General features: G+C 37.2%; 1 protein-coding gene and 1 non-coding gene across 3 annotated transcripts; both read left to right on the top strand.

The window, feature by feature from the left end:
- Positions 1-36,666: 36,666 nt before the first annotated feature.
- ITGB8 (integrin subunit beta 8) lies at positions 36,667-115,856 on the top strand. 2 transcript variants are annotated; one of them, XM_032287030.1, is made up of 15 exons: positions 36,667-37,159; positions 38,285-38,720; positions 70,267-70,352; positions 73,693-73,867; positions 85,862-86,108; positions 87,460-87,625; positions 88,215-88,373; positions 96,815-96,910; positions 100,270-100,359; positions 101,842-101,976; positions 104,661-105,066; positions 107,568-107,793; positions 108,698-108,810; positions 112,591-112,754; positions 112,870-115,856. In XM_032287030.1, exons 2-15 carry the CDS (start codon positions 38,594-38,596, stop codon positions 112,990-112,992), a joined length of 2,313 nt encoding a protein of 770 aa, XP_032142921.1. In that variant the 5' UTR covers positions 36,667-37,159; positions 38,285-38,593; the 3' UTR covers positions 112,993-115,856. The 2 variants fall into 2 exon arrangements, with proteins under 2 accessions (XP_032142921.1, XP_032142922.1); XM_032287031.1 differs by lacking the exon at positions 36,667-37,159 and having other exon boundaries at positions 38,570-38,720; positions 70,270-70,352; positions 112,870-115,608.
- On the top strand, positions 84,152-84,219 carry LOC116557633. The gene has a single exon (XR_004271615.1). It is a non-coding gene; the product is annotated as a small nucleolar RNA SNORD56 (small nucleolar RNA).
- Positions 115,857-144,179: the final 28,323 nt, after the last annotated feature.

The raw sequence follows: 144,179 nt of genomic DNA, 5'->3' as shown, positions 1-144,179 counted from the left end.
AATATTATTAAAATGGACATTTCTTTTAAAAATAGTCAAATATCTTTAATGACATATCAAATCAATTACCATCAAAAGTCAACCATTTCATTGTTTTTTTTCCCAAACGTCACCTTCTCATTCCACCCCCATATTTATTTTTTGCATTTAACAGGTTTGTTAGTCATTTGAATATCTTTGTTTTTTCAGGTACATATGTAAGTCTTGAAAAAATTTTTGTGAGCCAAGCTATTTCAGTATACAGAACTGTCTTTTTATGATTACACCAAAGAATAAATATTGTTAAAATGTGGCTGACAATGTACCAGGGTAGAATCTCCGTTTGTTGTCACGATAGGTAAATACAATTTGACCTATAACATAACTCAGAGTTAGAACTTTATTAAATGATTTTGCTTTATTTATTTAATATATGAGAAAGTTATTTACTATGAAATATTTAAATACTAAACATTTCTATTGCAAAATTATTCTAATGAGGATGTTACATTGATAACTGTCATACATGGAAGAACATAAACCCTACATAATGATGCCTTGTGGCCATGTATCTAAAGCAAATGGCACCAGAGACCTTCACCCTCAGAGATATTATATGAGTGTCACTCAAACCATCAGTTTGAGTTTGATGCTCCAAATCCTCCCTATGAGGTCTGTAAATGTCTGAGGGTTTGCTTGTGGGATCCCCATTGTTTCCTTTCTTAGATCTGTGCCATCTAGTAACCTGGTATGCATCTAGACATGAAACCATAACTTTGCTGGTATCCACAAAAACTTACAACAAATATTCTGTCAGTCTAGTAACTTCACTGATCATGGGAAATTAACATTATCCATGGAATGGCTGTGTGAGTCCATTTGCTTTGCTATAAAGGAATGCCTGAGGTAGGGTAATTTACAAAGAAAAGAGGTATATTTGGCTCACAGTACTTCAGGCTGTTCAGAAAGAATAGAGCCTGGGCCCGTCACCAGAATCACATCCTGGTGAGGGGACCAGGAAACTTTCAATCATGGCAGAAGGCGAAGGGGAGCCAGTGTACCATGTGGGAGGAGATGGAGCAAGAGAGAAAGTAAGGAAGTGCCATGCTTTTTTAAACAACTAAATCTCACGTAAACTCAGCGAGAACTCACTCATTATTGTGAGAAGGGCATGAAGCTATTTATGAGGGATCCACCCCTATGACCCACACACCTCCTCCCAAGCCCCACCTCCAACATTGGAGATTACATTTTAACATAAGATTTGGAGAGGACAAACTGTCCAAACCGTATCAATAGCTTTCTTCTGAGTTCTGTTGCCTCTTCTTTGTACCCATTCTCAGCCCTCTCATCTCTAAATTTTGTCCTCTGCTCCCATGTGTATGAACAATCTCATCTGAATGACATACACACAATTACTGAACCCCTGGTGAGGCCAACACTATGCCTGCAAGCCCTTACTTCATTAAGAAGTTTATCAAGAGCCTTTTAATAAATTCTGTTCTCCATCTACTATGCAAATAAACCTGTTGTATCTCATTATGTGTGTAATAAATGTGAACGCAGAAAGCAATCTTGCTTAATGAGATCTGATATTTTGCCCAGATCACAATCTCTTTGGTATTTGCCATTATCCATCACTATCCATTATTATCTATCGCTCATCTTCATAGAGGAAATACATCATCTTTCATCAAGAAATGGATTACATTGAGGAGAAGGAAATGCTTTTTGTCTTCCAAGGCAGAAAAGATGGATGAATGAGTTGAGGGACTTGGGAACAAACAATAGCTATATGCTAGATGACCTCCTAGGCATTATATAAATATTACCACATTTAACATGCTTTTTAATTTAGTTTTCACAACAAGTACATAAGGGAAATTTTATCATCTATCATTTACACAAGTGAATCTTAATGCTGAAAGAAACTGAGTAACAGCTATTAAGTAAGGTAGTGGAGCCCAATTTTACCCTGCTAAAATTCTGAGTTTTAAGATTGGCATAAATGCCCAAGTTGTTGGGTTTTTTTGTTTGTTTGTTTGTTTTGTTTTTTTGTTTTTTTGTTTTTTTTGTTTTTTTGGCGAGGGCAGGGGGTTGTTTGTTTGTTTCTGTTTTTGAGACAGAATCTCACTCTGCTGCCCAAGCTGGAGTGCAGTGGCATGATCTTGGCTCACTGAAACTTCCACATCCCAGGTTCAAGTGATTCTCCTGCCTCAGCCTCCAGGGTAGCTGGGATTACCGGTGCACACCACCGCACCCGGCTAAGTTTTGTATCTTTAGTAGAGATGGGGTTTTACCATGTTGGCCAGGTTGGTCTTGTACTCTTGACCTCAGGTGATCTGCCTGCCTCAGCCTCCCAAAGTGCTGGGATTTCAGGCATGAGCCGCCACCGTGTCAGGCCATGCCTAAGCTTTTTTAAACATCCCTCTTCAACATAAATTCATGTTCTTGCATATGCAAGTTAATCGAAAATTAAGCAAGGAGTGTTTGTCTTAGTAAGAATTTAGGTTTATTATAGACCTAAGAATGAAAATTTCAAAGTCCAAGGCATAGATATCACCTATTTCTACAGGAGACAGTAACAGGAGATACAGTTAAAGGTCTACCTTAGTCAAATCATTCCTTCATTTCTTTATCTAACACCATTGCTTTATTTCAAAGTCAAGTCGAAATTCGAAACTAAACGTGGATCCTGTACTATCACAAAGCTCTGTGACCTCAACATATGTACCCAGAATTTTACCACTCACAGTCACCTCCCAGACAGAGGAAATGACTCATCTTTTTTAAAAAAATGGAAGTCTTAAAGCTAACATAAAATACCCCATGACAAAAATATCTTTTTATAAGTAATATAGGAAGTATGAATTTGTGTATTATTATAAATGTAATTCATTTTCAGATCTTTAATTCTTGAGTATCTATGTCAAAATTTCATTAAAAGTAAACCCTTAACGAAAAATACACTATTAACAGAAAGGAGTGTCTATTCTTGTGTTTAGTTACACATATAAAAATTTTAAACTTATTTAAAAATGTGTATCTATTACAACACTATAACTCCAAATTTAGCAAATTTTTTTAAATTGTTGAAAATAAATAATGATGTACTTTATTTGGTTACAAATAAGGTATGAGTAATAGAATACAGCTATCCTAATTTTGTACTTAAAAACTTAAACATTCTAAGACTCAATTTGAAGACGTCAATTGAAATTATTAAAAGTCAGACTGACCTGACCATGGACATTCAGCAGGAAAAGCCATTTTTCAAACAGCCAATGACCAATATGTAGTGTATATATATGTATATATGTAAATATATACATATATATGTGTGTATATATATATGTAAATATATATAAATATAAGCTGGAGTTTTGCTTTTTTGCCCAGGCTGGAGTCAAGTGGTGCAGTCTCAGCTCAGCTCACTGCAACCTCCACTCCCCATCCCCAGCCCCAGTTCAATTTTCCTGCCTCAGCTTCCCAAGTAGCTGGAATTACAGGCACCCACCATCACACCCGGCTAATTTGTATTTTCAGTAGAGATGGAGTTTTGCCATGTTGGCCAGAGTGGTCTTGAACTCCTGACCTCAGGTAATCCACCTGCCTTGGCCTCCCAAAGTGCTAGGATTACAGGCATGAGCCACCACGCCTGGCCCACAGTACATATTTTTATATGATAAGGAACAATATCTCAGAAGACAGAGTAGCTTCAGATATGAAGCTCAAAAAGAAGCTCAAAAGGCAAAGAAACCTGCTTATAAAAGAAAAAAACAAAAGTTGAAGATCTTGTTCCAAAAGAGGGATTTGCTTCAAATTACTTCAGAAAGAATGGCTGGCTGATAACCAGAGAAGAAAAACCCTTTGCATTCCTGACATCTGCTATCTTAATGCATGATACATAAAAAGCCATATATGTCAAGGACACACTAGTAATCCCCATGCAAAGGGAAGATTATCCTCTGAGAGAAGTCGGGGTGGCGGGGGAGAGAAAGAGATAGAGAGAGAGAGTACATACACAAGCCTGCCTGTTACTGGAGGTGTATGGGTGCCAGGATCTTTGACCCAAGGTCCAAAAAGCTTGGCTGAATATAGCATTTCAGTTGTGCTCCAAAGTTAAAGCAGTAATATAAAGACAAAAGAAAGCTCTGAAGTTTAAGGTCAAGACCAAATTGTATAAGAACCAAGGCTGTAACCTAGGGATAATACCTGGCAGAACAAAAAATCAACCAGCATTTTGAGAGAGATTTCAGGCTGTGAGAAGGCTGGTTGTAGAAAGGATAAGGTTGTTTTATGGCATGCTTTTATTGGCTGCATCAGAGAGAAGGTGAGGGTGTGTTGGGTATATTCTTGAAGTTATGGGACCTTGGTTTAAATAAACTTTGTTGCATATCCAGTAATAATAGGCAAGGCATTTCTTATTCTTGGCTTTTATTTTCTTTTCCTTTGTTCTGTCTTTTTTCCTGTAACTCCTGCCTTAGGTAATGACACCACCACTCCCCTCTTGGAACAATCCAGAAAGAAGGGAGCCATCCCAATTCTTCCTCCTGCCACCACATGTCATCTTTGTCTTTACACAGAATAGATGTGTTTCACTTAAGTAAATACATGTGGAAAGAAAACATCATATTACTTATTAAAAGGGAAAATGACTATTCTATAAAAGACATCTTTTTTAATTAATGAAAATAAAACTGAATCATTAAATGTTGGCAGAAATTCACTTTTTCTTTGTTAAAAAGGCTAATCAGAAAATACCATTTAAGGTCAGGTGCAGTGTCTCACACCTGTAATCCCAGCACTTTGGGAGGCCAAGGCAGGCCAATCAAAACCCCATCTCTACTAAACATACAAAATATCAGCCAGGCATAGTGGAGTGTGCCTGTAATCCCAGCTACTTGGGAGGCTGAGGCAGGAGAATGGCTTGAACCCAGGAGGCAGAGGTTGCAGTGAGCTGAGATCAAGCCACCACCGCACTCCAGCCTGGGCGACAGAGCGAGACTCCATCTCAAAAAGGAAAAGAAAAAGAAAATACCATTTAAGACAGATTAGTTTCAACCTAAGTCTTTCTCCTGAAGTTAATTCGAGGGACATAAGAGATAATTGAAAAATTTTTTAAATTATATGACAATATGATTTCATGCTTCATCCTCATATCACCAAATGTTATTTGTAAATGAGTCTCACACTTTGTGAAGCACTAGACTAAGGTACAATTCAAACTCAGTAACCTGATACAATCTTATTTTTTAAATATATGTATATTTGATTGCATTGTAGGTTCTGGGGTACATGTAAAGAACATGTAGGATTGTTGCATAGGTACATGCATGGCAATGTGGTTTGCTGCCTCCATCCCCATCACCTATATCTGGCATTTCTCCCCATGTTATCCCTCCCCAACTCCCTACCCCTCACTGTCCCTCCCCTAGTCCCCCCACCACAGACCTCAATGTGTGATGCTGCCCTCCCTGTGTCCATGTGTTTTCATTGTTCAATACCCGCCTATGAGTGAGAACATGTGGTGTTTGATTTTCTGTTCTTGTGTCAGTTTGCTGAGAATGATGGTTTCCAGGTTCATCCATGTCCCTACAAAGGACACAAACTCATCATTTTTTTTTTGGCTGCATAGTATTCCATGATGTATATGTGCCACATTTTTTTTGTCCAGTCTATCATCGATGGGCATTTGGGTTGGTTCCAAGTCTTTGCTATTGTACGGTGCTGCAATGAACATATGTGTCCATCTGTCCTTATAATAGAATGATTTATAATCCTTTGGATATATACCCAGTAATGGGATTGCTGGGCCAAATGTAATTTCTATTTCTAGGTCTTTGAGGAATTGCCACACTGTCTTCCACAATGGTTGAACTAATGTACACTCCCACCTACAGTGTAAAAATGTTCCTATTTCTCCACATCCTCTCCAGCATCTGTTGTCTCCAGATTTTTTAATGATCACCTTTCTAACTAGCGTGAGATGGTATCTCAATGTAGTTTTCATTTGCATTTCTCTAATGAGCAGTGATGATGAGAATGTTTTCATATGTTTGTTGGTGTCATATATGTCTTCTTTTGAAAAGTGTCTGTTCATATCCTTTGCCCACTTTTCAATGGGTTTGTTTTTTTCTTATAAATCTGTATTAGTTCTTTGTAGATTTTGGATACAAGTCCTTTGTCAGATGGGTAGATTGCAAAAAACTTTTCCCATTCTGTTGGTTGCTGACTCACTCTAATGATTGTTTCTTTTGCTGTGCAGAAGCTCTGGAGTTTAATTAGATCCCATTTGTCTATTTTGGCTTTTGTTGCCAATGCTTTTGGTGTTTTAGTAATGAAGTCCTTGCCTATGCCTATGTCCTGAATGATTTTGCCTAGGTTTTCTTCTAAGGTTTGTATAGTGTTAGGTCTTATGTTTAAGTCTTTAATCCATCGGGAGTTAATTTTAGTGTAAGGTGTCAGGAACGGGTCCAGTTTCTGCTTTCTGCACATGGCTAGCCAGTTTTCCCAACACCATTAATTAAACAGGGAATTCTTTCTCCATAGCTTGATTTTGTCAGGTTTGTCAAAGATAAGATGGTTGTAGATGTGTGGCATTGCCTCCAAGGCCTCTGTTCTGTTCCATTGGTCTATATCTCTGTTTTGGTACCAGTACCATACTGTTTTGATTACTGTAGCCTTGTAGTATAGTTTGAAGTTAGGTAGCGTGATGCCTCCAGCTTTGTTCTTTTTGCTTAGAATTGACTTGGCTATGCGGGCTCTCTTTTGGTTCCATATGAAGTTTAAGGTGGTTTTTTCCAGTTGTGTGAAGAAGGTCATTGGTAGCTTGATGGGGATAGTGCTGAATCTATAAATTACTTTGGTCAGTATGGCTATTCTCACAATATTGATTCTTCCTAACCATGAGCATGGAATGTTTGTCCATCTGTTTGTGTCCTCTTATTTCTTTGAGCAGCAGTTTATAGTTCTCCTTGAAGAGGTCCTTTACATCGCTTGTTAATTGTATTCCTAGGTATTTTATTTTCTTTGTAGCAATTGTGAATGGCAGTTAGTTCTTGATTTGGCTCTCTTTAAGTCTGTTATTGGTGTATAAGAATGCTTGTGATTTTTGCACACTGATTTTGTAACCTGAAACTTTGCTCAAGTTACTTATCAGTTTAAGGAGATTTTGGGCTGAGACGAAAGGGTCTTCTAACTATACAATCATGTTGTCTACAAATAGAGACAATTTGACTTCCTACTTTCCTAGTTGAATACACTTTATTTCTTTTTCTTGCCTGATTGCTCTGGTGAGAACTTTCAATGCTATATTGAATAGGAGTGGTGAGAGAGGGCATCCTTGTCTAGTGCCAGATTTAAAAGGGAATGCTTCCAGTTTATGCCCATTCAGTATGATATTGGCTGTGGGTTTGTCGTAAATAGCTTTTATTCTTTTGAGATATGTGCTGTCCATACATAGTTTATTGAGAGTTTTTAGCATAAAGGGCTGTTGAATTTTGTCAAAGGCCCTCTCTGCATCTATTGAGATAATCCTGTAGGTTTTGTCTTCGGTTGTGTTTATGTGGTGAATTACATTTATAGACTTGTGTATGTTGAACCAGCCTTGCATCCCAGGGCCGGGGATGAAGCCAACTTGATCATGATGGATAAGCTTTTTGATGTGCTGTTGGATTCGATTTGCCAGTATTTTATTGAAGATTTTTAGATCAATGTTCATCATGGATACTGTCCTGAAGTTTTCTTTCCTTATTGAGTCTCTGCTGGGTTTTGGTATCAGGATGATGTTGGTCTCATAAAATGATTTGCAGAGGATTCCCTCTTTTTGGATTGTTTGGAATAGTTTCAGAAGGAATCATACCAGCTCCTCTTTGTATGTCTGGTAGAATTCTGCTGTGAACCCATCTGGACCTGGGCTTGTTTGGTTGGTAAGCTGTTAATTGCTGATTCAACTTCAGCCCTTGTTATTGGTCTATTCAGGGTTTCAACTTCTTCCTGGTTAAGGCTTGGGAGGGTGTAAGTGTCCAGGAATTTATCCATTTCTTCCAGGTTTACTGGTTTATGTACAAAGAGTTGTTTGTAGTAATCTCTGATGGTGGTTTGTATTTCTGTGGAATCTGTGGTGATATCCCCTTTATTGTATTTTATTACATGTATTTGATTATTCTCTCTTTTCTTTTTTATTAATTTGGCTAGTGGTCTATTTTGTTGATCTTTTCAAAAAACCAGCTCCAGGATTTACTGATTTTTTGAAAGGTTTTTTGTGTCTCTATCTCTTTCAGTTCTGCTCTGATCTTAGTTATTTCTTGTCATCTGCTAGCTTTTCAGTTTTTTTGATGTCACTCCTCTAGCTCTTTCAATTTTGACGATAGGGTGTCAATTTTAGATCTTTCCTTGCTTCTCATGTGGGCATTTATTGCTATAAACTTTCCTCTAGACACTGCTTTAAATGTGTCCAAGAGATTCTGGTATGTTGTGTCTTCGTTCTCATTGGTTTAGAAGAACATCTTCATTTCTGCCTTCATTTCATTGTTTATCCAGTCAACATTCAGGAGCCAGTTGTTCAGTTTCCATGAAGCTGTGCGGTTCTAAGTTAGTTTCGGAATTCTGAGTTCTACTTTGATTGCCCTGTGGTCTCAGAGACTGTTTGTTATGATTTCCGCTCTTTTGCATTTGCTGAGGAGTGATTTACTTCCAATTATGTGGTCAATTTTAGAGTAGGTGTGATGTGGTGCTGAGAAGAATGTATATTCTGTGGATTTGGGGTGGAGAGTTGTGTAAATGTCTGTTAGGTTTGCTTGGTCCAGGTCTGAGTTCAGGTCCTGGATATCCTTGTTAATTTTCTGTCTTGTTCATCTGTCTAATATTGACAGTGGAGTGTTGAAGTCTCCCACTATTATTGTGTGGGAGTCTAAGTCTCTTTGTAGGTCATTAAGAACTTGTTTCATGTATCTGGGTGCTCCTGTATTGGGTGCGTATATATTTAGGATAGTTAGTTCTTCTTGTTGTATTTATCCTTTTACTATTATGTAATGCCCTTGTCTCTTTTGAATATTGCTGGTTTAAAGTCTATTTTATCAGAGACTAGGATTGCAACTCCTTTTTCTTTTTTTCTCTCCATTTGGTTGGTAGATCTTCCTCCATCCCTTTATTTTGAGCCTGTGTGTACCTTGCATGTGAGATGGGTTTCCTGGATCCAGCACACTGATGGGTTTTGACTTTTTATCCAATTTGTCGGTCTGTGTCTATTGATTGGGGCATTTAGCCCATTTACATTTAAGGTTAATATCATTATGTGTGAATTTGATCCTGCCATTTTGATGCTAGCTGGTTGTTTTGCCTGTTAGTTGATGTAGTTTCTTCATTGTGTCAATGCTCTTTACCATTTGGTACATTTTCGGAGTGGCCGGTACTGGTTGTTCCTTTCTATGTTTAATGCTTCTTTCAGGAGCTCTTATAAAGCAGGCCTGGTGGTGATGAAATCTCCGAGTAATTGCTTGCTCGTAAAGAATTTTATCTCTCCTTTGCTTATGAAGCTTAGTTTGGCTCAATATGACATTCTAAGTTGAAAGTTCTTTTCTTTAAGGATGTTGAATATTGGCCCCCACTCTCTTCTGGCTTGTAGGGTTTCTGCTGAGAGATCCACTGTGAGTCTGATGGGATTCCTATTGTGGGTAACCTGACCTTTCTCTCTGGTTGCCCTTAGCATTTTTTCCTTCATTTCAACCCTGGTAAATCTGACAACTATGTGTCTTTGGGTTGCTCTTCTTGAGGACTATCTTTGTGTTGTTTGCTGTATTTCCTGGACTTGAATGTTGGCCTGCCTTGCTAGGTTGGGGGAGTTCTCCTGGATAATATCCTGAAGAATGTTTTCCAGCTTGTATTCATTGTCTCCGTCACATTCAGGTACATCTATCAAACGTAGATTAGGTCTTTTCACATAATCCCATATTTCTTGGAGGCTTTGTTCATTTCTTTTTACTCTTTTTTCTCTAATCTTGCCTTCTCGTTTTATTTCACTGAGTTTATCTTCGATCTCTGATATCCTTTCTTCTGCTTGGTCGATTCAGCTATTGAAACTTGTGTACGCTTCACGAAGTTCTCGTGTTGTGTTTTTCAGCTCCATCAATTCATTTGTATTCCTGTCTAAGCTGTTTATTCTCGTTAGCATTTCGTCAAACCTTTTTTCAATGTTCTTAGTTTCTTTGCATTGGGTTGGCACATGATCTTTTAGCTCAGAGAAGTTTGTTACTACCTACCTTCTGAAGCCTGTTTCTGTCAATTCATGAGACTCATTCCCCATCCAGCCTTGTTCCCTTGCTGGTGAGGAGTTGTGGTCCCTTGGAGGACGACAGGCATTCTGGTTGTGGGTATTTTCATCATTTTTGTGCTGGTGGATTTATCTACCTGCGGTCTTTGTGGTTGGTGACTTTCAGATGGGGTCTCTGAGTAGACACCCTTTTTATTGCTGATGAAGTTATTTCTTCCTGTTTCTTAGTTTTCCTTCTAACAGTCAGGCCCCTCTGCTGTAGGGCTGCTGAGATCCACTCCAGGCCCTGCTTGCCTGGGGATCACCTGCAGTGGCTGCAGAATAGTAAGGGTTGTTGCCAGTTTCTTCTTCTGCTATCTTTGTCCCAGATGGATACCCAGCAGATGTCAGCCTGAGCTCTCCATTATGAGGTGTCTCTGGTTATACAGGGGTCAAGGAGCTGTTTGAGGAGACAGTCTGTCCCTTATAGGAGCTCAAGTGCTGAGATGTAAGCTCCGTTGTTCTGTTCAGAGCCGCTGGGCAGGTGTGTTTAAGTCTGCTGCAGCGGAACTCATAACCACCGTTTTTTCCCGGGTGCTCTGTCCCGGAAAGGTGGGGCTTTATTTAGAAGTTCCTGTCATTCTGCTGCCTTTTTTCAGAGATGCCCTGCCCAGCAAGGAGGTAGCCTAGTCACAGTTTGCCAGCAAAGGCATTGCTGAGCTGCCGTGGGCTCTGCCCAGCTTTTGTGTGAACTTCCTTCCAGTTTTGTTTATAGAGGTATAGTTAGAACTGCCTTGGTAATGGCGGTCTGCCTCAGTAATGGTGGACAGTCTCTGTAATGGCAGATTGCCTTGGTAATGGCAGACTGCCTCAGTAGTGGTAGACTGCCTCAGTAATGGTGGACACCCTTCCCCCCACAGAGCTGGACCATCCTGGGTCCAGCTGTGCTTGCTGTGAAACTCAATGCAGAGTGTTTCAGATTGCTGGTCTTTGTGGGGGTGGGACCAGCAGCACCAGATCACTTGGCTCCCTGTTTCAGCCCACATTTTTTCAGTTGAACAGGCGACTCTGTCTCCCAGACATTCCAGTCGCCAGTTGAAAGGGCACCCGGATTTGTGTGAGTTTTGTGTGGAGACCTGCTGTGCCAGCTGAAACAGCCATGCTGGAGACTCATGGCGCTTTTCCGCCCAGGAATCTCCTAGTCTGTGGGCAGTAAAAATTTGTTTGAAAATGCAATGATCACTCGCCCTCTGCATTTTCCCTAGGAACTGCAATCCAGAGCTGTTCCTATTTGGCCATCTTCACCTGATACAATCTTACTCCCTTTGATCTTATTTCTTGCCACTCTACAAGCCATATTTACAATTCTATTCCTGCTATAGGACGTATCATTTGGCCCCAAGCATTTCTCTGTGTCTATTGAGAAACCTATTAGGCCTCTGAAGAGGTTTCTGATGTGAAGTTTCCAGATGCCTCAGACACCTTTCTCCTTAGTATGAGCAAAGGTTATCACCTTGACTAAGGGCTAGTCAGGCTACTCTGAGTTCTCTTGTTGACTAGGCCTCAAGCTTAGCCTTTCTAGGTTGAGTAAACAATAAGACAGTTTCTAACAGCTCAGCGTTGTTTCCTTAGAATGAGCCTACTCCCATCCCTGCTTTAAATGCCAGCCTCATAACACTCAAGGCTTCCAAAAGAATTTCCCATTGTTCCAGCCAACACCTGAAGACCAGGCCCCCACTTTCCAGTTTCTGTGGGAGGAGAGGGGCCGAACTTCGATAAACACCAGCGAACAAAGCTAGATGGGTTTCACATAGACTAACCTCTTTTCCTGATTTTTGTGATTTTTCACTTTCCTGAAAAACTCTATAGAGTCCCACTCACTCTTCTCCCTCCTCCTTCATTCTATCCAGTCACCTCTGTACAGGTCAAAGTTGAACTTAGTTCACATTGCACTCTTTTCCCTATTGTAATCATATATATTAATTCTCGCCATTTTATTTAGTGTCCAGCTTTATTTATCTTTCACAGCATTTCATACCTACTCCTAATGCACTATATTGTCATTATTCATTTAACTATAGCTCTCACCTACCATGCTGTGTTCTGCTTTGTACCCCGAGTGCTGAGGTCAGCCCCAGTACTGTGCCTCCCATATTAGAACTGGCAAACATTCTCTTTACTCACACGTTAATAAGGTGAAATAATAAACAATGTATTTTGTCAGATAGGTACCCATCTACCACTGAGGTGGTATTTTGTTAAGAGCAATCTTTGTGCTTAAATAACTCTTAAGAGCAATCTTTATGTTTAAATAACTTACATTTAAATGTGCTCAGAAAGAGGGAACTAAGTTACCTGACTGCTCTGAACAGGGTCATAAGGAGAGAATCTAACACATTGCTTTAGTTTTGTTTCAACTTCCAAATCATAAGAGGGACAATACACATTGTATTCAATTCTATACTGTAAAAATAAAATTAAAATATCAGCTTATTTTCCTTCTTTCTTAGTTTGCCTGTATGATTTTTAATTCCAATATTTTCTTAAACCTCACACCTTCCTCTTTTGAATTTCTACTTCCTTTTAAAGTGGCAATTGCCAATTTTTTGTGTGTCTTTTGTCTTATATTAGTAAGCGCATTTCTCTAATTATAACATGGGGAATTTACGGGCGGGTTACAGGGAAGACCAGATTTTTACATCAAAATTAATTTTGTTTTATTTGCTTCTAATTTATAGGTGAAAATGCGATTTTACATGGAAACCTATTTTATTCCATAAAACTAAATGAACTGTAACCCAGAAATGCAATGAGACACACACAGCATGACCACATTATTTCTGAAAGCTGAAGAGTTGCCAGTCTGCTGATCTCAGACATCATGAGCCACACAGTTCAGTTCAAATTGTTTCCCTACAATAGCTTTGAGCCTCTGCCAAACAGCCACCACAGGACTCTAAAAAATACAAGGTAAGGAGATGGCACCTAAGAACATTTTTTAAAAAGTGTTAGCTCTTTTATTGAAATTTATTTCACTGCTTTTATCAAAGAGACTGATGTCACATCAGACATTTTCTCACCTCAAGGTAATATGCAGTAATTGCTATGATGGCATACTATTGAGAATATGGAACCAAATGTGTGGCCTGCATGAGCATTCTTCCTTTGCCAATGAATTGCAAATGCTTCTTCTTATGTACAGAAAGTAGGTAGTGTAGTCAGTACACTATCTACAAGTGTACCAACGTTAAATGTAGGGGTCTTATTGTGGGTTAAACTTCAGCAAATCAGGTCTCCTTTTTATTTTCAGTTGCTGCCAGCATCACCTATGCTCCGAGTCAAGGTTAATGATGTTAATGCAACCAGGAAATATATTAAAAGCTCTAGCCACAATCATTAACTAGAGTCTGGAGTAAACCGTGCATTCCAGAGCCCAAGATGCAGAGCGCCTGTGGGGTGTCAGCAAGCTGCAGCCACTTCCTTATCCAACAATGCTGTTACCTAAACTTCCCTGTTGGATGCTTGTTCTTGTAGGCATCCACACTCCACACCCTAAGCTAAACCACCACCTGTTGTTCAGCAGCCCTGCCTCATGACTAGTATTTGGCCTTGAACTTCACAGTCTGTTCCCTAGACACTGGCTGGAGCTGTGCTTCCAACTAAATGGGCTCTTTTCTTCTCATGCCTAGCACTAAAGCCCTAGCAGTGCCTGCAATTCCTATTGTCAAATCCTCCCCACCAGATTCCAACCCTTGATAAATAATTCCTGACCCAGAAATGCAGTTCCTCTACCCTGGGATATAATGATTTGGAATGCTGGTGACTCACTCGACTTTTAGACACTTAGTCCTTACCCCTTTGTTCTTGCTTACTTCTTTTTCCCTGACTTAAGACCCAGCACATCTCAAAGCTGATATGGTATGTAAGATCATGTCAGCAAGCAAAAAGTGCTCATCATATGAGGAAACTTAAATGTACTTTTTTAGTCAATGGAAATAATTACCACAATTAATATGTTTTGTGGTTTTTAACATTTTTAATGAAAACAAAACTTTGCATTTTCTCTAATGAGAAAACAGTATAGTTTCCTTTTGTTTCATTTTTCCAACATTTGATAAGGCATAGGATCATGTTATTCTTTTTGAGATGCCATAAAAGCCTAGGTATTGGAACGCCCAGCTAGTACTTGCATTACATAGTCAACGTGCTATAAGCGTGGTTCTTCCTAAAAGCTTTCAGTATTGTCTATATTCTGTGCTACACAGTTCCTTCCCATGGTAATGTGTTTGTTCTCATGGAGAAACAAGCGAACACCTAACCAGAGTTGAACTTGAAGATATAAAACTTTGCTCAGTAGATAGTTCACTCAGAGGCTATTAAGGAGGAGGAGGAGAGAATAGAAGAACATATATCTAGTTTCTAGTTCCAGTTCAAAGCTGAGAAACTACTGATTCACTTTGACCTGCTAAGTAGCAAATCATTCGTGGTGTCATTAGTTGCAGCTTTAAGCAGATCTTTTTTCCTTCTCAAAATCAATTTTATAAGTGACTACTTAGTCAAAGGGCCCTTTTAAACGGTGATTTGATAGTTTATTTTAGCAATTTGGTCCTTGTAGTTGCAATCTGCATTTCCATACTTCAAGGATTTTTGGAATTTTCATAAAACCATCTAAATTTAATTAAACTTGATTTTAAAAAAAAGATAAACTAAGGCAACAAGAATGTAAATAAATGAGCAGAAGATTATCTTTAATGAAAACAGATTATTTTTCTTTTTTTAATGCCCAGAATTTTTTCAAGCCTAGCTATTGCCAGTTTATGTCATTTGAAAAAAGCTTGCAAGCTGCAAAAGGATGTAAATTCAGCTGCTTTGGTTTAACGTGAAGGAAAGTTGATGGCTTGTGTTAAGGCTGACACTACCATGCCAAATTCCTGACAACCTTACAGCGGGACTTTGAACGCCAGTAAAATAATTCACATCCATTTGCAAGCTCCAGTCAAGTGGCATAAACTCCACTTGCACAAGACAAAGCAAAATGACTGGGCTCCTCCCGCTGCTCTGGCTCCTCTCTCTGCTGCCGCCTCCCTCCCCAGTGCTGTGGTTTTCTCCCCCACTTTACAATCCAGACACTTGCTCCCTTTCCATTTGATACTACTTCTTTGTTTGCTGTTCTTCAGCCTTCTTTGTGCTTTTCTGACCTCCTTTTTTCCATTCTGTGCCGCTTTCCTATTCTACATTCATTATTTTTTCTCGAGCTTCGCTTTTGTGCATTACACTCTTTCCCACTTCAATCTGCAGCCATTTTTGTATTGTCCTGACTTTCACTCCTCTTACTTACTTTAGTTTATTTTCATTCTGACCACCTTTTCTACTTCTCTTTGCCACCCCTCTGTTAGAAGTTTGGCATTTTGTTTCAGCTTTTTAAAAAAATGTATTGTTCCTGGATGACATGCTTTCCTCACTCCTTCTATGTATTATTTTTCCCTAGTTGTTTAAATCCCAGTCCCACTGACTTCATGCAAAGGATTATAATTAAAGCAATTTCAAGTATTTCTTTAATATAGTAAAGGGGAAAAGAAAAAGTTGCCTTAGAAAACCGCATTCTAAATAGCAGACTGCCTTTTTAAAAAAACAAAAATAAATATCTGTCCCATTTATAGGTTCACGGGAAGTAAAATCAGTGAGATCTGCCATCTCCTACACCTGTCTACCTCAGGCATCATCCATTCACCCACATCAAGTAGTGAAGAGTGAGACTCAAATCAGCAAGGCCATCCTGCTGAATTGCTGTCACTCATAACTTTCTCACATTGTATGGTCTGCCAGCAAGTGGCAGAACTATGGTATATCCCAAGATTAATTGTGGTTTCTGAAGCAATTGTAGCAGGAAGATGGAACACAAAGGTTTTTTCTCTTAGTTTTGTGTGGTATGGGAGACAGAAGGCATTTCCATCATTTTATACAGCTTATTTCATATGAAAAACAGAATAGTGAAAGTTTTCACAATATGGAGGTTTTCTTCAATTTCTTATCATCAAATAGGCATATGCTTTGAATTGATTTTTTTTAAGTTTTGGGAATTGGATGTTCATCTTTCTTTTATTGACACTCATCTAATTTTCAAAAGTGTGCATAGTAGATTGCATGTGAAGGTAAACAGTCCACTCAGATTTAAATGAATTGCTTTGAACTAAAGAGATATAAATTCTAATATATTAATTCTTCATGGCTATATACATATACACTAAGTCTTTTTGCATAGTGGCAGATTCTTTATGCTTTTGGCATATGTGGAGTTACATTTTAATTCAGATTACATTTATTAAGTGCTAAAAAGACACATCCATTATTTTAGAATTTTTGACAAATTTTCAGTCTTGTAAGTTTATTAAAAAAATATTGACACACTGAAATATATACTGGTTTCACAGCACTAACAGCCTTGGTAAATTGTGCCTACAAGAAAATCGGTTCTTTGTGTTTTTCTTAGTTGACTGTTTTTGCATTTAACAGTTTTTACCTTGATTAAAGACCAGATTTTCTGAGGACAGTGTAGTTGACTCAAAAACTAACTGCAATTACACAAAATTTTATTTGACAGAAACTATCTATATCTTCTTTACTTTTATTGCTATGATTGTAGAGCTAACACACACAATCATGTAGGTTGAGCATTGCTTGGGAACCATTCTCGACTTATGTGTGGGGCTTCATAGATAGTGGGAATCATTCTGCAATTTTCACTAAAACTATGCCATGAGTTTACTTATCAGATGGAAAACAATTTATGCTTTGACAATGTTAAACAAAGTCTTACTTTACTCTGTCAATGCATAAAATGTAACATTTAAGGTTTGAGGGGATACTTGGAGATCTTCCGGTTCTCTTTGGTTTCACAGAGAAGGAAAATGCCTCCAGAGAAATGACTCCTTACCACAATTTTATCATCATATATATTATAAGAGTCAGGATTAGAGATGGCTCTCCTGATCTCTGGGCCTTGGGAATATTCTTTTCAAAACATTCATGGCAACAGAAAAATATTACATTTCTGTCACATAATTCCATAGATGCAAACTTCTAAGTTTTTAGCCTAACCTTCTTCCTAGACAATTTTGTATTGTAAATTACTAGAGGGCAGAAATAATTTCTGGATAATTCTGTGAGCAGCTTGCCATGTAATTCAGCAATATTCTAAATAGTTGTTTTTTTTTTGAGAGAGAGGGTGTCACCATCTTCACTGATTAATGTTGTGAAAAATATTTAGAAAAGAAACTGTTCCATGCTACTCGCATCTATATTGTGAAAGTATAATTTTGGAATATTTACATTAAATAACAGAACTAGAGTTTCTTAAGAATTAAAATCTTTACTTCCCATTAATGTATTGAGAAACTTCACTAGTTTATTCATATTCCCTATGGAGGCTTTCTTTATTACTATCAACCCACACTTTCTCATCTCTTTTATTACTCAACACTGACATGTGGTGTGTAATATAGTATTTTGTTTCTCTTCTCTTGCTGCATCTAGAGAGCTTGTCAACTCTTTGTGTACAGAGTTTGGCGTTTACTCTGTTTTCTCTCCTCTGAGATGCTGGGTATGTATATAGCCAATGCTAAATGTGTACTACTTAAGGTTATAAGAATTGAACTAGAAACACTTCATCAAAAAAGCCCTCACTAATTAGAAGCAACTACCAAATTTAGTCTATGGTGTCACAAACCCTTATCAAAAAGAGTATCATTAATCTAAATGCTAACAGAATTAATGAAATTTTTACATAAATATTACTATAAAACAATATGTAATAGTGATGCCTAATTGTTTAGTAGATTAATGCATACTGATGAAAAAATAAACAGAGTTGAAACTAGTGCATGTCATCACAAAATCATAATGCCCTTTAAAAAACATTTTAATCTTTTTTTTTTTTTTTTAAGAAATGAAAGGGGCACGTGGCAGAGTGGCAGATATAATCAAAAACATTCTTTTCAAGAGCAATAAATAAGGAAAAGAACACATTGGTACTCCAACAAGCCATAGCTTCTGCCAGATGTTGCAAAAATGAGTCAGATAGCTGACCTTTCTTCTAGGGCCTGTATCAACTTTGAATGGAGCTTTCAACTGCACAATAAGCATCTGGACAGTTTTGACATCTTTATTACACTCTTTGAGTTCTTAAAAGCTACCATTTTGTTTAAAGATGACATATGAAAATTAAAACAATTACTTAAGTGCTGACAGTTATTAATCCTGTAACTTAATATCAATACCATTATCTTCTTAGAACTGGGTCTCTAACTACTATTTATAATCAAGACACCAACTGTCAAATCAAATTAAAATTGAGATTTGATTGATTATTTGATGACATTAACATTAACATCTATTTCCTTCACATGCCTAATTTTGTTCTTGTGTTTGCTTTACACTGAATTATTGTGGTTTAAATAGCCTGTTTTACATGACCACTTTCAAACAAGATCATAAATTTTCATAAAAACAAACTAAGGAATTCATAATCACAGCTCTTGGCCGCCACCTAAAGGTTTCTTTCTTGTTTTATTTTACATAAGACCTACTATGCATTCCTTTTATAATAAAACTGTCTTGTCATCACATGTTTCTATATAAATACAGGGTAAAAAGACTTTTTCAAGTATGTTTTTTCACCTTTACCTATTTAAATTAACAGCATATATAATTACATCCACTTTTCAATTCATTCAGCACACCCAAAAAATTTAAACAAGGTCCTTTTAAATGGTCTGAAAATTCTTCATGCGTTTAAGTGATAGTATATTTTTATTATGTATCACCCCACCATGCCTAGGCCCATCATGAAGAAATGTAATTAAAATCATGTTTGCTGAACATGGTTGAATGCAATGTAGTACAAAACTCCTCAAATGCCACCAAGTACATTAACAGGTATAACTTCTTCATTACCCTTGAGAGTAAATGAGATACCATAATTAATAATTCTCACTCCATATCCTATTCTCATGCCCTTTACTCTCCTAAATAGCACTTGATTGAATCAAGCCACGTATCTTCATCGCCTTACTCGGACTCTGACAAAGTCAACTTTGGAGGATAGAATCACTGCCATTTACAATATCATAGTGGAAATTAGTTATGAACTCTACAAACTTCTCAGCTGAAAGCTCATATGAATAGAGCATCTATGAATCACCCAAATTCTTGTTAAACATATAGACAAGTTGTATTAGCACATACACTTTCCAATATATATCCCATGTACTTACCCTTGATCTATTTATAGAACACTATTCATAATTTTATTTTTTTCTTTTCTTTTTTTTTTTTAAAGACAGGGTTTCATCAGGTTGGCCAGGATGGTCTCGATCTCCTGACCTCTCGTGATCCACCCGCTTTGGCCTTCCAAAGCGCTGGGATTTAGGGCATGAGCCACCGCACCCAGCCCCATGACTCTATTAATTCAAAAAATATTTATTAGGTACCTACTATGTGCCAGGCACCCATCATTATCAGTGTTCAATAAAGCAGACTGGTCTTTCCCTTCATAGAGCTTGTGAAGAAAACAGAAAAGGAATAAATAAATAGGTAAAACACATTAAGATATTGGCCGCAAGGAACTGAGTGCTGTACCATAATAAAGAATAATTCTGGGGAGACATAGACCAACATTAGGTAGGTAAGTCAAGAAAGGCCTCTCCTAGGAGACAGTTTTTAAACTGGGACCTGAAGAATAAACAGCTAGCTCTGCCAAGAATAGAGAGAAAGAGGTGGAGGAAATTACGTATGCAAAGGCCCAAGTATTAACAGAATGCCAAGGGAACTAAAGAGGAGTGAGCCAAGGGGAGTGTCATGGAATGGGATTAGAGAAGTGAGCAGGAATCCAGTCATGCGAGGCCTTGAACATGGTAAGGACTTGGGGTTTTATTTGAAAGAGAATGGAAAGCCATGATAGCAGGCTAAAAAAGGAAGTAACTTGATGCGTTGGCTGCATGAAGAAGGAATTAGAGGCAGCCAAGAGAAAAGGGAGACAGAAGTCTATCACAGAAATACAGCTGGGAGAGATGACGGTGATGGTAACATGGACAAGGTGGTGGCAGTGGAGGAAAAACAAGTGAACACATTTGAGATGCATTTTGGAGTAAGGCCTTGGGGGTAGATCAGATGACCCTGTGGTTCTGCCGCTCCTTCCCACCTTGTTAGCATTTGCTGATATTAACATAGCTTTGAAAAGCTGATATCATTTGCCACATAAGATTTTATATCACACCCAAACTTTTAATTTAGTTTTTTAAATTTTAAAGACAATATCTTAATAGAATCACCAATTTGTACATCAAGAAATAAACACTTATTATCTAGTATCTTCTGCAAATGCAGTAATCCACAAAAATTAATTTTATAAATAATGGAAGTTTATCCATTAAAAGCATCAAAGCTTATTTTACTTTAACCACTCTGAAATAATTATTTTCTGAAATTGTTTAATATTTCCTTAATCTTTTAAAATAAGTTAGGCTTTTCAAAAACTGAGACTTATTGTGAAGAAATATATATGAAACATACCTCTGTAGTATGTAGCATGGCTAAAAATAGTGAGATGTAAAATGAGTTTCCTCTACTCTGAAAACGACCTCGCTTTGAAATTATTACATTTTATTTTGTGGCCTCAGTTTCCTAAAGTTCTCATTGTGCCTGACTGTAGCTATCAACTTCTGACTCATTCTAACACACTACTTTACTTGGCTGTGAGCTGGGAACCCTGCTATCAGAAATTCATGCAAGTTAACAGAAAAAGACTCCAAGTAAAGGTATGAATTTTTGACTTCTATTGCGATTGCACGGAGGCCTTTTTACACTCTGCTTTCCCAAGTACAGTTTAGGCCACAGAAGCTGCTTGATCAGCAACATGTAAGTCAGGGAAATGTCCCTATACTAATTTCCCACAGTTTCATAATGCTCCTTGAAAACTAGAATCCACATTAATATACACATCATCATTTTTAAGTTTCTACAAAGAATCCTTCCTTGTGATACATCTTCAACTACATCATTATAAATGTTGGCTTTTCATTTGATGCCTAAAGTACAGTTTTCAAATGTAACATAAAAGCATTTAAAATTTGACCCAAAAAGCAAACTAAAAACTAGTTTCAAATTTCCTGACTCAGACTATAATGTTATCTCTTTTCATTTTTCATTTTGACATGGCATGGAAACAAGAACAGATCAAATGTCCACAGAAACCCAATCAGCAACACTACTTTCAAAGTGTCTTTTGACAAGTAATATGTGCATTTTACAAATCCAAAGGCAATATTTGAAGTAGCTCTTCAAAACAGCTGCATCACTCAAAGCTATCTCTGTATGACCACCTTGTCTCATGGAAGAAAATGTGTACTAAAAATGTGTAAATGATTAAAGCATCAGCATAAAGAAAAAACATTCTGAACCTGAATAAAAATTATATTGAGGGCTTATAGAAAAATCAAACACCAGATGTCCACGGCTGACTTGACAAATGAAAATCCTTGAAAGAAAGGTCCAGAAATTGGCATTTCAAACGAATATATCCCAGCTGATTGACAGGGGCATTCCTTTGAGCAATCCTAGATAGCACTATGGTAGACCCCAGGTAAGCAATCCTATGTGATCTGCGTTTTCTACTTTGTGGTAGATTGTATTTTCCAAAGATGACAGCACTAGTACATACCATCCCATATGCTCTTCCTATAAAGTGACATTGACATCTCTCCACCAAATGATAGGATTTACATTACCTCCTCTTGGACCTGGGTGAACTTTTGACTGCAGTAGAAGTGACACTAATGTGACTTCTAAGACCAATTCATAAAATGCAATACAGCTTCCTCCTGGCTCACTTGGGATGCTCGCCCTAGGAATCCAGCCACTATGCTGTGAGAAAGCCAAGCAGCCCCATGAAAAGGCCACTTGTAGGTCTTCCAGCCATAGCTCCAGTTGAAACCTCAATTGACAGGCAGCCTTTAACCACCATGTGAGTGAGACTTTAGATAATTCTAGCCCCCAGCTTTTGGGCCACCCCAGCAGACAAAAGACAAGCTCTTTCACCCAACCCTGGTCAAATTTCAGATTAGTGAATAAAATTAATGTTGTCACTGTTCTAAGCCACTAAATGTTAGAGTGGTTTGTTACATGACAATAAATAACAGAACAAATTCCAAATACTTCCACATCTTATTCAGATAAAATGTGAAGCTCCAAGTAAACCTTCATACATTCCAGTTTGCATTTAAGGATTTCATATTCTATCCAGCCAGATCCACCCCTAGCCCGGACTGACTTATTGGGTCCTGCTTTAGTGAATTGGCTAAGTCTGTGGTTCTCAATCAGGAGAGATTTTGCTTCGCACAGAACGTTTGGCAATGTCTGGAGGCATTTAATGGTTGTCACAACTGCAGGGAAGGATACAATGGTATCTAAGTGGGTAGAAGCTAGAGGTATTGCTAAACATTCCATAATCTACAGCATGACCCCTACCCCTGCAACAAAGAACTATCAAGCCTAAACGGTGCCAAGGTTGAGAGGCTCTGACCTAGCTCTGGACCCCAGCAGTGAGGTACTCAGTTTTCATGACTGTCTTCATCATCATGTAGGTTGAAGGATCTCAACCTGCAATTAAAGAAATAGTGTGTGGGGGAAGGTTGGGGAGGGATAACACGGGAAGAAATGCCAGATATAGGTGATGGGGGGATGAAGGCAGCAAACCACCTTGCCATGTATGTACCTATGCAATAATCCTGCATGACCTCCAGTTGTACCCAAAACCTAAAGCACAATTGAAAAAGAAAGAAAGAAAGAAAGAAAGAAAGAAAGAAAGAAAGAAAGAAAGAGAGAGAGAGAGAGAGAGAGAAAGAAAGAAAGAAAGAAAGAAAGAGAGAGAGAAAGAAAGAAAGAAAAAAAGAGAAAAGAAAGAAAGAAAGAAAGTGTGTGCTGGGTTTAGGGGAAGTTAGCATATCATGATTTTCAATCTATGCTATTGCTACAGTCTGGATGTTTGTGTCCCTCCAGAATTCCTATGTTGAAATCTAATCCACAATGTGATGGTATTAAGAGGTGAGGCCTTTTGGAGGAGATTAGGTCATAAGGGCTCCCATGAATGGGATTAGTGCTCTTTTAAAAGAGGCTTGAAGGATCATTTTTTCCCCTTCCACCATGCAAAGACAGAGTGAGAGGGCACCATCTATGAGAAGCCAGCTGTCACCAGTCTGAATCAGCTGGTATGGTCATCTTGCATTTCTCAGGCTCCAGAACTATGGCAAATAAATTCCCATTGTTTATAAATTATCCAGGCTAAGGACTTTGGTTATAGCAGCCTGAATGGACTAAAACAAGTGAGTTCATGGTGCTGAAACATGGCTACAAATTAGAATAAGTTGGCAAGGTTTTTGTTGTTGTTATTGTTAGTTTGCTTGTGTTTTGTTTTTATTTTTTTTCCAAATATCACTGCTTAATCCCCAACCTGGAGTTTCTGATTTTAAAAATATGGGATGCTAGTATTTTTTCTAAAGCTTCTTAGGTTATTTTAATGAGTAGCTAAGCAGGAGAACTGAGGCATTGACCACTTTTCACCGGGAGATTGTGACTCTTAACATGTTGCAGGTTAGGTCCAAAAGGGGACATTGGGGAAATCTAGATAATCAAATTGAAAAATTCTAATGGGTGATTCTGTTGGTTCCCCAGCCGCTTCCCCTACTAAAAACCTCTGCCTTACATAGACCTCTGCTATTAGTTTGCCATAATCTGGCAATAAAAAGACCTGAGTCGGACTCTTCCTTCATTCTAGTGTACTTATTTGGGATGGAAGCAAATCTTAAGAGTTAATTGTTTTTTGTCAAGCCAGTAAGTAGTACCATTTTTTAGTAAATGCTGAACAACCAATTCTGTCGTAATAGGCTCAGACAGCTGTGCACTTCTTCACCAATAAAATAAGCTCTGTTTACTAGATTTTTCATTAATTGCCTAAGATGAATATAAAAACATTACTCAATATTCTTAGACTTTTACTATTGGAGTGTCAAGCTAAATCAAATAATTTATATGTTTGCATAGTTCAAGATGATGACAAAAGTTTACTGATAGTAGGTTATTCTGCTGAGATTTATCTCTCTCTGTATAGGACTTAACTTTGCCCCCAAAACAAAAAACAAAAAAAAAAAAACACTGGCAGTTAGGCAACTGTACTGCCATCTGCCTCAGATGCTAAGCAGATAAAAGTCGGCTCATTAAAAACAAAAATGACTTGGGTGGAGAAGGAAAAATGTGAAATAGCCTGTTATTATAATAATTACCTCAGTAAAATGTGTTATTTTATCATGACAGTGAAACTTTCTGAGCATGTTATTATTACATTTGCGGTAAAAAGAAAAAAATCAAAACTATGTTTTTCTTTTCAAAATGTAGTCATCAAAGGAAAACACCAATTTAATAAATTTCTCAATAATTATCAAATTGTAACTTTTTAACTCTTTCCTATTAAAGGAAAAACCAGAAAGAATCCTTAATGTGCTATTTAAGCTCATTATCTACAACACAGAAAGCTGAATATCTGTAACAGTTTTGAGTGCTCAGTGTACAGAGTAACTGCCCATGTGTGGAAGTCACTCATAACTGTGAGCACAGGTTCTTGAATCATATTGCCTGGGTTTAAATTCTAAGTCCATCATTTACAGCCTGATCTTGTGCATATTATTTTCCCTCTTGTAACTTAGTTTCCTCCTCTAAAAAACAGTAATAATAATAGTACTGGGATCATAATTACCCTTTAAGGACTAAAAGATACAATGAATAGAAAATGCTTTGCCTAGTCCATGGCACACAAGATATACTTAAAGAATGAGCATGTTTTCACTCTTAAATCTATAATGACAGTTTATACTTCCCTTTTTAAGATTTGGAACCTAGATTTCCGACTGCCTTCTGGATGTCTCCATCGGAATTTCCTTAGGCCACTTGTAAATTATCTTTTCCAGTATGTGTTAGTTTTTCTTCAACACTCCTCAACTTATCACTAATACGGTTTTACCAAGACAGAGTAAGGCGTCTCAATGGCGTTTTGAGCTCTGGTATCCTTCTAAAGGAAGGCTAAATGGCAATCATGCTTCCAGTTGTTCTTTATCTCCCTTTTCTAGAGACATACTGTTTGTTGTCAATTGAATAATTTTCACTGACACCTTAAGGTCTTCAAAATATTGTTATCTTATAACCTTTCCAATATACTAAAGAACATTTTTAATAGTTCCTTAAAATTACTAGGCCTCATGTCTTACTGAACATTTCATATAAACAGAATTTTATTTTTCCCAGTTGTATGTACATCATTTCTTGAGCAACTCTCTGATACTGCCCTCAGCGTCCATGATTAAAAGCCATATTTTCACTTAGTTTTGAGAACAAAAACCAACTGGGCAACATCTAGGACTGTAGGACCTTTCTGATAACAGTTGAGGCAATCGATAATGAGCATCAGGAAGATATTGCTAGGCTCGGCCCAAATGGATAAGTTAAAAACAGATGTCCTAACAGGATTCCATGAAATTTACTAACTAGAAGAAATGCACGTTTTTCTCTCAGGTGAACCAACAATTCAATAAATAACACCTGAAAATCAGAAAATGTCAGTCTTATAGAGCTACAATAAGGAGAGTATATTTGGAGGATTCAAAATCAATTGAACATCAAGAAAAAGAGAGTTCTCAAAAGACAGGAAACTTTCAGGTTTACAAAAGCCAACTAAAGTAACAGGAGAGAAGCTATCATAACTTGAAGCTTCTTTCTGTAGGATGAATAAAATATAGAGTTAAGAGGTACAATGGAAAGTTGTTGGACACAGATCAAGTAACAGGCAATCACTATTTGGCCCAAGAAATTACAGAGAGGTCGTTAAAAATTTCTGTTATGCCACATTTCATTGACAATAGTAATTCCTGCTGAATCGATACTAAATGCTGAGTTGACCTGAGGAAATAAAGAATCAGAGACTGGGCACTGCTCCCTTTGTCCATGAGCCACTAGTGCAGGGATCACAGGCTTAAATTCCTATGGCACTCAGGCACATAACATACATCAGTGAACTTAGGCTGGGTACATGAAAAGCAGTAACATGAGCATACACACACACAAAAATGGTACCTGACTCTTGAGGAGACAACAGCGAGTGGTAAGGGTTGTAGCAAACTGAAGAGCTTGGGCCCCTTCTTAAGTGGGTGGAAGATAAACAGCTCTGGCTCATTGCCTTAAAGTAATGCAGTTGTGCCCAATATCCTGATTAAGGGATGCTGAAACTAGGATTTCATGAAACATCCTGATTTTTAAGTTTTACACAAAATTGATTAATTTTTAAACCACTCTGTGGATTGATGCTAGGAGGGCCAAATTAAAATCTACTGGTCACATTTGTTCCGTGGGCTGCCAATTTGCTAGTCTCCACAACGGGCTTTTAGAACTAAGCAATGGTCTTTGTTTATCTTCCTTCACTTTCATTCTTTGTATTTGATTCCGGGACTTGCGTTTTCCAGTCATTAAAGAAGATCCAAAAAGTTCAAGTGAAAAATTAGGAGTGTATTTGGGAGCAAAGAGACCTTAGTTAGCAAAAAATGCAAACACTTAATAATTAATCAAATATGTAAAATTTAGACTATGGAGCAATTTTTTTATATTTCTTTTGCTAACCTTGCCAAGATAGATTACGGCCATCTTAATAAAACCAACCTCTTTTCCCTTGGCCATCTGATATCCTTTAAAGCTAAATCTGTTGGATATTTTCCATTTGCTCATCCAGTTTCCTTCTCTATCCACTCTGTGCCCCCGGGAAGCTGGCTGGTTAGATTGCCTTAAAGGACTACTTTACCTCTAGCTTCCATTGAGTTTGGCCCATCTGGGAGCACTGGCAGAAGTTTGGAGGGTGGAGAGAAATGAAAGTCAGGGCATTTATTTGCCCCATTTTCCCCTGCTGGTCCATTGATTTAATCCCTTCTTCCTATTTGGAGGTTCTCCTTGAGTGTGTGTATGTGTCCCTTGAAATACTGTCTTTTAATGTCCCTCCAAGCCAGGGATGCTAAGGTTCCCCACTATTATAAGTCCCAGAGGAATACACCACCTCTTGCTCCTTTTCTTAAAACCTTCCCTACAGGCCTCAATTACTCAGTTTGTCTGCTTTCTGTTTCCTGCTGGAAGCCTGACTTAAAAAAACACCTCAAAGTACACAATCCTTCCCCAGCATTGGGATCTTAACTAAACACAGTGTCTCATCAAGTCCTTTCATTCTTATTTCTTTGGGTCTTTTGGTTTGCCCTGTCTTCTTCTACCTCCAGAGTAGCAACTCTCCTCCCAACCAAACCAATCACACCCACCCTTTCCTTCTTACTTGTTGCCAGAAAGTTTTTCCTGAAGCTTACAATCCTCAGGGTTTAAAATATAATGAAAAAGTGCTTTCATGGTTTTCTGGTTGCAGGATGAATTTGTACAATCTTTTGGAAAAGCAAAGCTATTTGGCAGTAAGTATTAGGAGCTTTGAGAACATATCTAAACTTTGACCCAGTAACTTTACCTTACAAACTTTTCCTAAGAACCCTAAATATTAAAAAATTTGGATAAAGATGAATGCAAGTATGTTTATTAATAAAACGGCCAAAAACTATAAACAGAACACACTCCATCAGTGACATATGCCAGGTGTTTTGTTTGCCCTACCTGCTTCTCTCTCCAATTGCCCTCTGACATGAGACACTAGCCTTCCTAAGACTCTGACTATGGCTCCACTACTTTCTAGCTTTGGAATGAACTTTACTAATGGTAGTTTTGCTAGAAAAATGAAAATGAAAAGAATGAAGTAGGAGTAGTTATTTTCCCTGTCCCTTTTCTGCAATAGCCTCAGGCTGGCCACGATTCTTTAACAAAGGTTAAAGAGCCTTTCAGGTGGCCTTCTTGCACAACTCAATCTCCTTAAGGTTCAGTAATAAATGCTTCTCTTGTCCTTTGAAGCCTAAGGATATTGATGCATTCTGTTCTGTGCCCTGCCCCCATGCACACAGTTTCTAACTCAGGGATATTGTGCTATCACTAATACCCTATCCCATGTTTATTAGCAAATTCTCCTTGAATTACTCAATATGAGTACACCAAATATATTTCACTGCCAAGAATCTGGTGCAATCACACAGCATGTTTAAGTATACTAAGCAACATAGTCACTATGGAATAATATGTAACATAGAAAGATAATCACAAAAAGTACAACAAAAAAGGTAAATCTAGTATGAACACAGGTACATAAAAATAAGCAAATAACATTCATCATGAAAATGTAATAAGTTTTAAAACATACTAATTTTTAAATGAGAAAATGATTAGTGACTTAAAAGGAAAGACACTGTACATCATACCTAGAGGAATTTGCAAATACTTTGCAGAAGTGGCATTAGAAATGATTCTTCACAATCAAGTAAGACAAATGAGAAAAAAAAAAATGTGGCAGGGAGGTGGCGAAACATGTTTGGCTGAGAATGAAGCCCGTGAAAAGGTAAGTGAAAGTGCTTGCAGAAAACCAGGATTCTCTTCTGAAAAGCCTGGGGTAAACAGAATTGGGAAGGAGCAGGGGATTTCATAGAAAAGGGTACTGGGAATGTGATTTGGGGCCAGAATGTCCAAAGTTTCATAGCTGATGCTAAAGGTCTCTTCACGGCCTGGGAGAAAGTTTGGGGAGTGGAATTAAATGAACCATAGAAGGGTTTAAGGAGAGGATAACAAGTTTGGATTTCTGCCTCCAAAGGAAAACTCTCCTCCACTGTGGAGAAAGGAGGGCTAAGAGTTCCTGGGGAAACAAAAAAAGACAAAGCCTGAAGTAAGAAGTTTTACTAAGGAGTAAAAAGGGTAAAGAGAATGGAAAAGATGTCAGATGCTTCACTAAGATGGGATTAATATAATTAGTGAACTAATGAAAGACAGGGGTTGTCCAGCATACATCTGTAAAAGGGAATAATGATACCTACGGTACGCTTAAAATCTTGATAAACTTCCCTGCCACTTTAGCTTGAAAAGGGTTCTAATGGCCAAAAATACTGTTTTCATTTTTTGTTGCAATTGGATATCATGCTGAAACGCAGGTCTTTATAAATAAATTTCTTATATTTCTGAACCTTTAGAGGACTAAATTCCCAGATATGGAATTAGTATTTCAAATATCTTAATGATTTTATTACACAATTCCAACTGATTGCCAAAAAAGTTACAGCCAATTTACAATTCCACCATGAGTTCCTATTTTAACCTAGCTAGCATTAAATACCATCATTTTTAAAAGTCTTTGAGCATTTGATGGCTAATAATAGTATCTTATTTCTTAAATTAGTATTTCTTTGATAACTTGTAAAGCTGGACGTTTTCCATGTCTTTAAGCATCTGTATTCCCTATCCTCTTTTCACATTTATCTGTTGTAGACTAAATGTTTTCTTATACATTTGTATGTGCATATTCTATGGTATGTTTTTACACATTTCTGCAATATTTATAAATACCTAAGGTTTCAAAAAAGTATCACCAAATGTGTTCATTTGTTTTCTTTAAGTTGGATAAATTATTTTTACATATAAAAAGAACTTTTATTGCCAACACCAGAAAATACTGACATATATTGTCTCCTAGTTTTACATGAAGTCCTTTAGTTTATCATGAATATATTTTGATATAAAGTAAGTTTCTAGATTTTTTTGTCCAAGTAGCTAATAATTGTCCCAATGCCATTTATTATTTATCTCTTCTTCATCGATTTTTGAAGGATGATTTACATTATATTAAATTGCTGTTAATGTTGGGTTCTATTTCTGAGCTATCTTACTTTTAACAATTTACCAAATGAGTCATCTTTTTTATTATTATTACATATTATTTCCAAGTCAGATTATAGTATCTTTCAAAAAAGGGATTGAGTTCTATTGATGCTTGTGTTTTCCAAAGGGCCTATCACTTTGCACATACTAAATGTTCAATAAATATTTACATATTTATTAAATGAATGTTTAAATTGAATATCCTGTGCCTAACATGCAAAGAATTTCCTCACTGTATTAAAAGGTCACATTCTTCAAGGTGAAACATGAAGTAATTTTGAAATTGGAAAAGGGGGCTGAGAATGGCAGCATTCCAAGTATACAAATTCCATGTGAATTTGATTAGAATAATTTAAATTTTATAGTGACTTCACTCTCCAGAGGCTATGTGATCATGAGAAAATGCTGAAAGGGAGAATTTTAGTCATGGGCTCACTCTGAGTTATTGAAGTTCAGAAAGGCCTTTAGCTGTGTAATGATGTGCAAATCAGTCCACATTCCACGGTGGCTCAGCAGATGAACTATGTCAATGGCGAAATGTTGTCTTTATAATGTCTGCTGATACCTCTATTTGAGAGAACCAGCTGTTGGTCCTTTATACTGCTACCCATTTAGAAATTTGAGCAATAAAGCAATACTTAATAATTATTACATATTCATTTACTCCCCCAACTACATATTAGTGTAAACATGTTAAATTTTAAATAAAAGGCAATATTAAGTATACATGTCTCTGGCACATACAAGTAAGTGAAGCTTTCATACAGTTGTATATCAAACTGTACAGAGATGACTTCATACTAAAAAGATTGTGGAACAATTTAGTTTGATTAAAGAAACATAAAACTAGATTGTCATAAAGAATGCTAGCATTACAGATTTCTATAAAAAGACATGCTCACTACATCTATTAATGTGGGTAAAGAACAGTATAGTTACCAGAAAAGGAAAAGTTATGTATTCAGCAAAACCAAAGGTATTTGATGTTATTTTTATGACAATATGCAAGTCCTGAAATAAGTATTCATGTATTTTCATGTTGTTTATATTATGAAATTAAAATAGTCCTAATTACCATTGAAAAAATCCTTGGGATAATATATGATGAATTCTGACATGTTTTGCTCATGATCTCTTTTGATTTCTACAATTATTTTACTGAGTAATTTTGTGTGGCGTGTGTTTGTATTTTATAGACTTTAATTTTTAGAGCACTTTTAGATTCATGGCAAAATTAAGGGGTAAGTACAGAGTTCCAATATACTCCTTGCCCCCAAATGGGCTCAGCCACTATCAACATCCCACATCTGTTACAATCGATCAATCAACATTGACATACAATTATCACCCAGAGTCCATAGTTTACATTAGGGTTCACTCAGTATTGTACATTCCATGGGTTTTGATAAATGCATAATGACATGATTCCACCACTGCATTACAATACAGAGTAGTTTCATTGCCCTCGAAATCTGTGCTCCACCTATTCATCCCTCTCTCCCTCTTACAATCCCAGCAACCACTATCTTTCTACTGTCTCCGTAAGCTTTCCACAATGTCTGGATTCATACAACATTTAGCCTTTTGTGGTTGGCATCCTTCACCTAGTAATATGCATTTAAGCTTCCTTCATGTCTTCCCTAGGCTTGACAATTCATTTATTTTTAGTCCTAAGTAATATTCCATTGTCTGGATGCACCACAGTTTATTTAGCTACTCACCTACTGAAGGACATCTCGGTTACTTCCAAGTTTGGGAAATTATGAATAAAATTGGTACAATATTCATGTGCAGGTTTGGGGGTAGACATAGCTTTCAACTCCTTTGGGTAAATACCAAGGAGCACAATTGCTGGATTATTTAGTTTTGTGAGAAACTGCCAAACTGTCTTCCAAAGTGGCATTCCCACCAGTGGTGATGATAGTTCCTATTGCCCTATATCCTCGTCAGCATTTGATACTGTCAGTGTTTTGGATATTGGCTGTTCTAATAGGAGCGTAGTGATATTTCATTTTAATTTGTAATTTTGATAGTTGTTTTAATATAGTCATCACAGAAAGGAGTTGAGGCTGCAGAAAATTAAGTAAGTTACCTATGATTCTATAGCCACCAGGTAGCAGATTCAAACTTACTTTTTAAGACTCCAAAGTCCATGTGTTAATTGCACTGTGGTTGCATTTTAGCTAGAAAAGAAAAGAATTTAAATGCGTACATGCAGAACAGCAGAGGTTAGTTTCCAGTCACATTTATTGCTTGTCTTAATTTGGTTTTCTGCAGAAGAAGACCCTGACACTAGGAGATATCAGGGGTCACAGGGAAATGAAGGAAGGAAAGACAACCAATGATGGATCTATTTGAATGCAATTATCACTGTGGTCAAGTACAACTTACTCCTACAGGGGAACTTTGGAAAATGGTGCTAAATATTATTCAAAAGGTAATGTGTGTGACAGTACCAGTCCTTCTACTGTTTGAGGCTGGCCCAGGACAAAGAATGTATAAAAATTAAAAGTACTAAGAAACTTTTATAGCAGTTTGACATTTTAGTGATACCAATTTTTTCAATAATTTATTTTACTTTTAATTCTCAATCCACGATAGATTGAAAATTAAAAACTAGTCCAAAAACAGTGTAGCACACAAGGCCTAAAGTGACTTCATACAAGAAACAGCGGAGCTGGGGTATTTATACCTCACTTCCCATCTGGTCTGTACATAGTTGAGACACCATCCAGAAATTTTGTTCATTCCCTAGCACTTCCACCACACAGACGTCCAGCTGTGTGCGATGAAGTGGTGAGCCAGGGCAGACATCATCTTTCTGATGATGAGTTAAAGGCTAAAAAAGCATTAGTTGACTGCATGCTATAAAAGGACAAAACTATGCCCAGAGTCTGTGCACAGGATTAGACTATGCACAAATAAAATGTTTCATTCAAAAGTGCCATATTTTCTATGAAGAAAGCAAAAGACAAGTGCCCCTCTTCTTCTTTTCCCACACCCAGAAAGCCAGTGTACTAACATGTGATGAAGATTCTGAAAATTAGATATTCCCAACAAGGATTTTGAATCTTGAGCAAGTGATCCAAAGCAAAGGGAGGATACAAAGTTGTTCTTAAGAGTTAGACACTTTCTGCTACTGCTTATGCCTCCATGTTTTCTGGCCTTGGTAAGTCTTGGTTTCCCAGCTTCCTGCTGATTCTATGAGCTCCCAATGTTCTTCCAATAATTTACCCACCCCCCCTTTTTTTTTGAGACAGAGTCTCACTTTATCACCCAGGCTGGAGTACAGTGGCACAATTTCAGCTCACCGTAGCCTCCACTTCCAGGGTTTAAGCAATTCTCATGCCTCAGTCTCCCACACAGCTGGGACCACAGGCACGTGCCACCATGCCAGGCTAATTTTTATATTGTTAATAGAGACAGGGTTTCACCATGTTGACCAGGCTGGTCTTGATCTCCTGACTTTAGGTGATATGCCTTCCTCAGCCTCCCAAAGTGCTGGGATTACAATTGTGAGCCACTGCACCAAGCCAATAATTTCCCTTTTTACTTCCAACATCCACAATGTGACTCCTTACTTGTAACTAAAAGTCATCACAATATGAGATGATTGAGAAAACTCGGAGCTCTGATTCCTGCCTGCTCATGAGTTCCCTTGAAAATGCGAGGCTGGTTTCTTTGCCAATCTTTGTCTCAGTTTCCACACTTGTAAAATGGGGCTAGCTGTCTAGCATACTTTGAAGAAAATTAATCTGTGAGATGTTTGTTGAATAAGGGGTTCTTCCTTTGGAGAATCTAATCACATGCTGGTCTATTGGGTTTCTGGGAATTCCTCTAGTAAAGGATTTAATTTGACCTTAATTCAGCATTTTAAGCTTAATCATGGAAGTCTTGTTTCAGAAAACATTAATATCTCATAGATTGAGTCATCCACAAACTATCTTGACAAGAGACATTGGTTCCAGCAGTTCATTTTTCTTGGAATTTACACCTGACACTGGACTTTGTCATTAAAGACTCATGAAGCTTATGAGGAGTCTCTGTATTAACCCATTAAAGTAGGAGGCTCTTAAATTTCAAAGCATATGAAAACCATTTGAGGACCTTGTTATAATGCAGGTTGCTGAGCACCATATGAGATCTACTAATTCAGAATCTCCTGGAATAGAGACAAGGAATTAAAACTCAGAATTACTCAATGGGGGATTGTGTTATATGCAGTCGTCAGTCTACAGTATGAGAAACACTGTCTTATGTAACAAGTCAGTGAAAAGCATCTTCAAGCAACTTATGTACTTTATCATTAGAATAAGCTAGAATTCACAGTCACAATACTATATCTCACTGCTTTGACCATTCATCATCTTCTGAGATGTCTCAGGCAAGCTCATAGATAACTTGTGAATATCCACTCAAAACCTACTGAATGGCTCTGATCCCAACTTCAAAAAGACATAACATTAAAATTCAAATGTGTCTTTAGGTGCCACTATAAGATCAATAATTTGGGCAAATTTAGTTAAAGTATGAATAGTCACAGCTGAATGTGGTGTTCCACCTCTAATACCAGCTACACAGCAGGCTGAGGTGGGAGGATAGCTTGAGTTCAATCTTGAACCAGGAGTTCAAGGCCAGTTTGGGCAACATAGTGAGAAAGTAAGACCCCATGTCTTAAAAAACAGTCTGGATGTCTCCCTCACTCCTGCTACCTCTCTACAGCTTGTTCATTCTCACCACAAACTGAATTAGTAAGGAATCAAGGTTAAAGGATTAGGGAAGAAATTTAAGTCATCTTATTTTATGACTTTTTAGTAACTCAACTCAAAGACTCTAATGATAGGAAGCCTGGAATGAACAACCAAAATGCTATTTTTAGACTCTCTGTAAATTTCATTTCCTCTCATTACCACAAATGGTGAAAAAATAACTGTCAGAAATTTCAAAGTAAGATAGCAGAACATGATAGAAAAACAGAAATTAATCAAGTCACCATCTTCTGAAACATTTTTCCTTTATTAGAATTCTTCAGGTATTACAATGAAGATAACAATATTGCATTTCTTTAAAGTATGCTGTACATTTCCTTATAGGAAAAAGGATGAGTTATGGTGACCAGTGACATTTATTGGAAACAAGCAAACTTTTTGTTCCTGGGCCTAGGCCAATAGTTGTATTTACTTGAAGAAAACCCTACAGATGATTTGCAGTCTTTCAGGAGAATTTACTTTTATGTTTATAGCCCAAAATGTGAGGATAATTTGTTTGTAAATAATTGGCAGAGGTCACAGTCTCACAGCTAAGATATTTTATCTTATTTTGACAACCAGAGTTACAGCCTCTTTACAACTGAGAAGCGGTACTAAACGGTATTGTGCTTATTCTTCAACAACTCCACAAAACTGGCATCCTGACATATATTTGCGTGGGTGTCATGTAACAAAATGCAAAAATATTTTATTCTAAAGGGCTTCAAAATTTCCCAAAACAGAGTTTTGAACTTCATTTTATTCTTCTTGCCACATGGTTGTTTTGGATTAGTATATACAATACATCAACACCTAAAAATATAGTTACAAAAATTAGTACAGACCTCATCGATTTCATAAAGTTACATCCCTTCTTGTTTGCATACATTTGTATTTTATTTATTACTGTAACTGCCACTTACAATCCAGCAACAAGGGTTGTATTTTAGAATACTGTGGAATGGTGATGTGATAGATACTTTAAAGTGTAAAGTGTAGTGAAACATCTTTATGGGAATGAGAGATTTAATTTTTTTTTTAATTGGAGCACTGCACTGTCTCAAGGGTGGCTGCATTCAGTAGATTTGGGGCATAACCTCTGAAAAATACACTGGTTGCCCAGTGGAAGAGTCACCAATCAGATATTGAATATGATACTTATGTGTTGAAATTTTCAAGTCCTCACACCCATCCTAACTAATTTTTAGGCCTTTGCATTAAGATAACCACAAAACAAAACCATAACTGTTCAAACTTGGAACTAAGAAAATAAAAATTAAAGCTGAGCTGGATTTATTTCTATTTATTTAGAGTACATCACCTATAGTAGAATTATGTTGCTAAGGATTAGATCATGGCTTTGGTCTCTAAAAAGGACCTGCTTTGTAGATCCACGGCGCTTTTAATTTTCCAGCTGGGTTCCTGGTTTGCTGAACTAATTCTGTGCACTCCATTGTGCAGTCCACACCTGAAAGGGGGAGTTTCGATGTTGTGGTTTATTAACCAGGTACTTTCCATTCACTCAGTCAACAGAAAGAAAAAGAGAGAGAGGGTGCCTCCTACTTTTTTTTTTTTTTAACTACAAATAAGAAGACGGAAACTATTAAACAAATAAGAATGGGGGAAACTCCCGCATATTTCACCTTGACCTGGCTGCACTGGTCTGATGCCTGTAAGAGGCGGAGGTTGTACTAAAACAAGAGGTCAAACTTCTGGACTGGGAACCACTCCTGCCCCTAGTGGGAAAAGAGAACCATCACCGCGTTTCCTTGTTTCCAAAGCGGGGTACTCAGTTCCCACCCTCGACTTAGCGTGGTAGTGACAGGACCTGAGGAGGCACGCTGCTTCGCAGACAGTTGCCCAGCATAACACTCGCTCCCTCCCCACTTGCACCTAAATTTCTGAGCTGCAAGCAGGCAGAAATGCCTCCCACCTTCTCTCCTTAGCGCCTCTCTCCCTGCTTTGCTGCTGTCTCTATTTTGTTCCATTTACTGGGAAGGTGACACTTCAGATCAAAAGACCCACTGTAACTTGCAAAAGCCCAGAACCACCACCAGACCCTGGGCAAAAACAGGGCTGTCCAGCCCAGGGTTAAGGCTGTGAGTAGAGAAGGAGCGGCGAGGAATGTTGGCGAGTCGCTCCAGGAACAGCCCCTGCAGACGGGTCCAACTCTCCAAGGGCTAGGGAGACCCGGGGAGCCTCGTGGCGGTGCAGAGGACGAGCTCCTAACTGCAAACAAAGTGCTGAGTAGAGGGCGTTGGGGGCAGGGGAGGCTTCTGGACTCCACTTTGTATGCAGCAGCTGCGGGGCAGTGAGTATCTCCGAACAAAGCGGCGCGCAGCGCGGGGGTGAGAGATTGGGGTTTGCTCACAGCTGCGGCTGAGCGAGTCTCCCACCACCCCCGCGAGCGTTAGGGTGGAGGGATTCGGGGGAGGAGGGAGAAGGGAACGAGGCGTGCCATTCCTGTTGCCCCGCTACGCTTCAGGAGTTCTTGTGAACGTTGGGAATGGCCACTATCAGAGCCAAGGGGGAAAAGAAAGAGCTCGAGTGAGCAAAACAAAGAGCGAGTGTGGGCCGCGGTGACTTCATGCCTCACCAATGTCCCGCCCACGCTGCTCAGAGCTGTGACTGCTGCTCCGCCAGGGCTGCCGCCGCGCCTGCGGACAGCAGTAACAGCTAGGCGCTCCGGTAGCGTGGGGAGGTTTCCTAGCAACTCTGTGCCCTGAGCGCAGCCTGCTACCGGCAGGTGCGGAGCCCCCCACCACTGGGGTCTGCAGAGCAGGACCACCCCTCTCCCGTCCCTCGCCAGACTCTCTCGCATCCTAGCCGTGTGCACCTCCGAGCGCGCCAGCAATCCGGGCTCTGGACTGTGGGACGCCCGAGCCGCGCACTGAGGCCAAAAGGACAAGGGCACGCAGCCCCCGCCCCGCGAAGCCGGTTCCCGCACCCCGTGGGAACCTCCCCTTCTGCGCTCGCGGCCGCCGGCCTCACTCCCCGCCAGGCAGGGAGAGGCGATGTCTCGCTCTGTGCCTGCGGGTGTCTGCGGGTGCTTCTAGGGTGCTCCCACAGACGCCTCCCCCTGTTGCTGGCATCCCGAGCTTCCTCCCTCGCCAGCCGGGACGCTGCCGACTTGTCGTTGCCCGCTGCTCTGCAGACGAGGCTGCAAGCTGCCACTTGTGGAGGTGGCCTCCCTGCCCACCTGTGGAAGAAACCGCCCTGACTGATGCGCCATCGACTTTTTCCCCTCGACCTCGCCAGCGTCCCCTCCCACAGATTCAGCATCACCCAGTGAATGTACATTAGGGTGGTTCCCCCCCACCACCACCAGCTTCGGGCTTTGTTTGTGTTTGATTGTGTTTGGCTCTTCGCTAAGCTGATTTATGCAGCAGAAGCCCCACCGGCTGAAGAGAAACAAAAGCTCTTTTCTTTGTCCCAGAGCAGGCTGCGGAGCCCTTGCGGAGACCTCTCTCCAGTAGCCGCCGGGGCCCTTGGCAGTCGAAGGAGGTGCTTCTCGCGGAGAGCCTGGGACCCGCTGTGCCGAGCCAGGAGGGCCGCGAGGGCCCTGAGATGACGAGCGGTGCCCGGGCCCGCTTACCTGCTTCGCTTGCTCCGAGCCGCGGGGTCCGCCTGCTGGGCCTGCGGGAAACGTCCCAGAGACTCTCGGCCCCCGAGGTGCGCTCGTGAGGCGCGAGCACGCGACCGGAAAGCAGCCAGGCGGCGGGCGCGAGGCGGGCTGTTTTACATTATGTGCCGCTCGGCCCTGGCTTTTTTTACCGCTGCTCTTGCCTGCCTGCAAAACGACCGGCGAGGTCCCGCCTCGTTCCTCTGGGCGGCCTGGGTGTTTTCACTTGTTCTTGGACTGGGCCAAGGTGGTAAGTTGTTTGGTTTTGTTGTTTTGTTTTCTTCTCTTCCCCAAGGTCTTGGGCTGGCACGAAGAGCTGCCCGGCCAGAGCATCCCGCCCAGGTAAGTTGCAGGCATCAGAGAACTTCAGGAGGGCGGGTGTGTGGCAGGTCCTCCAGCACACATGGTCTCTAGGACAGGTGTCTTTCTGCCCTGGAGTGAAAGCAATAACTAATGATCACAGGAGACACTGTGTGTTATTCCTAGGTATTGGGGAAGCCGTAATAGAAAGGAATTTTGGAAGAGAGGGTGTCCTGTTTACAGAAGTCATTTAGGGTCCTGGTCCATTCTTAAGAGCATCGTCTGTACAGAATGTTCTTTCCATCTTTCTAACATTTGGGTCCATTAACAACTAACGTGCCTTTAACTCGAGGCTGTAGGTAAGTTGGTTATAATGGGAGTAGTCTTCAATTTTTTGAGTCCAGAAAACGACAGCATCCAAGTTTCTATTGTCTTTAGTGCTCAGTCTAAATTAATTACACACACTGGAGGGATATTCATGCTTTAAGTCACCATCTTTTCAGCTTTTTTTAAAAAAAATCTGTCTAATTGATCCCTCGCTGAGATCAATCTCTGAGACAGAGAAGCAAAAAGAATGCTGGACCAGGATTGACAACTTTCTGTCCAGGCAAGCCATTTATGTCCGAGTTACCTTGATGTGGAGAGGTTAACGCTTTGTAAAATTCATTGTCCTCATCTGTAAAATGAGGATAGTAATACCTGCCTTCTGAGTTCAAATCACAAAGGAAAGTTCAAGTCAAATACCATACGAGAAGGTGTTTTAGGACTTCTGACTTATGAAACAATCAAATTGGATTGTTGGAAAACTATACAACTAAATAATAGGACTAACATCAGTTTAGGATAAGTTCTTAATGGTTTTCAATATAGGCCCAACATTTATTTTTGCTAATGCAGTGACTATTGTCATATTTTTTTTTAATTTCATTTTTTCTCTGTTTGTTCACCAAGCCCTTAAATTATATTAGAGCCTTTCTCTGATCTCTGGGGCTCAAGGAGAGTTTAAATAATAGTTGTAATTGTTTTGTAGGTTAAAATTTACTCCTTTACTTTGATGTGCCAGGTTTTTGCCTGAAGCTAATCAAAACAGATCACAACCTTATAAACAGCTTATATGTATAAACATATGGAAACATCCGGCTATCTTTAATTAATTGTTGCATATATAGTTTTCTAACATTTGTTTCCCGGAGATTTACCCAGTTATCTGAAATGGAGAAATTAGAGTAACTCTCTTTATCTTGTGGTTATTTTTTTACTTGTTTGTTGATTTCAAAATAAGTGAAAAGGCAAAGGAAAAAGTAACATTTATTATGAGTTATCTCTTAAATAAAAGAAACCTGTATTTGTTGAGGCAAATTTTCTGCTGAGCACAATTCCAAATCCTGTTTCAATAAGTAATAAAGTGTTTTTCTAGATTTCTAGTAAACACACACACACAGACACACACACACTAGTAAAATGACCAAAATTTGTGTTAACGCAGTATATTTTGTTCCCAACATATAGGCAAAGGAAAAAGTCCTACTTGCCTCTAAAATGTGCCATTTATAGTAAATTTTTTAAAAACATTAACTGTGCTTATAAACATTAGTCAGGCTTTGGTGAAAAAGCATTGTATTTCCACCCAGCGACTAAAACTGATTTGAAGGAAATATTATGAATGGGCCTCCCTGCACCTGCAGACCTGAAAAGGGAATGCTTATCTGAAATCAGAACAAGGCATCCTTTTCCCAGTCTCTGTCAATATACAAAGGTTTCTGATGTATACTCATTTGCATGGCAGTTAAAAACATTTAAGAAATGTAAATTATAGCCAGTATAACTTAGAAAATTAGAGATCAGCATAAACTGCTGTACTTTTGTGATATAGCTACAAGTCTCAAATTATATGTCTTTACAGTGCAAATTAGATGCTTAAAGCAGAATAGAAATTTAGGTATCAGTTACAAAGGAAATCTTGTTCCCTTGCTCAGTAGTTTACACCAGGAAAATGTTGAGGGCAATAGAGCCATACAAAAGAGACCAGAAGCTGCATAAGACCAACATAACTTTGGGTTTAATTTTTGAAGCAGAATGTATAGGTCTTAAATACATAGTGGACTTTTAATAACAAATATATAGTGAGCAGTGGGGGATGTTATTAATCAAATCCAAAGATTTCTGATGTACAAAAAATTATTGCAGTTTTTTTTTTAACTATCTCAGGTGGAAATTATCCACAGCTGGAGAAACAATAGCACTGTAAAGTGGTTAATAAATAACTGGAAGACATAAAGAGTATCTAGTGATTAATATTTGAAGAGTTAATGTAGCAATATTGTTTCCACATTTACTTATTTTAAAAGATTAAGAACTTTTGTTACCCAAATTTTTATATAGCAATATAAGTGTAACAAATTTCAGAAACTGCAATTTCCTTTAAAAAAGTGGTAACTATTATTGCAATGAAACTTCACCTTCTGTTTATTCAATTGTCAATTATTTATTCCTTTCAACAACAACCAACTAGATTAACATTACTTTGTGACTGTAGCATTACTTCCTCTCAAAACATTGCATAGCATGTGTTTCCAGAATTATTTATGCTTACCTAAAGTGATCTAATATTTAAAAGAACCAAGGTATCATTAACAAAAATTCAGCCTTCTAAATTATTTGCATAATAAGCATCCAAACTGATTCTGTCTTGAAGCAATGGAAACACTTTCTGATCAATTAAAAATAACACATATTTGCCCTCTAAACTGACACCAAAGTAGCTCATTTGGTTTGGAAAATGCCAGAAAAATTCCTGTGCCCCAAAATAACTTCTCTTGTTACCAAATTATCTGAAATCTCACTATTTAATGGATTCTTTTTGGTTAAACATGGTATTAACTATGATTTTTTAAGCTTTTAACATGGTATAATATAAATTTTCAAAAGCATACAGAATTAGAGAGAATGGTATAAGGAACCACTATATATTCATCACCCAGCTTCATTAACTATCAACTCAAAACCAACTTCTTTCATCTCTGTTCCCACCACTACCCAATTCATCCCCTTCTCCCAACTAAATATTTTGAAAGAAATTTTTCATATCATTTTATTTTAAAATATTTCAGTAAATAAAAATACTACTGGAGAAGGAATACACTGTAACTAATCTTAAACCATGAATTTTTTAAAAAACTAAAACTTAGGGCAAGAAGAACGTTCACAATTTTTAAAGGAAGCAATTGCAAAAGAGAAGGACGCAGGAATGGCAAAGACGTAATTTTAAACATTTACTTTTTTGTTTGTTTGTTTTTCGAGACAGAGTCTCCCTCTGTCGCCCAGACTGGAGTGCAGTGGTGCAATCTCAACTCACCGCAACCTCTGCCTCCCAGTTTCAAGCGATTCTCCTGCCTCAGCCTCCCAAGTAACTGGGACTACAGGCACATGCCGCCATGCCCGGCTAATTTTTGTATTTGTAATAGAGATGGGATTTTGCCATGTTGGCCAGGCTGGTCTGGAACTCCTGACCTTGTGATCTAGCCAAAGTGCTGGGATTACAGTCATGAGCTGCCGCACCCAGCCATTTACTTTTCAATAATTCTACTGTAGTTCCATTACAAATATTTTTATTTAAAAGGTATGGAGATGTAATAGCTTTTTGATATGCATGTATATGAAGAGGGAAAGACAACATAAATAAATCTCCTTCCCCAGACAAATGTTAATTGTTTTGTTCCAATAGAATCACAGCAGGTATACCTTGTTAAAGGTTCATTTTTAAGGATCCCCCACCCTTGCATGATTAATTTTTCTCCTTTCTACTGTATCATTTAAAGCAATATCCATGAATGTTGCAAAAGCTCTTTCTCTCCTATTTTTCATTCTCCTTTTGCTATAAGTCCTTGAAAGAATTGTCTATAACTCTTGCCTCCAATTCATCTCCTCACCTTCTCTTTGAATCCATTGCCAGAAGGCTTTCTTTCTCACCTCTACAGTCCAGTCTCTTAACATCAGAGTAATCCCTCCACATTGCCAAATCTGATGGCCAGTTCTTAATCTCCATCCTGCCTGATGTATCATCTGTTGGTGAGTTGACACTGTTGACCTTGCCCTCCTTGGAAACAGTTTTGTTGGCTTCTCGGACCCACACTCTCTTGGTTTAAGCTCCTTCTCCATCTCTGATGTTGATTCTTTCACATTTCTTGACAGCCAAATGTAGGAGTGGCTCAGGACTCCCAAGAACTGCTCTGATCCAGTCTTAGGTCTTAAATACCATTTCTACACTGGCACCTCCAGAATATTTATCTCTAATCCTAACCTGTTATATGATCTCCAGAATGTGCAGCAAACTGTGTGTTCCACGTCTCCACTACACATCTAAAGGCAAAATCACCCCTAACGCATTCAAAACCAAACTCTGTTTTCTTGTCCACCCTTCGTAATAACACTGTGAGAGAGGTCCCTGTTTTTGAAACGAAGAAACAGAAGCACAGAGGAGATAGGTAACTTGCCCAATGTCACCTATCTAGTAAGTAGGAGAGATAGGATTTGAACATAGTAGACAAAGCCTGAATTAGGTTTCATAACATGAGCCTCCTAAGTCATCTTCATCATCTCAAATCTTTGTCCACATGTTCCTTTCTGCTCAGAACATTTCCCTTGCTCCCCATTGTCTTCAGGCTCCTCATACAACTTCCTCCTAGCCTTGCTATGTACACATCCACTGTGGCCTCCTTGAGGGGAGAAGCTGCCTATATTTTTGTATGTCTAATGCCTGAGACACAATAGGTCTTCACAAAGTATTTGTCATAAATGACCCCATGGATAACTTGAGGATAATAGTGAGCAATCTAAAATTGGGCAGTTAAGCAAATTATCTCTAATCAGTTCTAAGCCTCACTAGAATTTGAACTTAAAGAAATGAAGTTTTCTTTCAAAAGTAGGTTACACCATGAAGGACACTTGTTTCTGCTTTGCCAGCCCACATCAGAAAGCAGTCTCAACCTTCTGGGCAAATCATTAACAAAGATTAAAAGCTGAGACTTAGTAATCTTTAATCTTATTTTTCAAAGACCGTCTTGTTTTCAAAATTTCAGTGACAATTCTTTTTATTGTTGATAAAATAGAAAAAGTAATCCTAATTATTTAAGTATTTTCAACCAAATACTTAAAAAATTATATTTAAATATTTAAGTATTTCAACCAAATACTTAAAAAAATTCTAACTCTTTTAATCACTGTTCATTCAGACTTTCTTAAAGCACATACAGCTTTATGACAGGCACTATACTGAGTTCTGGAGTTAAAAAATAACATTGTGTATAATTTTCTGTAGGCCAGACACTCTCCTGGACACATTATATGAAAACATAATATGTCCTTTAATGCTTACAACCTTCTTAGTTATGTACTGTTATTCCCATTGTATAGGTAAGCAAACTAATTAAAGAGGCATTGTGTGGTTTGAGTCAGCATTCTGAATCATAATTATAGACGGATAGATTGCCTTCCAAAGGTGAGAGGAATCTCTACCTCGAGCCTTGGAAGATTCAGCTCTAGCTGTCCTCCGGCCATGACCTCAACCATGGGCAGGGAGTCCAATGGGGCCCACTTATGTAGGGTCTGTCACCCCCTCTAGATCATCTCCAGAATTCTTAGCACAAACAGCCTCAGGCTACTTTTATGGCCTACCTTCTGGGGTAACCTGAGTCACCCCTGTGCCAAATTCTAGGTGAAGATGGCCAAGGACACTGATCTAGGAGAAGTAAACAGAGCATGGACATGCAAGCTGAAGTCTCTATGCATGTAAACGACAGGCTACCTGTGCTGCAGAATAAATCTAGAGGTGGGAGAGAAGAGGGGAAGATCATGGCTGGAGAGGCAACACTTCACACACTGCCCAGTTCCTAACCAGAAATCTGGAGGTGAATATTCTAAATTCAGACCTAGCCTTCTAGGTCATTATACATATATATTTATCAAGGAAGGTAGATAGAATTTATTTTACTTGTGGGTTTCTTTGCCTGGTTTGTAGCTGTTAAATATTAAGTCTGTTATGTTCACTGCTATTTGTACTCTTGCTTTTGGCCCTGAAAAAGTTAGGGACAGACTTGTCTACTAGTTTAAATATTACCGGGTCGGGGGGGGGGGGGCAGGTGCAGTGGCTGATGCTTGTAACCCCAGCATGGGAGGCTGAGGTGGGCGGATCACTTGATGTCAGGGGTTCAAGACCTGCCTGGCCAACATGGTGAAACCCCGTCTTTACTAAAAATACAAAAATTAACCAGGAGGTGGAAGGTACAGTGAGCCAAGATCATGCCATGGCACTCCAGCCTGAGCAACAGAGTGAGATTGTGTCTCAAAAACAAACAAATAAATAATAAATAAACAAATATTACTGGGGGCAGGGGTGGGGGATAAACAAAGAAAGCACCAGAAACCATTGCATAAGGTAGTCTGGTAGTCTTGACTACCTCATGTCAAAGTGCTTTTATATTTTAATAACTGAATCCCTTTCGGTAATCTTCAAGATGTGTACAGATTATACAAAATTTTACTCTCTTACAACTCATGTTATAATGAGAGTCAAATGTATGCATGGTCTTAATTTAGTTTTACTTATTTCCCACTATTAATTTTAAAAATATCTTAGGAAAGAACATTTTACTGACATGAATGACCGAATTTGGCCAAATTATTCAGCTGGCATGTATTTGACATTTCATATCTATAAGTGAATGACTATGTAGAAAAGTAGTGCCATACTACATTCATGGAGTAAAAGGATTATTTTTCAACTTAAAGTCCATTTTAATGTGACCTTATTTCCTCTTTTACAGTAAGTAAATTATTTAATTTACACACCAAAAAAATGTATTGAAAGTCAAAATGATTTCCGTTAGGATTTTATAATTTAATTAAAACAGACCCCCCTTTTGACAAAAGTGCTGAGATCAGTTCTTGCTACGAAACTAATAATATTAACCATATATATTTAAATTATCTTTCTGCAGTTCTTGAAAAGAGTCTTCAACTAATATTAGTTTAGGAAATAAAAGTTAGATTATTAACTTAAAATTGCATTGTTAAATTATAGTGTTCTTATCAGATATATACTTTTAAGATGATTTTAAAAGATCCTTCTATTTTGAGTGCTATTATCCAAAGTACTAAAAGTTTATTTTAGGCCAGGTGAGGTGGCTCACACCTTTGGTCTCAGCACTTTGCGAGGCTGAGCCAGGTGGATCACCTGAGGTCAGGAGTTCGAGACCAGCCTGGCCAACATGGTGAAACCTCATCTCTACTAAAATACAAACATTAGCTGGGCGTGGTTTTGGGCACCTGTAATCCCAGCTACTAGGGAGGCTGAGGCAGGAGAATCACCTGAACCTGGGAGGTGGAGGTTACAATGAGCCGAGATTGTGCCACTGCACTCCAGCCTGGGACAGAAAAGCAAGACTTTGTTTCAAATAAAATAAAATATAAAAGTTCATTTTATAAAATAGCATATAAGGTTTCATAAAGTGGCCTTTCATGCTGACCTCATCAGCGAGCCAACTATCACTGCTATAATGGTTTTAGACATGCACTATCTCTGCCAGGTGTTCTGTTGTTGTTTTGCTTTGTTGTAATCAACAAATGCTGTCACATTTGTTAAAGACAGAATCTGCTGCTATTCCAGATAAATGTTGGTATAGGTTGTTTATTCTAGAGGGTTTCCAGAAAATTCAGTCTCAGGACAGTACAGGGTAAGAAAGCAGAGTAGCTATCAAGGACTAGTTCAAGTCAAAGTTCATGGGAAAGACTGAGTTTGGAAGTGTAAAGAAGGGCTGGTGATGAAGACAGGAGGATGAAAAATCAGAAATATTCCAGCTCTGAAGAATGTACCAAATATGTCTTATTAGGTACATGGGATGTGTGGTGGATTTGGGCCAGGAATGTTTTGGTGTTTTCCATGGTTTTGGACTCAACTTCCTTGTAGGATGAAAAAGGTTAATATTTCAAGATCTGCCCATAATAAATGAAGCCACAGTTAAAAGTACTGCTGTTTCATGTGTACATGTGGTACCAGGGTCCTTTCCTTGGAATTGAACCACAAACAGCCTCCCAGGTAAAAGCATTTTTTTTTTCTGATTTTTAGTAAGGACCATATATTTAGGAGAATTCCTTAGTAACTGTGACAGGTACTAGGTAGTGAAGGGGGCTGGGTGAAAAGCTTCATCCTTATGGAATAAGAGATTACCACTATGCTCTAAAGGGTCATTAGAATATAATGAAGTCAAACAAAGAAAATAATTAAAAGGAAAATTCAAAGTTCTACAAGGACTGGATTGATAGGATTTACATTAAGGAGTACCAAATAGGGAATGTCTTTTCTAATTGCCTGCCAGAGAGGTGCAAAGAGGCCAGGCTGGGTAGGCTTAGTCATGTAAGGTATTCATTGACTGCAGTAGAACAAAGGATGCAAAGAAGTTTTGGGGTGGCCAGGACTTGCTGAACTGCCTGTTCTAGCTGGAAACAAAGACGCTATTGTAGCAGAACTGCATTGTTGGCAGGAAAATGACCGGCTGGTCTCTTTCTTAGTACAAGGCATACCTCCCAAGGTATTGCTCCATTGTTTTTTTGTGCATTTGGTTTGGATTTTTACAGGGAATTGAAGACAAGTGGATCATACAGTGCAAAAGAAAATGCTCTAGAAATGACAGATGGGGCCCAATTTCCAGGAAAATTCATCTGGACAGTGGTAACACTGAGAAAAGAAAAGAAACATTGAAGAAGGGAGTCACAGTTCCAGCCATCCTCAGTTTTGGTTAAAAATGTCCCTTTTAATGAGTATGCCAGTCACTACCAGCTAGAACAAGAGCCCTAAGGTGAGGGCCAATGTATATAATCAGAGAGCCTGACCTCAAGTTGGTACTAAAAACATAAGAACTAAATGGCATTACCACTGTCTTTAGTTTAGAAGACATAGCATGTTTGATGCCTTGTGAAGAAGGTGTCCAAGGCCACATGATACTTTGTTACATCTGATGGGACTGTGGTCACATGGGAGAAGGGGAGGGGGCTCCTGAGTGTGTGCCTGTGGCCCACTGAAGACAGCATAGACAGCTGGAGATGGGTCCCAGCCTGCCCTGCTAGGACGTCTGAGGCTGACAGTTGGCTACTTGGGGGTCAGCATAGCACTGATGCCAGAACTCACTGTTGTTTGAGGATGGATTATCTGGTTACAGACTTGTCTGGGCAGAGACTGACTTATGGGCATTATGAAAAGTCAGACATCTGGTCTTTTTGGACAAATTCTGCCTCCTAGGGATATGTTTGAGGTAAAAAATGATGCGTTGCTTCTCACTGGTTTTTACTGGTGGGGTAGAAATGTTGGGTCAGCCAGAACGATCACTGGATGTTACACTTCTCCTTCTCACAGGACAAACTTCTAGGATATTGCCCAGATGGTATGTGATATTTTCTCCTATACTGCATAATTATCAATTCTTTTGGGTTTAATCTTAAAAAAAAAAAAAGCCTGTGTGCAGAACCGGAGTATTCTTGACCCTTTGAACAAACTAGATGCTTCTAGCATGATATGAAAGAACATCAAGCTCCAAAGGCCCCCAGAATTGGCCTCCAAGTTGTATAATATAAAGCTGCCCTAATGTGAGAGGAACCACTAACTGGTCAGTCCACTTGACGATCTTTGTTAGGGCTCTTTATTGACAAACAAGGAGCTAAATACTTTGACAGTCCCAAGAAGTACTGAATTACCTCAACGTGTTGGAGCTTACCTTTCCAGACTAGTGGCACTCTTTTTTTTCTTTTTTGAGACAGAGTCTCACTCTTTCGCCCAGGCTGAAGTGCAGTGGCATGATCTCAGCTCACTGCAGCCTCTACCTCCTGGGTTCCTCAGCCTCCCAAGTAGATGGGACTACAGGCATGTGCCACCATACCCAGCTAATTTTTTGTATATTTAGTAGAGACAAGGTTTCACTGTGTTAGCCAAGATGGTCTCCATCCCCTGACTTCATGATCCCATGACCTCATGATCACCCCCACCCTCACCTCAGCCTCCCAAAATGCTGGGATTACAGGTATGAGCCACCGCACCTGGCCCCCTAGTGGCACTCTTATACATGAATGTCCTAGGAGGAATGTGGATTCCCAAAAATATTACCCTTAAAAGTGCAAACTCACCTTTCTAGACAGTTGAGGATGCTGTATAGTAAGTACCCCAGGGTAGTCTAAATGAATTGGTTGCATAAGACCAGATTGTTGGATGTTGCCCAGATATACAGGAAACTCTTCTATCCAAAATATCACAAGAGATGCCACATAAACACTGGGAGACTGGCTGGAAATTACAGAATCTGAGAGGACATTACCAATAACTTCTATACCAATGGCATATTTGGTAAAAGATTTTTCATTCATTTTTTTTCTAAATTGTTGGTGTACAAAAGTGAAACATGGTGAAAATCTGGGTACCTTAGGGTTGTCCAGGAGGTAAGGAATCAATGGCCACAGATATTCATGCTGCATGTGAGAACACAGAGTTTGGAGTTTGCTTGCCATTTGTTTGTGAGTAGTGCAGAGCCTTCCAGGCCAGAAGAAACAGATTAACTGAGCTATCGCTGCATAATCAGTGGATATGCAATGTGGGTCTGACAAGGTAGAGACATCCTATTGCCTCAACCATGGTGAAGGAGTAGCTCCTGTATTTCCCATTCAAATACAAATTGGTTGTATATTTTGAAAGGCAGCTTGCAGGTCTTTAGTAGACACAACAGAGTTGAACTTTAAAGGGGTTATTAAGTGTTAAAAGACAAAAGAGATCTGAGGTCCAAGGGAAAGCTAAGCAGGTAACAGAGGGGCCCAGTGATCAAAGTTTAGACCTGGGAGATGTTGGATATTGGCAGATAATTTACGTCTCTGAACAGGTTTGCTGCTGTTTGGCCAGTTTTTATTGATCCGGCTGCATGGGCTGACTCTCAGTAGTAACCTAACAATACTGCGTGGTTTTTAACAAATAGGGTATATTTGGGAGCCAGGCAGAATAAAGATGCAATCATGTAATAAATGGGCCAGAAATTCCTTAAGGAAGTTTTCTCGGGCCCTCCCTCTCTCGCTTGAGGTGACATCGTCCTGTTGTCTGCTCCCTGCTGCAGACTGCCTTTTCCTTTTCATAGCACTCTTGTTAAGTTCTGTCTTATGTCAGGTTTTGCTGTTACTCTACAGCAGGAACATAAGCAGGTGCCCTATCCCTAAGACTCTGTACAATGCAGCAACTTAATTTCAGGTATTAAATAATTACCAAAAAAAAATTAAGGGATGGAGAAATGCCATCAAAATTATTACAACCTCAAAAAGAAGTGGACTTTTCTGCTCTCCACTCCCACATGATAATGTTCTTTCTCTTTTGACTAAATCTTTGCCCATTCTCTTCCTCTAATCCAGTAGCTTTTTATCTTATTTTATTTTATTATTTTATTTTATTGAGACGGAGTCTCACTCTGTCACCCAGGCTGGAGTACAATGGTGCAATCTGGCTCACTGCAAACCTCTGCCTCCCGAGTTCAAGTGATTCTCTGCCTTATACTCCTGAGTAGCTGGGACTACAGGTGCGTGCCACCACACCCAGCTAATTTTTCGTATTTTAGTAGAAACAAAGTTTCACCATGTTGGCGAGGATAGTCTCAATTTCCTGACCTCATGATCCACCCACCTTGGCCTCTCAAAGTGCTGGGATTACAGGCATGAGCCACTGTGCCCGCCTTCAAGTAGCTTTTGATAATACTAACAGAGCTACCTAACGAGCAGGTAAAAAATAGTTATAGTAAAATCCTGGTCACCTAGAGTGTCTATGAAAGGTGATGTTTCAATTAATTAAATTCTATGGCCATTTATGTTCTAACTCTTGCTTTTGAACATCTTTTTAATATGTATGTGTACACTTTCCTTTCTTGGTAAGTACATCATTTAAACTTTCTTTGATTTTTGAACAAAGTCTTACAGTTATTATTTGATCAGATTTGCAAAGTGTCACAGTTACCATTTAATCAATAAATGAATTCATTGCTTGAGCACCTGCTCAGTGCATTTCACATTGGACTAATTGCTATGGGGACAGAGAGGAAGTAAGGTATCAAGTAGATGGGGTAGTTAAGCCTGAGGAACCGTGAGAGCATACAATATGAGATGGTGCTGTGGGGTGAGGTAAGTGGCTTGGGCCATCAGTGCTATAGAGCTTTAGTCTTCTGATTCAGACAGGAAATAGGTCAAATGTGTTCTGATGCAAGAAAGAACCTTGCAGTGTCTTGAAAGGAATAATACTTCGTTTTAGTTTTTCTCATTTTTCAGGAGAGAATTAAAATGTAGAACCCTGATTAATTGAAGGTTCCAGCTATTTCGATTTTACAATACATACAGTCCACATTTTCTAGGCTCCAATAGTACACATAATTATTTGCATTGTTTTTGCTATTAGAAGAAACTTCTAAATGTGTGTGTAAAGACAAGAAGAACAGAAGTGTCAGTTTTAATTTATTAGATGAGTAGAGTGAGGATATCAAAGTGGTGAAATTCAGGGACAATGTGTGGGAAACAATAGTGCTTTGTATGTGTGCAGCGAGCCGTGCAGAATGGCCAGAGGGGCAAATGTAGTAGCAGAACAAAGCCTGCCCAGGGAGAGGCATCCCCAGCTGAGTTCCAGAGTTGATCAAGAGAAGGGACAGTGTTAGGAGCAAGTCACCTGAATGTCACAGAAGTAAACGAAAGAGAGAGCGCGTAGGATGTTTTTGGGCAATGCAGGGGAGACATTCATTCATCCTTTCCTTCAGTGAATACATACTGAGCTCTTTCACTGTGCCTGGTATTGCTCTAAGCCTCAGGGATACAGCAGGGAACCAGATAAAAAATTTTTCCTCTTTCTTTTTTTTTTTTTTTTTTTTTATTCTGAGATTTCCCCAAGCTTTGGATTCTTCCTACTAGTTAAGAAAAAAAAAGCTTTTGTTTATTTAGCATCTACACTTTTGTCAATTGTGTTGCTGTTTTCCAGCCCTTTTATTATACTCTTAAAGATGTAATTGTCATTTTGAGTAGTTAAACGTCTTGAGAATAACATGAACCCCAGGGTTACGCTTTGTAAATTTTTTTTTTCTTTTACCGAGGTAAACTTCTAGCTAATCAAATAAGGAAAAAATTGTGTTTTTATAGCTTCTTTTGTGTTAGATACTGTATTAGAGATCTGCATTTATGAGTAGCTCATTTTTTAACTTTATTTTGGGGAAGACAGTAACACATGAAGTAATTCATTCATGTCAGGTTTGTCTGGGGTGGCATGGAACAGTCAGGTAGTTGACTGTAGAAAGTTTGAAGCTATAGAACTTGGACATTTCTTTTGAAGAATGGAATTTTTGAACCCTAAAAATTAAGTCTTTTTTTTAAGAGATGAAAAGCTTGTGGACTCCTGTAAAACATTCTGTATTTGAAATACATCTGTTAAAACTTAAAAAAAAAAATCTGCTCTTGTGGAGCTTTCATTCTAATGGAGAGAGACAGACATTTGACAAATTAAAGAAAGAGAATGTATAGCACACCAGACAGCACTAAGTATCTAGTACCTTCTGTAGAGAGAAAGAACCCCAGATGGGTAGTCAAGAGTGCTGGAGAAGGAGGTATGATCTGAAGTAGGATAATTAGAGAATGTCTCACTGAGAAGGTGATATCTGAGCCAAGTCCCAGGGCCTCAGGAAGGGAAATATGAACAATATATCATCTGCCTCAATAATATATCACTTTCTAGGAGGATATTGACATTATAACTCAATAAATTCTATAATTTTAACTAAAATCTAATATGTGCTAATTATTTAATAAATATTTTTCAACAACTGTGTGGCAAGTACCATTCAGAGTATGAAAATATGAGGAAACTAAAGGACAAACATTCCTGTCCTCATAAATCTTACATGTTTGGGGTGGGCGGACAAAATAAAAAAAAATAATGGTTATACATAATTATCTAGTCTGCTCAAAGGTGGTAAGTGCTATGGGGAAAAGTGGAGCAGGGTTGCGGGGAGGAGAGAGTTGCCATTTCAGGTAGATAAGGTGGGGTAGGCCTCATTCAGAAAGACCAGTGTTTGAGCCAAGCCGTCAAGGCAGTAAGAGAGTTTGCCTTTTCTGTAACTGGAGAAAGGTTAGAGAGGTGAGAGGCTATGAAGCAATGTGAGAGATTTTTAATGTGTGGGAGGACTGAAGGACTGGTAGTGGCAGACTGCTGATGTCTGGATGCTAGGCAGAGTGAATTAGCTTGTAAGACAAGAGGTGGTGGTCAAAGAGGGTGATATGTGAAACTGGAATTATAGAGAAGTTGCAGTTACTGGTAATTATGAGGTCTAAGGTCTGCCCGTCGAAGCAAAGTAGCTAAATCAGGGTGGAGGACAAAATAATTTGACGAGAAGAGAATAAGGAGCTGATGATCTTATATTGTAAAGATGACGTGTGTATATACAAAAATTGTCCAGAATTGACATAGGAGTTTTGATGGAGAAAATTATAGCAAGCAAGGAGGCAACATTTTCTAGAAATGAGAAAGCATCTCCCTATGGTTGGTAAATATCAGTGAATGCCTGCAACAATTCAGAATAGTGGGTGATAAGTTATAAGTATCAAAGCTGGGGGTGGGAAGATTAAGGGATGAGAGAGGGAGAGGTGCCTGTGAGTAGTAGTGAGGACTCAGGATGACACATATCTCCAAGCTCAAGGCCATTAGGGTTCTGGGAGAAACATCAGCCATTACTCATGAGGTCAGGGGAAGACGAGTTCTCAGGGGAAAGCCAGGTTTCTGTTCAAGCAAGAGGGTAAAGGGAACATTCAGATAAGGGACTGGGATATAGGCAGTCCTTCTGGAAATGGAGCATTAATTTCAGAGGGCACAGGGGATGGGTTTCTGGAGTTGTAAAGAAGTGGGAGATAAAGAGGAAAGAGGGGTTGTGCAGAGCCTTCTAGGGATTAGAATGTTTTGGGGGAATGAGGGTGAATCTGGGAGTCTTGGGCTTCTTGTAGGAACTGGTGCAATAAACAGGGATAAGTGAGATTAGTCTTTGGGATCTAAACTGGATAGTGGTGATGATACTGTGAGTGGTTGAGGGGCAAGGGGGAGGTTCTGAGATTTGCTCTTGATTCTTAAGAAAGGAAGAGACAAGGTCTGAGGAAGCCTGACTTATTTCACCCTGCCCCATCTGCCAAAAGCAACATGGACTTCCTTTGTGTGTCTTAAGTCACTCTTGACTCCAGGTGATTAAAGTGATTGCCTGAGAAGTATACAACACCTGAGGATTATACCTGAAGGTCGTTCTGCAGGCAGAGAGGAGGTGTACATTGAACATGACATAGGGCCTTAGGGGAGAAGCAAAAGAGAGCACCTTGGAGTTAAAGGCAGGTAGATTTGTTAGAACTTTGTGCTATGATGTGAATGTTAGTGCTTCTCCAAAATTCATGTGTTGAAATCTAATCATCAGTGTACTGGCATTAAAGGTGGTGCCTTTGGGAAATGATTAGGTCCTGAAGTTGAAAACCTCATGAATTTTATTAGTGCACTTATGAAAAAGGTCTGTGGGAACTCGTCTATCCCTTCTGCCATCTGAAGATACAGCAAGAAGGTGCCACCTATGAGGAAGGCACCTTCACCATACCACCACATCTGTTACTGTCTTTGTCTTGGACTTGCCAGCCTCCAAAATTATGAGAAATAAATTCTGTTGTTTGTAAACTACCCAGTCTAAGGTATTTTGTTATAGCAGCCTGAATGGACTGAGACACTTTACTACTCAGGTGGTGGGAATAATTCCAGGCATTTTTTTTGTTTTATTTTGACTTTATTGTATAGTGGAATACCAATGTGATCACGCTGTATCAACAAAAGACACTGGCAACAATATATGTAGTGATTTTTAGTGGTAAGTGGTGTTTGTAAGAGACTCTGAGAAAGTTGTTACATTAAAGCAAATGATCAATAAGGAGGGTCTCAACTAGGATCCATAGAAATGGAAAGAGGGAGTGAGAAATACTAAAGACATTAAAGTCAAAGCAAAAAGTTTTGCTGATGGACAGGTTATTGAGGCTATGGTAGAGAGAGGAGTCAAGGTTGACAACAAAGATTTAAATCAGAATAGATGGGGAAATAATGTAATTAATGGAATAGATCATTCAGGTTAGGAAGAGGAACATAATGTTTGAAACTTGAAGATTTTGAAGTTGTGGCAGGAATCTGAGTGAGTTGTCCAGCAGATTCTTGGAAGTTGAAGCTTGGGTGAGGGTTTGGAACTGAAGGTGCTAATTTGGTGGTCATGTTCAAGGAAGTGAGACTTGGATTCTTGTTAGTTCACAGTCATCAAGCTGTAGAGTTGAGAGAGCAATGTGAAAATAGCCAAAGACATAACAAGGGGAGTTGCTTGAGAATGGGAGAAGTGACAGAGTCCCCACTCACTGTTGAAAAGCAGAGGACATTTAAACATTGCTAAGTGCTAGTTGCTAAATGTAATTAGGAATTATTATTTGCCTTTGAGTGAGCAATTAACTAGAAAGATAGAAGAAATGATCATGGCAATGAAGAGAGATATTTTCCTAATAAGAGAACAAAGACAATTTTGGCTTGAAAGAAAGGAATATTATTTCAATCTTCTTGATAATATAAAGGTAATGTTAGGGTCATATCTTAAGTGAGAGGACTTGGTATGAGTTCTTGTGGATTTGATGAGAAAGAATTAGAATAATGACTATGAAAACATAAGATAGACAGTCAACAAGAAATTAATGAAAGCAGGGTCTAGGAACTAGCTGAGGTGAGAAAGAAATTTGGAGGGAACCCAATCCTTAATAGGCTTCTGGCAGTGCCCCATAAGGCAGCCTCAGATAATCAGATGTTGCTTAGGATGCATTACCACATTTATGTCTGACCTCCTGTTTACTTTCAACTCCATGTTTTAAAGTTCTTGAATCAGTAGCCTGCCTTCTGTCTCATCCTCTGGCTCCTCTTGAATTTGTTATTGATTCTGCTTCTCTTTGGTTTTTCATACCTAAGAACTCTTTCATGGTTCCTTTATCCAGTGGCCCCTCTATAGCTCATGAGAATTCTCAGCTACAGCTCCTGGCCCCAGAGATTCCTAATGGCTCTGTCCATGGTGGAGGTAGTGAGGTGTGGAGGTAATTTGGGTAAGAGAAAAACCTTGAGCAAAGAGATGAAGACCTTGTAAATTTAGTCGTTTCTGGTGCTGATAACAAGATCAGGGAGCATATAAATAAAAGCTGTGAGCTTTGAAAGAATAGAGATTGATCAGTGTTGTAAGATGTAAGCTTGGAGAGAATCTCATAAGCAGCCAGTGGGAACAAGGAGGATATGTTTGAAAAGCACCGTTTGAACATTTCCCCAAGGAATGTTGAACTCTGCATAAAGCTGACTTTTGATGAAGGAGAAACAGTAGCTAGACCATTTGGGGAAATATGGAGAATATGGAAAAAGAATTTTATAGGACAAGATGGACTATAGTTCATAATATGGTGTCAATATTAAATTTTCTGAATTTACCACTTCTACTGTGCTATATTTTTTCAAATTTCTACTGATGAAATTAAACTGAACAAATACTAATTGAAAATTGTAAAATTGTAAGATATTATAGAAGATTATCTGTCCTATAAGATGTAGTTAGGTTAACATATTTTATAATAATTCAGAGTTCCCTTTTGTCTGAATCGCCAAATAAAATGAATTTTAGAAAAGACAAATATTTAGAGTCATGTTTGGTATTGAGCGTAGAAAAGGATTTACTTTAGAGAACAGAATATAAAATATAATATTGATGTGCAGTTCACACTATATTTGTATTACTATTGATCATAACGTTAGGTTGGTGCTAAAGTAATTGTGGGTTTTGACATTATTTTCAATGGCAAAACCCACAATTACTTTAGCACCAACCTAATAGTGCTAGTTACTAAGATACTTAATCTTACATTAGTGTCACTACCTACTCCATTCAATTTGTCAGGCTGCTAAGAGTTGGCAAGAAATTGCAAGCAGAACATAACAAATAAGCTTTGAATTTGAAAAATATTTTCTCTCACAAACAAGTTCAATCCATATGAAGAAGCATTAAAATAAATTAATCTGAATAAAAGAGGATATGTAAATCAAATGCCATATAGGGATAAACAACTTTAAATAACCACTATCTAATCTGTAATAAAAAAAAAAAAAAAGAACAACAGCAAAATAGAAACATAAGGTGTCACTGGCTTTTTTTCTAAAAACGCATATACTGTTGTTTAATGTTTTGCCTATATACTGGCAGGAAAGAAATACATTTCTTCACTGTGCACTGATTGTCTTTTATCTAATAAATACTCCATCTAAGTTAACTTACAATGCTAATTGTGAATAAAATTTATTGAAATAATTTACATCAATAAACCATATTTATTTAAAATGTCAGTGGATGAGTTTTGCCAGATGTGAAACTACATACTACCAAAGTCAACACACAGAACACCCTTCCACCCACCAATGTTTTGCTTATGCCTCTTTGCTGACTGTGCTAAAACATAAAACAAAGAATAATCAGTCTGCATTACTAGTAATTGTTGTATCAAATATATAGGGATTTTGCTGTCCTTTAAAAAAAAAATTCCCTTTATTGAGTTAATTGTCTTACTTTTTTTTTTTTTTTTTTTTGAGATAGAGTTTCACTCTTGTCGCCCAGTCTGGAGTGCAATGCCGTGATCTCAGCCCACTGCAACCTTCGCCTCCCAGATTCAAGTGATTCTCCTGCCTCAGTCTCCTGAGTAGCTGAGATTATAAGCACCCACCACCACACTCAGCTAATTTTTGTATTTTTAGTAGAGATGAGGTTTTGCCACATTGGCCAGGCTGGTCTTGAACTCCTGATCTCAGGTGATCTGCCTGCCTTAGCCTCCCAAAGTTCTGAGATTACAGGTGTGAGCCACTGCACCCAGCCTTTGGTGGCCTTTTAAAATAAATAGTTTCTATTATACATTGTATCTTAAGATAGTCCCATAAACTCACAGAACTGTACATGCTATAAAGCAAATGTTCTCCACCAATCATGTCATTGTTAAGTTGCACTCCACTTTTCAAAATGTTTTCACAGCTCAGTAGAGGAACACAGCACATAATGAGGGGAACATTTTTCCTGCATCGTCAATGAGGAAGCAAAGCCTCAGTTTAGCAAACTTAGTTTATGAAGCTGAGGCCAGCATATAGGCAGGGTTAGGACCAGAACACGTTGCCTTCTCCCCTTTTCAAGATTTGGCTTTCAGGACAGACCTAGAAATTCACAAACAGAAATAGGAACTGCGAACACCACTTCCTGTGCTACTGCCTAATTAGAATGCAGCTCAGAGCTGTACCATGACAAGAGGTTGGGGAAACATGGTTGTAAATGGACAGCTTTCCCCTCTGCTGAACAAGTGCCAGCTAATCTGCTTCATGTGCTCAGTGAGGTGTTCAAGCTAGGGCTTTCACGCTAAAACTCAGAGTTTCGCTGTGCATAGAAAGTAAATGAATTTTGAAAAGGGTACCAAAGTATTTAGGAGAGTCTTTGACTCCAAGGAAGGAAAATAATCCTATTGGGGAGAATCTAACATTCTCATCTTTAGAGTGGGAAAATGGGATTACTTTAGCACTGATGATAAAAGTAATGACATACTACGTGTATTAAAGAATTACCTAGAGGTACTTGGGGATTATTGTTGAGTCATCAAGTAAGAACTAATAATAGTACTAAATAGCAAGGGGTTTTCAGTCATACTTTGGAATAATGGTCTTTTTCTGTGTTATTCTCTATTCCACCAAGGACAGTACTAACAAGAAAAGGTTCTGTCATCAGAACTGGGTTCAAACTTGGTCTCTGTATTTACCACCTCTGTGACTTTAGATGACACTTTGCCTTTCTAAGCTGTAGTTCTCCATCTGTAAAATGGGCATAGCAGAACTTTCTTCATGGGAGTTTTATGAAGCTTCAAGTAGATAATTTATATAAAGTGCTTGGCATAGGGCCAATACAGTGTAATCATGTAACAGATACTTGATTTTTTAAATTTTCTCTAATTTTATTGTACTGTACATAGAGATTTAATTTTCAAGTGCAGAGTCTTGATATTAAATATATTTTTGAACTTTCAAATGTGATTACAGGAAAACCAAATCCTAAGTGACCTAAAATTCATGTTGTTTTAATTTACCAGTATTCATTTTTTACTTATAACTAAATATCTTACAATATAGCATGTTGCTTTGTTACTCTAATCAAGTCCACACCTGCAATATGAATTTAAGTTTAAAGGATGCAATATAGAGAATGCATTCCTACTATCCTAGGGCATTTTTTTAAATCTCCTTAACCATGGCATTTGAAGTTTGGACATGAAAAACAGAGTACTTTTTTTTTAATTGGAGAAAGGAAATCTATACCTGCCAAGAGTTGGAAATGAAAATAGGAAGAGCCCCTGGAACTCTAGTGTGGTAGACTGAAAACATTATTTAGAGGAACAGAGTGGGAAACCGGTGAATATTTTGGCTTTTATAGAAAGGGAGTGTGCCTCATAAACAGGACAGTTGGAATGTATGGAAAAGTTCCAGTGAAAACAAGACACAAAGCACATGACTAATATTGCTTTTCCAAGTTAGACAAATGAAGCTCTAACTAGAATTTGCCATTGAGGGGCCTTGGGAGCCCTCCTGGAATCTTGAGATTTTGATCCTTTTTTCAAGTTCCAAGTCTAATGTAGGAAAATCTGTACAGAGAGGCGATATGGTTTTGACACCCATCTTTTTTCCTTTCTGTCATTCTTGAAAATTCCCAGCAGGTGAGTGTCAAAAGGCACATTGAAGTATTCTGGTAAATGAGCAATTGCAAAACTGAATTTATTCCTCTTCAAGAACTACTCTTCTTGTGTGTTGAGTGACCATTTGGCTGCCTAGAGAAATTGTTTTGCCTGGGAAATAATATGGACTACAAAGTCAGTTTCAAATATAAATGACAAATATTCTTTATGTTTGGTCATCTCCTTTCCACATCAAATAATATATGTCAAGATGTACATAAGGTATAATCTGAAGATAATCAAACAGCTCTTAACCAGATTTCTGCATTTCATCTATCCTTCAAAACCAGCTTCAAGTCTACCTTTATGTCAAAAGAGTGCCTCATTAACTCATGATGTCCTCTTTCTCCTTTTATATCTCCTGTAAACTCAGCATGAATTGCCTTGTTTATCGTTTTGATTTCCCATTCAACAACACAGGAATACTCTATGTTTAGGGTGACCTTAGACTTCAACTTTCCTGAGGAGTTCCAGTTTACACCTCTTGCCCCGGTAAAATTAACGGTGCACCTTTCACGTAAAAAAGTGTCCCAATATAGATCATAAATTATATAGTCACCTAATGTGTGGGCAATCAGAGCTTTTTCATTGCAAGGTTGATTACGATGGACATAGGTGAATCATAATAAAAAGTTGTATGATGGTCCCATGTGACCAGGCTTCTCATGATGGCCTGTTTCAACACCATGGATGTCATTAGTGGCTTCACAATGGTTCTTGTAAATTCCCTCGTGACCTAGAGTTTTGATTTATGCCATCCGAGCCCACTTTAAGCTGTGACTCATGCTGGGATTGCCCTAAACAGGGCAGGGCAGACTAATGGAATGCATTCCATTGCCCTAACATTTCTTAACCTGCCCAAGGTTGAACATGTTTGTTTGTTTTTCTTTTGCTCTTCAAAGATCTTTATGCTAGCATAAAACCCTGTTATAATCACATAAATTAGTCACTATATAACAGGAAAAGTTGAAGTTTGTCCCTGAAACATAAAGATTATATACAATAAAAGCCTTAAAAACCTACCTACTGAAAACCAAAGATAATAGTGCTGTTTCCTAATCAGCATTACAAGAAAACTCTGCTCAGTCAGGGATACTCACTTTTCAAGGGACAAGAAACATTTGATGAATTTAAATTTGTTTTAGATCTGTGCAATAAGGAAAAGTAAGTGAATTTGGTGGTACATCCTGAGGATGGCAGCATTAAGAAAGATTATTTTAATTCAGTATCATTTTATTATAACTTCAAAGTTCTTTAAAAATAAGCTAGTTCAGCTGAACTACACAATATCAAAAGACCAAGTATAAGAAAACAGTAATCCGTTTTTGTTTGTGGAAACATAAAGATGAATTCAGCTAGTTATGTATCATTATGTAAACATAGTTACACTGCCTTTTGCAATAAATAGGTTTTAGAAATGAAGATTACTTAAAAACGTATGTAGTCAAGAGTTATAAAAATTCAGGAATTAAATTGCCAAACTAATCTCTACTTAGAATACTATTTATTAATTACACATTTATTATTGAGTATATGCTAATATATTGAGTGTATATATGAGGCTTACATACTGGGTATATAAAGAAAATGTATTTAAGCACCTTTCGTCCCAGGAACTGATATTGTGATATTCTTACTTTTCCAAGGGAAAACAAACAAATAAGTATTTAGAAATACATCTCTTTAGTGTGGATGTTCTACTTCAAATAATTTTATGCTTAACATTTCTTTTAAAACATTTTCATTTATTCTGTTAGAGACTCTTATTTATCTTTCAAAACTCAGATGAAAATTTATCAGTTAGGAATTGTGTTTATCTGCAAGTAAGACGGTCTTTGAAAATAGAATGAAATAAGATTCAAGTAAAATTTCCTTTCACATCAGACAGAGTTCTGAGAGTAAACAGGAGCAGATACAGGGTCTCTGTGGTGTTCTGAGAGACCTGGGCTTTTTTCCTCCTGTTGTCTTTAGCCTTGGCTTCTGTGAGACAAGTTCCCTCAAGTCTGATATGGCTGCTGAGGGTCTGGACATCACATCCATGTTCCAGGCAGAAAGAAGCAGGATGGGCATAGGGAGAAAAAAGTTGGGGGGGGGGGCGACTTTTTTGAAAAACTTTCACAGAAGCCCCATTCCGAAACTTCTGCTTCCACTTAAATCATCATAATTAGTTACACAATCATCGTCATTGCAAGAGAAGGTGAGAATTGTGGCATTTCAGTTCCCAATGACACCTTCAACAGATCTAGGAGTCTGTTAGTTAAGAACAGTCAGGCAAACAGCAGTGTCTACCACGATATTCTAACCATTTATCACCCTCTGGGGGAGATTATTGCATAGACATTGCTAGTGCCCCACCCATGCTCTTTTTAGAGGGCTGGTGTGCCATCTCCAGCTGCTCTGTATTCTGGCAGTTTATAGCTCACAGTTGCCACCTTCTCAAAGGAATTGCCCTCCACCAAAAGGAGTGACTTTGCTCAGAGATGCCTGGAACATCAGCCTACTCCAACCTCACTCCTCCCCGTACCAGGCTGCCTGCAGCCAATGACAGTCCCATATGGGGTAGGAAACAGGCCCCAGGCTTGCAGGTGGGACAACTTTGTGTTGTCATTTGGGCTCAAAGCTCTGGGAGGGTTCAGCCGGAAGCCAGACTCCCATCACACCAACATAGATGCTTGCTGCCACGTCTCACTGCCTGTTCCAGTAAATCACTTGCTAACAATCTCTACTCAGGGTCTTTCTCAGGAATTAAAACAATTTTTTTTTTCTTGTAATGTCCTCATTCCCTCAATGTCTTGCTGAGCTACTATATAAGAATTGAACATTATTATACCACCTCCTTCTCTTCCAAATATATGTTTGGATGATCAAACCTAATCACTGGAGCAGCGATCAGAAAAGACAACATAAAGAGGAATCCAAATTGGTCTTCACTAAACATAAATACTGTTATATGTTTTCCCAAGTGAAAGTAGAGACCAAATTATTTAGAGAAAATAGTTTGTCCCATAACAATGCTTATTTTCATTTCCGTGGGCTGAATGCTTGTTTGCTACAACTTTGAAACAAATTAAAGACCATGGTGGAGGCAAAGGAGAGGTATGTGCCAGTCTAGGCTGCGTGATACTAGCAGAGAGTAGTAATTCCTGAAAGCATCATTCAGGAGCGAACTATAGGTATTTTGAATTTCATGAATTTTGTTCAATTAATTCTATAAGACACAGTTTAAATAAGCATTGGTGGAATTCAGGAGCTAAAGTTTTACCACAGATGTGTTATCATTATTTTAATGGCATCTGCTTCTTTGTCTATTTCAACAAATAGGTCCTTGTTTCCCCTGTTTTGAGGGATCATCTCAGGCACTAACTTCCCGGTAATACATCTTCTCTACCTCTTCAGCACCTCCCTACTCAGATCCACCTTGTTCAGAGAGCTTTCTGTGCTTCCTCCTTTTCTCTCATGCCGCTTTACTTAACCCCTGGTAGCATTTAACTGACTTTTTGTTTTGTTTTGTTTCCTGTGCCTTATTTTCAAAGAAGTGGGCCTAAGCACCTACTCCTTCCCTTTATTTTTATAGAGGACTTTAGGAAACTTCAAATCAAAACTTGGAATAGGCCGGGCCTGGTGGCGCACGCCTGTAATCCCAGCACTTTGGGAGGCCAAGGTGGGCGGATCACAAGGTCAGGAGATCAAGATCACTAAAAATACAAAAAACAAAAAGATTAGCTGAGTGTGGTGGCACATGCTTGTAGTCCCAGCTACTCAGGTGGCTGAGGCAGGAGAATCACTTGAACCCAGGAGGTGGAGGTTGCAGTGACCCGAGATTGTGCCACTGCACTCCAGCCTGGGCAACACAGCAAGAGTCCAACTAAAAAAAAAAAAAAAAGAAAAACTTGGAATAACTAGGTAATGGCAAATGATTAGAATGGCAATGTATTTATTTGTTTTAATTTTTATATTAAATGATAGCATATATATTTCCATGTAAAAGAGAGATTCAGTAATCAAGTAATATATATTTAAGGTATATTTACATGGCCATGATATGTATATTTAGAGGGAGGAAAACCCAGTTATACTCTAAACTTTACGCTCAGTTCCTCTGATTTTGACTGTTATCAAAGTAGAATATATATTCATTAAAAAGTGTTTACTTGTTTTTTTAAGGAAGTAGCTTTATACACTTGTCCAAATTTAATTTAATTTGTATAGTAAATGCAATTAGGAAAGGGATATTGCCTGGAAAAAAATGTGTTTCTCACAAATCATTTTTCTAGGAATAACAGAAGAATCTAGAATGATTGATTCTTAATATCAAGTACTACAGTCTTTATCAGTTATAATTGTTCTTTCTGCCAGATAACCATAAACATCCTTTAAATGTTGTTGAAATTTTGTTGACTTCACTGCAGAAAAAAACTAGAAATGTCTTTAAAAACTTTTACTTGATCTGATCACTTGACTTTTGAAAAGCTCACATTCTAAACACTGAAACTTCTATTGGCCTTTTTAGTTTTGGGGAGTTAGTTCGTCCATTTCTTCCCCCATCACTTCTATCAGTTAAATATTTTCAAAATAATATGAATGAATGGCATCATCAAAAACAAAGAATACCTAAGTGGGTGTCATAAACATGCAGTTTCCTGATTTTTGTGTACTCTATCCTGTTGATGATGGATATTTATTATATTTTATGACAGACAGCCATAGAGGTCATTTCACATATGTCATAAACATCTAATTCTCGGAAATAATTTAAAAGTTATCCAGCTTAAATCAATGTTCATGTTGCAAAATATGAATAAAATGCAGGTGTTCTAAGAGATTTTCAGTAAGCCAGTTCATAGTCATACCAAATTTAATTTGTATAGTAAATACAAAATTGTATCTGTAATAGATTGGATGGATGTGTGTATATTCAACCTTATTCACTTTTAAGAATCATTTTTGAACAACTAAAATAAATGCAGTAACTTTTTACTTAATACCTATTTTTATTTTTTTAAAACCTTGTCTTTATGACCCAAGGGACTTTCATTTTAAAAACAGCATGTTACATTTACAACAAATCTGTGGACACATAACATCTTTTTGTTTTTTTGAACATAGTTTCATACACACATGAACATACATGTATGTATATGCAGATAATATCAATTATAATAACATTACAAGAGTTTCTTTATGGAATGGCTACTGTGCCCTGAGCACTCTGTTTGGCACGCTTTAGCTTACTTCATCCTCACATCAACAATTTGATATGGTTATAGTTAGCCCTGTGTTACAGTGGAGGAAATGGAGGCTTAGAGAGTTTAGGTAACTAGACTAGTAAGTAGCTCTGCTATGGAACATTGGAAGTTTCTTCCAAGTAACTATTTAGCAATACCACCTCATCACACCTGTTATCTACAGTTGTAAGACAATGAGAAAATGTAAGACACATAGCACATGCTAACAGATTCAGAAATAGAATTACTTAGAATGTACACACTTATCGACAATATGCTATTAATCTTTTTCTGATTTCTGTCAAGTCAGTTTTTGTTTTGTTTTGTTTTGTTTTGTTTTTTGAAATGGAGTCTTGCTCTGTCACTCCTGCCTCAGCCTCCTGAGTAGCTGGGACTACAGGCATGCCCCACCATACCTGGCTAATTTTTGTATTTTTATTAGGGATGGGGTTTCACCGTATTGTCCAAGTTGGTCTTGAACTCCTGACCTCAAGTGAGCCACCCACCTTGGCCTCCCAAAGTGCTGGGATTACAGGCCCGAGCCACAGTGCCCAGCCAGCAGTACATTTTTTTAAACTTTTATTTTGGATACAGAGTGTACATGTGCAGGTTTGTTACCTGGTATATTGCATGATGCTGAGGTTTGGGGTATTAATGATCCCATCTCCCAAGTACTAAGCACAGTACCTGACAGTTTTCAACTCTTGCTCCCCTTCCTATTTTTACCCTCGAGTAGTTGCCAGTGTCTACTGTTCTCATGTTTATGTCCACGTGTACCCAAAGTTTAGCTCTCATTTGTAACTGGTAACATGTATTTGGTTTTCTGTTCCTTGATTAATTTGGTTAGGATAATGGCCTTCAGCTGCATCCATTGTGCTGCAAAGGACTTGATTTTGCTCTTTTTTATGGCTGTGTTGTGTTCCACATTATATATGTACCACATTTTCTTTATCCAGCCCACCACCGAAGGGCACCTAGGTTGATTCCATGTCTTTGTATCGTAGATAGCACTAAGGCAGTATATTTTTAATAACATGGGCTTCATGAGGCAATGAGAACTAAAACAAATGAGCACAAGAGGAAGATATAAGGATCTGTGCTTTAGCATATTATAATGCTTCTTCCATGGCTTAAAAATTTCCATAGGATCAATTTAAAAAATCACCCTTATTAAAATGCAGTGCTCAAATATAAAGAATAAGATGCATATTGCGACATCACTAGGCAAATAGCTGAACAAGCAGCAACTATAATTATAAAGTGGGAAAAACCACTCAGGCACACCCTCTAATGAGGTGTCAGTGCAGTGCTGAGGGCTGCTAGGAAACCATTGCTGCAAAGTAGTTTTCCTGTAATGTTAGATGGGAGGGCAGAGGAACTAGGTAGACCCAGAGGCTGATGACAAACTGCCCCTGTCTGTAAACAGCAGTCGTGCACTGTTGTATATGCAGTGTAAAGATTTTACTTTCACAGAAGGGTGTGTTTGTATATGCGTTGTGGGAGGGGAGGGAAGGAGAAAGAGTGTGTGTTTGTGTGTGAGAGAGAGAAGAAATTCCTATCACACACTACTAATAGCATTCATAATAGTTTGAACATTCAGTGAAAAAAAAATTTCTGTAATTATTGATATTGGTATATTTGGTATTTTACTCGCATATTTTTAAATTAGACAGAAAAATTCTTAAAATGCTCCACACCAAAGTGTATCTGGCATGTTTTCTGTGAAGTATAACCATGACACTCTCCAGAAATAATGTTTGACACTCTTCCCATGCAGTTCAATTTATGACCTTCCTCCAGTTCTGCAGAACCATGAGGCCACCTCCTCCAGATCCACTTACTAGATCCTTTTCCTGTGGTTATGTAGACCCTGAGAAATGTCAGTCCTGGAACCTGGGAAGTATTGACAGGACCAACATTTCTCTCTCTTTGGGTCTTCTTTGTTAGGTGTCTGAAATTTGAGAATAGAGATGGGCACTAGAACTTTTTAAAGGAAAGAGTGAAATACAAAGAAAACAGATTTTCACTTGTAAATTTGTTTTTACCATGTGTACAATTGGAAGTAGGAGCCTTATCTGAGCTTGAAACTGAGTGAACTTAGAACAGGGTCAGACAACTATTAGAAACAAAGACCAGAGTCCTAGACTCTGCAGCTTCCCTTCCATGAGACTATAGTCCTTAATTTTTTTTTTTACTTGAATAGCAGTAGGGTACAAGTGGTTTTTGATTACATGGATGAACTGTATGGTGATGAAGTCTGGGCTCTTATTGTTCCTATGTGTACATTGTACACAACAGGTAATTTTTCATCCCTTAGCCCCCTCCCAAACCCTTCTTCTGAGTCTCCAATGTTCATTAAACCGCTTTGTATGCCTTTGGGTACCTATAGCTTAGCTCTCCCTTGTAAGTAACAACACGTGCTTTTTGATATTTTATTCCTGAACTACTTTGCTTAGGATAACGGCCTCCAATTCCACCCAAGTTGCTGCAAAAGGCGTTATTATATTTTATGCCTGAGTAGTATTCCCTGGTATATCCATATCACATTTTCTTTGTCCACTCTTCCACTGATAGGCACTTAGACTGATTCCATATGTTTGCAATTGTGAATTGTACTGTGATAAACATGGGCACACAGGTGTCTTTCTGATATAATGACTTCTTTTCCTTTGAATAGATACCCAGTGGTAGGACTGCTGAATCAAATGGTAGATCTACTTTTGAGACTGCAGCCTTTTTTCTTTTTGGAGTTCCTTCAATTACATTATTGTATGTGAACACTTGGAAAAAATGTTCCTTTTTCTTCACAACCTCACCAGCATCTGTTGTTTCTTGACTTTTTAATAATTGCCATTCCGATTGGCATGAGATGGTATCTCCTTGTGGTTTTGATTTGCATTTCTCTAATGTTTGGTGAAGTTGAGCTTTTTTTCACATTGTTAGCCACATGAATGGCTTCTTTTGAGAAGTGTTCATGTTCTTTGCCCACTTTTTGAGCCTGCAGCCTTAACTGCCAACACAAAAGTCTTCATGTTGAGTGAAAGGCTTGGTCAGGTCTGAACTGAAATAGACTTAGTTCCATGTTTTAGTTGAGTCAAGGCTAAGTAAGTTGGCAAAAGTCAAGTTAGGTCTGTGTCTTAGTTCATCCGTACTGCTAAAACAAAATACCTGTGACTGGGTAATTTATAAACAGTGGAAATTTCCTCCTTACAGTCCTGGAGGCTGGGAGTCCAGAATTAAGATGCCAGCATCCAGTGTCCTGTGAGGGACTTGCTGTGTCCTCACGTGATGAAAGAGCAGAAGGACAAAGAAAGCTGAAAGCTTTGGAGCCTTAATCCCATTCAAAAGGGTGGGGCCCTTATGACCTAGTCACCTCCGAAAGGCCCTACCTCTTAATACCATGGCATTACAGAGGCTAAGGTTCAATGTATGAATTTGGGGAGACACACCCAGACTGCAGCAGTTTGCAAATGTGCTTAATGTCTAGTCCTAAACTGGTTTTCTTTCTGTAAACAAAACTAAAAGCATCACTCACTTTTCTAAACATTTTAGTAGTAAGCAGATTTTACAGTTTGGCAGTCTATACCACATGGAAAATTTTTAGGGTAAGGACTTTTCATACTTTGGGTAGCGAAGCCGGTGGTAGAGGAAGCCCAAAACTTCAGAGTTACCTTTAGTTCTTTGAGTTCTAGGCCAGGTCTAGGAAGATAAGTGAAGTGAAGAAGTTTTGGTCAATGTATATACAACGTTGATATAAAGTGAAGAACAAAGCATAGAAGGAGATACATAGAAGAGTTAATAGAATATTAGAGGCGCTAGGGAAAGATGTTTTCTGCTTACTCCATTGAATGTCTGGGGAAATACAGGGAAGGGTGCTCCATACCACCCCAGTTAGCACTTCTAACTATAAACACAGGAGTAAACACAGTTGCTCCCCCTCTTCTCTTCTGCCACTACCTTCCTCTCTCTTCCCCTCCACCTCCAGGTCAGAACTGCTTTTATCCTGTATTTCCAGATTGTTGGGAAAAGTTGAGAGAGAAAGAAAAAAAGAGAAAACAGTTGGAATGTGGCTAGCTAGAGATTTTGTGGTCTCCATTCCCTTTAAAATTACCACGTCCATGTGTGATTGTGCACATGCACACAAGTGCATGAATGTGCACACACACATACTTTTCTTTTATATGTAATACATTTTTAAAGTGATAAACATGGATTGGAGGAAAGAAAATGAGATGACAAAGAGATACTAAATGTGACTGCCTCTGGGAAGCAATCCTTAAATATGCACTCTTCCTCCACCCCTATCCATCCCTCTCTAAAGCAGAGTGAGAGGTACCTTCTCCCTTCTCTTCCAGCACTTGGGTGAAATCTTTCTGTGCATCTTATACTATGTGATACTGTTTGCTTATGTGCTTCTCTCCTCATCTGATGAGCCACCTATATCCAGAATGTCCCTTTTGTTTACTGTGAGTGAGATGGACATATCACACTGTGACTTTCATTGTCCTTAGAACATGTCATGGTAAAGAATAGGCTCTAGAAAGTATGTGATTGTTCCACTGCAAACTCATGATAAAATGATGTATGACTCATTCTGCATCATATGTTGTATTCCAATCTATAATAATGAGCCTTATTTTAATTGTTTCAGCAGTTAGTGGATAGAGAGATAAAGGTAAATAATTTCCAGGCACAACTGTGTTATTAAAATACTATGGACATGTGCAGGAATCTACGGAAATATCAATTGGTCATGATCTTAGATCTTAAGTCATCCAATCTGAGAAATTAAATTAACTAAAACAAGTCATTCGGTTTAACCACTTTATTTCTAAAATACTGAATCATGCCAGTATGTCTGATTCTGATATTCCTCAAGCCAAAATAATTAATATTAACACAATTAGAATTCTCAATGACTTTATATGTCCATCAAGATTATTTCTCAGAAAATTCATTCACTGTGATTTAATGTGAATTTATATACTAAGTTTTACATCTATAAACAATAAGTTTTTAGGAAAAACTCTAGAACCCAAAACACCTACTTGCTTCAGAGAATATGAAATACAGTGAAACTTAAATTTACTAAAAAATTTGAAGGATCCTCATCCTCTACTATTGTAGAAGAATTGAAGCCAAACCCCCAAGTCTGATCCAAATCACAGGTTTGTCACTCTTCCTTTTCCCAAACTCATAATGAAATCATAGTTATCCAGGTATCTATTAATTACAATGAGCAGGCCAACTTCCTCCAATAAATGATATATCTTTGTTGTCGGATTTTTGTAATAAAAGGTCCTCTTGTTTCAGTTTTCAAAATGCGTTTTAGTCTAGAATTACATATCCTTTCTATTTGAGAGTAAATTGTAACTGTTTTCTCCTTCCTTACAGAAGACAATAGATGTGCATCTTCAAATGCAGCATCCTGTGCCAGGTGCCTTGCACTGGGTCCAGACTGTGGATGGTGTGTTCAAGAGGTGTGCCTTTTTCTTTTTTTTTCTTTTTCTCATGGTTGACTTGAGCTATAGCATGACTTCATTTTCCGAATATTCCTTGTCCTAAAGGTGCATCAGGAAAAAGATACTGCTGCACATAAGGAAAATTTTATTTTGTTTTATGCTTGGAAACAGTGTATCTGGCTGACTATAAAGTATAACCTTTTTATTAGGAAAATTATGGTAATTTTGAAACGAAGTGCAAACCATTTTATGTTTTCCATCTGTTCTATAGAGAGAATTGGCAACCACAGCTAGTAACTTTTGATAGTTCAGTAGGCTTTGGTGTGGAATTCTTGCTTCAGCTTGAGGATTAGGTTATGTATCCTACTGTTCAAAATAAGTGTTTTTCTGTTCTACCAAGAGAGACAAATCCTAATGACAAAATTCTTAGTAAAACAATTACAGTGCATTCCTTCTTTCTTGGCTCCAGGGCTGTTTTGTTAGTTTGCTTTTGTCAGTAATCTGCAGTTAGAATTAACTGCCTGTATCTGGTAATTTGCACTGAAGAAGTGATCTGCTAGCTTGGAATTTCTTCTTGTATGAGATTGCCTAAATAATTTTACATTCACTTATATAACTCCTGGGAATTGGAACAAATAGGTCTTTAGTGACCTTGTGCTTGACATGGAGATAAGTCTCTAGTTTTTGTCTCCTCTGACTTAACAACTGTGCCTACCATTATCTTTCCAACCTCCTTTATTACTTCTTAGAGAAAACAGAAAGCTGAAAGGTAGCAACAGATGGTGGACATCACTTTCTTCTAGGAAGCAAGTCAGAACAGAGTCAGGGGAAGGGTTCAAGAAACAGTAGGCATATCTGAAAGTAAGTCTCCCTACTGATAGCCTAAAGGCTTCCCAGATGGACTCTGGGCTTCATCATTGTGAAAACCAGATGTCATTCATGAACTAGAAAGTACTTCATCAAAACTCCTGGAACCAGGGATGTCATAGAGAGGACAATTTCACAATTTCTGGGTCCAATCCCACCACTTCCTGTGAGTCAAATGACCAAAAGAATTCACTTTATTCTAGCATCTCCCTTTCCTCATCTCTATAACCTCAGATTTGGTGTTTGCTTCCAGGTTTTTCTCTGTCAAGAATGTTTCATGGCTTGTTATTTCCTGACCCCAAACCAGTACTTCATTTTAGATTTTTACTGCTTCACTAAGGAAAATCCTTAGAGCCCTGAAGTTTGTGCCAATTTGCTGTCAACTGCTGAATGCTTTAGTGAGGGTAATTTGGAAGAACCTTCAAAAGACAGAACAGAAGCCCAGTTGTCAGCCACATGTAACATGTTAGCCATAGAACGTCAGTTTCAGAGGGACTCCTTCTCCCTCTCACACCTCTGACTAGAAGAAAATAATCTGGAGAGCCACAGCTCTGGGAATAACTGTCCATCCTGCCACAGAAAGAAGAATTTTCATATTCAGAAAAATCAGTTGTCAGATGGAAGGAGCTAGGTCAAGGAGCAAGGAGAGGGCTGCTGGAGGGAGGAAGGAAAACCTGTCACTGTTGGCCACATTCTTCAGATGGGATCCTGGGGAAAACAGAAACTCACTTGGGAGCTCATGTCCCCAAATATTCTATGTAGTACAGTGCAGTCCAGTTTATGTATTGAAAGAACAGGCTCTGAAGAAAAACTGAGTTGGATTCAAATCTGAGTTCCACCAGTTTCTAACGTTATACACTTAGACATGTTACCTAATCACTTTGAACCTCAGATTTCCATACCTCTAAAATGGAAATACAAATTGTACCCACCTCCCAGTCTTGTGAGGATGAAATGAAGCAATGTGGGAAGCACTGGGCACAGAGGCATGGCTTAAGAAGCGGGAGTTAGGACTGTAGAGAACTTTGGCATGTCTCTGGAGCAACTCATTAGGGTTAGGAAACCAGGAGGATTGCCTGCATTAATAACACAACCTCAGGGGAAGCAGCCAGTTTTAGGACTCAGCCACCATCCACACCATTAGCTGTCCACTCCCTGCAGGCTGCCTGACATCATTGCGAGGAAGAATGGATTATTTAATTTTGGAAGATCCCTCACCCTTCAGGCACAGATGTGACTGACGCCAATGATTTCTCAACCAGCAAGGCTGGAGGGAGAGGCAGGGTTTTTTGTTTTTTTGTTTTTTGGCTTTTGTTTTCCTGCTTATGATTAGGATAGATAAATGGTAAGAAAGTAAACCTGGCTTGAATCATTTTCAAAGCTACTCAAAAGTAAAAGGTCTCTGGAAAATTTAGACAGGATGTGTTCAGTTTGCCTGCATTGTTATGTGGCATGTTAATCTGCCATTCCACATACTTTGCTTTCTCTTTCCTTCTATACTACTACGTAAGTAATCGGAAAATAATTAGGATGGAAAAGTCTTCATCAATATTACCTAGTTTAATGCCCCATGTTCCTTTCTAACATCCAGGAAAGACATGATAAGTTTTGAAGAATTCTCTTCCTCTCCTACCTGATATGTGTGATGCAGGGTGTCATACATAGTGAGAGTTCAGAGGGCAAGCTTGGAGCATAATTATACTTTCATAACATATGATAGGAAAACTTTCACTGTCAAAGAGAACATGATAGAATTTTCTCATTTCTGTGCAGGTTGCTATGTTTGGAAGTCGAAAAGACTCAGGCATGAATAGGAGAATAAAAAACCTTCTCATATATATATCCCCAGAATGTTATATTAAATTGATGAAAATAACAACCAACAAAAAGCCAAACAGGCCAGGTGCAGTGACTTATACCCATAATTCTAGCACTTTGGGAGGCCAAGGCAGGCAGATCACCTGAGGTCAGGAGTTTGAGACCAGCCTGGCCAACATGGTGAACTCCATCTCTACAAAAAAATACAATAATTCGCTGGGCATGGTGGTGCACACCTGTAGTCTCAGCTACTTGAGAGGCTGAGGCAAGGTAATTGCTTGAACCGGGGAGGCAGAGGTTGCAGTGAGCAAAGATCGTACCACTGCACCCCAGGCCGGGATGACAGAGTGAAACTCTGTCTCCAAAAAAGAAAAAATATGTCGACTAGAGAAACCTCAGTCCGAGCTTTTCCTTCTCAAATAGGCTTTGGATGCAGAAAGTTGGAGTAGGATTTTTCTTTGCGGGTTTTTTTGTTTGTTTGTTGTTTTGTTTTTTTGTTTGTTTTTTTTGTTTGTTTTTTTTTTTTTTTGGTAGGAAAAGTAAAAACTTAGGGATTAGAAGAAATTAAAATGATACGAAATACCAAAAAGCAGTGTTTGCTATGTTGTTTTCTTTGGATATAATTTAGATGATATGCACTAAAAACATCAGTGATTTTCTTTCTTTTAAACAGGATTTCATTTCAGATGGATCAAGAAGTGAACGTTGTGATATTGTTTCCAATTTAATAAGCAAAGGCTGCTCAGTTGATTCAATAGAATACCCACATGTGCATGTAACAATACCCACTGAAAATGAAATTAATACCCAGGTGACACCAGGAGAAGTGTCTATCCAGCTGCGTCCAGGTTTGGTCATTTTCAAATAAATCTATAATGATTCTTAATTTGAAATTGCAATTTATTTAAATTTGCTCATTTTTAATATTATGTGGCAGGCAATATTGTAGAAACCACAGTGGACTCAGATTCAAGAAATTAGAATTCTAGTCTTTACAGTGCCTACAGCCAGCTGTGTGACTTTGGACACTGCAAACCTGACCACATTATATTCTAATTATGTGTCTGTTCACAGAATCTGATCAGGTTGTGATGTAATTGTGTTTTTCTACTCTACTGCCAACCCTAGGAGCAAGGGGCATGTTTAGTCCACTCTCTTTTTCCAGTGCCTAGCAGAGTGCTGGCATATAGTAAACCCTCCATAAATATTTGTTAGCTTGATTGATTACTTGATTAGAAGGAGATGTGAATTAAGCTGAGTTCTTAGAGCCTTTGTAATAAACTTTTAATCACAAGGCTGCAATTCATGTTATCATAATTACCTTGGGCAGTTTTGTGATGGCCTCTGAGATTGGCCTATGTTGTAAGCCACTGGACATCATTCACTTTTCTCCAGTGCTACAGAATCCCAGTGTTAAAACTACACATAGTAAGGTAAATCAAGGTACACAAGTGTGCACCACTCAATTAGATGAATATAGCTTAACGCAGTTTGCGATTGGCTTTAAGCTTAAGTCATTTCAATGTGGGTGGTCCTGCCCTGCCATTAATTTTTAAATAACCATTCTTGATACAGTTCCTTTTCCATTCCAACACTGTGCTATTTCTTCCAGACTCTGATTATCAGAAAAACAAAATCCATTACTTTCTTGGCCCTGGGCACAGTCCCAGCTTCCAGTTAAAACTGTGCTCTTTCCCATATTAAATAATGAGACAGCCCAGTATGGACAGCCCAGTATGGAGCAACAGTGGGAAAGGAATATATGAAAATGAAAGTAATTAGATTGGTAAGATTGCAGCTCTTCCCACCTTCCATTGCAAAAAGTTATTTAGTGTGGTAAATAAATTCTTTTTTAGAAAAAGAGAAAGAGAGATGGAGAAACAAAAATTATATGTCTCTTATTCATCTAATTCCAACTCAATATGTCCACTAAACTCTGCCCTTAGGTATTCCTATCGTTACACATGCCTCTCTCTTGCACACATTTTCTTTTGCCTTTTTCTTAGTACTGGAAAGTTTGAACACTTTCCCTTAAGCTGTTAACTATCTTTCTCTCTCTTTTTTGTGTAATTTGTGTCTCCATACAAATATCCTTATTTTTCTAACTGAATGTTAATTTTTAGCAGCTTATATATAAAGTGTATTATATATCATTTGCCTCTGATAAATATGACTACATTCGTCAAAATGTCTTACTCTTTTTAAATACTTGAGATTTGAAAATTATAAGCTGCATTTTATTTTTCCTACACTCCTTCATGCACACTGAATATAAGCTGCATTTTAATGTTATAGTTGCCTAACCATCTTTAATGACTTTTTTTTCTTTTCCTGTTATCCTAATAGGTTTGTATTCCCAGTTATTCTGATCTACATGAGCCTATCTGAGATTACTTCTAACATCCCCAATTTCTTATCCATTTCCATCCTCAGCAAGACTATAATCTAGGGCCTTTCCCATTGTTAATCTACCTGATTCTTCAGGATCTTAATCCAAGTCATTGTCCCTTTCAGCACACATGTAATTCAATAATATTTCAGTTTTCTGACTCACATGAGTCTGGAAATACTTCCTAGTTCACACTTGAATTTTAAGAGCAAGTTGTTAATATCATCTTTACTGCAAATCTTTCTTTCAAAATTCTCAATTCCTTCCTCTTCACTCTTTGTTTTCCTCAACAGGATTTTTAAAACAGCAGAATTGAAAAACCCACCCCTTAATATTTGCACATGAAGTAAATAGGAACTATATAATACAATAGAAAAATAATTAATAAACAGTCTCTTAGTCTGTTTGGCTGCTATAATAAAGTACCATAGATTGGGTGGCATATACAACAGTAATTTATTTCTTTTTTTTTTTTTTTTTTTTTTTTGAGATGGAGTTTTGCTCTTGTTACCCAGGCTGGAGTGCAATGGCACGATCTCGGCTCACCGCAACCTCCGCCTCCTGGGTTCAGGCAATTCTCCTGCCTCAGCCTCCTGAGTAGCTGGGATTACAGGCACGTGCCACTATGCCCAGCTAATTTTTTGTAGTTTTAGTAGAGACGGGGTTTCACCGTGTTGACCAGGATGGTCTCGATCTCTTGACCTCATGATCCACCTGCCTCGGCCTCCCAAAGTGCTGGGATTACAGGCGTGAGCCACCACGCCCGGCCCAGTAATTTATTTCTTAATGGTTCTAGGGGATCAAAAGTCCAAGATACAGGTGCTAGAAGATTTGGTTCCTGGTGAGGGGTCTCATTCTGGCTTGCCATATCCACACAGGGGACAGAGAAAGTGATAAAGGGAGAGAGCACACATGCACAAGAGTAAGAGAGTGAAAGCTCTCCAATAGCTCTTCGTAGAAGGGCACTAATCTCATCATGAGGGCTCCATCGTCATGACTTCATCTAAACCTAATCATATCTCCCAGAGACCTCCCCTATTCAAATACTGTCTCATTGGAGGTTAGGGCACCAACATATGAATTTTTCAGAACACAATTCAACTGATAACATTTGATACATAAAATAATATTTTTTTTAAGTCTGTGGAATATTTTTAGAAATGAATTACACTTTAAACAAGAAAACAGAAATCTAAAAAAAAAACTTCTTATATGCCAATACCTATAAGCATAGTGCAATAAAATTTTAAATCAATACAAAAGGATAAGTAAATATTAAATAATAGCAAGTTTCAGAGAATCCTCTTCTAAATAATTCTATCTCCAAGAATAACGTGAAACTCTAGTCATAAACCAATAATAACAATAACAACACATCAACATATATGGGATGTTACTGAAGTTGTCATTAGGAACAGTCACAACTTTAAGTGCTTTTATTATTAAAGAAGAATTAATTCAGATGAACTAACTAAGCATCCAAAGATGTAAGAACAAGTGAGACAAAGAAATTCATAAGAAAAACAGAGAAAAGAGGTACTAAATTTAAAAACAAAGCAAAATTAATGAAATGCAAAATAGGAAAAAAAGAATAAAATGGATGTATAAATTCAAGAGCTGGTTCTCTGTAAAGTCTAATAAAGTAGATAAATTGTTGGCAAATCTAACTAAGGAAAGAGGACAAAAATCAAATAACCTAATGTATAAACTATAATTACAGAATAAAATTCAGAAAGAGGCCTTTAAGAAAATATTAAGCACCAAAATATAAGATAAAATGTTTAAATCTTGATAATATAGATATTTTTAGGAAAATATGTCTAACATTAACTCAAGATAAAGAACCCTAAGAGACCTAATATATAAGAAGTTTAAAACATTAGAAATGACTATAATTATAAAAATTATAATTACCTCTCTTAATAAGAAGCATTCCCTAAAGACATTAGGTCCAAATGCTTTCATGAGAAAAAATCTTTCATTTTCATTCAAATATTGAAAGAATACATTATCTTTGTGGCATATAAACTCTTACATCACTTTATTTTTTTATTTTTTATTTATTTATGTTTTTGAGACAGAGTCTCCCTCTGTTACTCAGGCTGAAGTACAATGGCACAATCTTGGCTCAGTGCAACCTCCGCCTCCCAAGTTCACGTGATTTTCCTGCCTCTGACCCTGGAGTAGCTGGGATTACAGGCACCTGCCACCACGTCTGGCTAATTTGTGTTGTATTTTTAGTAGACATGGGGTTCCACGGTGGTCTCAAACTCCTGAACTCAAGTGATCTGCCCACCTCAGCCTCCCAAAGTGCTGGGATTACAGGAGTAAGCCATCGCACCTGTCTAAACTGTTATATCACTTTACAGGATGCCTAGAAGCTACTTAATTATTACAAGAGTCCCATAACCCTATTATCAAATTCTTAATAAAATTTTAACTAATCAAATTAACTGCATGTGATAACAAGAACAATATTACTAAACAAATAGGCTTAAACTAGAAAACCAAAGATAGTTGATATTTTGGAATTAATGCATTTTTATGATGTTACTTTGCCAAAAAGAGATAAAACATATTGTTATCTCAATAGATAATTAAAAAATCATTCAATAAAATTTAGTGCCCATTTCTGGCAAAACCAAAATTGAAGAATACTTCCTTAGGATTTGTTAAAATCCTTCTCAAAAGTATACATAAATATGATTATAGTTTTAAAAATGAAATAAGAGTTATAAACATTTTGAAAAGATAAGGCAAAGTTATCATGCTATGGAAAATCCAAGTAAAACTAACTATTGAATTTATAAAATTTTATTCTGGCAGATTGTTTTTAAAAATATTCAAAAGTCAGTAAATTTCCTTTATAATATTAAATATAATGAAGAAAATGGTTAATTTTATAATTAGTTCATAAAAGCAATGTAGAATGTAAACTGTCTAGGAATAAACTTCTTAAAAAGTATAAGATCCACTGTGCTGCCTAACAGAAAATGCGAATAGAGAAAAATTTTATGCTCCTGAAGGTAGTATCATAACAATGACAGTTCTCTATATAGTCTATAAATATAACAAAGCCTAAGTGAATGAATAAATGTAAGACAATCCCAATCAAATTTGAATGTAGTTTTTTAAAACACATCTTCACTGAAGCTTATACATGTATAAGCTTACACATGTATACAAAGCTACATGTATCTTTGTATATAACCACATATTTCTTTAGCATGCATTCCTGGCAGTATATCTACTAGGTCAAATGTATGACAATATGTTTACTTTTTAATGTATTTAAAGTATATTATTCACAAGAAAATTTGATGTTCAGTTTAGCCTTTCATGAGTCAACCATGTCTGCTTTCATTCTTTTTAATATCTTTGATTTGTTTAACTAGTTCATAAGCTCTTTTCTTTTGCCTTTTTCATAGAACTAGAAAGTTTGAACATTTTTTCTAAGCTATTAATCATATTTATCTCTTTTGTTTGTGTGATTCATATCTCCATACAAATACAACTATTTTTCTAATTGAATGCTAATTTTTAGCAGCTTATTATAATTTGCCTCTAATAAATATAACTATATTCTTTTAAATGTCTTACTCTTTTTTACATACATAAATTTGAAAATATTAAGTTGCATTTTTCTATTGATATGTTACAAATAATTTATACACTTCAAAGACTTTAGCTTGTTTTTTTTTTAATAGGCATAATAATGGTTTAGTCCTTCTGAGACTATAGACAAACAGTTCCAAAGTTTGGGAAATTGTTTCAGTGCTGTAGACAAGCAATGATAGTGGTAATCACATAGGAGAAAAACTAGGTAAATTTGAAAGAATGGAGAGATGGAATCCCCAAGAGATGGTGACTGATGGGCCATGTGGGACTCCCAGGATCTGGCAAGCAACTTAGTGTGGTAGGGAGATCTGCTCCTTATGAAGGAAGTGATGTTTATTTAAACTGGGACATTTTGAGTTGAGAGAGAGATACTTAGCTAGATGAGGCTGAAACTCAGGAGAGAGACAGGGCTTGGAGATAGCAGAGAAGCAGGAGACATCAACAGGAGATGGAAAGCGAACACAGCGGGGAAGAGATCATGGGGAGTAGGAGAGTGAAAACAGAGAAAAAAATTTATGTCAGTCATTGTGGAGCTTGATTTTATTAAATTTCCCATTACCTTTTGAATTTCTTATGTGCAAATAGCATAATTGTCTGATGTGTGTAAGTCATCTTTCCGACATAACTGTGAGCTCCACGTGGCAGAACTAGTTTATAATCCCCATATATAGTAAATATTTATTAAATTAAACCAAAAATAAGTTCTTAAAAATATATTTGACATCAAAGACATATCCACCTTGGGACACAATATATAAAGCTAAATTTTGGCAACCCCAGATATATAGAAATATATATACTCTATGATGTTAAATTCCTTTTCACCATGAGACAAATAAGAGTCAAGGGCTTGATATAATGCATACCTAAGTGGAAAACACATTGGCCTCTTAATATTAACTTTATCACTTTATTCTTCTCTGATAAAAAATTATGACTTTCACTGTAGCATCTGTTAAGAATTTTTCATGGATATATTTATTACATCATATACTGACTAGGTTTCTTAAAGAATGCTAGTAGGACTATGTCTTAATTGAATGTTTTAAATGACATTTAAAAATGACATTTTCTTTTTACTTCTTAAATTATACCTTTTCTAATTTTCACTTATGAATCATATGGAAAATAATAACAGAAATAGACTACTGATCCTAGTTGATGGTCCCTAAGGAAACTGGATTTTAAATATTTAGGAAAGTAGGAGAGAGAAGGGAATTTTCTAATTCTAATTCAGAAATAATACAACATACATGATAAGGATGAATTTAACCTGTATTTCACTAACTTAAGAAAATGTTTCAGACTTGGCTCTTTTTAATAATATGCAAAAAATAATCTTCTAATTTAGTGTAGATTTAGTAAGATTTTCCAGATATGCTGTACTCTTTCTTAATTTCAAAATTTAGAAAACAAAACAGAACTTGCACATTTTCTCTTTACCCCCCCACACATTCCTCACTTTATTTCCCACAGAAATTAGGAATTGTACTGGAGTCCGTACCTTGCCATAATAAACTGGTCCCATATGGGGGCACTTCTCCTTCCCCTGCTGAAGTATAATGAATAGAAATAGGCTTATTATTCTTCCACTTATAGTTTTCCACATTTTCTCATGGTTTTAAAATTTCATCTTATGCAGAACATTTTTACTTATATTTTCCCAGTATGCAGTCATGTTTGTTGTGCCCAGTACATCAGAGATGCTCACACCATTCTTTGAGTAGTTTAAAAACTCATTTTAACCACTTTTTATTCTTTGTATTCAAACCAGTCACTGGCAATAGCTCTAAGTAGGTCATTAACTCTCCTCCATGTCTTCTTTCTATTTATGTCACAGACTCACTTCTTCCCTTTAAAGTTAATGGAAGGAAATAAGGGTCTGAGTCCTTAGAACCTCAAAAGGACAAGGATAAAGCTTTGATGGAGATAATATAAGTGGTGGCAGGAACATTTGGGAGCCAGTTGATACACTTTTCCTCTTAGAGAAACTCTGTGGATGCTTTCCCTACACTGTGGGAAATAAGTTCTAGATACTGGCTTCTTCCTGTGGTAACTATGTGGGTATGTGGGCCCTTTGAAATGTTGTACCAAAATGTGCTTCAAATATAGTTTAGTTATAAAACATTTCTGGGTGACTATGCATGTGCTAGCCACAGAGGCTTCGGAGATGAAACAGTTCTTACCTTAGTGTCGCTTAGAATCTAGTAGTAGTAAGTAATAATTGCTAACATATGTATTTACTATATACCCAATACTATGGTAAATATTGTTCGTAGATTATCATATTTAGTAGCCCTTAGCTGCTAAAAAATAAAAATAAAAAAAAATAAAGATGCCCAGTCTAGAATCTCATAATTATATGGTAAACACTAAAACGATGGTACAGGGGCGGGGCCCTCAGCCCACTCTAGGGAGGAGCAGATTACTGAGTGGTGTCTTTAACTGGTAATTACATGAAGAAGAGGTTGGGCCACCACAGGCAGAAGAAGGACCACAGCAGGGAATAGGAGTATGCATTTGTAGGGTATATAAGAAGAATTAAAGCAGATTTGTTTTGCTAGAACTAAAGATGTAGACAAGAGTCAGTATTACATAGGAACTTTGATCTGATGTTTTTAGCCATTAGGCATTGGCCATCTGGTGGAGAGCTGTTGACAGAACACAAGCAATTTTGAATTTTAAAAAGATAGGCTCCGTGGTATAGATAATGATGGCAGGAAGATGAGATGATAGGGGTACACAAACGAAGAGGTTATGGAAATAATCCAGGCAAAAGGTCAAGAAGGGCTAGGGTGGCTAGGAATATATCCCAGTATTCTGGTATGATAGAGGAGTTCATTTGAAATGTTTAACTTGATGCACAGTAGGTAAGTGAGTGAAAACTAAACTACCAGATTCTCAACTCTCAAACCCATTACTGGGTCAACAGTACTAAGTTTGAACTACAGTGTTGAAATTAACCTGATTCTACCTCATATTAGAAATTCTACATTCATAAAGGAAAAAAAAAAAAGAAGGAAATGTTACAGTCAGCCCCAAATTATAGTCAATTATAATTATTTTCCTCAAAATTGGTCTTACCTATGTTTAGTGGTAAGAACTGATTGTTTAATATAGGGAAAAAAGACCTAAAATTGGTGAGATAATTTGATTCAAATTCCAGAAAAAGGGAAAATTAGATAGTTCTGCATTTAGAAGAATTGACGATATTTTAAAGACATTCACATAAACACACACCCAGATAGATTCTTCACATTTACTTGTGCTCCAAAAACAGAAAACTATTGAAAAGAATGAAGTATGACAATAAAGTACATTAAAAAAAATAAACTAAAACACCACCAGAATTTCATTTGCTATTGTAGAAATTTACTTAGGTTACTTTCTGAGACTGGCATTTCAAGAAAGATACCAGAAATGTAAATAAAGTAATCATTATCCTTTATCTTCAACACCCAAAACCCCTAAAGTGACAATAACAGCTATAATTAACTTAATGTGAAATTAAAACGGGAACATTGATATATCAACTATTAATATTCAATATAAATATTAACCCATGGTAACTTACAACTAAAAGTATTTGGAGTGCACACGCCTGGTTAAGTTTAATATTTGTATGACAAATCCAGTTGCACATAACTGTTTAATAATATCTGATAGCTGGAACAGCCAAGGTAATTTTAAAGTATGAATAGAAACACATTCAACATGGCTTAAGCAAAATTAATAAAATCCTTTAGGTAAAATAGCCTTGAAAACCATATATTATGCTTGAGAAGGAGTGAATGTGGGGCTTGTCCTACATGGGAGGAAGGAGAAAAAGTGAGGAGCAATAATTCCTCTTCCCTTCCTTCCCCTCCCTAACATTCCCAGTCTCTTTGTTTAAAACAACTGGATATTGTCATTAAGCATGTGATGAAACTGAGGTTGCTGTCCATGTCAGGACAGGGATCCATGGTCTATCAGGACGTTTCTGCTGTCATTTTCATATAGCCACATCCCCATGCCAACTAGGATTCCTTTGGTAATAATTCTGAAACCATTGATGGGAAGTGGAAATTTCTTGGAAACCCTGAAATGGGTCATAGCACTTCATTAATTAAATAATTTCCAAGGTCATTCTAAGCACATGTTTCGTAACCTATTCTATTTCTCCTCCAAAATTATGCCCAGGCATCTTGTCCAAAACAGTTTATAAGTGGCTCTATGATGAGATCACGTACAAAGGTTAAGTGGGGAAGTTAACTAGGGGCATAATATCCGCAGTGCCACAAAAAGGTATTTCTAGGTCCTCTTACTGTAGAAGACTGATGCCTAGGACACCTGCCCCCAAGAGTTTTCTCCTTTCTTTATAATTATACAATCCAAAGCCAACTTGAGAGCATCTTATCAGGAAAATCTCAAACTCATGACATGGTAATCCAAGCTTGACCCCTTCAGTTTCCTCATTATCTAGCAGAGCAGGATTTGGAGTCAGCCTAGCTAGGTCTATTTACCTTGAATTGACTACTTAAAGCTAGACCCTCACAGAAAGCTCAAGGGTCTTGCAGTGTAAAAGTATTGATTATTGTTCTTGCCAGCAATTACTAAAAGGCCTGTGTATGGAAATATTCCCTTTTCCTCTTCAGTGAAAACTTCTCTACTGAGGCCTCAGCTGACCGCTGTATATGTGCTAAGGTCAGAATCTATAGAATCCAAAATCAAGCCACAGCAGCTCACACTCTCAAACCCTGACCATTTGGCAGTCCTCTCTCACTGTCTTCTTCTTTGCTGAGGCCAGTGAGACCAGAATTTGCTTGCTAGGCTATGAGCATCTGGTTTCAGCTGAGGGCCTTGTGTGGCTAGCATTTGGTTGGAGGGCCCTGAATAGCTTACCTCCAAGGACTGTGCCTTTGCTGATGCTACGCAGGCTCTGCTTGTTTGCTGAGGTGACCAGCCCATACCTTTGCTGGGTCCCTGGCACAGTTTGCTGACTATCTAGTACGTCTAGCAATACCTCTGAAAACAGCCATTCATATTTAGACAGAGCCACCATAAACTGCAATGATTCACCAACATAAAAATACCATGATACCATGTTTTTTGAGTGGCCAGGTTAGAAAAACAATTATTTTTTAATCTAAAAAGATTGCAATATTTTTCATCAACAGCAGTTCTAGAGAGAGTTGACACTTTGGGTCTGAGTGAAAAACAAAAACAAAAAATGCTGATCCATACATGAAGGTTCAAGTCCCTGCATGAGAACCGCTCTCCCCAGGAGTGCTGAATTTCTGCTTCTCATGGATCTGGCCCAGTGTACTAGTGTCTAACATTCCCCTTAATTTAATTTCTCCACTCAAATTGCAGAACACTGCCACAGGGAATGGGTCTTTCTGTCAAGAGAAGACCAGAAGCAGAGCTGAATGTAGGATATGGTCTCTGGAAGCAGCCCAGCTTCTGAAGGCAAGGGACAAAAGAATGGACTGGGCTGGGCCACGCATGCCCAATTTCTCCTCTCAAATAGGGGCCAAAACCTAGGAGCATTACACTAAAAGGGCTGCCTAGACATAAAAGCAAATTCAGAATGAGTAGTTCCTTTCTCCCATACCATAATTATTATTATATATCAGCAAAACCTTATCATTTTGAATACAGTAAGTAATTTGGCTGAAAAACATCTGATTTGTGAAATAATTGAAAAGAAAATATTGCTATTTTATACTAACACCAAAAATATGATTTGATAAATTAGAAGATTGTTTAAATAAGTAACTTATATATACAAATCAATGTTTATTTTAAAAATGTTTTCCATTCAGAATATTCTTACGAAAAAATGACTTACAAATCATTTGATTATTTGTTTAAAAAAGTAAAATTCATAAATTGTAAATTGCCTATATTTAAATAGTTGCCTTTTCACCATGTACTTTAAATGAAAAGTAGAGGTACCAACTCTATAGAGGGTTAGGGGGATAACCCAGGTCCTTTATCAAATAGTAATATAACAGAGAACTAAATAAAACTGTAGTGCCCAGCGGAGACTACTGACGTTTGTTCTTGTGGCAGCCTCCTCTTCTCATCCAGTTGTTTTGCCCAGGGTGGGTGCCTTGCCCATGGGACTCCTCTCCAGTGTGTGTTCATTGAACACCCACTGTGTGTTGGGCAAATGCTGACCCCTCCCTTCCCCAGGTCCTCCATTGGTACTGCAGGGTATAGTTCTTTAGCCCACTGTCTCATTCCTTCTGTCAGCCAACTGATGAGGGGAATCTTATCAACTAACAAGTGATGAGATAGTAATTATTTTGAATAGCTTGTTGTTCTGTGCAGTACCAGAGTTTTCTCATCTCCTATGTAAATACACTTTAACCCAAAAGAATGAATTTATGCCTTTATTCAATAAGAGATCTTTTTTTAAAAGATACATTCCAGTTTTCCTCAACTCATTCTACAAGTACAGCCCCCTCACTGTCTTGAGATAGAATGCTGCTGGCTGGTCTGCACTGTGTTTTTCTAACTACTAAGGCACGGGAGGTTCATATAATGATACGATACCCTGTTACATTTATATGGAGCTGGCCCATTTGTTATCATCCCTATTCAGCCTACAGAACTGTGGGAAATGTACTGTAGGATTTGGAGACTAATAAATTGGCATAGTTTTCAAATTGTCTTATAAGTATACTAGAATAATAATACTATATTTGTCATAATTATACTAGAATATTCCAAAATTTATGTGCAAATTTGTGATGATTGTGTCAGGTGCTAGAATGTGACTAATTTATTGAGATCTTATCCTGAAATGTTTAAAATGAAGACTACATGATGTTTTCTTCTGTTGAACTAGGAGCTGAAGCTAATTTTATGCTGAAAATTCATCCTCTGAAGAAATATCCTGTGGATCTTTATTATCTGGTTGATGTCTCAGCATCAATGCACAATAATATAGAAAAATTAAATTATATTGGAAAAGATTTATCTAGAAAAATGCAATTTTTCACCACTGACTTTCGTATTGGATTTGGCTCGTACGTTGATAAAACAGTTTCACCATACATTAGTATCCACCCTGAAAGGATTCATAATCAATGCAGGTATCTAGGGTTTGATGTGGATATACTCAATTTTTTGCTTATAAAATCTCACTTTGTTTTTAATGTAAAGAACATACCAAATTTTATATTTTTGTATAAAATATGAATAAAAATATTTGGTGAGGTGGGGAGGTTTGTTCATATCTGAAAACATCTGAGATGTCCTGTAGATTAGGCTTTTTATATTTCTTCAAATATTTAGTCAGTTTTTATCATCAAAAGAAAAAAATCCTACCTAATGTTAGTAACTTTGAATAAACCTTCAATAATTAGTCTGCAATGTATATAAATACCTCTTTGGAAATTCTGTATTTTTATTTTTTGATTGCTCCAAAATTATTGAATTATGGTTTGATACACTTCAAAGAGTTTGTGCCCGTGTTTCATCTGTCTCTCCATCACTGTGTTGTGACTGTGAATAATGATGTCGCTTATAATGTGACTACAAAGCAAGCTCAGCTGTCACAAAGAAAGTGGGTCAAAAGATGAGAATTTGAGTGCTTAGAAAGAGCCTTTTTTCTTACCGTTTTAGAATTCTGATTCTAAATAGCATACATCCCACTATGAAAGAAGAATTAACCGTAAAAATACAATGTCACACAATATTGCCATTAGCCTGTAGAATTTTCAGAAAAGCAAATCTGTATGGATCTTTTTTAATAAAAGACTTTATCTTTCTTGTGCCTACAAATTGCTTAGATTACCTTACAATATGTATTCCAATTTACCGAAACTGCTCTGTCATCTGATGTACCAGAACAGGATTGACACATCCATTAATGGAGTTTCATAAACCTTCTTGAGGTGAATGTGCCAGAGGACTCATTCTTACTTTCTGGATATCATGGATTCTCAAAATAACTTTCATTAATTTTGATTTTTCATCAATAATTCCACCAAGCATCATTTTAAAAATTAGTGCAGTGTTAAAAACAAAACAGTAATATGATATTTCAACTAAATTTCCCAAAAACCTTTTCCAAAAGGGTTTCTCAGCTGTTCAATGATAAGAAATCACTGCACATTCTTATATTCACCTTAAAAATTCACAGTGCAGATTAAATATTGAAAGCCTTTAATTGTTCTATATTTAAAAGCACATTTAATCATCTTCATTTTTTGAATACCAAATGCTTATAGTCTTATTTCCTACTTGTACAGAAGCTGTTACCAATATCAAACTTCTCTCTAATTTTATAAGCACAGATTTTTGTCTTATAATATTTCCCTGGCACAAAAGAAGTACTCCCTTTTCACACAACTGTGCAATTTTACTGTTTAGTATTCCAGAATGCTTAAGAAAAAAGAGCAAAATTTTACAAAATTTTACACTTCTTCTTTTCCCATATAGTGACTACAATTTAGACTGTATGCCTCCACATGGATACATTCATGTGCTGTCTTTGACAGAGAACATCACTGACTTTGAGAAAGCAGTTCACAGACAGAAGATCTCTGGAAACATAGATACACCAGAAGGAAGTTTTGATGCCATGCTTCAGGCAGCAGTCTGTGAAGTAAGACGTTTTCACATTATTGAGTGTTTGCTAAGATGCAAAACTTTCAAAGAATTTGGAATTTTTATTTTCTCTGATTTGTGAAGTAAAAACATAGTGTAGAAGAATACATATCTTACTATCTCTTTTTCCTCACCAAGGTGATTCATTTTGGTGTGCATTTGGGACAGAGGGGCTAAATTTGGGGAGGGATTTAAATAGGAAAAGATAAAAAGGAAAGAGTAGGTTATGCACATGAAAATTCTTTCCAAAAGTGTTGCTTTTCGCATGGACCACAATCCAAAGAACTAGAAGTAGATGGTTATCCTCCTCACTTCAGCTTGTTCCCCTACTTTTTAATCTATCTGATTCTTTCTCCACTGGAACACTAGAAATCTCTAACGAGGAACTAGTGTGGTCACATGGCTGTGGGAAAACAGAGGATATACAAATAAAAGTTAAAGCTATTTATGCAGCAGCATTATATCCATGCACATGGTTCTAGCCTGACTTAATGTTCCTCAACTCAAACATAATGTTTACTTGAAGTAAAAACCACAGTACAGATCTATGTTATTATACAAAGTCTAATTACATGTTTATTTTTAAGAGTCATATTGGATGGCGAAAAGAAGCTAAAAGATTGCTGCTGGTGATGACAGACCAGACATCTCATCTTGCTCTTGATAGCAAATTGGCAGGCATAGTGGTGCCCAATGACGGAAACTGCCATCTGAAAAACAATGTCTACATCAAATCGACAACCATGGTAATGTAGCTGTAGCCTCTTAGTAGATATGGCTCTTTTGGCTAAAGAATAATTTTTAATTGGCAACTCAACTATTTTTGTACCAGGAAATTAACTAAAAAAGAGATACAGAACAAGGATAAGCCATGAGAGAGAGTTTATGGAGCAGTGCAATCTATAAATACTGATAAATGAAATATATCACTAAAATACTTTGACATTTTTAGTAGCTGACTCTTTGATGAATGACAAAGCACTGTGTACTTTTTGAAAATAAAAATGATATAAGATTTTACTTTTTATGTAATTCAAGGACGGGGAAAAAGCATACCTTTGCTTTATAGAAATAGACCAATTCTACAGGGTCGGTATCTACAGACATTTTAAGGAGAAAACCTCGCAGTACAATAGGCAGAAACTAAAAGGAAACCAGGGAAAAAAGGTAAGAGAGAAGAGAGTAAAACAAGGCAGGCTTTCTCTACTTTGTACTTACTTCTCTCTGCAGCTTAGCTATTTAAGGACTCTTTTTAAATCAGTGAATATCTGGCTTGCTTCCTGAGGGTTAGTATAAGCCCTGAATCATGTATTTAATATAATCACCTAGAACCACATCTCCCCTGGCATTAGCTAATTCTAGTTGTGAAGAATCAACAGCCCAAAGCATCATTTACTTTTGATGTTGACATTTATATATTCTTGCAAATGTTAAGACAGTGTTCTTAAACTTTCTCAGTTCATAAGTCCCTAGTGTCTCAGTGATTTTTTTTCCATGGCACCTATCAGCCAAAAGAAATACCTAATAGTTCTGTTTTTTGAATGGTTAAATCAAAATAACTCAACTATTTATGTCTTAACAACTTAGTAGCTCCTTAAAAATAATACAAATGTATCAAGTATAGAGAGACATGTTTCAGTTTTAGTAAGTAACTTATTAAGAGAAATTTTCAAATCCTTTAGTCAGATTGGACATTATTACCCTCATTTCTTCTTCCACGTTGATTTTCAGGTTGACCAGCTTGGCAAAAATTAATGTCATTTAAAGGAATAGGACCAAATGTAATCTGAAAACTATGAACTCCCTCCAATCAGGTTGTTCATTGGTACCTGATACATGCTGAATGTCACTGTGTTTCTCTTGAAGATTTAAATTACTTCCTGCCACCCTTGGGAGTGTGCTGCAGTGCACCAAGACACCTCACACACAGTTTGGGAATCATAGTATCAGAAGGATGAAAATGATGCTAAAATTTCTGTGGTTCCCATAGGTAAAGTTTAAATAGATCACCAGTTCATCTGCAACACCCTACCAGATTTGTTCCAAGTCTAGAGGGGCAATTGTATTACCATACAAAATGAGTTCAACTCTTGGTCATTTTAGTTTCTTGCAAGTAGTATCAAAATATAAAGATTTTAAAATGTAACTAGAGATTGAATTCAAAAATTGAAGAATTGGAGTTATTCCAATAGTATCTTTCCATTTACTAATTGTCTTCTATTCAGCCTTATTTCACTTTGACAGACCCACCTACTTCTACTTAATCATTTCTTATCTATCCTTCCTTCTATTTAACCTCTTTTGATCAGTGGTAGAGTTCTAATTTATTTATTGGGGAATAGAAGAGGGTACAGGAAGAATTATTGTATGGTAAGACAAAGAGAAGATTTTTATTTTTTAAAGAAGAAATAACAATGACATTAGTCTTAAATTGTATTATGCTTTTGAAGTTTTGCCAAGTCACTGAAGTCATTTCTCTATAATTGTATTTGAAATGATACTATTGCTCATCTAGGGAGGATTTCCTAGGCAAAGAAATGCTGTCATACTTTTAGGCAGATACCATGTTATAGAACCTTATGGAAGTAAGTTATAATTCCAGTGGAATTTTAGATAGGGCTTGGATTCTTATGACATCAGGAAATTGGATGATTACATCAAAAACTTTTTTTACCGTCTTGGTCATTGTTTCCAGTATGTAAAGGAAGGACCCTCCTACATGTCACTGCTGTTGTGTATTGAGTAATCCAGGGAATAATGTGTTTGTTAACACCTTAGAAGGATACTTTTATTTTTTTTTTTTTACCCCAGGTCTTCAAGGGATTATCTTCCTAAAAATTCTCATTCCCTTCATTTGTAGGGTCACTTCCTACACATTAGGCCAAAGAAGCTGAAGCATTTTGATCAATCCCTTGGCCAGAAATTTATATATTCAAGATGTACTGCTGCTTTGGAACCTTCTATATCTAAAGCTACCTTGACCTTGACTCTAGGCATATTTATTTGCGCATTTTAAAATGACCTCTATCCTCTCCTATTTGGCCATTATGGAGGAATTTTAAATTTTGTATAAGACAAGTAATCAAACACTTTGCTTCCTGGCTTTATCTCCAGCAGCCAATACCAGTAGCATTGAATGGTATCTAAGCTTCTTGGTTCAAGGCTCTGAACCAAGATTCCTGAGTTTTTTATTTATAAAAGGAAATAATTGATTTAAAAAAAAAAAAAACCCTTTATATGTCTAAGTTACATGGGACAGAGTTCTGTTGCTTGTATAAGTAGTTATTTCCTGGAGGTCAGTGTGAACCCTAGACAAATAACAACTGCCATTTTATTGAATATGTATTCAACTGAAAGCACTGTAGCAATCACTTTGCATACAGTTACAAATTAATTCTTACAGCAACTCTATAATGTAGTCATAATTAGCCTCCTTTTACAAACAGAAGGACTGAGGGTCAGAAACACTAAGTAAGTTGCCTGAGGATAAACAGCTAAAACATTAATAAATTGCAGACCTGGTCCCAATCCATCTCAATCTTATATTAAAATCTACATTCTTTACTTTGCCACAGTCTATTGACTGAACTATAGAAGAAAAAAATAATAATGTTCCTGTTGTCGTTCCTTCTCTTTCTGGTTGCAGTCTTACTTACGAAAGTATAACCCAGATGATTTGACTTACATAAGTTATAAAACAATACATAAAATAATTTATATTTACACATTGCGATATTTGTCTATGGTTGCTGGCGAATGATGTTACACTATTGAATAAATTCCATTTTCCACTGATTTTTCTTCAAGATCAAGTGCCAGAATTAAAAAAAACTTTAGCAGTAGTATAGTTTCATAATTTATCCAGTAATAATGACAATGAGGTGTGACAGTCTATTTAAAATGGCAAATGCTAATACAAAAATTATTAATGGCATAGAAGATAGATTATTAATACTGAGGGTCTGGAATTTCACCCTGTCTCCCCACCCAGCTTCCCCAGGGCTATTTCCACCGTGAGTCAGAGCCCTCCCAGAAACTGTTCACCCAGCCCTTGGCAGAGGCCAAGAATAGCATCAGGATCTTCAGAAACAATGAAAGGAGACCAAGAAACAACTACGTGGAGGTCATCCAATGAACCTTATCAATGGGATTTTCAGATGTTGATGTGACTCACAGTTTTAAATAGAGAGAATCAAATTGGCAAGATCCTACCGAATTCCTATTTTATGTACTAGTGCATGCCATATAGTCACTAGTATTTACTAGTTTAGGCTTGGTGTTTTTCTATGCAGCCTTTTATGTATGCCTCATCACATTATGGCCAGCGATTTTTTTTATCCCTTCTATCACGTGACTTCTCAGAATCCCCTTACTGCTGGCTTCGTAGTTCATTCCTTTCCCTGCAGCCTTGTTTGGGTAGACTAGCTGCCGAATAGCTCAGCATCGCATAGTGTCTAAGCAGATTGCAGAAGGCACACTAGGCATTACTCAACAGCTTTGCTTTCTCATGGGCAAAAACATTCAACACCGTGCCTCTCCTCATGCAACTTTAATATGTACTTGACTTTTAAGTATGCCATTGAGGAAGCTTTCTTTTTGCTGTGAATCTTAACTATTTGGAATTACACTTAATTTTCCAGGACTACAGATGAATAAAGAGAGCTTAAGAAGCCAGTTACTAATGTAATCTGTAACTTTGCTACCCGAGTTAACAAATGTTCAAATAGCTATTATATTTATTCCTTTTTTCTGAAAGGGATATTTCTGACATATTCAAAGTCTGGAAGACATTTATAACTAATGCTGAGATCAGACAGAATTCCATGCAAGGAGATAATTGTGATGTTTTAGTAAAGAGATCTGTTAATTTTGTTTGCTGTTCCCTGACAAAGACATGACCTTTTCAGCTTCAGAATATGTTAAATCTCTCTCTTTTTCTGCTTCTCAGCTTCCTTGTCTTAGGCACATACTAATAAAAATGCAAATTCATTTTACACTTATTTTGTGCCAGGTATGGAATACAACTAGAAAGTTTTAAACACATGTGCAGCTTTTAAAAACTATTGTTACATCTTTTGGGGAATTTAAAAACTATAAAGTGCCTGAGTTCAGCTTGTTGAATGATCTGCTGCAAATTGTAAACACCATGAGAACATTTCAATAATAATTTTATAGGAGAACTAATTTGAATGTTTCTCATATTCTCAAAAAAGGTGGCCTGGAAAGGATCTCGGCAAACAATATTTAGTTGGAATTGTCTTAATTGAAAGCAAAATTGCATGTAGAAATCACCTGTGCCAGACTCAAAGTGGCCCGGCTCTGCTTGCATAATACCTTTTAAATGGTATTGCAAAAGTGACACAATAAAATTCAAATTTGATAAAAATGTTAATGGAATGGAATATTCTCATTAAATTAGATGTTTTAGGTAAGTCATACGGAAGCAGAAAGCTTTTTGTTGCCATTATTATTGAAAAACTTACAAAAAATCAATGCATGACCTTCTTTAGTAAATAAAGTATCGTGATTACAACTGATGTCAACTTTGACAGGGGCCACAAACTCAAACATCTCCAGGGCCAGGTAAGAGAGACGAGCAAGTGACATAGGTCAAGGAAAGCACATCCAAGAGCATATCTTGCCTTTAGGAACGGCCTCCAAATGTCTGTTATGAAGTAGTCTTTTGGTGAAAACTGTCTTTCTTGAGCAGACCTATGGTGTTTGTCTCTTCATGTTCATTTAACACCATTCAACATTCCAGTGAAATGTAGATATTGCTTTACTTCTATTTTATAAATGAGGAGGAAAAGGGTGCTAAAGGGATCAGAATCTTGTCTGGAGTCACACACCCCTACATAGCCGTGTCCATCGCTGACACTAAGCTTTGTGACATGAACCGCTACTCATCATTCCTCTGAATAATTACAGAATGATAAGTGAAAGGCTTTACACAAGTTAACCTATTTAATTTTCACCATCTGAATGGTAGATACTAGCTTTTATACCTGCTTTATACCTGTGGAAACTGGATTCCAGAAAGGTTCAGACAGCTGCCCAGTGTCACATAGCTAGTAACTGCAGAGCCAGCAGTTGACACCCAGGTGATCTGTCTCCAGAGCCCCTGCTGGTGGTGTGGTTCTCAGCTGCAGTGATTTTACCCTTCAGAGGACATTTTCATGTCCCAAGACATTTTGGCTGTCATAACTAGGGAAAGAGAGTGCTACTGGCAACTATTGGGTAGAGACCAGGATCATGTTAAACATCCTACAATGCACAGGACAGCCCCTTTGTCAAATAAAAAATACATCCAGCCCAAACTGTCAATAGCACCACTCTCAAGAAACCCTGGTCAGTGCAGTTATCATGGTACAACTATGTAGATAAAAGATTTATTATTGGGACAGACATTGACTGACATGTCATTTAAAGTTTCATCTCTAAATAAATCTCTATTTGATTACTACTATGCTGTTTACCTCTTTCCTCTAAAAAATCATGTAGATAATTGAGGTTGTTATTTAAGTTGTTTGGTTTTTATATCTTATTACAATATTCCATATTAAAATTCTATATTCTATTCTAAAAATTTATATTTGAATCTCACTTGTATAAAGAGAAACTTAAATGTGTTTTTAAATCCATCTAGATATGCACATTATTAAAATTCTACCATACATCAGTACACAGTTATCTCTATCCAAAATTGCTCCCAAAGAATCTTTCTTACCTCTTTTTTCCTTCTGACATTTATAAGTTACTTCCCATAGCCTTAATTACTTAACAGCTGTCTTGGCATATCGCTTTGCTTCTCTCTTTTACCCCTGACATGCTTGTTATCTCTATTAATTATTTTCAGAGTTAACAGAAACAATGTGTAATGGGTTAGACAGAGAGGGAGTTGGAGTTCAGGAGCAGTAAAATCACCAGAACAGGAGAGTTGGCTGAGAGGGAGTGTGTCTCCTGCCAGTGAAGTAAAAGACATAAGAGATAAAACACTTTTCTGAAGATAGGCTGTTTCATGAAGGGAAGGGGAAGGGGCTTAGGCAATGGCCATTAGTCCACAGGTCTCCTGTCAACATTGGTTTATTTAAACATCTGTTATCAATTTGTAATTTTTAAAAATCTGCTTTGAGGTACTTGGAATTTTCTTTTAAAAGAGGTATCTCTCTAGGATTCAAAAAAAGTCTGTTTTTGTAAGCTTGAAAAATCGACTTATCTTTGTAACAAGCTTCTGACCAAACTAGAACTTTCTAGATTTAAATGTTGTATACATTTGGTCAAAGTGACTTCCTGTTTTTGGAGAGGGGAAGAGATTAAGAAGTCTTCAAAAGCTGCTTACATCTTAGAGTGTCATTTAAATATTGATTTTATGTGAGTTAAGGAAAACCTGGTTAAAAACATGGATTACATTTTCCTTAAAATACAAATGTTTCTAAAAACTAAGAAGGGTGAATGGTTGGCAAGATGTGACTATCTTTTGTCAAAGCAAAAATACTTGAAAAGTAGTTGTTACCATTTAAAAAATTTTCCAATACAGCTAGATTTACCTTGCCTCTAACTTGTTCTCTGTATTCACTAGCATTATGCAAACTGCCATAAATATATTTTAAGATTATGCTTTTTATTAGGAACAAGGAATAAGAATTTAGCTGGCAGAATTTGGATTTTTGCAGCTTTTTTCAGTTACTTTAAAATTATATTCTTAAGAATTGCTGTGAGAAAACTTTTCTTATGCAGACCCACGTGTTAATACTTTTTAAGCTTCTTCATAAGTTGGTTTCATATCACATGTAAAGCCAACTCATGAAAATTTGATTTGTTTCTATCACAATTATAGATGATAGAGAAATAAAGTGTTATTTGTTACTTAGAACTTACATTATAAGTGAAACTAGTTAATTTAGCTCTTTTACCAAGTACACATAGAGAAATGTTTACCAAGATAGTTTAACCAGATTTTTCCTTTAATAAAATACAGTTAATATTGGAGAGTTCAGTGGGAAACAAAAACTATGGAGTAATTTGAACTTAAATGGTATGATACTAATTGGGCTCAGTTACATACTAATCTTTGGCTTATGCCAAAAGGCACCGAAGAATGAGGAGAGACTACCAGTGAACTTTTACATCTCTCTGTTAGGTATCTCATTATAAACTTGTTATTTGAGACAATCATCTTAATTTCTGGAAGACTATTTATAGAAAAAAAAATACCAATAGTATATCTAACTATATAAGTGTAGATAGCAATTTATGTAATCATCAGATTTCTCATGTTCTCTAAATTTCATTCTCATTTTCCTACTCTTCTCTAACTTTCTCATTACCACAAAGAATGGCACAGTTGGCACTACATAAATTTTATTTGTCAAAGTAAAGCAGGTATAAAAGATATCATACAACAAAAATATTGAATATAGTAAGTTGAGAAATCTGTAATCTGTACCTTGTATAAGCAGTTGGAAATAAGAATCAGAATTGCTATTACTTTTGAGCACTTACTGCCTGCAAGAAAATACACTAAATAGTTCACATACTGTTGTCATCTTTTTAATCTTGCCAGCAATCGTGGAAGGCAAGTATCATTCATGCGTTACCGAGGATGGAACTGAGAACTTTTGTTGTAAGGTGACAAACCTAGGACTTCAGTACAGGATTTTCTTCTTCTAAAGAGAGTTTATGCTATATCATGTTATATATCAAATGTGTATATATAGGTATATGTGGATGTTTGAAGGTGTATGTATATATATATATATATATGTTTATAGGTATACACACATACATGCATATATATTTACAGTTCAGTATTTGTTACAGAATTTCACCTTAGAATGTGATTGTCAGTAATGCGTCTCTATTTCTGAATATTAAATTCTCTGTCAGTTACATCACTTGGAGTCCAATGTTAATCTACAGAGATGCTGATCACTCTTTGTTAGTTATGTTGCAATCAGCTCTCTTCATCTTTTTAAGTTACAGGTTTTTATGGGACTTTTGTATATAAAATATTTTAATACATGGATATTGATATTATGTTTTTTAAAAAATGTCAATGTCTCTAGTAAAACCATAACCCTTCCCAGGTACATTTTTATGTAAGTCATACAGTTTTCTTAATAGATGTTTGAATATGCATAGGAGCTGTGAAATTTCACTCCCTTCTTTATTTCATTATTCATTACAGGAACATCCCTCACTAGGCCAACTTTCAGAAAAATTAATAGACAACAACATTAATGTCATTTTTGCAGTTCAAGGACAACAATTTTATTGGTATAAGGTATGTTAACTCCAAAAATGTGAAAATTAAAATTTTTTCATTGGTAATTGAAATTAAGAGGGTTCTTTAGAGCCATAGATAAGGACTCTGGAATTATTATACTTTGTACAATCTAAATTCTATATTGTATTACTAAAGTATCATTTACAATGTCTTAACTTAGCATTTCAGTATAATTTCTATTTAGGTTTGTAACATCTAGAACTAAATCTGAGAATTGTATTTGATACAGTTGAGGTCAGCCTGATGCTTAGGGTGGTCTCAAATGTGACAACAGTAGAGAAGACTCACCAGGCAAAAAGTAGTTCACAATCCATCTCTGCATCTTGCATGTCCAGATTCCTTCTTATTTTGGTCCATGAGCATATCCTCATGATAGGTTAAAACTAGAGACTATCAGCTTAATTCTCCATAGCACTGACACACCTAGCTTTGGTCTAGGTCATTGAATAATGGACCAAAAGGGGCCATTGAAGTGGCTGAGCTAATCAAAGCCTTCACACGTAAGAATAATCTTGGTGGTGTCCAGAGTCCTTTGGACCAGGTGAGACCCTCAAGCAAAATTAGCAGCTGTGTCACACTGGAGGTGCCACGGACCCCCCCAGCATAGACTGTTTCTCTATGACCCTGCTGTAGCTTTCTTTTCACAATCTTTAAGGCTCTTTTTTCCTAGAAACTCTCTTGTTTCCTTTTCATGAAGCTATGACACCCTAATTTTCATTGCACGTCTCTGTTCACTTGGTCTCCTTCATCTCCTTTGCTATCTTTGCTTCTACCATCTATTCCCTAATTGTACATCCCTCCTCAGTGGCCAGTCCCAGTGCCCTGTACTGATTTTTTAAAACTGCAGAGAAATTACATTTTCATTTGGCTTCAACAAATACTTGAATGCATTTGCATATGCCACAGCTGGTGTTCCTTCTACCAGTTTCCCTATTACCTTCCTACTTTATCATCTGAAAGTACTACTTTAATCATACCACTTCTTCCCTTAGAAATCTATGGTGAAACTTTGCTTATTTCTTTATTCATTTTGTGTAAATTTATGGAGTGCAAGTGCAAGTTTGTTACAGGCATAGATTGTATAGTGGTGAAGTCAGGGCTTTTAGGGTATCTGTCACTCGAATAGCACACATCGTACCCATTAAGTGATTTCTTATCATCCACTCCCCGTCCCAGGCCCTCATCCTTTTGAGTCTCCATTATCTATCATTCCACATCATGTATACATATTATTTAGCTCCCACTTATAGGTGAGAACATGTGGTGTTTTTCTTTCTGTGTCTGACTTAGTGAAACTTTATTTAATTTCCTGTTTTCTCAAATTTATATACCATGGAACCACTTTTTAAGGTAACAACAAACTAACATCTGCAGAAGTAGGACTCTGGCCAAAGTTAACTGGCTCAAACCACTTTATTAACCACAGTAACAGCTTCCACTTATTGGGTACTTAACTATTGTCAGGCATTGAGTTTGTAGACATTTATTAAACTAATCCTCTTAGTAACTCATAAAAATGAGGGCAGACATCTTAATATGCCCATTTTAAAGATGAGGAGTCATATTTAGGGAGGTTAAATGTTTGCCCAAGGGTTTCTAACAACCCAAATCCTGTGCTCTTAATGGCTAAGCTTAATAGTTGACTGAAATACTGTGCAGCTTTTTACAGCTTTTGCGTCCTCTTTGCTGTTCCGCTAACATTATTTCTTGATAGCATTATTGGCTTTAGCAGTTTCTTCCTATTCTTTTTAAAATGTGCCACTAACTGTAAAACCATAAAACCAAGTTTATTATTAATTGAATTATGTGCAAAGTCAGAATCAACTGGCTCCAAAGCCTGGGAAGCTCCAGCATGAGCCCCATGCATGCCCCTGTAGTCTTCTCCTTTTGACTACCTAGAGAACTTTTTTATCAATCGATAAAAAACGACCTGATAGCTGAGCTCTGTAATCCACCCTCCATCTGGCTGCCAGGATGATCTGTTGAAATCACAAGGTCAACAGTACTCCCTTGAGTAAAATTTTTAAGTGGTGCCCTCTGAATTAGAGGACCAAGTGTCAAAGTTGGCACATGAAGCCACGTGGTCTCTGCTTGCCTTTTTGGCCTTATTGCCCCACTGTTCCTTGCCTTGCAGGAATCCTTCTCATGCCTCCAGCCATGCTTCTAATCCTCCTGTGTACAAGCATTCAATCAGGCTGTTTCTTTCCTCTGTGCCTTTGTTCTTGCTGCGTACCTTCGCTTCTCATGTCTGGAAGCCCTTCTCCCTCCTTACTTTATTAACTCCTACTCATTCTTTAAGATATGCCTTATAAGTCACCTCCTCCAAGAGACAGTCCTTGGCAACCTTCCCCAGCTATGAAATGCTTGCCAAGTATCCCTCTCATTAGGGTCTGTGCATATCACTTTTGTTTCTCATGTTCAAATGTACAGTGTTTAGTGAAATTGTCATTTATATACTGTGAGAATCTTAAGGGTACAACTGTGTGACCTAGTGATTTAGCATCTCCAAAGTGGTATACAGTAGGAGCTCAACAAAAATCTAATAAATGAATTTTTTGACCCTATAAATGGTAGAGTTTTCCCTATGGCTTGAGGTACCAAATTATTAATGTCTAAGTAATGGTTGGCATACAGCAGGAACTTAATGATACTTGTGAATAGAATAAAATGCAAGAATTAATGGATTTCAAAACTTTTTACTATCTGATTTCCTACAAGTAAGTGCCATTTAGTCAGATTGGCCTTTTTTCTATATTTGCTTCATCTACAATTCGAGTAGACCTTTAAGCCTTCGTTCATTCTCCCTAAAAATACCTATGGTCTTCTCTGTAATTAATAAGCAACATCCATTAAGAACACATACTCCATGAAGTTTCCACTTGTGACTATGAGTTTTCCTAACTAAAGAAGTTTTGGGAAATGCTGCATTAAACAGTGTTAAATCATTTCCAAACTGCAGGCCTACTCTGAACCTTTTAATTTGCAAATGTGCACTTTATGTTTTTAAGTGGAAGAAGCCATATGCAGAACTTCTCAAACTTTTTTTTTGTAGGTTTAAAATCTTTTGGGGTTACAGTTCATGGAAGGCACTTGGGAGATGCTCATCTACACTTCGACTGGAATTTTAGTCGTCATGTACAGTGATTTCAGATACACACACATAGTCATGCACATGTACAGACACACACAACCACTATATGGGTATATGTTCTAACTGCTCTACTAGGTTGCTTATATTTTTCTTGTGTCTTATATGCTTTCATTCACGGATAACTACAAAAATATTTAATATGTGTTGGTTGCTAAACCATTGCATACTATTGTCATTGTTTAAATGCTACTGATATGTTTTATAGGATCTTCTACCCCTCTTGCCGGGCACCGTTGCTGGTGAAATAGAAGCAAAGTCTGCAAACCTCAATAATTTGGTAGTGGAAGCCTATAAGGTATGTATATATTATATACAATTTTTAAAATAAACTGTTCACCCCAATTTATGTGGCAAGGTACAAAGTGGTGCCATGTCATCTTGAGAGGAGAAGTAGAAAGCATATTAGATTAGGAATTAGGAATCTGAAGTTCATCCCTGGTCCTACCACTAACTAGCTTTCTGCTTTGGGAAAGTCATTTCTGCTTTCTTTACCTCACTTGTCTCATTGGTAATCAACTAAGATTGGGCTAAAGGCTATCTAAATTTCCTTCCACATCCAATGCTCAGTGAATCATGAAATCATGGCTATAGACTGTACTTTATTACCATGAAATTGCATCATTTCCTATGCCATAATGATAAAGTAGAAGTTCACGGTTACATAAATCAATAATCTGCCAGGGAAGTTGAACTATCTGGGATATAACAATTATTAAGAGGACTCTGTTGGAGTCTTTATGATCAACCACTTGATTGTTCAACAATTATTTTAGTGGTTTTATCAAAAGAGTTTGATGAAAAGAATCACCTTAGTAGATATTCTATTTTCTTGAGTTGATGGTTGTATGCTGTCATCAGTCCTATGAAGAGTGAATGCTTCAATGCAAAGAATTTAAAGAAACATCTGTTCTTTCAACCTGGGTCATTCCTAGATAGAACATCCTCCGTTAAAATGTTGCGATAATAGTGACTGCTACTTTTTTACCACTAATATCCAGTCACTTTCCATACCTGATCTCATTCAGTTCTCACACCTGACCTGTAAGGCAGGTGGTTAGTACTCCCATTGTATATTAGTAGAAACCAAGAGTCAGGAAAGTGAAACAATTCATCAAAGATTCCTCAACTAATAAGCAGAAGAAAGTGGAATCAGAATCCAGGTGTTCCTCTACTTCCAGCCTCAGGTGCTTCCTCCTGTGCAATACCACCTGTTTTTCTTTGTTTTACAGGGTGTCAAAAGATATGCTTTATGCTACCTTGACTTTACCAGTCAACTATAAAGTCTCATTTTCCCAAATTCTCTGACTCCCCTCCTGACACATAAAGCTTAATAGTTAAATTGTAGCACAAAAATATTTCTTTAGCAGCTTTATATGACAGAAGCATTTTCCATATTTTAAGTGTCAAGATTTACCCGTTGTGATGATATATGTGTTATCAATATTTAATTAAACTTTATCATAAAATATAAGTATTACTGGATTAAAAATGACTATTTTGTTAACAGACTGAGAAATATCTTTGAAGGACTCAAAATGCAGTCATGGAAATATGTAAAAAAACAGAACGATTTGAATGAAAATAATCTAATCCTTCAGTATTTCTTATTTCAAATATAATTGGGTCATTATGTGGAAACACTGTTTTTATTCATCCTTTTATAAAAAGAGACTCTTTGATCTAGTTAAAATTAAATCTATGATTTAATAAGCTTGACTCTGTTGCTTACATTTGAAACTACTATCATATGTAATTTAAAAAAATAATGTCTCTGCAGAAACTCATTTCAGAAGTGAAAGTTCAGGTGGAAAACCAGGTACAAGGCGTCTATTTTAACGTTACCGCCATCTGTCCAGATGGGTCCAGAAAGCCAGGCATGGATGGATGCAGAAATGTGACAAGCAATGATGAAGTATGTGGGTGTGCATTTTACCCTTTTAAAATAAATTAAGTTGTCTGGCATACTTTCTTACAGAAAAATCAAACCATTCTGAAAAATTTTACTTACTATTGGCTCTAAGTATCATATTTATACTTCGAGGTAACTTTTGTTGTTCCTCCTCAAATTTCCTATTTTAGTTCAGTTGATCTCTCCAAATCTCAGGTTTTAATACGTATATGTGTGTGTGATATTAAACAATTATTTATCAATAGTAACTTTAAACTTAGGTGTCATGACCAGTATAAATTAGGAAATCACATATCCTCAAATAAGTAGTGTCTATGTTTATAATAATGGTAATGCCTTTTCGGTTACATATTCACAAATTCTCAAAATAAATGTGAAATTGAGAGTCATATAACATAGAAAAGAATGGGAATGCTAGAGCAGTTGAAAAAGGCTAAGAATTCCAAATCTTTCACTCTGTGATTTCCTCAAAACACTCATAATTATCTAAATTATCTAAAAAGAAGTAGAGAAATTTGTTAAGACCAATACAAAATAAGAAGAGTCATCATTTACCAAAAAAGGATTGGGATGTAAAGAAGACAGACCCAGCTTGTAACAGTATCAGGAAACAGCAGCAGAGGAGATAGAGGTTCCCCAAGGACTGGCACAATAGAGACAGTAACACGGAGAAATATACCCGTTAAGGGACTCTTCGCTGGGTGAAGTGATTTTGGGTGAGTCACTGACCACATGACATTCCTTGTCTCATTTTTTAAATGAATGACTTGGACTAGAAGATTTCCAACCCCTTTTCTGCTAAGGTTTTATCATGATTAATTATGTAATGTCATGCTATAGAAAATAAAGAAAAAGTTATTGAAAGTGATAGAAGATTATAAAATTGAATAAAAGAGAATCCTCTCTGCTTTTTAGTAGAATATGTTTTTTTATCTTAGGAATTTTAGAGCTGTATATTTTAAATTAATTATTGCAAGTTTCAAATTCTGTAGTTTCTTCTATAATCACTTTCCTTGGATTTTGTTCAAAAGACATCATACACTAGTGTGCAAAATGCACTTTTGCTTTTCATTAAAACTACAGAGAAAACTTTTTACTAACAAATATAGCACTAAGTTACTTTATGAAAAAATGGTTACTCTCTAAGAAAGTTATTTTCTTCAAAATCTCATTTTGGAAGAATGGTTTTTCTTACCTTTTACATTTTTTCTTTTCATTTGCTTATATATCATCTTTCCTTCACTTTAAATTGAGTGGTATAAATAGTTTAACTATCAGGAATAATCATATAACCTCTTAATTACAGAAACCCCAGGGTTTGATCTGTTAGAGATGGCAATGACCACATTAACTTACATATCTGTTAATCCTCAGCATTCTCAAAAACAAAAGCACTTTAAGTATAACAACAATTGTATTGATTTTAACATTATGGAACCAATTCTAATGTTTCATGTATTTGTAAGACTAAATTTAGATATTTTATATTATTATATCATCATATACATATATTCCATCCTAAAAGCTCAGCACAAATTAATTTTAAATTGTAATGAATCTCAGTCCAACATGAAAGAAACATACCTTCTTATTTACCAAAGTACCTAAAGATGGTAAGATGATCCAACAAATATAAGTAGACGTATTAAATAATTGTGTTGTGCAAAAAGAAGAAATAGAGAAAAAGAAAACATTTGACCAATTCCTGCCAGCGCAGTTCCTGAGTTCTGAGCTAGCTTCTTCCACTGAGACAAATCAATGACCTGTGTTGATGTTTTAAGATTTGAAAATGAGAGTCCTAAACATTTTTCTTTTGAGTAACATCACAGAAAGCCGATGTTTTCCTCCACGGACACCCTTTATAAACTAAAATTTAACTCTGAAACTTGACTTGGGCTCCTAGAAAATAGGAACAAAATTAAAATGGTTTGTTTGAACATCTCATCTCAGGGTTTTGACTTCTTTTTTTTTTTTTCCCCTGATATGGAGTCTTGCTGTGTCGCCCAGGACGGAGTACAGTGGAGTGATCTCAGCTCACTGCAACCTCCATCTCCCAGGTTCAAGCGATTCTCCTGCCTCAGCTTCCCTCCAAGTACCTGGGACTACGGGTGCAGGCCACCACAACCAGCTAATTTTTGAATTTTCAGTAGAGAAGGGGTTTCACCATGTTGTCCAGGCTGGTCTCAAACTCCTGACCTCAGGTGATCCAACTGCCTCACCTTCCCAAAGTGCTGGGATTACAGGCATGAGCCACCTCACCTGGCCTCATCTGAGTTTTAAACCAGTAGAGCAGAAGCCTTTTACTTTGGTTTATGTGCTCTATTCCTAGTGTCAAATATTCAATAACCCCACATTTTAATGACTGAACTTAGAAAATGGTCTATTCTTTCTCATGTTTGTTAAGAAATTAATCATCAGTGGTGGAGTAGATGCTTCAAATAGGCTTGCACTCAAGTCTATTTAGAGGTGCAATATAGACATTATTCTTTAACTCTCAAGTTCGTTAATTGGGAAATAAGTGACATTAAAAAGAGATGTTGCATATATGTGAAAGAGATTACACGTGTTTAACAAATATTGTTAATTTCTCCAAGATGGTTTCTTATCAATTCAGTTATTAACAGATATAATATTGGTAATAAAAATCAAGGTATATAAATATATTTCCTTTTTCCTCCTAAATTTAGGTTCTTTTCAATGTAACAGTTACAATGAAAAAATGTGATGTCACAGGAGGAAAAAGCTATGCAATAATCAAACCTATTGGTTTTAATGAAACCACTAAAATTCATATACACAGAAACTGCAGTTGTCAGTGTGAGGACAACAGAGAACCTAAAGGAAAGTGTGTAGATGAAACTCTTCTGGATTCCAAGTGTTTCCAGTGTGATGAGAATAAATGCCATTTTGATGAAGATCAGTTTTCTTCTGAGAGTTGCAAGTCACACGAGGATCAACCTGTTTGCAGTGGTCGCGGAGTTTGTGTTTGTGGGGAATGTTTATGTGACAAAATTAAGCTTGGAAAAGTGTATGGAAAATACTGTGAAAAGGATGACTTTTCTTGCCCATATCATCATGGAAATCTGTGTGCTGGTGAGTATAAATATATACAGGCAACTTTTACTTGTCACTATTATACTAGCATAGATGTTAAAGTATCTTTAAATCACATCTTTATAAATTACCAAAACTGAATCTGAATTTGTTAAAGTTTCATAGTCCATGAAATTAGGGCACGGCAATAGATTTATAGCATGTGATTTTGATATTTATATTTCAACCTATTTTTTTTACAGGAAATGCTTCAACATAAAAACCTAAAATTAATTGTTAGTCTCATGCATTTTTTGATCTTGGGAAAAAAATATACAAGAAAAGGAAATGCTGATGATGTCTGACACATCTTCTAGAAGAATCAGAGTATTCTTCTAGAAGGATCTGATTCATTCTGGTAAATGGTCACTCCCTCCAGCTTGCTCAGAGGATTTTATTTCTGTCAGGATGATGGGGAGTGAGTTATAAGAGTATACTTCTCATTCATTTGAAAATCCTTAATGCATTATTATAAATGGTATTCTAAGATGACAGTAATTTAAGCCTCTGCAGTTTCTTTTGGGCCACCACCAGCAACAAAACTGCCAAAGGACAGCATTCTTCAAGAAAACATTGCTTGACTAAGTAATCTAAAAGACTTGTCCTTGAGGCCACACACAGACCAAATTTTAAAAATGGAACAAATTAAAATAAAAATACCAGGATTACTCTTGGGCCATTCAATTTACTGCCACCTACAGGTTAGAGTCCAGAAAATCTAATCAACATTTGCAAACTAAAACAAAATACTGTTTTAAAATGAATTAAATAAACTACCCATTATCTGAGTTCTAGGATAATTTTCTTGTGACAATGTGCTAAATTTACTCAATGCGAAAAACATCTTTTTAGTATTTGCATTTTAGTAAATAAGTATTTGTTAAATTATTGATGAATGGAAACATGTCATCATAAGCATATGGGAAGTAACAAACCTATATAAAAAAAGTTATAATCTAGTCTAAGCTGAAAATTTGGCCTGTATCACCTAAATGTGTAATAGAAAATTATCTTCCTATTCTATTACATACATAGACTATTTTAATATATAAGCATTTATCAACTGTAACTGACATCATGGGTAGGATGGTTTACAGGTGACTTTAGAATGAACCAGCAGTTGTCTACCATATTTTCCAAGGAGGAAAAATATTATTTTACAGTAAAGAGAAATAATTTTCTGAGGTCACATCCCACAGCTGTCAATCTCTCAAGAAAGTTTCAAATACATTTGAGTATTTGTCCCAGTCTCTGCACTAGAATATCAAAAAATTGATGTACTAGTTTTTCTATATGATTATGATACTACTGATCTACAAGCAGTTGATAATCTGTTTTGAATTGTTTCTGTATAAGTGCAGACTGTAACTGACATGTACTTTCTCCACTAGTCTCCTTTGGGAATAAAAACACATGTTCACAGGCCTACTGGCTAGAATTCAGCATAAGCCTGCACAGCAGAGAGGGTCTGGCCAACATTTGTCTGGCCTGGACCTCATTAGTTTTACACTTAGCAAATAAAGCTGGTCCTACAGTAGAATCTGTGGAATGATTACCCTGTGATGTGCTCAGCCATAAAAGAACAGAGAGAGGGAGCTAAGAAAGGAAAGAAAGAGAGAAGGAAGGAAAGGAGGCAGGGAGAAAGGAAAGGAAGAACAGAGTGAGAGAGGGAGAAAAGAGGAAGGTTGGTTTGTGGCTAGATAAGCTTCAGAAATCCTATATAATCAGGTAAAATGTACCCCCTCGTGACTATTTCTAGTACACATTGGCATATTAAGTTTTGGACACTTTTTGCTGTCTAAAATCCATTTAACTATGTGTAACTGTGCTTTCTTCACCCCACATGCATAAGTGTTCCCCCACCACACACACACCCATCTTTCTTTCTTTTTTTCATTTACCATCTAAGAAGAGCTCACAGCATAGAGGCAGATCTGCCCTGCTAACTTACTAAATAATGCACTGAAGACATGAAAGCATCAGCTTCTCAAGGGATCTGATCTTTAAACATGGCACCAGCAGTACTGAAGCACTAGAAAGGTTTGCCTCACAGTCCTGCAAAGTTATCCTAGGCCTTCAGCAATATCAGAAGACAGAAAATAGATTATGGAAACCATTAATCAAATACCCGTATTTTTCTCATTTCAAGTCAGACAGTTAACATTACTTCGGCCTTTGCAGTTTATTAATATGTGTGTGTTTTAAATTTAAAACTGAATATGCAATGATATTCAAGTAGTCTGGGAGCCACTGAAGCAGGGGTGCCTTCGTGCTTGTTAGCAGAGTTCATTAGCATGGGGAGATTATCTACAGAACAGCTTTGAAAATAGATCCTCCTAAATCCAGCACTGTTTGTGTCAGACCAACAAAAAAGTGTTGCTGTTTCCATTCATTGGACTGTTAGTGTGTTTCCATGGAGATGATACAGGAATCTATGGTTGAAAACTTTTTACAAAGTCAGTGATTCAGATAACAGAGGTTCTGCGGTGTCTTCCTCACAGGGCATGGAGAGTGTGAAGGAGGCAGATGTCAATGCTTCAGTGGCTGGGAAGGAGATCGGTGCCAGTGCCCTTCAGCATCAGCCCAGCACTGTGTCAATTCACAGGGCCAAGTGTGCAGCGGAAGAGGCACGTGTGTGTGTGGAAGGTGTGAGTGCACCGATCCCAGGAGCATCGGCCGCTTCTGTGAACACTGCCCCACCTGTCATGAGGCCTGCAAGGAAAACTGGTATGATTTCTCTGACTCCAAACATACATAAAGAATAGCTACTTTTGTCCTTTTTTGTTCTGCCTTCCTTAATCTTAAAAGTTACCTGATACATTGTTACCATCATGCCACAAAAGAATTAAATGAGAAATGCTATGAAATGGAAGACCTGGATTGAAATCTTTGACTGCTGGATAGCTGTGGAAGCATCAGAATAAATCTGGGCACTCATGACCTTACCTTTTTTGAAATAGGTTTTTGAAATCAGAAGTTACCTGCTACCCAGCTTACTATTTAGTTATAGTGGGATCAATCTAGAACAAGTTGTTATAATTTTCTGTGCCTCAGTTTCCTGATATCAAAAGTCAGGATAGTAATAACAATAATATCTTGCTATATTTCTGTGAGATAATCAAATGATTCATATTAAAAAAAAACTCAGCTTTGTACTTGATGCAAGTCAATCATAGAATAAATGTTAGCTATTACTGCTATGTTTTATTTTTAATATTTTAATGATAAAGAACAATGGTGTCTGTGATGCACCCTAGAAATAAGTGATATGTTAAATGAAGGTGACATTACTGTTTTGTGTCAACAAATTTTTCAGTAGCAATTTGAGATCGGCACAGAGACTATTAATCTAAACATCACTGTCACTTCCAGTTTGTTTTATTCAACATTTTAAACCACTGACTTTCTCAGATTAGTAGCTCACATAAGCTTTTTGGACTTATGCATGGTAATTTATTTTAATCATTTGGTAATGCAATCCTTAAACATAATGATGGAGTACTTTCTAATAAACCTAATCAAAATTTGAATTGTCTCTGCATTGTTATTTTGTCTTTTTTTCTTGCAGAAAACATTATAGTCTACCACCTTTTTGAAAAATGAATACTTTCACTTCTGTTTTCCCTTGCAGGAATTGTGTGCAATGCCCTCACTCTCACAATTTGTCTCAGGCTATACTTGATCAGTGCAAAACCTCATGTGCTCTCATGGAACAACAACAGGATTTTGTTGACCAAACATCAGGTAGGCCAAAGCTTAATAATCAAAGCACAGAAGAGTGTCTGTAGAGGATGCTGTTCCCCAAAGACCCATACTAAAGAAAGGACTGGGCCAGACACGTGGCTCATGCCTGTGATCCCAGCACTTTAGGAGGCCATGGTGGGTGGATCACTGAGGTCAGGAGTTCAAGACCAGCCTGGCCAACATAGTGAAACCCCATCTCTACTAAAAATACAAAATTAGCCAGGCATGGTGGTGGGTGCCTGTAATTCCAGCTACTCAGGAGGCTTAGGCAGGAGAATCTCTTGAACCTAGGAGGCAGAGGTTGCAGTGAGCCGAGGTCGTGCCACTGCACTCCAGCCCAGACAGCAAGAGCGAAATCCCATCTCAAAAAAAAAAAAAAAAAAAAAGGACTGAGGGCTTCATTTTTAAATTATGAAATATTGCTTTATTCTTTATAACATTGTTTTATTTTTAAACAGCTTTATTAAGTATCATTGATATAGAAAAACTGCACATATTAATGTATACAATATAATGAGTTTGTGATTCAGTTTTTTAAATCTCCCAGAGATGGTACTCTATAACCAACTGAGTATGCTTGCCATAGTGTGGCTGAGTGGTTAGGTTTCCTGTCTCATCTATACAGCTGAATCTCCATGCAATGTACTTCCATGGAAGGGCATCCAAATAAATTGGCTAGCAAGGCCTCAGTAAACCAGAAATATGAGTTTTCCATGTAGACTCATTTCACTAAGAGACAAAGTCTGTGGAGCAATAGTTTTCCTTCATAATCCAAACTTGCTTCCAGTTCTGAATGTCCTCTTGTCTATTCAATATTTGCTTTCATGTTTTAGGTGAAGCCAAAAAACTCTAAGTAGCAATGATCTGTTTTGCAAAATACGTAACTTCAGAAGGGCCATTCCTTCCTAGTACTTTTCATTTTGATAAAAATATAGCTTAGGGCTGAATGATTATAAATGTGTTATAATGAAAAGGTATGGAACTTTTAGTTTGAAGACCTTGGTCTAAGACATGTCTCTTAAGATTACTAGTTAAAAGATAGCAGCCTTCCTACAAAAATTTCCCTGAGCCTCAGTTTCCCCATCTGTAAAATGGAAATAATGCCAATCTCAGAGCTGTATGACATTAAATGAACCAGTGAACATGAAGGGAGTATCTAAGGTAAAAGATGACACATAAAATGGGGAATACGTGAAAGCTATACTCAAAGACTCTTTTTAAACAAAAGTTAATTAGAACTTGCCGGCTTCGATGGCTCTCGCCTATAATCCCAGCACTTTGAGAGGCCAAGGCGGGTGGATCACCTGAGGTCAGGGGTTCGGGATCAGCCTGAGCAACATGGTAAAACCCTGCCTCTACTAAAAATACAGAACTGGCCAGGTGTGGTGGCGCATGCCTGTAATCCCAGCTACTCAGGAGGCTGAGGCAGGAGAATCGCTTGACCCCGGGAGGCAGAAGTTGCAGTGGGCCGAGATCACACCATTGCACTCCAGCCTGAGCAACAAGAACAAAACTTTATCTCAGAAAAACAACAACAACAAAAGCAGACCAAAACAAAAAACAGTGTATTTAGAACCCAGATCCTTACTTTGTACAGGGGTAAGGTGTGGAACTCCACATGCATTAGAAACTAACCTTGAAGTTCTATCTTTATTAAGATCATTCCTATTGCAACTATTATTTCAAGTCTCTCCAACCTGTAAGAAAAATTCCATCTCTTAGGAAGACTGCACAAAAGAATACACTTTTCTCCAGAGTTTTGTTTCCTTTTTCCCTCCCATCCACACTGATCTTAGCCCATCATGAACTTGGCTCTGAAAAGAGCCCCATGTGCTGCCAGCTGGAGCTGCAGCAATCACTCCAGAAAGCCAAGTGCCTTTCTAATAAATAGGGACTTATTATCAACATGTCATTTATTGTGTTAAGTAAACACTACTCTGACTTAAGTGTTGTTCTAAAAAGTATTCCCTTAAAGCTTCTTAGGAAAAGCCCTGGTCTGACCTAAACTAAAGAAAGCATAGGCTAGGCATGAATGTTTGACCACTCATGGCATTTAAATATGCATACAGATTTGAGCTCTGAAAATGCCCTCTGTCCTAACCTATTAGAAATATTTCTAAAATGTCAGTAGCTAGGGGGCCCCCCTCCCCTTCACAACTATTGTACAAGGAGAGGGGAAGGGCATTTGTTAGGCACCTCTATTATCTGTCCACTCAGTCACACTTAAAGGCTGTTCTTTCAGTCTCTCTGGCTGAGCTTCCACCAGGCGAGAAGCCAGTAAGTGGGATCAAGCCTCCTGCCCACTCTGAGGATCTGCCTTAGCTGACTGAGTAGTCCTCAATTAACCAAAGGAAATGACAATCCATCAGAACAAAGGCATGTGTGTTATGAGCCTGAAAAGTCACTGTGGAAGCCTCAAAAGACACTACCTTTGAGTATAATATTTTGATTCCCTCTCTGTGAGACCTGTAGCAACAGGGACCTGCAGTGGCATTTGGTATTTCCACTCCAATTGGAGTAGCCTTTGACTCTTCTTTCAAAGTATCTTATTACAAAAAAAAAAAAAAAATGGGATTAATTAAGTCTTCTCACTTGAGAGAAACCCTTGCCCTTGTCACTGAGTTTTGCCTTATTCAAGAACATGCTTGCTCCTCACTGGAAATTCAGACCGAAATCCCCCAGGATTGGGTGGTGTACTATTCTAAGCCTTGGTAGGTCACCTCCCTAATGGCCCTCTCAGGGAGACATTGGAACTTTGGATGAGGTCCACAAAGTCTGGAGAATGGGTGGAGGAACACATGCCTCTTTAGCTACAAAGTGCTTTTCTGAATCTGGGGCAGCTGGAGTGTTCCATGGAATACTTGGCTCTTGTGCAACCATCTTCCTCTTAGATTAGGGTCATGCCTCTGGCAGCAACAGAGCCAGTAGACATTTTAGCACCAGATCTTTGGCAATGAGGGTTTGCTAACGATCTGGTGCTAAAATGAGATCTCTAGTATGTCCCTCATCTTAACACAGTATTTCTTTTTCCAGTTAATAATTATTTGTTTAAGTATTATTTGCTCTTAAAATACACAGTGCATTTTTAGAGGCGAATGGAATAGGTGTAGTTAAGAGACAAGTAAAAAGTAAACTAATGAAAAAGGAAGAAAGGTATTTTCATGTTGTCCCTTATTGGACACTCCTATTTCCTGGAGAAGCCATGTATAATAATAATGAAAAGTTATACTTCAATTTCTGAATAAATATTTATTTACCTATTAGTTTTGATTTTAGCTTCTGCAGATGTTTATTTTCCATTACTGGCATGGAACAAAATGAAGACCAAGCATAGCAACAGAAACATATGCTTAGGTCCAGAACTGTTCAATAGTTTTTTAAAATCCTATTTTCCACTTAGTGATCAACAGTACACACCACAAAAACTATTCCTCTTTCTGTCATGGATAAAATTATGCTTGGTTACGGGACCTGGACATATTCCAGTTAATACAATTAAAGAATCAAGCTGCAAAGAAGTTATATGATTGAATATCTTAATCATGGCTATTCTCTAAAGGAAGATTTTCTATTGAAAATATTTTAATAGTAAATGTGCAAGAAAAGTTAGAGAGCTTACTGTTTTTGAGTCAAAGGTAATTTCAGTGCCCTGTTTTGAAAATGTATATTTACTAATATCTCTGGCATTGTTAAATGAGCTGTGAACATCATTTACTTGATGGACTCTTTTGATTTACTTATTCCAATTTTTAATCCATTTATTTGTTTTCTTCATTACAGAATGTTTCTCCAGCCCAAGCTACTTGAGAATATTTTTCATCATTTTCATAGTTACATTCCTGATTGGGTTGCTTAAAGTCCTTATCATTAGACAAGTGATACTGCAATGGAATAGCAATAAAACGAAGTCCTCATCAGATTACAGAGTGTCAGCCTCAAAAAAGGTCAGTGAATGCTAAAAAAAAAAAAAAAAAAAAAAGAAAAAATAATGCTCACAGTATGTTAATGCGTAGTTAAAATATTTAGGCTCATAATTAATAATACTTCTTCTCCATTAAGGATAAGTTGATCCTGCAAGGTGTCTGCACAAGAGCAGTAACCTACCGACGTGAGAAGCCTGAAGAAATAAAAATGGATATGAGCAAATTAAATGCTCATGAAACTTTCAGGTGCAACTTCTAAAAAACAATTTTTAAATACTTAACAGGAAACTGGAATTTTTAATAATTGCTCCTAAAGATTATAATTCTAAAAGTCACAGGAGGAGACAAATTGCTCACGGTCACGCCAGTTGCTGGTTGTACACTCGAACAAAGACTGATAAGCATCCTCATCATCGTGTGACTCACATGGCTGCTGAGTTTTTCAGAGAAAAATGTGTCTTACTACTGTTGGAGACTAGTGTCATAGTAGCACTTTACTGTAACATATAACTTATTTAGATCAGCATAGAATGTAGATCATCTGAAGAGCACTGATTACACTTTACAGGTACCTGCTGTCCTATACTTCCCAGAGAGACCTGCTGTGAGAGAGTTTAGCATTGTGTCACTACAAAGGTACAGTAATCCCTGCACTGCACACGTGAGGGAAAAATAATCCGGCAAGTATATTCTAAGGTTGCCAAACACTTCAACAGTTGGTGGTTGAATAGACAAGAACAGCTAGATGAATAAATAATTCATGTTTCACTCTTTCAAATGGTGAACAGATAAAACCTTAATCTTAAGAGATTACTGCTTTTTAAAGTGTGTAGTTCTAGGCATGTGTGTTTATGGTTTGCTTCTTTTTACAAGATAGATACTAATTCCAGCATTCTCTCCTCTTTGCCTTTGTTTTGTTTTTCCTCCTTACAGGATAAGTTTATATATGTCAGAGATGACTGGATTAATTAAGTGCTAAGTTACTACTGTCATAAAAAACTAATAATACAATGTCACTTTATTAGAATACTGGTTTTAAAAGCTGAATGTTAATAGGGAACACATTAAGTATCATCAAAACCTGAACAGCTTCATTGTGCACAGGTGTGGAGTTTTGTATCCTCTTACCTGGTAAACTGAAGGGATTGGCCATTGCATTTGTCCGATCATTCATTCACAAGATATTTAGAAACTCTGCCTCAAGCAAAGTACCACATTTTGAATGTTTTCTTGGATTTTGACTCAAGTAGATATCACCATTTTCAAATATAAAGCTATGTTATCTTTTCCCTTCAATGCAGCCTAAGGATGTTCTTTTCCTGAATCACTCCAACCCTTCTTGCCAGAATTTATTAAAAAAAACCCAAAATTAGAGAACAGATGGTATCTTAGAAATAAGCTATTTTTTTCTTTTTTCTTTTTGAGACAGAGTTTCACTCTTGTCACCCCAGCTGGAGTGCAATGGCTCAGTCTGGGCTCACTGCTACCTCTGCCTCCAGGTTCAAGCTATTCTCCTGCGTCAGCCTCCTGAGTAGCTGGGATTATAGGCACCCGCTGGCATGCCCAGTGAATTTTTGTATTTTTAGTAGAGACATGGTTTTGCCATGCTAGCCAGGCTGATTTCAAACTCCTGATATCCAGTGATCCATCTGCCTTGGTCTCCCTAAGTGCTGGGATTACAGATGTGAGCCACCATGCCCGGCCGCTAATTCTCCTTTTTAGTGAGCTAGGGAACTGAGCCTCAGAAAACTTAAATGATTTCTAAAAAAACACTCAAGTGATAAAGTGGCCACAATAGAGAGGAGTTTCCGTCTTCTCATTGCCAGGCCAGTGTTCATTGCACAATATCATGCTACCTCTTGAATCTTTAAAATATTTAATTGGCAAATGTTTTCCAATGTGATTTACTCGAGTCTTACGTGTTTGAAAAAAGTTCAAAGCAAAAGAGAAAGAATAATTCAGCTTGCAGTCTTTCATGCTAATCAGCTTCTGAAGAGACCGAAGCATGGCATACGTACAGGCGAATTCCCTCACACCAAAGCCTGCATGAACAGTGTTCCCTGGAGTTCTCCAGTGCTCAGCTTGAGACCTTGACACATGCGCTATGAGCCCTGTCTTCCCCAGTGGAAATTTCTTTAGACTTACCTTATCCCTATGGACTTAGTCTGACTTTACTGGCTAGCAGTCTAACAGTTCTGTGTGGAATACACAGTTTTGCCCATGACAACAAAGGACTCTATTTGAAATCTTTTTATAATTAACTTCTATGATTTGCTGTCTTCCAGCACTTTAAGGTACCAGATATTTGCATTTTGATGAAGACTAACCCATCCTATATTCTACCCTAAAGAGAACTGAAAAACCTATAATAAGTTGTTCAGCAGCTCCACTGGATGTCCTCTACAGCCAAGCAATTATAATGCTAATTTGAACTGTATTTCCTTCCTCAAATGGGAGGCTGACATAATTCAGTACTATGAGTCACTTGCATAAGAAACCTTTGATCACTAAAAATAATGTAAAAATTGCATTTAGTAGCCTAATACACATAACATTCTTTTTAAAAAGGAAAATGGATGGATACCTTACAACTCTCTGAAAGAAAAAGTGTAAGATAGCCATTAAGTTGACAATGTTTGAAAGGAACATGATGTGTGTGAACAATAAACAAATTTCTGTATGTAATGAATTATCCAAAAGTTTTACAAAATGAAATCCTTAAAAATCAAGGGTTTATATATGTTTTACACCCTAACTAGTTTGTACTAACTTTATAATGGACTAAGGCTGTAACCATAGGAAGGGACAAACTTCCTTGTAGGCAACTCAGTGTTAGATGATCGTGGTTATGCTTGTGAAGTCTTGTGCTTACTTTTAAAAAAAAAAAAAACTTAAAAAGCTAATTTTTAAAGATTGTAGGGCTTATGTTTTACTTGAATAATTGATAATTTCCTGTGTAATGCTTTGTGGGATGAGAAAAGTTGACTGGTTAGAATTAATTAAATGCTAAGGGAACACAGGGTATTCTTAAGTTAATTTATGTAAATAGACTCTGTTTTCAACTAATATGGCCACAGGAGCCTTTTGAGATTCATTTATATTAAACACAATTAATGAAATTTTACATTGTTAACAGAATTGAGAACTTGAGCAACACTTTTAGTACAGCAGCATTTTTGTGCCCTAATGATTTATAAATGTGCCATACATACACTACAACATAACTTTTGCTTTGTAATGCATTTTATTTCTCTGGGGACACCATTGCACTGCAGTGCACATGTATTTATAAACATTTGTTATTTTTTGGGAAACTTGGTAATATTTATTAAGTCATAGACTTTTCTGGAAGACTTAAAATTTTCACTAAAATCTGATTATGTCTTAAATGTTCAGTTTAGCTTTGGTTTATAAAAATAACAAAAAAAAATCTAAGGTTAAAAACAATAGATATGTCTGGAGGCAATTTTTCAAAACTCGAAATTAAAATTTGTGGATTCATGATATGCAATACTTCAAATATGAAATATATTTTTAATATTTACTTAATACCCATTGAAGATATCCTTCCTTATGTAAGACAACAGGCAGCCATCAGACACTGAAATATGTTATGATAGACTATGAAGAATTTTCTCTGTAGAATTATATTCCTCCTGGAACCTGTAAAGTAGATTAGACTCAAAGGCTTTTTCTACTCACTCTTCCCAAGATATTTTCTAAAGCTTCAAGCTTAGTAAACCTAGTAGTGAAAAACAACTGAATTCAATAATTAAGTTCTTCATTTCCAGACATCTTTAATTGATCTTAAAGCTCATTTGAATCTATGCCCCTGAACAAAGACAGACCTATTAAAATCTAAGAATTCTAAATTTTCACAACTGTTTGAGCTTCTTTTCATTTTGAAGGATTTAGAATACATATACTTTCATAAAAGTATCAGGTGAAATACAGTTACATGGGAGCTCAATCATGTGTATATTCTGTTCTGTTGACTCTCAATAATTAATTTACAACTATCCTCATTTATATTGACCTTAAGAATGCCATTTTATGCAATGCAGACCACTGAGATATATTTTCAAATAAATATAAAGCTAATGTTCTTTCAGATAATTTTCCTTCCCTAATTCCTTTATAGCAAATTTTATGTATAACTGATTATACATATCCATATTTATATTTCAAAAGACATCACTTTTTCACGTTAAAATCTCTGCAATTGTGACATCTCGCCATTGCTGGCACTTCAGATGCAGTGTTTTAAATTATACTTGAATAAATATTACACTAATTCAACTTTAATGTTCACAAGTCTAGGGGAACTTTGTTTTCTTATAAATATTTGAGAGCCCATTTATGATAACATGTGAAGCCAAAATTTCAGGACAACTAAGTCACGTACAACTCAACATGGAGCCTAACTGATTATCAGCTCAGATCCCCCATATCTTGAGTTTACAAAAGTTATTTCAGGCCCCCGCTTATACTTTACGAGAGTGCAAATAATTTCAGCAAACCCTAACTTAACCAACCATTAACAAATTTTTATTCTTTTTAATCTATTCTATGAGATCCTTTCATATTATCATCTCATTTTTAAACAAAATTAACTGGAAAGATATTACATGGAACTATGATAATTAGATTTTGCAGCATCTTGTATGTCTTGTATCAATGGCAGAAGAAAATTAAGGTAAAACCAATCAGTGCTGTGAAAACCAACTTTCTTCTAGAGTCCCCTTCCTTACTTTTTATTCTTCTCTATCATTTGTGGGTTTTTTTCCTCTCCTTGGCTCTGATCACTTTAACTTCAAGCTTATGTAATGACTGTTATAAAACTGCATATTTAAATTATTTGAACTACATGAAATAATTGTTCAGCTATCTGGGCAGCTGTTAATGTGAGCCTGAGAGTAAGAACACTACTCTTTTATCTACCTGTAATACCTTTCTGCATAAAATTTATCTTCGTGAGCCTAACTCTATTATTCAGGTTTCTTCTAGCCTCTACAGCCTACTTCAGTTAAAATTGTCTGATACAATAATAATTTTTTTTAAAAAAAAACTGCAATTGTCAAGGATGGAAAATGTGTGATTTGTGTAAAGAATTTTTACAAACTTTACACTTTCCTGCAGATAAATGTGAAATTTTGATAAGAATCCTACACAATGACAAGTATGGTACATAAATTTTATTAAGAATATTGAGTATAAAATACTTTAATTCTAAATTATAAGAAAATAAAAATTTGCTCATGTTAATATAGAAATTCATTTTGTGTACATTTAACATAGCTTTTAAACTATCTTACATTTATTAGCTACTTCATTATGGTTTTTTGAACTTCTGAAAAAAATTAGAATTGTTTTAAGGTTATCAGTAATATAAAAACTTATTTTGTTTCACCTAACAACTACTGCATTTGTAAAAGGAAATTCAATACAGAATATATATTTAAATTAAAATATTTGAATATAAAATAGCACTAAGAAATAAGCAAATTATCACTGAATGTATTTCTTATTATTTCTGGCTTTGAATTTTACCTAACTTAAATTGTCTAAATGATACAGAATATTGGAAAATATGATACTTTTACATAATATATTATGAACCTGTTCATATAACTCTGATTGACCACTAAACTCTGTTTTATGTATTTATTAAATAGCTGACACTGTAGTTTGTTGTGAGATGTTTATTTTTCTAACAGAGCTTATAACAGGACAAGGCATTTAATTAATGCACCATTCTGTTTAAAAGTAGGTGTTAATATGAAATTGTTTTAAAATAAAAATGTAAAAATCTAAAACACAAAATGCTTCTTTATTTCCTGTGTGTTACATCATTCTCAAAGTTCCAGACAACAGTACATTGTACCACAAGGAAATGTAATAGCATCTATACACTGTCACCAGCAAAAAACATTACGTAATTCCAAAAAGATACTACTAGAAAATTGTAGGGCCAATGATGAACAAGGGAGGACATCCTAGATGTTCTTTTCTTTTTTGATGGTTATTTGCGGTTGAAGCAGAAAAAATATTCTAATGACAAAAACCTGAAAAAATAGCTAAAAGTTAAAACAGGCACTTTCTACATGCCAGAGCCTTCTACCACCTTAAGTAAAACATATTCATAACCTTCAACTGCACATTCTGAAGAGTCATACTTAAATTAATTGAATTTTATTGACTATCCATGTATTGTGATTTTCCTTTATTTACCCTACAGGAGAGAATAAAGCAGAATGTGGTAGATATATTAAAAATAAGACATTTAGACTGATCATCTGTTCTTAAGGAGCTTTTAATAGTTTGAAGGAAAAGATAAAGTGTAATGCACCTGATATGGTTTGGCTGTGTCCCCACCCAAATCTCATCTAGAGTTACCACATGTTGTAGGAGGGACCTAGTGGAAGGTAATGAATCATGGGGACAGATACTTCTGGTGCTATTCCTGTGACAGTGAGTAAGTCTCACAAGATCTGAAGGTTTTAAAAAGGGGAATTTCCCTGCCCAAGCTCTCTTTTCTTTTCTGCCACCAACTGAGATGTGCCTTTTACCTTCTGCCATGATTGTGAGGTCTCCCCAGCCACATGGAGCTGTAAGTCCAATCAACCTCTTTATTTTTGTAAATTGCCTAGTCTTTTTATCAGCAGTATGAAAACTAATGCAGCACCTTTTGATAGAAGATCTGTGCTACAGAGACCAGATGGACACTTAGTGGTACGTTTCACAAGGCCTTTAGACTTGAGAACTCATCTCAATTGTGTTTGGACTACAGTCTTTCAAGCCTAGAATCCTGATATTTTTTTTAATGAGTATTAATTGACCCATTTCTTCCTCTCTTCTTTAGTAAGAGAACCTACCTTTTGAGTTGCAGCAGAGCACAGTTGAGACTCCCAGACTATTTTGTAGCTAAATGTAGAGACAGAATTTAAGGTGGGCCAGTGGGATGGAGGAGGAAGTGATATGTGCAGCCGTGGGGCTCACTTCCTCTTCTTCCTTTTTGTTGTCTGGGACAACTGGAGCAGCTGTCCCAGCAAAGGAAGCCTTGTGCTGAAACTGTTAGAGCTTCCCCTTTAGCTACTGACTGTTCATCTCTAGACATCTCTGTTGGAAAACAATCGTAGCTTAACCATTGCATTTGATTTGATATTATAGCAGATAATCTGTACGGTAACCAATGAAGTTTTCTTTATGTAATTGTCTCACTGAATAATCAGGAGTGAAAAGCATCATTTTCCTTAATTTTTCAAATAGGGAAAACACATCACAGAAAGGTTAAGGATCTTGTATGAATGCATGCAGCCAGTAAGTGGCACTTACTGCAGGATTCATACCCAGATCTATTTTGCTTTCCATAAGTAACTGATCATATGTATTGTGAGCACAGATTTTACTAGTTCAACAATCAGAAGTCAACCTTTGTCCCCACACCCCATAAAATAGATGCAAAAAATAAAGCTGAGGAGTGGATATATGTATACAAATGCTATACAGGAAAACATTAACATTCTTTACAAAGACAAACAAAATGTGAAGTGTACTCAGATGCCAGAGTTAGAAGAGTCAGGAGAATAAGAGGAAGCCCATGGAAGACAGCATCTGGCCTAGTCTTGCAAGAAAGGTATGAATATGCAGAAGGAGGAGGTAAACTGGGAGAATTTAGAATAATAAGTATAACCAAATGCAGGAAAGAGTGTGGACTCCATCCATGAGCATTGAAATCGTATTGAGAGATGGCATTACATAATAAAAGGCAGTAACCAACAGGTCCTAAGTTATGGACAGCTTGATTCCCAGGCTAAGAATTTTGAGCTTTGGTTACTGGGGCAAACTGTAAAAGTTTTGCACAGAAAAGTGGTATTACTGGAGTTGAACATGGTTGACATATAATTACATAAACTGAATATAATTTTAAGTATTAATTTGTATTCTCTAATACTAAATGCAAATAGTAGTTGACACTATTAAATATTTAATGCTATTAAATGCTATCTAATACTAGATTATTAAATACAATTTAATACTACTGTAAAAGAATTGGAAGCAAAGTATTCAAAAGAAAAAAAGATTTGAAATCTAACCTCCTAGTGGCAATCACTTTTATATGTAGGCATATTTTCATTTTATTTCTCTATGCACTTTATAACTGCTATTATACAGAAAACGCGTATTTACTGTTAAATGTATTTATATGCATTATATAGATAATGCATATTTATTGTAATATCTAGGTTAAAAATACCTAGAAATTGAAATTAAAAGAAATATTACTCTAATCCAACCACCCAGAGTTGGTCATTGCCATATATTTTTCAGGAAAAGAGTTCATATATATATGTAAGAATATATGTAATTACATATATTATATATTAAATATATAACAAATATATATTACAAATATATTATTTGTGACTAAGAAATAAATATGCTATATACAGTCCAGTATAGAGATTTCTTTCCAAAAATGTATCAACATTTATGTCAAGATTTACAGCTGTTTTAATAGTGAATATTGTTCCATAAATGTGCCGCAGTCATATTCACTGAGTGCCCTTATATTCACTGGAAAAAGAATGAGCAGGATATGACATAAAATATCAAACAATATTCAACAAAAAGAGACTAGTTAAATTACTTTTGACTGGGGGAGACTTGCGTATTTGTAATGCAGAGGAGAAGGAGCCAGGGTAGAAAGAAATGTTTATGTTCTTATGTTAACAAGGTTTGGATGCATCTGATGTACAATAGGAGGGCATTTCAAATTGTGACGAAGAAAAGTCAGTGAGGCCAGGCACAGAGGTTCACTCCTGTAATTCCAGTACTTTGTGGGTGGATTATCACTTGACCTCAGTAGATCGAGACTAATCTGGGCAAAATGGTGAAACCCTGTCTCTACTACCAATACAAAAAGTAGCTGGGCATGGTGGTGTGCACCTGAAGTCCCAGCTACTCGGGAGGATGAAGTGGGACATCGCCTGAGCCCAGGAGGTTGAGGCTGCAGTGAGATGTAATCACACCATTGCACTCCAGCCTGGGTGACAGAGTGAGACCTTGTCTCAAAAACAGAAAAGAAAAGAAAGAAAATAAAAGTCAGTGAAATGAGCATAAAGGCTTTTTATGAAGAAGTAAAGCAGAACGGCAGGAAATACGTGCTATTGCTAAAAGGAAGATTTGAAAGAACTTGGGGACTGACTAGATATAAGTGGTAAGGAAAGGAGTTGGTGGAAGCACTAGCTCCAAAAGACACTACAGGCTTCTATTCAAACTGGATAAAACTCCCAGTCTGGTCTCACAAACTATACTGGTCTTGCCAATCCATGTCTTTTAGACTAAATTCTAATTTTATCAAAATACTAGGCAAGACAAAGCTGAGAAATTTTAAACCATGTCAATGATCATGCTTTCAAATATTATAAAAATAAACCTAACTGAAACATAATCACTTATGATATAATGACTTATAATGAATATTTTTGTCATAATTAGAAGAAGTGGTGGGCTGCACAAGAAAAACAAGTAATACTTTCTTTCAACACTGCCATTCTTTAGCACTGATGTGGGCTGTGCATTATTTCATACTCAGGGCCCAGTGCTGTTAGACTTCAACGAGTTACCTTAATATGCAAAAAAAAAATTTCAGACTAGACTGGTGAGAGGAAAACTCCTTCTTTATTGGGCTTCGGCATGCTCTTACTGTTTAAGTTTGTTATGATTACAAAATTCATTCTAACCATAATTAATGAGAGAGAATTATTCACTTAAAAAATCTTAATTTGCCATTTAATATTTTTCCCATTAAATACAGGATAATCTGTAAGTTCACAGTTATCAAAGGCTAGTTCCCAGACCGGGAGCATCAGCCTCATCTAGAAACTTGTAGAAATGCAGATTTGTTGGTCTCCATCCAGACCTTCTGAATCAGAAACTCTGAGACTGTGGCCCAGCAATGCGTTTTGTTTTGTTTATTTTTTCCCCCCGGAAGCTTAATAGAAACCAGCAATGTGTTTTAACATGCTAAGTGGCCCTAACGCCCACTTATGCTTGAGAACCACCTCCAAAGAGTAAAAACTAGCGTCAGATGACCAACAAGGTACAGATTATGCTCACTCCAGACAAAACTTTATCTGATCTTGAGGGGGAAGAAAATGTTCTAGGAAACATAGCAAGACTCTTTTTTTTTTTTTTTTTTTTCTAAATTAGCCAGGCCTGGCGGCACATGCCTGTAATCTCAGCCACTCCTGAGGCTGGGGCAGGAGGATTACTTGAGCCCAGGATCAAAGCTTCAATGGGCTATGATTACTCTGCTGCACTTCAGCCTGAGTGACACAGTAAGATCCTGTCTTAGAAAAAAATATTGTTCTACAAGCACGCATCCAACTTTTCTCTATTTCAGTAATTTTGCTCTTATTCTGGTAGTATGCTTGCTTTATTGAGGACCTGGAAAAGGGAAAATGTCCCTCTGAGTGCCAATGACTAGCACATACACATATGTCTCTATATTTCATTTCCCTTTTGCTAGTCATTGGCACTCATATGTATAAGGGTCAGTCAGACCCCAAGAGCAAGTGAAACAGCAGGGAAAAAAACATGTGTCTCATCATTGGAAAAATAAAGGCAGGGCAAAAGATGAGAGATCATCAGTCAATAATTGCAGGGAGAAGGCAGAGGGGACTTGGATTAATGGAAAGTATAAATCTAGAAAGTATAACTTTGTCTGACATAATTTTCCATGATACTCCAACTAGAATGTAAGTATCTAGGACTTCTTCGAGCCATGATGTCTGTATGTGTTCCATTTTTCTAGAAACATACTAAATGGAAATAGGCCAAAGCATAATTTAGGATATAAATTGTTTTGATGAGTGTTCCGTCTTCTCTATTTTAGCTAGAGAGAGTAACTAGCTCTCACTTTGGATAGCAGTCTAAGTGGATCTACTAGTAAGAGGGTGCTAAAAGTTAGCTCCAAGACCTCACCTCAAAGAATGTTACTGAGAAAAGATTTACAGACTAAGATCACAGTGTTCTTCTAAGAACTGTCCATTAATAAGCCACAGAGATTAAGCAGTAGGTGCTTTCTGTTCTTTCTGAAGATTGTTAGGTTTTACCAGGGATAATAGAATAGTATTAGCTGGAAATAAAAATTCCCCCTTTGTTTATTTAATACCTTATTCATTTGTTAACTTGCTTGGTCTCTGTTTAGAATATTAGCTAGCAAGGAACAAATATTTTGTCAACAGTTTCCCAAAAAGTTTTCTTTTTTCAAGAAAACACAATTTCTTATATGTTTTGGATGGGGCATTTAATAGGCCTGAAAGAGCTTAGCAGGGTAGAAATTTGCCATGAAAATTTACTTTTAATCCCTTCCTGATCCAGTAATCAGGTGGGAAATCAAAAGCACAGATGCTAGAATGGGCCTCTACCTACATCACTTTCAACTTGGGCATCTACTAATTGTTATACCAAGATACCAAGGTGAGGTGTGCCTTCCCTCCTACAATTTCAAATTTTCAAAGGAAATGATACTAAGAACCTGCTATAGAACTCTGGGCCCCTACCATGGAGGATATAAAGAGGGAAGAGCTGGGAGGAAAGGAAGATGGTTAAAAAAATTTTTTTGAGAACTCTCTGCTGTGAGTCTCCACTCCACTTCTCTTTGGGGTAGTCTGAAGATGTTCCATCTAACCTTCAGCTTGGTGGGGCTTCAAGGGAACCACGAGGAACTTTGAAATGTATTCCTTACTTTTAAGATACAGAGAAGCCTGATGTTTGGCTTGTGCCAAAAAAAGCCATCATTGTAGATTAATGCTAATAACACATAAGGCTATGGCCTGGGTCCTATGTCCTCCCAGGAAAACTTAAAAAAATAAATGTCTAGTACTAGTTTTGTTATGTCCATTCTAACTCTAAGAGTTCTTAATTAGAACTCTTATTAACTTAATTAGAAATCTTGTCTACACTCACTCTACTAGTTTAATTTGAAACAGAATGTATAAGTACCATTTTCTTTCCTTTCAAACATCAAAACAATATCAGACTCTTTTCAAGAGTGAATTTGGATGTAACTAATAACTCCCTCTCCCCTGACCAGAGGATCTGAAAAGAACAAAAAAAAGTTGTAAAAACATTTTCAATTAAGCTGTTTATCATATTTTCTTAAAATTGGAGTTTATATTTTGATACATTTGAAATTTATGAGATTACTTCGCACAAAGTAGATTACCTTTTTTAAAAAGTGGATTACCGGCTAGGCACGGTGGCTCATGCCTGTAATCCCAGCATTTTGGGAGACCAAGGCAGGTGGATTACCTGAGATCAAGAGTTTGAGACCAGCCTGGACAACATGGTGAAACCCTGTCTCTACTAAAAGTACAAAAAATTAGTCAGGCATGGTGGCAGTGCCTATAATTCCAGCTACTCAGGAGGCTAAGGGAGGAGGATTGCTTGAACTCGGGAGGCAGAGGTTGCAGTGAGCTAAGATTGCTAAGATTGCACCACTGTACTCCAGCCTGGGTGACAAGAGCGAGACTACATCTCAAACAAAACAAAACAAAACAGTGGATTACCTTAATCTACAGATTAATTCTTGAAATGCAGTTGTCCCTTGATATCTATGGGAGATTGGAACCAGGACCCCTGAGGATACCAATATCCAAGGATGCTAAGGCCCTGTATATAAAATGGTGTAGTATTTGCATATAACATATGAACATCCTCTTGTACACTTTAGATCACTTCTAGATAATTTATAATGTCTAAGACGCTGTAATGCTATGTAAATATTCGTTAGACTGTATTGCTTCGTATTTGTGCTTTTTTGTTGTATTGTTATTTTTAATTGTTTTTAAAAAATATTTTCGATCTGCCATTGGTTGGATCTGCTGATGTGGAACCCCAGGATCTGGAAGGCCAACTGTTATTGTTTATATCTCACTTAGCAATTTCCTAGAATTCCTTTTGTTTAAGAACTTTTATTTTTTTTAAATGCAAAATGTTTTCCAGTGTTTAAAACCACCACCATGTTTTCCTTTTGACCTGAATAAATTGTAAAAAAGATCAATTACTAAGTTTTGAGGTTTCATTGTCTTGTCTTCTGATGACATTAACTCTATTTGGAGAAAAAGATTATGTAAAACTCTTTGAGTCAGAATTAAATGACTAGAATGGTGGCTATATATGCCATCTTTTCAATTTTTCTTATTAATAATGGATAAATATGCAATTCAAGTTTCTTCCTAGATTCTCAGTCATTTAGTAAGAATAAGCATACATTTTATATCTATTCTGGTAATGGGGAGATAATGGTCTAATTAGTCAGCAATCACTTGAAAAAAAATGGCAGAATAAAAGAAGAAATCCACGAACGTCCAAAGAATTGGAGAGAATATAAATGCAGTCTTAAATATGTTAATGGGTGAAGGTGTCAATGAGTTTCACAATTGTTGTGGGTGGTTCAAGAATAAGGGAGATGCAAATGGAGAAAAATGTTACAAGAGGGAAACTCTTTATCACTTATCTACCGTCCTTAACACACACACACACACACACACACACACACACACACATTGTATGAGATATCACATCAGTGATGACATGGCTCCCCAGGACCACTTTTGAATTTGTTTCATTATATTGTATTTGCAAACCATATAACACAGAGATCTTAAGTTACAGCTTGAGGAGTTTTGATAAGTGTATACATCCATGTAACCATCACTACTATATCGTAAATATCTGTCACTTTAGAAGGTTCTTTATGCCCCTTCTAGCCAATCAATTCCATCATTTGATGCTTAATTTTATGTGTCAACTTGACCAGGCCACAGCACCCAGATATGTGGACAAACATTCTGGATGTTTCAGTGAGAGTGGTTTTTGGATGAGATTTATGTTTGAATATCGGAGTTTGAGTAAATCAGATCGGCCTCCATAATGTGAGTAGGCCTCATCTAATAAGTTGAAGGCTTGTGTAGAACAAAAAGCTGAGTTTGCAGAGAAACGGGAATTCTCCAGCCACTACCTTTGGGTTGCAACTGCCTTGGCTGTTCTTATTTTGCAAGCAGACTGCCTTTGGACTCAAACTGCTACTCTCCTAGGTTTCCAGCCTGCCAGCTGCCTCCATCAAAATTTGGACTTGCCAAGACTCTTGAAATCACTGATTTCTCTTGTAACAGCCAACAGCTTGTCTTACTTTAATTCCCCTTAGAAAAATAGCCTTTTCCTAATGTTTACCCAAACCTAATCTTTTCATAGCAACATTAAAATATGGAAGCTAGCATAATATTTAAATTACATTTCCTTTTTTGAAGTCAGATTTACTATAGTATAATTTACTCTATAGAAAAATTCACTCTTTTTAGGCGTATAGTTAGATAGATCTTGACAAATATGCCTATATGGTTGTGAAACCACTACCACAATCAAGATACAGAATACTTCCATCAATATTCCAATGCCTCTTCGTAATCAATCCTCTCTCTATTCTCAGCTCCTGGCAACCCCTGATCTGATTTCTCTCCCTAGAGTTTCTCTATTCCAGAATGTCGCATAAATAGAATTTTATCATATGTAATCTTTTGTGTATGGCTTCTTTCATTTTGCATAATGCTACTGACTCAACCATGTTTGCATGTACAAGTAGTTATTTTTATTGCTGAGTTTTAAGATTCCACTATATGGATGTACTGAAATTTAATTATCCACTCACTGATTGATGGCCATTTGCAGTTTTCCAATATTTGGTGATGATGAGTAAAGGCTCTACAAGCATTCTCAGACAGCTCCCTGTCATTTACATACCTAGGAGTAGGATTATTAGGTCGAATAGTAAGTTTATGGCAACTTTATCAGAAACCACCAAATTGTTCTTGTAAAGTGCCTGTACCATTTCATGTTCCCACCTATATGAGTGGGATGTATGAGTGTTCCAGTTTCTCAGCATCCATGGTAGGACTTTGTAGAGTTATGTTTTAAACAGCCATTGATATGATTTGGTTGTGTCCCCAGCCAAATCTCATTTTGAATTGTAGTTCCCATAATCCCCACATGTCATAGAAAGAATCCCATGGCAGGTAATTGAATCATAGGAGTGCTTACCATGCTGCTGTTCTTATGATAGTAAGTTCTCATGAGACCTAATGGTTTTATAAAGGGCTTTTCCCCCTTTTGCTTGGCACTTCTCCTCCCTGCCATCATGTGAAGAAGGATGTGTTTGCTTCCCCTTCTACCATGACTGTAAGTTTCCTGAGGGTTCTCCAACCATAAGGAACTGTGAGTAAATTAAGCCTCTTTCCTTTACATATTACCCAACTTAGACAGTTCTTTATAGTAGTATGAGAATGGACGAATACAGCATCCTAGCAGATATGTAGGTGTGCACTACTATATCTTTGTGGTTTTAATTTGTACTTCCCTAATGACGAAAGGTGCTGAGCTTCTTTTTATGTGCTTTGTTATCTGCAGCAGCCAGCCTCCAAAATGAATCCCTAGATACTGATATTCACAGTCTTATGGAGTTTTTTCCTAAATTTAATAGGCTGTGTAACAAATAGCATAGGCAGGAATGATGGTGTGTGACTTCTGAGATCAGTCATAAAAGCCACTGCTGCTTCCTCCTTGATGTCTCTTGGCTCACTCATTTTGATGAAAGCCAGCTGCCATGTTATGAGGGTATTCAAAAACTCTCTATAGAGATTCATGTGACAAAGCACACAGGCCTCTTGAAAATAACCAGCATCCACCTCCAAGTAAGCCATTTTGAAAGCAGATCCTCAAGCCCCAGTTAAGGCTCAAATGACTTGCTGCCCTGACCGACATATTGACGACAACATCAATGAAAATCAGAACAAGCAGGGCTGTTCCTCTTTTACTGAGCTGCAAAAACTGTGAGATAAAAAATGTTTATCATAATTTTATGACACCAATCTTTGTAGTAAATTGTTATGCAATAATAGATAACACAGCATTCATATCTTCTCTTAGGAAAAATATCTGTTCAAAACTTCAGTCTGCATTTTAAATTAGGTTATTTTTTTTTTGTTACTCCAGATAAAAGAGTTATTTATATATTTTGAATTTAAGTCCTGCATAAGTTTTTATAAATATTTTCTCCCAGTTCTTGGCATTTAAAAACATTTTCTTAAGCACATCTTTCTAGAGAAGTATTATATTTGATGAAATCCAATTTGTCTATTTTTTCTCTAGTTTATGCTTTTGGTGTCATATTTAAGAAATCTTTGCAGAGTAAAAGGTCACCAGTTATTTTCCTACATTTTTCTTCAAAAGTTTTCTAAATTTAGGTTTTACATTGAGATATATGATCCATTTTGAGGTTTTTTTTAAAAAATATGGTTTGAGTTCATTTTTTGAAAGTCTAATTGTTCTAGCATCATTTCTTAGGAAGACTATTCTTTCTCTGTGAAATAACTTTGACACTTTTGTCAAAAATCAATTAGCTACATGTGCATGTTTTTATATCTAGGCTCTCTTCGATTCCACTGTTGTATATGTCTACTCTTCTACAAATATTCATTGGCTTTATTGCTCCAGTTTTATAGTAAATCTTGAAATAAGGTAATATGAATCATCTAACTTTGTTTTGCTTTTTCAAATTTCTCTTGCTATGCTAGGTAATTTGCTTTTCCATATACATTTCTAAATACATTTTTTCAGTTTCTATTTTAAAAGGCTGCTGAGCCACACACCTACAACCATCTGATCTTTGACAATGTTTACAATAACAAGCAATGAGGAAAGGACTCCCTATTCAATAAACGATGCTGGAATAACTGGCTAGCCTTATACAGAACATTGAAACTGGACCCCTCCTTTACACCATATACAAAAATCATCTCAAGGTAGATTAGACTTAAATGTATAAACTAAAACTATAGAACCTCTAGAAGAAAACCTAGGGAAAAGCAATTGCAACAAAAACAAAAACTGACAAATAGAACCTAGTTAAACTAAAGAACTTCTGAACAGAAATAAACAAACCCTCAAACTATCAACAGAGTAAACAACCTATAGAATGAGAGAAAAATATTTGTAAACTCTGCACCTGACAAAGCTCTAATATCCAAAATCTATAAGGAACTTAAACAAATCAATAAGCAGAAAACAACCCTATTAGGGCAAAGGACATGAACAGACACTTCTTAAAAGAACACATACAAGTGGCCAACAAGCACAGAAAAAATGCTCAACATCAGAAATCATTAAAGAAATGCAAATCAAAACCACAATGAGATAAAATGTCACACCAATCAGAATGGCTATAGATGATGTAATTTTTTTACTAAATGTTTAAAAATAATACATGCTAGTGAGATTGTGGAGAAAAATGAACAGTTATACACTGCTGGGGGGAATGTACATTAGTTTAGCCACCGTGGAAAGCAGTTTGGAGATTTCTCAAAGAACTTTAAAAAACTTCTATTTTGATCCTCATCCTCCTCACAGCAATCCTATTCCTGAGTATATATACCCAAAGGAATATAAATCATTCCACCACAGTAACACGGGCACACATATATTCATCACAGCACTATTCACAATAGCAAAGACATAGAATCAGCCTAGGTGTCCATCAATGGTGGACTGGATAAAGAGAATGCGGTACATTTTCACCATGGAATACTATGCAGCCATAAAAAGAGAATGAAGTCATGTCCTTTGCAGCAACATGGGTATAGCTGAAGACCATTATCGTAAGCAAATTAACACAGGAACAGAAAGCCAAGTACTGTGCGTTCTCACTTATAAGTGGGAGCTAAACACTGAGTACATATGGATACAAAAATAGGAACAATAGATACCAGGGCCTGCTTCAGAGTGGAGGGTGAGAGGAAGGTGGGGATAAAAAAAAAAAAAACTACCTATTAGGTATTATGCTCATTACCTGAGCAATAAAATTATTTCTATATCAAATCCCAGCAACGCATAATTTGTCCATGTAACAAACATACACATGTATACCCCGAGCCTATTATTACTAATTTTACATAGCTTTCAACATACATATCTTACATACACTTAAGTATTATCACTTAAGTATGTTATATTTGAGTGCTATTTTAATGGTGCTGTTTCATCAATTTTTATTTTTTATTGTCACTATGGAGAATTACAGTTTTCATGCATTGACCTTTTATCCTGTGACGTTACTAAATTCACTGATTTAGTAGCTTTAAGAGTTTTTGGGATTTTTTTTGATTAGGCTAGATAATCATCTGTCCTAGCCATCCTCTGGGGCTAGGACCTCCAATGCTGAATAGGAATGATGAAAACAGACATCTGTCATCTTTGCATTGTCTTCAACTGTAAGATCAAAGTATTCAGACTTTTACTATTAGGTTACCAGCTCCAACCTTTTATATATTCCTTTCATTATCAAGTTAAGGAAACTATCTTCTGTTTTTAATTTGCTGAGAGTTCTTTCACAACATGCTAAATTTCGTCAAATGCCTTTACTACCTCTGTTGACATGATCATACAGCTTTTGTCCTTTTTTTAGCTTGTTGATATTATGATTTACATTTATTGATTATTCTGAATGCTAATCCAGCCCACCTTGTTTAAAAACCCTCCATGGTATAACCTCATTCTACCTATGCATCCATATTTTGCAGAAGGTGCAATCACAACCCCTAAGTTGTGGTTTCTCGCTACGCGGCTTAACATTTGACCTGCAGTGCTCTTTTTCTTTCAGATTCTATCTGAATTCCCATCTTTTTAATTCCACCTCCTCCATGAGGTTATCTCCAGTTACTTAAACTCTGTCTCCGTGGGCCAATCATTTGCACATGAACACCTTCTAATCCATTTTTCATTAGCAAGAAGCTATGTCAAGAAGTAGGAGAAATTACTAGGTTAAGAGAGGCCAGGAGTGAGGACAAGAGTCAGTGCGGGGGAGTACTGAGGAGGCAGGGGAGAATGATATTTGAGGGTCACGGTTGGTATTTTTCTCCCAGGACAACATCACAGGGAATTGCTTTAGTTCTGGGGAGATTCCAGTAATGTATAATCACAGATAATCCTCCTCCCTCCCTTACTATTCTTGGAATAATTCTGGAAGACTGTGATTTTTTTTTTTTCTTGTGTGGGACTGCAGAGAAAAACAGAACCTCTTGTTTCACCCAGAACTCTTTGCAAAAATATGGATACAATAATAAGGCAAAATGTTACATTTATTTATTCACCAAATGCATAGTATCACCTTGTATGAGCCACTTTGCTAAGCTTTTATGCTACATGAGATTCAAAAATAAAACCTATTTGACATCTCTAAATGTAACTATATATATTATCTTGTATATACTTATTCTTCCCTTTGACTCTTCACCTCTTTGTAATTTCCCACCCTAGGAACACTCAACTTCCTTTCACTAAAGGAAAAATGCTATTTGGATACAAAAACTAAAATATATCGTCACAAAACAACATCAATTTAGCATCACTTTACACAGCCAGTTTCATTATCAATTAATCATAAAACATAAACGATAACTTTTTAAAACTTTGATTATTTCCTCATACTCTTCCTCATAATTTCTCTAAATAGAAAAATTTATCTAAAATATAGAAAACTGGTTCCCATTAAAAATTAAGCATAAAATTCACCTTGGTTAAAACCAACTTTTAGAATTAAAACAGTATGTAACTCTGAACAGTACAGCTTTTGGCAGTCAGGATTTCCTGTGATGAAACTGGCATCTGTTTTCATGGAAGTATTTTGTTACTTATGCCTTCTGGACATTTTCAGCTTTCAACCTTAATAACGGTCTTCAGGCGATTACTAAATTACCTGGATAAGAAACTTCAAATTGCCAAGTATTTATTTTCAAAATGTATCTGTCTTAGTGTGGGAGACATACTACAGAGTAACTGCCTGGTAAAATAGAAATTACCAAATATATTGGATTAGCACTTACCCGCCCCCTCAGATCAGAATCTTAAGACACAACAGTAAAACTTTGGTGATTTCCATGACCCAAGATGAAAAACAAAGAAGAAAGTCTTATACTGTAAGTGATAGTGGGGATTTTTCTCTCTTGTATTAGAACTTAGCTAAAGTTCAGCTGGAATTTACAGGGCTGAATGGTCAGAATCAAATGTATGGCTTGAATAGAAAACACAAATGAGTTGTAGTAGGAATTATAGACTAGGATACTTGATGAATTCTAGTTTTATGTATTACTCACAATCAAAACACTGTGTCTGAAGTCTACCTCAAACAATTTAGGAGTCATCCGCCTGGGAAAGTCTGTATTCCCCTTTTTCCAACCCTTGGACGCTCTGATTTTTGATATGTTTTTCTAGTTAAGCCTTGTGGATGCAAAGTAAATAATTTATTAGTTCTACAGAAAGATGTAATGGTAGAAGAATGAACAACATAATACAGTCTATAAAAGGACTGTTTTTAAAGTATACAGCTATGTAGAGAGTATTCTTCACTGCCTGTCTATAAATCATGTGTGAAAACCAATAGGGACAGTCCAGAGCGTTAGGGCAGAGAGGGAATATAGGAAGCACCAAGAGGGAAGAGGAATACCTTGCCCATTCCTTGTCAGCTCCCAGAGGGCAATACCACATTGTGGAACTAATCTCCAGGGACACACAGAAGTCCACCCTCTGCATATCCCCAAGCTCTCTTTCTCTGTTCATACCCTTCTCCTTGTAAGGGGTGTCTGCTGTGTTATTTAAGAATATTCAATTCATTTGTAAAAGATAAGAAAAGCAAGTAAAATTGACAAAACTCTTAAAAAATGTTAAATATAAATAGTAAGTATAAAAGGAACTTGTGAGACATAGAAGCATATAGTAGGTATTAAGCCTAGAGAGCAAGTGAATGACCTGAGAACTATGTCAGACATAGGGAAAGAAAGAAGCATGTAAGTGTGTTAAACAAAGGTGGGAATGGAAAGACCAAAGGCAGCAAAAATTCATGGTCGTTAAATGTTGATGAATTAAGAGAGAAGCCAAATATAATACTCATGGGACACTGAATAGGCATGAGAGTTTAAATTGCCTCAACTCACTGGCGACACCTATTCTGGCCTGGTATCCTCTGCCTGAGATATGCAGACAGAATCTACAGCTGCTCAGTGAGTTAATATGGAAGCTACCGCTGAGACCCTGTGTCTCTTCTACAGTCCAAGTATTTATTGACTCCAGACACTGTCCTTGTAATCATGTAGACAATAGAGAGAGCTGATAAGGTGGAGAGAAAGATAAGACCTAGAAATATTTTGTCATGCAGAAGTCATATAGCATGGTCCTTTTAACCCTCTACCCTCTCTGGGGTCTTCACCTACACCAAATCTTTTTTCTTGCATCTCACTCTGTTTTATGTTGATTCAATCACCACAAGCTTTGACAATTTCAGTCTCTGAGCCTTTCTATTCTGTGATCTCTGGGATAGTTCTCCTGGTTGTATACTAGAAGGTTACCATTGTATACTAGAAGGTTACCATATTAAAACATCCTGCTTCTCCATCTCCAGTGTGGATTCTCAGCCTTGCTGTTCTGCCTGGGGAAGAATGGTGACAGGTATGTAAGGATCCCAGCAGGCTCCAGATACTACTGTTGAGCTCCTCACACTTAGAACCTCTTATTGTCATCTGAATCCAAACTATGAAGTGCCTCCCCATACTTCAGACTTTTTAATTAAGTGGGCTAATTTTCTTTTCTTTTTGAGATGGAGTCTCATTCTGTCGCCCAGACTGAAGTACAGTGGCACAATCTTGGCTCACTGCAATCTCTGCCTCCCAGGTTCAACTGATCCTCCCACCTCAGCCTTCCAAATAGCTGGAAGTACAGGTGCCCACCACCACACCAAGCTAGTTTTTGTATCTTTAATAGAGACAGGCTTTCACCATGCTAGCCAGGATTGTCTCCAGCTCCTGACTTCAAGTGATCCACCTGCCTGGGCCTCCCTAAGTGCTGAGATTACAGGCATGAGCCACAGTGCCCAGCCCGAGTTGGCTAATTTTCTACACATAATCTCCTATTTTTTTTTCTATCTTTAGGTTGCCAGGTTTACATTTTATTATTTTGTTTTAGTTTTCTTACTTTACTTATTTTCATTTGTTTTATCATTATCAAACTCTACTAATGGAATTAGTTGCTAGCTCTCTAATAAAGGAATATGACAAAAAGTGCATAATTGTTTGAATCATAATTTGATCAGTGTCACTTGACTGGGTACATGCAGTTCAGCAGAAGGAAATTTACATGCCCAACAAGGAGAAGCTGTGAAAGGCAAAAGATTCTTACATATTTAATATTTTTAAGTGTTTTCTTCTGTCAGGAAAAAGAATGGCATTTTTATAATATCGTATGTCATGTATTCTTTAGTCATGAAAATTAAGAATGGGATAAAAGTCATTATCAATCCTAATCCAAATAGTGAAACTTAACTTTACAAAGGGATTTTTTTTCTCTTTTGTATAAATTAAAAGTTCACTGTAACTTTTGAAATAAACTCATAATCCTGATCCCAAAGCTTGTTTATTTAATATTATTTTTATCACTAGGTAATTTTGCTATTTTAGACCATTATTGAAAAGATTAAAGTGTTCCTCCTAATCCCATCCTGAGCCACCCAGTTCCCTTCTCCACAAGCACCGAATGTTTTTAGTTTCTTTAGTAGGAGAAATTAGATAAAAGAGAATGACCCAAGTCACTCAATAAAATTTAGTGTTTACACTATTCTTAAGTTTGGTAAGCATGAGAAGAAATAATTTAATCAATTTTCATCAAAATACATTTTAATATTTTATTATTAATAATAAATTAAAAGTTTAAATGTTTTTGATACTTTACAATATGCAAATGGATTTTCAAATTATATTTTTGTATTCACTGAAACAGCTTGAGAAATAATTACACTAGAGTGTGATTATACACAAGTTTCTTAGCCTCTCTGTGCCTCCACTTCCTTATCTCATAAAAATGAAAATAACAATAGTGCCTACCTTATAGAGTTATTATAAGGATTAAAACAATGAATGCATGCAAGGTGCTTAGAATAAATGCCTGACAATCATTTGAATTTCTTCTTTTGTGAACTGTTCATGCTTTCTGTTGATTTCTGTATGACATGTTTATCCCTTAAAAAAAAAAATACTCTGCATTCGCTATTTATAACAGTTACAAACCAGTTGTAAGGCAACAATACTTTACTATACTAAATTCTTACCGTGTTTCAGGCATTCTGAAAAGCATTTTGCCTACACCACTTCATTTAATACTCCAAACAAGCTTAGGAGGAGATATCATTATTATCCTCATTTGATAGATGAGGAATAGAAGAATTTTTTTTGTTTGTTTTATAGCTATGTGATCATGGGGAAATTGATTTAAAGGAATAAATGCATCATAGAGAAATCAAGAAAGAACGTGAACAATTCACAAAAGGAGAAATTTAAATGATTAAGTGCCAGGCATTCTTCTAAGCACCTGACATGCATTCAATATTTTAATCACCCCTCAAAAATGAGTAGTTACATTAGGATTTCAAAAATTAATTTAGCCAGAACTGACTTCTTTAAAAACAAAATTAGATTTCCTGTACAAGTTTATCTTACATAACTCTGCATATTCAACTCTTCTTTTATAACTGTCAATATATTATTGTATTCATAGGCCATGTACATACTTTGGAAGATTATTCCTGGATTTGTTATAAGCTTTCCATTTTTCTATTCAATACAATATATTTCCACCCTCTCTCATCATTATTTATTTTCACTAGATATAAGTTATATCTAAGAAAGTTATTTTTATTAATCTCTTATATCTTATCTATTTCTTTTAGTTCTCATCTTCTTCTATTATTTTCTCAGGTTGGCTAGGTTATAATCAAATCATCTGCAAAATGACCATCATCCCTTTTGCCTTCTTAAAATTCTATTGTTAAACCTTTATTCCTCTGAACCAAAGTATCATCTCTGAGGTGTAATATCCTTTGGGAAGATAAGGAGATGATTGGCTTTTATCAGACACTTTAACTTAATGTGAATTCACTAATCACATTCTTTACAGGAGGATATTTAGTTAAGATGATGCCTTAACTGGGAAAGCAGAGAATGTACTGGGAGAAAGAAAAGGCTGAGAATTGTTTCTAGGCCTGTGGAGGTCACATATGAGCAATGCTGCTAAGCTTGGCTGGAGAAACAGCAGAGTGTCCTTTCTTTTGCAATGATGATTAGGGAAGGCCCTGATCTCAAGTGACCTTTCCACTCCTCACCCTGGCCCTGTCCCAGGTCTTGATCTGGCTACTGCTTCCACTTCACTTGATGACAAGAACTGAATGAGAAATGCTTTTACAGGGAGCTTGGCTCAATACCCGCACATTTCGTGAATTGCCCAGGGCTTCATGCTCAAGATATGAAGAGTAGAATACTGTGGATTTCATTATTACCCAACCAAATTATTAAGCATTATCCTGCTTCTGGAACTTAGCACAAACAAAAATAAAGGGCTTTATTACTTTTCACTCTAGTGGTCTAAGATTTTTGAATGTTTTCTTTTTCAAATTCAAAACTTCTCTCTTGCTAAGCATCATATAAGGAGAGGGAAAGAGAGGAAGGAAAGAAAAATGGAAGAAACTCTTACATGCTATTCATTTAAGTGACTTTTCCAATCATATTTAACTCTCATATCTGCATTTCTTTTCTTTAGTCAATATACCCTTCTGCAAGCCATCTTTCCAAATACCCTTGAGGAAAAATTATTTTGGGGTTTTCCAGATGGAAGTACATTTCTGAAATGTAAAAATGTCTGATAAAATGATTACCTTTAGACTTAGGTACTACTTAGACTAAAGCTGAAAATCTTGCTTTCGTACTCAAAGAGCTAAGACTTTATAAAGTCATCCAGGAATATCTTTTGTGATTATCGTTTAGGAAAATGAAATAAGATTACCACCACCTGTTTTGGAAATCTTTCAGCAGAAAATTAAAAGTCCTAAAATATAAAGCTAGAAGTACTTATTTCATAATTGGATCCATGTGAAAAACATCCTGATTCGATTATTCAGCAGCCAGCCCCTTAAAATTCCTTATGTTGTAAAGTGTGTTGTTAGAAAAAAAGAGTGCCAGGCACAGTGGCTCACACCTGTAATCCCAGCACTTTAGGAGGCCAAAGCGGGCAGATATGAGATTGGGAGGTCAAGATCAGCCTGGCCAACATGGTGAAACCCCATCTCTACTAAAAATATAAAAAATTAACCAGACGTGGTGGTGCATGCCTGTAATCCCAGCTACTTGGGAAACTGAGACAGTAGAATCACTTGAACCTGGGAGGCAGAGGTTGCAGTGAGCTGAGATCGCACCACTGGAACTCCAGCCTGGGTGACAGAGAGAGACTCCATCTCAAAAATAAATAAATAAAATTAGCATTATATAAATATTTGATTGTAAACATTTAAATATAAGAGTCAGTGAATTATCATCACTGTCTTAATCATAGATTAGAAAATATTGTTTTTTTAAGAATCTTTCAGTGGACCATATTTCTTGCACAAGACGCTGATTAACACAAAATAAGTCAAAATAAATCTTGATTTATTTTCAAAAATTAATTTATACAATGAGGTATATTTTGAATCAAAATAAAACCTTTTTTTTACATTTTACCAAAAATAATTGTCATATTTTCTATCACATAAGCCATCTAACACCTTCCATAATTTTGTGCTGTCCTGGTAATTCAAGCCATTCTTATTACGAATATTGGATTCCTGAAACTCTCAGAAATAAAACACCCTTCAAAATGCAATTTGCTACCATTTGGGGCAATGAATGCCTAGCCATACCTTCACCTTAAAGTTTGCTCATTAAGCACAGACACAATTTGCATCCCAGAATTATTTATGTATTCATAATTATAAAACTACTCTAAAAATTTAAGTGTTATGTCAACCTTCTATGTTCCTTTATTTATGAGGCAACTCTTCTATATTTTGGTTTCCTTTTGTCAAGTGAAGAATTTGGCTGGCTTTTCTGTGGTTACTGGAAGTTATCTTCTAAATCCTTAAAATTGCCAGAGTGTTAGAAGTGTCTTTGATATTCATGGTGGGACTCTGGAACCAAAATTGAGCTTACACTAATGAAGTAACGCCTTGTAGGTTCTTTGACAGTTTATACTAATTCAATGATTCACAGTGTTGGTGAAGCCAGACAAAAGCAAAGACCAACCGCGTGATTAAAGAGCTGAGGTTTTAAGCTAGGCGATACCAGTCCATCCTCTGGAAAGGAGAGCCAGGTTGGAGACTTAATTCAACCACATGGCCAATGATTCAATCAATCAAGCTTGAGTAATGAAACGCCAGGGAAAACTGTGGACACCAAAATTTGGATGAACTTTTCCTGGTTGGTGATAAGTATTGTTATATATTGATGTGCTGGAAGTTAACACAAGCTGACTCCTTGTGTACAGGACAGCTGAGGCTTTGTGTTTAGGACCCTCTCAGATCTTGCTCTATGCAGCTTTCCCATTGGCTATTTCTGATTGATATGTCTTTTGCTATAATAGATAGAACTCTAATCATAATACTTTCCTAAGTTCTGTGAGTCACTCTAGCAAATTATCACACTGGAAGGGGTAATGTGAACCCCTGATTTGGAGCCAGATGGTCAGAAGTGAGGATGACTACTGTTCCCCAAACCTTCAACTGTTGTCTATGATGAGGACAGTCATGGGGAACTATCCCCTTAACCTGTGATGTTTGGCCAAGTTAGTGTCAGAACCCATTGCAGTTTGTTTTTAATGACAATGACATCATGTCCTAAAAACATTCTTCTAAGTTTTAAAAATCTTTTTTTTCCTTTCCATTCTCTACTTAGTGATGTTAAAATCAAACTGGGAGAATGAGATAGGGCTTTAAAAAAATGTAATTGGTGGGAGTGTAAATTAGTTCAACCATTGTGGAAGACAGTGTGGCGATTCCTCAAGGACCTAGAAATAGAAATTCCATATGACCCAGCAATCTCATTACTGGGTATATATCCAAAGGATTATAAATCGTTCTACTATAAGGACACTTGCACATGAATGTTCATTGCAGCACTGTTTACAATAGCAAAGACCTGGAACCAACCCAAATGCCCATCGATGATAGACTGGACAGGGACAATGTGGCCCATATACACCGTGGGATCAAAACTTTCATTATCACTTTTTCCTGTTACTTTTGTAGGGGCTGGAGTGATGTTCTTGCTTCAGGATTCATTTCTGCAAGCCACATTCCAGAACACCATCTTAACTTTGCTAAGTAATTACCTTAATCTCCCAAGTTTGTTTGTTTGTTTTTAAATACTTTACTTCTAAAAGAAGCCACATTTCTTAGGATCATTATCAGAATAAACTGATTTAGAAAGCAAATTTTTATTATGATTTAGCTCTCTTTGCTAACTTAAATTATTAGATCAGTTCTAGTTTATGGAGGAAAAATCTATAGAATCACTCCAACTCTTTTCTCTGCTAGGATACGCAGACATTACCCAGGTAAGTGTGCTGGTTATCATGGTCTCTGAAGTCTACATTGAACACCATATGAGGACTCCTAGCTGTAAGAAGTTTTAATGAGTAATGCACCAGATTAAATGCGCCTTAGGCTATGTAAACTGTTCTCTTATCAAAGGATTTAGTGTTCTGAAGATCTGAACTGTAAGGGGGAAAAAAGATCTCGGCATTTCCCTCACCATTATCAAGAAAGTTCATGTTTCTGATTTTACTTTATAAAATTAAATTTCAAATGAGGAAACAGGATCAAAAAATATAAATGTCTTTGATAGGGGATTAAGAAGCAGCTTATTGGGTATGTTAGCAGATCATATAATTCCCCTACTCCAGTCACAATACAGTATCAAAAGCTTTGTTTTCTCCTTGTTAAAAATGGTGAACCTATGAGATTTATGTAAACAAACCGAACAGTATCAAGAAATGTTTCTATCTAATTCTCATGCTATTTTTATGTTTGGTAATTTTGGTTACAAGGGTTTGAAAAATAAGGGACAGAGTCATACCCACTTTATAAGAGCAATTCAACACAGCATTCTGCTTCATTTCTCATGAGATACACGGCTTGAATTGGTGCAGAATGGAAATCACGATGAGGGTTATTTACAAGCAACTGTGTAAGAGGGAGACGATGTGGAAGATTGACTCAGCCATGGAACATCTGCCTCTTTGAGTTTCCCATTTTATAGCTAGCTTTTTATTTTTTTCCTCCCAACTTGCTTGTTAGCCAAGAGGCAAATTTCAAGAAAAAGACAAGTGCATTCACATCGTTTTTCTGTCTGGGTTTTACTTCAAGCAGTCATAACCATACTCTAATGACAGGCCATTGGAGAAAGAAGAATCAGGATGTCCAGTATCATGCATATCTACCTCCCTTTAGTGCAAGGAATTCCTATATGCCCAAAGTAAACCCAAACCTCTGGGACTCAATGGGGTTTTTTTTTTTGGCGTTCTGACCAGATTACACTCCTAATTATTTGGTTTGTTTGTCTTCATTGAAATCCTGCCTTCTACCTCCGACTTAAGGTATCAATAAAATAAAGGTACGATATAAATAAAAAGAGAGCATCTGAACAAACAGATATACAATAGACAACCTAGACCACATGCATGAATATGTAGATCATATGAGCCATAGAGCTTCTTTAGCCTGGTTTCTTATCCTCCCGGAAAAATAAAAAGGGGCTATTGATACAGAAGGGCTAGGCTCCCAGCTAAACCCCACCCCTAAGCCTAGAACTGCAGCCCTAACTGAAAACAGCTAACACCGTTTTTCTGCCCAAATATTGCCTTTTTGGCCTAATCCTTCCCTATCCTGTGCCCATAAAAGACTTCAGCTGGCAGAGCAATGCACGCAGCTGAGCCGCGAGCAGAGAAGCAACTGAAACTCAGAGACTACAGATAGACGGGGGTAACTTCAGTGTGTCTTCCGAGAGGGCCAGGCCTCAGGGAAAATCACCTTCCCATCCCCTTGCCAGCCTCCCTTTCCACTGAGAGTCACCCACCATTCAATAACGTTTTCCACATTCATCACCTTGCAAACAGTGCGTGTGACCTGACTCTTCCTGGATGCCAGACAAGAACCCTGCTGTCTAGAGCGGGAAAGCTGCCACCCTGACCCTCTACTGAGCTGGTTGGCACTTAGCTGTTCCTGGATGGCAGAGCTGAAAAAGAGCATTGGTTGTAATAAGCTTGAACACAGCTGCAGGGCCCGCAACGAGCCTGCTCCCTCCAGAAAGGAGTGACCAGCCAGATCCCGCGTTTGTTTGCTCTGGTTCCTACACTTGCTCACTCGCACACGCCCTCCCGCAAGGGAGTGCTAGCGACAGACCGAGTGTAATAAGCTACTCCAGTTCCTGCCCGCAAAGGGGTCAAGGGAGCTATCCCGTCTCATACTTGGGCTCACCCAGGTTATGTCAGACAAGTGAGAGTCCATGTGGAAATGTCTTTCTTTGGGGCTCTGTTTTCCTTCACAGAGGTCTGGCTGTTGCCTAGGACCGGAATAAGGTGCTGGAGAGTGGAAGGAATTTGGCTGGGCCCACTCCTCGGTGTTGTTGGAAGGTCCCAAAACTGAACTCTGTCCCCGACCACCCTAACAGGCATCCGCCAAGACCCCCAGACTTTGCTGTGTTATCTTTGTACCTTCTTCTTTCACGGTTTCAAATGGCTCCCATCTCTTCTTTAATAATGTTAAGGGTTTTGCTACAAACTGCAGAGATGTTGGCATACCGACGCCAGCAAAGGTTTTCCTCCCATGGCTAATGGGTCCTTATCGGGGGATGGATACAGTGATGAAAGGAACCCATTTCTATAGAGCAAGAGGCTCTTCCGCCAGGCCCCCTTCCCTTATGCACTTTAAGCTGGTTCTTTTTTTTTCTTTTCCAAGAGAGAGGATTCCTTTCCTACCTCAACATTCTTCCTGTGATTGGGAGGCAACAGAGGAGCGACCCCTGCTGGCTGATAACTGCAAATTTGGCAAGACCCATTGGCTTCTAAATGAATCGGCGCAGCCCCTGAAATACCTTTTCGTCTCAAACTAAATTCCGAGCCTCAGATCGAGGCCCTAGAAAGGAAAACCACATCTAAGGGATCCAAAGCCAGGCGACAGGCAAGTGTAAATCGGTGGAACTAATTCCTGCCAATTAAACCCCTGTTTCATGGAAGGCGGTCATGCTCCATGGCATACATGAGGCCCGGGGAACTCAAAGGTTGTCTAGAGTAGGGAAGGTAGAGGCATAGATGAGTGTGCATAATTCCTATTCCCTAGGCCCTCCCTGCCTCATGGGTACAAGCCACACTGGCATCCATGGGTGGTACCCACCAACATTTCTGGGACTTGGGGATAAAAAGATGGAAGAGAAAGGGGGATGCCTGCTTTCTCTCCCTCATTTCCCGGCTTATTGCCAAACAAAGGAAGGGAATTGAAGGACACCCAATTCCCTGGCTTTCAGAAGAGGCAGCCAGCTATCTTTACCACCCCTTCAAGGCTAGGTTTGTCACCTTTGAAATGACGGCCTTTTCTCATCAATGATCTTTTGCTAGACCAACAGATGTCTGACTTAATGAAACAAATAACCTCTTTGGCTCACTTCCATCAGAGGTTTAAACAACTGTCAGAGGCCCAGTCCCACGAACTAGGACCACCTCTGTTCAACCCAGGGGACCTGGTACTAGTAAAAGCACCTTTTTCCTTTTCTCCTTCTCTGGCCCAGACTCAGAGAGACCTTATGCTGTACTTTCTACTCTTATGGCAGTAAAGATCACTGAAGTAGATTCTTGGATTCATTATACCCAAATAAAGGCCTGGGAAGATGATAGGGTTACCTCTATCAACCCAGAAGGGCACCCAAAGTATTAATGTGAAGAGATCAGGGACCCCAAGCTAAGAATCTCAAAAGGTAAGTGTCAATAATTAACCTTCCATGGATATCCTCTTTATAGTCTTGCCTATGCTTGCTGTTCCTACCTTTGCTCTGTTCTATACCATGAGGCACAATATTGTTTTCAGAATGATTAGTATGTTTTGCTTATTTCTGTAATCTTTGGCACTAGATTCTTCTCCTGTATAATACACATATTTGACCCATGCACACTTTACCTTGTCAAACTTGTTTCTCTTGCGTAGAGGCCATCAAACTCCAAACGAGCAGGCAGCTGGAGCCTCAGACGGTGGCTTTCTTTTGCCGGCGACCCTTGGGTAGACCACTGGGAGGAATCCGGCTGTCCTTTTCCCCAAACTGTGCCCCCTTTCAGCAGGAAGTAGCCAAGACTGGGCATTGTCCATATTCTAATGGTAGTTAGAGGTGCCTCTTCAGAGGGGGGAAATGATACAGAAGGGCTGGGCTCCTAGCTAGACCCCACCCTTAAGCCTGGATCCATGACCCTAAGTGAAAACAGCTGACCCTGTTT

The sequence above is a fragment of the Sapajus apella genome, unplaced genomic scaffold, assembly GCF_009761245.1.
Source record: "Sapajus apella isolate SASKATOON/1434 unplaced genomic scaffold, GSC_monkey_1.0 scaffold19, whole genome shotgun sequence".
Taxonomy (NCBI): domain Eukaryota; kingdom Metazoa; phylum Chordata; class Mammalia; order Primates; family Cebidae; genus Sapajus; species Sapajus apella.
The sequence above is the reverse complement of the archived record's forward strand: the minus strand, read 5'-3'. Positions and strand labels throughout refer to the sequence as shown.

Coding starts and splice junctions, on each gene's coding strand:
- ITGB8 (XM_032287030.1), top strand. CDS start 38,594: ATGTGCCGCTCGGCCCTGGCTTTTTTTACCGCTGCTCTTGCCTGCCTG. Junction 70,353..73,692: donor GTGGATGGTGTGTTCAAGAG/GTGTGCCTTTTT, acceptor TCTTTTAAACAG/GATTTCATTTCAGATGGATC. Junction 105,067..107,567: donor TCATGGAAATCTGTGTGCTG/GTGAGTATAAAT, acceptor TCTTCCTCACAG/GGCATGGAGAGTGTGAAGGA.